Below are 142351 nucleotides of genomic sequence, written 5' to 3' on the forward strand. Positions count from 1 at the left end.
GCCAAGGCAGGAAATCAACCTAGACATATTTTATTTAAGCCTTTGAGTTTCTGTTTGGGTTGAATTCCAATGGCTTTGAACTTTTTCAAAAACATCTAAAGAAATTTCTTCCAGGATGAGGATGCTTGGTGGGAACAGAGGAATTCAGTGAGATCCATTAATTATTTCCGCTCCTGAAGTCTTTGTTAAAGTGTCTAGATGCTTCTGGTAAAAGAGACTCTGCTGCTGCTTAGAATGTACCTGAGAAGCTTATTAAAACTAAAGGTTCCCAACCATACCTTAACCCTGCTGAATGAGAAGCCCAGTGCAGGGGGAGGTCGTGTTCTCAACAAGCCCTTGAGTGACTCTGCAGCAGGTGAGGACATTCTATTTCATAATCTTTCCCCATGGGTCTAGTGGCCCATTTTGTGGATGGGAAGTCTAAAACCAGAAAAGGGAAGTATCTCACCCTGAATTTTTGTATTATGTTAAAACATGCATAACATAAAACTGACCATTTAACCATGTGGTGAGTGTGCAGCTCAGTGGCATGAAATGCACTCACTTTGCTGTGCAACCATTTCCACCATCCATCTCCAGAACTTTTTCCTCCTCCCCAGCTGAAATTCAATACCCATTCAACAACAACCCCTGTTCCCCACTTCTCAGCCCTCAGTAACCACCCTACTTTCTGTCTCTGTGATTTTGACTATTCAACGGACCACATGTAAGTGTAACCATACAATATAGAACTTTTTGTGTCTGGCTTCTTTCATTTAGCATAATATCATCAAGATTCATCCATGTTGTAGCATATATGCAAATTATATTCATTTTTAAGGCTGAATAGTATTCCATTTCATGCATGTATATATCACATTTTGTTTATCCAATCACCCATCAGTGGACACTGAATTTGGATTTTTAACCATCTTGGACCAAGGACATGACATTTCACTTAGAAATCTCCATTCTTCCATCTCCTTCATGGGGTTGCCAGATTTACCAAATAAAAATTTAGAATGCTTAGTTGAATTCCAGGTAAAAATGGATGTGTACAGTTTGAGTATAAGTATACCCTACACAATATTTGAGACACACTTATAATAAAAATTATTCACTTTTACCTGAAATTAAAATGTAACTGTGTCTTGTATTTTATCTGGCAATCCTATGAGCCACATTCAGTAAAACTGTAAGTAAGGAGATTCCTGTCTACTTGGAACCTTGAGTTGCCAGAATTCTCATTTTTGAGACCTATCTTAATCAAGATAAATGTAAACAAGCAAAAGTGTTGTGTAAGCAAGCAACATGGTGCATGTCTTCTCTGCTTCCAACGGTGCACATTGCACCCTCTCCTCAAACCTGCAACCACCACCTCCATCTTCCCGATAAGGAAACTGAGGATTGCCCATGGGGAGTCCCTAAACTCACACAGATGGTAAAAGTCAGAGGTTTAGCTCAAATCCAATACTCTCATTCTTCAGCCCAGTCTTTTAATTTTATTTTTCACTTTGAGTATAGAAATATGATAGGCTATGGGGGACAAGCACCTTCATTCAATGCTGGAGGGGATGCAAGTCATACAGCCCCTAGAGAGAGAAACTGAGCAACACCCAACGAGAAAACCTCAGTGTAGAACGTTTGCCCACCAACCCAGCAATCCCCGTCTGGGAATTTACCCCAAACGTACACTGCCAACAGTGTGAAAATACATATGCACATGATTATTCATTGCTTTACTTATAATTAAAAATATTGGAAGCTTCTTAAATGTCCAAATATAGGTTATCAGTTGAATAAACTATAAGACATAGACACAAGGGAGTGTTATGTATCTAAAAAAAAAAAACGAATGAAGAGCTCTAAGAATTAATATGGAGTGATTTCTGGAGATAAGGTTAAATGGTGAAGGCAACATGCAAAAAAATCTATCTTCTGTGTGAAAAAGAAGAGGAAGTAAGAAACATATGTCTGCTTATCTTTACAAAAAGAAACACAGGCAAGATTGAGCAGAGAGCACTGAAGTTGGTGGGGGGAGGACTGGGTGGAGGAAACATGGGAGAGGGTGACATTTCTCAGTGTACATCTTCTGCATAAACTTGACTTTCTGAACCAAGTTCATTTTCTACATATTTTTAAAATAATCTTAAATTGACTAGGATGGCATGGATGAAAGAAAGCCTAAAACAGAAAACAACCTAAAATAAATAAGCTTAAATGTTTTTTAAATGAACACAAAAACCATACTGATGGGGTGCGGGAGATGGATAATGAATTTGAGTAACTGTGATGCAGTATGTCACTGTGTGAAGTAGAAAACAAATGTATGGTTACCAAAGGGGAAAGAGGAGAGGGGCGGATGAATTAGGAGTTTGGGATTAAAAGATACACACTACTCTATATAAAACAGATAAACAACACAGCCCCACTGTATAGATAGGGAATTATATTCAATATATTATAATAACCTATAATGGAAAAGAATCTGAAAAAGAATATATATATATATGAATTCATATATATATATATGAATCACTTTGCTATACACCTAAAACTAGTACTTGTAAATCAACTATACTTCGGTAAAAAGTAAATAAAAATTAAAATATTAAAGTACCTTTTTTAGAAGTATGTCACTGTGTACTTTTAGTCTTGAACGGGGTTGAGAACTAGGGAGTGACCAAATTCCTCTTAGTAGTTTTATTTTGCTCAGTGATACAGGTGAAGCAATTTTAAAACTACTTTAGATGTATAATAGGATTGAGCAAATGACTAATGTACCATTGATGTTGTTGGGACCCAAGGTTCTCACTCAGGAAGAAGGGAAATGTAAACATGGAATGGGGAAAAGCAAGAACCACCACCTGGACTGGAGTTAGAGGTTTCAGTCAGTGCACCCTCATGATTCCCAAAATGTATATGTATGTGTGTGTACATGTGACTTCACACATGTGTGTATACATGTGTGTCAGTGGCATGCTAGAGACAGCCAAACTGACTCATGAGATCTCATTGCTAAATTTCAGACATCCTGTGAGCCCATTGTTAACACAACTGTTATTAAAGTTAAATTATATAAACTTTAAATGAAAGAAATTATATTTAAAATGAAGTTAATTAATATGCCACATTCATAGCACCTTCAGTATTTTACTATTACTTATGCTCTTGGTGTTAACTTCCATTTATTGTACCTGTTCCCAACTCCACATTCAGTGACCATGTGATATTGGTAGCTTAAAATTGGCTGTAGTGGGAATATTTACACCATTGAAATCAGTAATTAACACAAAGCAAAGTCCTGTTTGTTTTTGCATCTGGCTGTTAAACATGTTCCAGGATGCACTGTGTGTGTGTATGTGTGTGTATATGTAAGTATGCGCACATTTTCTAGTTCTATTCTTATTACTGCAACTTTAAAAATTCATATCGAAGAACTGGAGAAATACAGTCTTTGTTCACTTGGCCTTCATGGTCTGCCTCAGTCCTTTGGAACACCCATTCCAGAAGAGCAGAACCTTGTTTATTTTGTGAATCACTTTATCTTAAGCCTAGATAGTGCCTGCCACAAGGTGGGTGGTTGGTGAACTATTTGCCAAATGGATGAAAAGACAAATAAGTGATTAATCATTCTCATTTAAAAATTCAAAGGGGTCCCTGATTTATCATAGTTATATCAGGCTGATCCTACCAAGAATCCCAGGCTTCTAGCCAAATTTGAGTTGAACAGACTGCTCTCTCCAGAAGTGTAAACAGAATGTCACATGAATTCATGGGTTTCTACACACAGGCTGGTGTCTCCCAACTGCCCTTTCCACCAGTGCCACGAAGACTAAGGTATAAGGGTCTGTTGTGATCACTGCCAAATCCCCAGTTCCTAGAACAGTGTCTGCCATACAGTAGTCCCTTGATTAATGAAAATGAGATTTCTTCTGGCAGTTCTTCTCAAAAATGAACTTGAGCCTTTCCCCCTTTTGGACCAGCACTCTGTTCACTCCATCAGCACTTACGTACACAGCCATCGTCCCTTAACTATCATCCCTGTGACTTCAGATAAATCAAGGGAAGTTATTCATGTGAAATAAAAAAGTTAAAAACCCAAGAATTCAAATCCAGTGAATAATACTCTTTAAATCAAAGAGACTATTCATTAAAAACTAAAATTGGCCGAAAGACAAGTCACCTTGGAGAGCCAGCCAGGTCAGGTAACACAGAAGGCCCACCCTGTGATTTTATGGTCCACAGTCTGCTTACAGACTCAGAGTTCAGCCTCCTCTGGACATGGGCTCCACGGCAAACCCTGTACGAATGTGAATCGCTACCATTTATGTGGGCTCCCTCCCTGTTTGAGGATAGCTCTGACCTCTGATATTTTCCCTGCTGCTTCCTTTGCAAATCCTTCAAAATCCCATGTCCTGCCCCAGGATCCTGAGGACCCCATCCACTGCTCAGATGCTGAACTGCTTCCCAGTTGAGAGGGGCCCCCACACCCCATGCTCCCTCACTCTCTTGTTGCACTGGAAGAGGACTTCAGGGCATAGAAAAGAGAAGAACATGGAGAAGGTCCCATGCTAACTAGCTTCACAGCCCAGTATCAGGACCACGGGCACAGGAGAAACAGTCCTGGAATTGTCCCTTTGGTGTTCCTTAACACAACCAACCCAGCCTGTGTCTTCTCTTTCCCACAAAATTGTCCTCTAGGAAGGAGAGAGCTTATTTAATAAGCACCATCGAGCACTTATCCTGTTCTAAGGGTATTATAGGTATTGACTCATTTTATCCTCGAAAACAATCCTATGAATTAGCTACTAATTATGCTCACCAAATATTTCCAGCTCTCCACCTCCCAGGCATCTCCTGAGCCCTGTAGTTGGGTAAGTTCATGTAACTGGTTCCTACCAGTAAGATGTGAGCCAAGTAATGTGTGTACATTTGACAGCCAGACCCTCCAAACCACCCTTTTCCCTCTGCCATGGGTACCAGCAACTCTCAGATGCCAATTTCTCCATTAAGAAGCAGTTTCTCACACATTGTACCCTTGCCACAAACCTATAATACAATCTCAATTTCCATAATGAAGAAACCGACGTTAGCAGAAACCAAGTGTGTTTCTCAAGGTCACATGGATGATAATAGTTAGAGATTGGGCTCTGATTCAGGTTTTTTTTTTAAACTTTACTTTGTAGAAACAGGTGAGTAATTGTAACAGTGAGCTTCTGACAAGGCAGAGCAGAGCCCCAAGCCAATCCTCCATGAAAATGGAGAGTCAGAGAGATATAAATCTTTGCTGTTGTAAACCACTGAGGTCTAGGGGTTATTTGTTACAGTGACTTGCCTGGGCCTCTCCTGACCCATTCTAGGAGGCAGATCCTAGAATTGTCCTCTTTTTGAGGATGAGGAAATTGAAGTCTAGTAATATTAAGAAACTTGCCCAAGGTCACACAGCTAGTAAGCAGTGGAGTTACTATTTGAACCCAGATGGTTTGGGAAAGAATTCCTCTCACTGCTATTTCAGCTGGTTTATCACCCAGCAGGTGATGCTGCCCACAGCCCAGCATCCACAGAGAGACTGCAGCATCTGCCTGTGATGATCATGGAGGAAGTGTGTTTTAGGGCTGCCATAAAAAGTTACCAAAACCTGGATGGCTTAAAACAACTGATATTTGTTCTCTCATAGTTCCAGAGACCAGAAGTCTGAGATCAAGGTATCAGCAGGGCCATGCTGCCTATGAAGGTTCTAGGGGAGAATCCATTCCTTGCCTCTTTCAGCATCGTGGTTCATGGCCACATCACTTCTTTCTCTGCCCCCATTACCCCATCGCTTCCTCCTTTTCTCTGTGTGTCTCTCCTCTGTGTATCTTTTAAAAGGACACTTGTCATTGAATTTAGGACTTACCTGGATATTCCATTATGATCTCCTCATCTCAGGATCCTTGATTTAAGGGTGGTTGCAAAGACCCTATTTTCCAAAAAAATCACATTCTGAGGTTTGGGGTGGACATGGATTTTGGGGACACTATTCAAGCCAATAGAGAAGGGGAATGCCAGACACCTACTGAAGTCACTGCCTCCACCATCTTTCCCAGAAATGAGTGGACATTGACAAAAATAAAAATTTAAACTCCAAAAGAGATTAGAAAACTGTGTCAAAGTCACACAAAGTTGGAGATGGGGGTTGGGGAGCCCTGAACAGAGGGGGAGGAGAAGGAATTAGGAGTTGAGCCCTTGGCCAGGTTAAGCCACTCCACTTTTTGAAATCACAGAATTGATGAGCTCTCACTGTTTAAGTCTCAGTCCCCTTAGACTCCTTCTTGTGTTAGGCAAAATTCTGCAGCAATGGGTATCCACTTTATGCCATAGGCTTGTCTCCCTTTCCCACTTGGAGGAGAGAGCTGGGATCCAGCTGGTGGTCTTCCAGTTTCCCTAGGGGAGAGCAAATGGGAGCTCTTGCCTTATGACTGGGAAGGATGTAACTACTGGGTCCTAGACACAGAGATAGGGAAGAAGTCTCCTCAAGAACTTGGCCTGCAGATGTAATGCTTGGTTGGACTTGCCTGTTCTCCAGAGTAACCTTCACTCTCCACTGTCCTGTACACAGCCAGATCACTCAGTTATCTTCTGGCCCCACAAAGCAGTAAAGTCTGAGCCTCCCTGGGATATATAAAATGGATGTACCTCACCATCAAGAGAATTAATTTCTTTCTGAAGATTCTTGTCTGGTCTACATTAAAAATTTGTAATTCTGCTCCTCATGCAACTGACCTCATTTCTTGAGCACTAATAACCTTAGCCATATTATGCATTTGTTGGTCCCTATGCTCTCTGCCAAAATCCACCCCCTCCTTCCTGCCCTGAGTCATATTACAATGGTTCCAATATTGAAGGGTCCCATGCCCCAAGAGTTACTCTCTAATCATTAGGCTTCTTTGCTCACCACAGTAAGGAAGACCAAAGAAGAGTTTCTGTTATCCCTTGATGCCAGAGATTTTTTTGCCACCTGCTGGATTGCACTGATAGCGAGATGGCTATTGCAGAGATGAAGGGACTGTCCTAAAACCAGACAGACCCAGGCTCTGCATTTGACTTGTTGAGAAGACTTGCACAGGGAAACCCCAAGTCTTAGCACTCCATGCCTTCACATCTAAATAGAGATAGCCACACCCTACTTATAAATGTTAGATGATAAGATGGAAATGAAATCACTTCTTATGATGCAGAAATACAAACACACAAGATTGCTGCTATTTTTCAACCTGTGCACTTCCAGTACCTCCTACATGAAGTGATTCTTCTATCCACATCCAGGACTGCCAGCAAATCCTTGGTTTCTTCAGTTTGCAAAAGCTGCTGACAAAGACCATTAGAAGGCACATGTGGGTAATCAGAGACAGGACTTCAAGGGGGAACACCAGTACCATCATCAGTAAGGTTCTGGTGCGACTTCAGAAGAAATGCTTCCGTCCTGCCTATCCACCCCCAGCAATTGCTCTCCAGTTCCCCTCAAAGAATGATTATAACTTGATCCTCAATTTGGCTGCTCATGTCAATGATAATCATCTCCATCGTCTGTAAATGATGAAACCTGCTGAATCTCCATCACCACCCACCCTCAGAATAGGAAAAAGAATTAAGCACATCGCCAACAGATGTGACCAAATAAGGGAGAGGAAATAAAGGAATCCACAGTGAACTCTTCCTACTGTGCATTCCTCCATCTACTTTACTGCGACATGGAGAGATACAAATTAAAGAGAATAAACATTTATTAATGCCTTCCATATGCCACCATTTCTCTTAACCCCTGTGTATCAGCTGGGCTTGTCTAGAGAAACAGAACCCAAAGAGACAGAGAGAGAAAGAGAGAGAGATCTATAAAAGTATATACATATATAATCCCTATGCATGCGTGTGTATGTGTGTGTATATATTATTTTTTTAAAGGAATTTCCTCGTGTGATTGGAGTCTGCCAAATCCAAAATCTGTAGGGCAAACCATTAAGCTGGAAATTTTATCAGGATGTCTATGTTACAGTCTTGAGGTAGAATTCCTTCTTCTCTAGGAAACCTTAGTTTTTTGCTCTTAAGGGCTTCTTGGATTGGATGGGGGCCATCCATATTATTGAGTCTAGTCTCCCTTACTTAAAAGTCAATTGGTTATCAATGCTACTCCTACCTACAAAATACCTTTCCAGCAACATCTAGACTGGTGTTTGGCCAAACAACTGGTTGAGAGATAAGTGGCCATCACTCCCTGTGAGGAAGGCTGTGGTAGACCGTTAGTGTGGGGAAACTGAAGCTCCAGGACGTTAGATAATTACCCGAGGTGAACCAACACTAGTGCAAAGGGGAGATAGAATGTGACCCTAGATGAGGGCCGCTCTCTCCACTCCAGCATATTATGCTCTGGGGAGACAACTGAACTTGTAAAATAGGCAAACTACAAAAGTGGCCCTAGGAAAAAGACTGCCAGGAAAAAAAGTATGGCTAACCCCAACAACTCACTTCTTTCCTAAAGGATATAATATTGGTGGAAAAAAGAGTTTGACCAACTTCACTGTACTGCCTGTGTTCTTTAGAGTCTTGCTACCCAAACTTTAATCTCCAGACCAGTAGCGTCTGCATCACCTGGGAGCTCGTCAGAAACGCAGAATCTCAGGCCTCGTTCAGACCCGCTGAATCAGAAGGATCATTTTAGCAAGAGCCTCAGGTGTATTCATTTTCTCTTTCTACAGAGCAAATTACTATAAATTGAGAGACTGAAAACAAGACTCATGTATTTGCTCCCACTGCTGTAGGTCGGAAGTTGGGGTGGGGTGTGGTACAGGGCCAGGTGATATACTCAGAGTTTATAAGCCCCAAACCAAGGTATTGGCCTGGCCTCTCTTACCTGAGGGGTATCTGCTTCAAAGCCATTCAGATTATTGGCAGGAATCATTTTCTTGTGATTGTAGGACTGAGATCTTCACTTCCTGGCTGGCTGTGAGCTGAGGTCCACTCTCTGCATCTGCATTTCTTTTCACATGGCCTCCCCCACATTCAAAGCAGCAACAGCACACTGGATCCTTCTCACCCTTGGAATCTCTCTGACATCCAGTGTTGCCACCAACCAGCCAGAAGCAGCTCTCTGCTTTTTAAGGCTCATGTGATCAGATGAGGCACACCCAGATAATCTCCCTGTCTTAAGATCAACTGTGCTGTATCATCAAACAGAATCACCAGAGTGGTATCTCCCCATATTTACAGGTTCTGTGGATTAGCCTGTATGATATGTGTTTTTTTCTAGCACCTCAAGTAATTCTCCAATTCTCAGTGAAAACTGACCTGATATTCCACAAACTTAATTCAATTTTGACACTATGTATCTGGAGACAGTCCAGGTTGTCTCATCTGTGCTTCTGATTGACCAGCTACAGGCAGGAGGTTCCCACAACCTCTTTCTCCTCAGGATCAATTAATTTTCTAGGGCAGCTCACAGGACTCAGAAAAATATTTTACTTACTACATTACTGTTTATTGTGAAAGGATATAACTCAGGAACAGCCAGATGGAAGAAATGCATAGGACAAGTTATGTGGGAAGGGATACAGAGCTTCTATGCCTGCCCTCTCCATGCGTTCTACCCTCATGCTCACCAACCCAGAAGTTCTCCAAAGCCCTTCCTTTTGGTTTTTACGGAGGCTTCATTACATAACATTGATTGATTAAGTCATTGGCCATTGGAGATTGGAGGTAGGGGTGGCCGGGGCAGAGATGGGGAGACAGAGTTCCAATCCTCCAATCACATGGTTAGGACCCTTGGCCACCAGCCCCCATCCTTAGGTGCTTTCCAAAAATTACCTCACTAACATAATCTCAGGTGAGGTTGAAAGACATTTGTTATGAGTATTAAGATACTTTCATCACTCTCGTCATTTAGTAAATTCCAAGGGTTTTAAGAGCTCTGTGCTAGGAACAGGGACAACAATACAAACTTGTGTTTCTGATTATAAGTCACAATTATTACAAGTGAGACATCTTTAGGAGGCCGGGGGGCGGGGGGGGGGTCATCCTTGAACTCTGCCTACCACACCGATGATTTTCATGCACAACATTAACAACTGAGAAGTGTTATTGAGACTTTTTAGAATTGTGATTCACACTGTCAGTTCTTATAATCTGTGGCATGAGACCCTCATGATTTGGTTAACAAATGTAGCTCATTTTAGATCATACTTGCATTATCTCATTTAACTCTTTAAACAGCTTACGTATGGTCATGGGAACTTCCCTTCAGAAGATGAAAAAGACTCAGAGAGCCTCAGTGTTCTGAAAAGGTACAGGACAAGTGCACAGAACAGCTGGTATTTGAACCTGAACTCCTGCTTAAAGTCAAGTGTGATTCCTCCCTCTCTCCTTCCTCCTGATAATACTTCTATACACTTAGAGAGACTAGCTTTTGTAGATCATTGGGAAAGCAACTCTGCTATTAAACTCATTTTTCTGATGGGTGAAAGACTCATAGAATAATTAATTAAATAGTTTAGTATTTAGTGAGCGATTTACTATGGTGCCTGCCTATCACCCCTGACAGCAGAGAGGGCACTCCAGGAGTTAATGGCTCAAGGTAATAGTGAGGGGTTCTAACCTGGTCTAGGAAGCTCAGGAAATCCTTCCAGAATGACTTGCTTCTCAGTCGTTAATGTTGTCAATTCAAAGAGAAGGCACCCAAATAGCATTTTTGAGGAGATATTTTTGGATCAAGGGCCTTTCCTGTGAAATCCTTCAAATCACACCCCAGGAGTGATGTGGCCATAAATAGAAGCTGCCTTGGAGAAAAGTTGGGGACCTAGAACTCGGATTCTCAACCAGGCATCAGCAGCTGTCATTGGGAATATCATGGACTACCTCGGAGCCTCAGATTTCGTAAAACCTTGGTTGTTTTTTTAAAAGCCTTGGTTGGTAAATTAACTTTATGATCCTTCTGTTCAAGGATGCTGCCCTAGGGACAGTGGTGAGCTAGGTGAAAGGGGAAGTTCATGAAAGGAGGGGACCGAATACCTGGAAACTGTTTCCTGAAAACTACCGCAGCCCTGGCGGCCCCAGGCCCTGCTCTGAGCCCACAGGACTGGGTGGACAACTGCCTAGGCAAAGCGAGGAAAGCTGGCAGCATAAAAGGGAGGCAGGAAAAGGTGGCCTGGAGGAACTCTGTTGACAACTTTTACATGGTCCTACCTTGAGCCTGGAGGGCAACTGGGTTTAGCAACGGTGTGGATCTCTTCCAGCTATGGGACTCAAGTCCTGCTGAAAACAAAACCTGATCCTTCAGTGCCCACCGTCAGCCACTTTCTCCTTTGACATTTTAACAGCCCAAATGGAAAACTCTTGGGGACCCAGTTACAAAGTATGGTGAGTCATGTCATCAAGTTAAATGATGCCACCTGCGTACTTTGTTTCATCTGGAAGTCTTCTAAAGTCTGTTTTTTTTAAAAAGGAGTCTGAACAGCTGGCCACCAGATGCCAGTCTCCAACCCTTGAGTTGTGTTGGCAGCTGATAATTTAATGACAAATCCTCGCTTAAGCTGGTGCATAGTTAGTTCCAAGCTGGACTTTTATTATTGTGTGGCATTTAAATCCAAGACTAGGGAAGGCATAATGGAAAGAGGACAAAGGTGGGCCAGGAAAACAGTCCCAAAGGTAGGGTAGCTAGGGCCAATAAAAGTTTTAGAAGTTTTAGTTTAGGACCTTGTACCTAGATAAGTAAATGAGAATAAATATATAGATATATATATAATATATATAATATAAAATATATATAAAAATAAGGCTTGCTTACAGGTAATAATTCAAAACAAGTACCAAGTCACAGTACGTTTCAAGACTTTCTAACACTTATCAAACATATATCTTTGATACAATGAACTGAAGACAACACAAGGCACATTTGAATATCAATAGATAATCATAAGGTTTCCTTACTACTGCAGCATTCCATTTTCTAAAGAGGATATACAAGTGGGAAAGAAGAGTCAGAATTCTCAAAAATAACTGCAGAAAATATTATTTTCAATATTTTTTTCTTTTTAAATCTCCTTAATTTAGGTATAATTCACATATAAGAAAATGCAACCAACCATCTTACACATATGATTCAATGAGTTGTGACAAGAGTCTACTATTATAGTCACCACCACAGTCAAGATATAGACCATTCCCATCATTCCCCAAATTTCCCTGCAGTCCTTCTCCGCAGTCCCTTTGCTTTCGGTCTTCAGACCCACCCTGGGTCCAGGCAGCCACTGATCTGTCATGATAGATGGACTTTCCAGCTCTAAAAGTGCTTCTAGATGGAATCATATAGATAGTACATTCTCTTTTGTATTGGTTGCTTGGGTTCAGTATAATGTTTCTGAGATTCACCCATGTTGTTTTTTATATATATATACATACACCATCCCTTCATTCTTTTCTTTTTGCTCAGTACGGAGTAATACTCTGCTGTGTGGATTTACTACAGTTGGTTTATTTGTTCACCTGTTGATTGACATTTGAATTCTTTCCAGGTTTATTGCTGAGTAGTATTCAATGATATAAACATAATCTGAATTGTTCATCCACTCACTCACAGATGGAGATTTTGTTTCCAGTTTTTGTTTGTCACAAACTAGGCTGCCATGAATATTCTTGTATTAACTTCCACAGATAGATTTTTCATTTCTCCTGGGCAAATAACCTAGGAATGGAATTGCTGGGTTTTATGCTAGAGGTACAGTTCACTTGATATGAAGGTGCCAACTGGTTCTGTTTGTACTGTTTTACTGCCCTACCAGCACTGTATGAGAGCTCAGTTTTCTACTTGTCCATTCTTGGCACCATCAGTCTTTAACATGTTAGCCACGAAGGGGGTGTATAGTGTTACCTCACTGTTTTTAATTTTTATTTCCCTGGTGACATGAGTTTTAAGACACTTTTTAAAGTAGGAAGAGAGGAAACTTGGATTCAGGCACAGAGATAGAAGGTAATGGGTAGAGTTACCATACTTTCCTGAGTGCCTAGGACAGTCATGGCTTACACCCAGTGTCCTGGTATCATTACCAATAGCAAAGCACCCCTTTCCTAGCTCAATCTGCCATAACAAAATTCCATGGACTGGGTGGATTAAAAAACAGGAATTTATTTCTCACAGTTCTGGAGACTAGGAAATCCAAGATTAATGTGCTGACCAGTTTGGTTCCCCAGTGAAGCCTCTTTTCCTGGCTTGCAGATGGCAGCCTTCTCTCTGTGTTCTTATACGATGGAGAGAGAGAGGAAGCAAGCTCTCTGACGTCTCTTCTTATGAGGACACCCATCCCATCATAAGCTGCCTACCCTCCTGACATCATCTAAACCTGAGTATCTCCTAAAGGTCTCACCTCCAAATACCATCACATTGGGATTAGAGTGTCAGCATATGAATTTGAGAGAGGGGTCCCTCCATAGCAGTTTTGTGATTGGATTAAGTTTTGCTGTTCAATGTGTGATGTAGTCTCCTCTGTCTCTTCACAAAACCTTTAGTAAATGTACATTTTTCACCAATACATTTAAGGTTGTTGTTGTGTTTGTAATTCAAGTGCCAAGAGCAGAAGTTACCCAATGAGACTTCATCACATTCATGCTAGAATAATTATAAACTTTAATAACATTAAAAGGCATATGACACTAGACACATTATATTATTGAACTGTTAGCTTTCCTCTAGGCTAGTATTTTGGTTGGAGAACAAAGCTATAAAGCACACAGCAAGTTTAAAAAACCATGATTATCAATGAAAATATATTATTTCAAGTTCTGGTCATTTCTGAAATAAATCTGCAGACTTACTCTAACATTTAATTTTGACCTTTTGTGAACTGAAAGAATCACACTCCACAATCAGGTACAAGTTTGCCCATGAAAGCAAAATAAAAGTTGAGCCAGGGATTTTGTCCATGCCTGAAACCAAATCCAAGCAAAAATGTTTTCTTGACCTCCTTCCCGTTTTCCTCTTTCATTCTGGCCATGAACTATCATCAGAATGTAACCATTTCCAAAATGTAGGATAGATAAACAAGATTATACTGTATAGCACAGGGAGATATATACAAGATCTGGTGGTAGCTCACAGTGAAAAAAATGTGACAATGAATATATGTAGGTTCATGTATAACTGAAAAATTGTGCTCTACACTGGAATTTGACACAACATTGTAAAATGATTATAACTCAATAAAAAAAGTTAAAAAAAAGAATGTAACCATTTCAATTTCACAGTCTCTCCCTTCCCTGTTAGGATTCACAATATGATAACATCCAGCCCCAAGCATTGCACCTGGTAGCACTTCACAACTGTCTGAAAATGGACAAAAGCATACACTCACACCTTAAATCAGCTTCGTACCTCTGTCCACATTTTCACAATGTAACTTTTCCAATGGTTTTACCCTTATGTGGTTTCATTTGGCAGGACTTTTTTTAAGTATGCACATAAATACAAGGTATTACGTGAGGCACCATGGGGATAATAGAAAGTTACAAGGAAGGTAAAGACATAATCCCAGCCTTTGAGAAACTTATACTTCATTATGGGAAAAAAAAAAAAAGCCACTCACATAAAGAACCACGACATTAAGCAGAAAGTGATAAGTATCCTGTGAGTGAGATGAATGACTACAGCTTGAAAGCATTGGGTGTTCTTGCAGGCAGCGCTTTGCCAGGACAAGAGAACTATGCATGTCAGAATTAGTAGCCAAGTGGGGAATAAAGTAATAGCTTTGCAAGTGCCCATTCATACCACACCCTGGCCAAGGAGAAGAAAAGTTGATCTTTTCTCATGCTTAGTCTTGAACACAAGGTTTATACTTCGAATTCCAAGTGAGCTTTGCTACTTTCCATCTCCCACCCACAAATCCACACACTTGATACTGTATCCACTTACTTAATCAACTGTATGGGCCAAAAGTCTAACACAGAGTGAAAGAATGGCGGACCCACCTCTGGGCAGATGACTTTTCCTGTTACTACATGGAAACAGAAAATTGAAAACCACACACTCACTGGAGGGCAGAGGAAGTGAAAGGGTAAAACAAAACAATTGCCCAGCCCTGAAGACAGAGGTTGTTCCCTGATCTACCACAGAATCAGATGAGAGCTCAAGCTGTAGAGGCTAGTGAACTATTTTCAGTAAATTTCGGTCTTGGACCAACCATACCAAATCTTGACCCAACTGTTTCTCCACTAGACCAGGAAAGGAAGATTATGGAAAGAGAAAACAGTAGTATTATCTCTTTCTTTCCCATGGGTTGAAGATGAGATGTGAGCAGAGGGGCAGAAATATTTCCTTTCTCCTCATAAGTGTCATTACCTTAAAAGAGCCTCTTCCCAATCCTACCTTGTACAATATTTGTCCCATAATATGTGCCTCAAAAATAAACATTCTTTGAATCAAGTATTTCTTTGGAAAGAAATGGAATATTTTACCCCTTAGTGGAAGATTAATTGCACCCATGATACAAACTTTTGCACATTCTTGTACCCATATCTAATTCGGTAGACTCTAACACTGACCCTGGGCTGGCATATGCCACTTGCTTTGGCCGATGAGTCAATAGCAAACTTGATACAATCAAAAAACTTGAATGAGTTGCGTATTTCAACTTCTTCTCTTAGACTAAAATTACCTGAGGATATGTCCAGACTATTCTAGAGAATGAAAGACATGGAATGGAGTTACCTGCCACAGTCAGGGACATCCTAGATCAGCCAACAGCCAGAAAACCACAAGACATAGGAGGGAGTGCCTGCCAAGCCCAGGAGAACTTCCTGGCCAAGCACAGCCAAGATCAATGGAACTACCTATTAACTCACAGATCATGAGGAATAATAAATGATTGCTATTTTAAAAGTCACTAAAAAGTTGCTTTAAAAGCTGTGTTTTTTCTTACACATGCACCCCAACATTCACAGCAGTACTATTTACAATAGCCAAGACATGGAAGCAAGCTAAATGTCCATCAACAGATGACTGGATAAAGAAGTTGTGAAATATTTATATAATGGAATACTACTCAGCCATAAAAAGTAATGGAATCATTCCATTTGCATTATTTCAAATAATGGACCTAGAGATCATCATACTAAGTGAAGTCAGCCAAAAAGAGAAAAATATCATATGATGTCATTTATATGTGAAATCTAAAAAAAAAAAGGACACAAATGAACTTATTTACAAAACAGAGAAAGATTCACAGACATAGAAAATAAACTTATGGTTATGGGGGTGGGGAAGCATAAATTGGGAATTCCGGATTTGCAGATACTATTATACATAAAATTGATAAACAACAAGGTCTTACTATACAACACAGGGAACTATATTCAATACCTTGTAATAGCCTATAATGAAAAAGAATATGAAAAGGAATATATATATGTATAAATGAATCAGTATGCTGTACACTGGAAATTAACACAACATTGTAAATCGACTCTATATCAATTAAAAAGAAATGAGAGTGAATTAAAACACCCTCAAGTCTTCTTCCAAATCTGTGATCCTGTGATCTACAAATAAGTTGTCTCCTTTCCAAATTTTGACTATTTTCAGTAAGCTGATCTGCCACCTTATGTGACCAAGAAAGCGAGAAGGGGCCTTCAGTTTTTCTCACCGTGACTAAAATCCATGAAAGGTGAGCCAGAGACAGCAAACTCAGAGAAATGGCTTCTGCCCCATCTGTGTCTCTGAGACCCAACAGTGATGAGCCCATAGTACACATCCGTGTACCATCTGACCATCTGGAGAAGGTCAGAACCTCCTGTGTGGCTGCACCTTGAAGTTGGGACTGAATTACAGTTGGCCCTTCATATCAACGGGTTCCACATCTGCAGATTCAACCAACCATGGATAGAAATTTTTTTTTTAATTCCAGTAAGTTCCAAAAGCAAAACTTGAATTTGCTGCACACCAGTAACTGCATAGCATTTGCACTGAATTTACAACTATTTACATAGCATTTATATTGTACTGGGTATTATAAGTACTCCAGAGATGATTTAACGTATACAGGGAGGATGTGTGTAGGTTATATGCAAATATTTTGCCATCTGATGTAAGGGACTTGAGCATCCTCAGATTTTGATATCTGCTGGGGCCCTGGGACCAATCCCCATGGGTACTGAGGGGTGCCTGTATTTCCTACCACTCTCCATAAGTAACATTTTACTTGATCTTCAATCTCCAAACTTCAATAACGTCTTCCAAGAGGAAGATGAAGTTTCCCAGCAAGACTCATTTCTCCTTCAGCCTGTTGCTTGATGTCTTCACATGTTTGATAAAATTCAGCAAAGACTTTATTATAAAATCCAGATGAAGCCACCTGGGTTTCAGAATATAATTTGAAACTTGGCTGCTTTATGTATGCAAAGGAGAAGAAATACATTCAACTATAAGAGCATAAAGCTTAATATATGAAAAATGTTCAAACTTTATAAGCACATTCAGATAGGGAAGTGGGTGTTTTCCAAGAATAACAACCTGCTGCCTCTAAGAATTTAGAGTGTCTTTCTGAGGGAATCTGTGCTTATCTCAAAAGCAACGGATGCTAAGGAAAATACATTATGTAAGTATATGCTCTTTATTTGGCATGAAGAATGTGTTTTCACCAGCATTTAAGAGTTCAGGTCTGGGGTCGGGGATATGGCTCAGTGCATGTGCGAGGTCCTAGATTCAGTCCCCAATACCACCATTAAAATAAAAAAAAGAAGAAGAAGAAGAAGAAAAATTCAGGTCTAGAACCAGACAACCTAGGTTCAAATCCCAGCTCTGCTACTTACTGGCTGTGTGACCTATACTTAGTCACCTAACCTCTCTGTGCTTTAGTTTCCCCAACCATAAAATGAGTAAATTGCTAGTGTCTACCTTATAGGATCATTAAAAGGATAAAATGAGTTAATACATTCACAGAACACATAAAACAGTTCCTAGGACATAGTTAGTGCTCAACAAATGTTTGTAATTATTGTTGCTGTTGCTTTAAAATAGTAGAAGGAAAAAAGTCTCTTTTAAAAGAGTTTGTGGAATAAAGGAAGCAACATGTCTATGGGGAATTCTTCAAAATACCTGAGGTAGAAACAAAATATATCAACTAGGGCCTTCTGTACCTCTACTTACAGATGCTCAAAGTCAGTATAAAAAACACATGGCCTGAGTAGAGGGCAATTTTGAGAAAAATGAGCTCTTGACCAGCATTTAGGAGATATTTACCCATCTCTCCTGAGGAGCAGCCTGGAACAGTCGATGTCAGGATAACAGCCTTGCTCTGTACACACAGTAAAACAAATGTTTGAGTATAGTGGAGTTTATACCAGTTAAATGCTAAGGAGAGTACTTAACTTGTAACTTGGAATTTATAACTTTCTTTATCCTCTGCTTTGAAGGTTGCTTGTAAAATCCAACAGTAAGCCATTGGACGATTTTCCTAATAAACGCATATATTTTTAAAGACGGGGAATAAATTTTGTTTTCAACATCTATTCCTGTCACTAATCTTTCCGTGGTTTCCAATTTATTTCGCCCACTAGCACACAATTAGCAACTTATAAACCGTAAATTTATAGAAATGCTCACAAATGGCATTTAGCCAGATTCGTTTTGCAAGAGCAAGGAAGTGGGAAATTATGGATAATATAAAAGAACTCTCGTTTGTCGAGCACTCATTACTGTGTCAGGCCCTGTTCTGCATTCTTCACATCTATTACTCACCTCAGTCTTCCCAGAATCTTTCAAAATCGTGATCTGTATTAGAGTAACTGACACTAGCTAACACTGAGAAATAAACCCCCAAACTCAGTGTGGGAGCGCAGTATAGATTTGTATGCTATTCAGTAACATCTGATGCAGGGTCAGGCAGCTCTCCTGGGTAGCAATCTTCTAAGAGATGTCTTGGGATGTAGGGTTCCTTTTATGATGGGGCTCCAACACCTCTGAGTCCTTTGCTTCTTGCTACGTAGACAGGAGAGAGAGAAAGAATGTGGAGCAGGTACATCCGTTTCTAGCTACCTCCACCCGTAATTAATCCACGCTACTTCTGCTCACATCTCATTGGCCTGAAATCAGCCACGGGGTCAGATGAACTACAAGAGAGTCTGGAAGATGGTAAGGAAAAATGCAGACCGTGGTAGACACAAAGTATCCGCCATAGTTTCCCCTCCGGGCACCAAATATCTATTTCCTTCCCTGTTTCCAAACACAGAACACACCTCCCCAAAGGAAACAACCTTAACTTCCATCTGGTCACTGCAAGCAGCTCAAAATCCAGGACGTGCGGGTTCTGTGAAGTTCTTGTCATAAGTGTACATGTGGCATCTTTTGAACCAGTGTCCTAGGAATTAAAAGGATTGTGATGGACAAGTTCACTCCCTCTCTCTCTCTCTCGCACACACACACGCACACACAAAATACAAATGGTATAACAGCAATAGGGTAACAACAATAAAAATTCCCACCCAAAAAAAGGAAAAACTGGGAGACACAAGCAGCCATTGATACTGCGTGTGACCGGGCAGACACGGTAAAGGCTCTCTGCCTTGTGGGTGGAGAAGGTTCTGGACACAGCCCTGGGTCTGCTCTCTCGGGGAAACCCCTTGTCCGATTTTCTCCATGGCCAGCAGCTCTTCCTTCTGAGAGGGTCCCCGTGTCCATCTCTCTGGTGTATTTCAGGGAGCTGGCTCTCCAGGCAGACAAAAGTCCACCTCCTGCTAGTGGAAGAAGTGATTTTCAGTCTTTCAAGACATTTTTCATATGGGCTTATGGTTGTTTTAGCAATACAAGTCCCTAGAAAAATTAGTGGGTTCCTGCCATTCATCAGATTTATTACTACTTCTCTATTCCCTTTCACTTCTGTCTGTAATTGAGCAATTTTCCCTAGGCTCATCTCATTCATGAAACCCCTTGCCAAATGCAGGCAGTAGTGGCCCACACACACGACTAGTGATTCGCCTGCCACCCTCCTCATCTCCCCCCAAGAGCTACAAGGTTACTTGGCACATAGGCACCCCAAGTCGTGGCAGGTGTCAGTTTCACCAAATGTTTTCTCACCGTAAAACACGGCATTGCACCTTTCTGGCCTTTAGCATCAGTTTCCTTGCCACCCACCCCCTGACTATGACGCGGATGCCACCATTAGGATTTTGTAAGAGCAGCATCCCAAGTCCATTACCAGTTTTGGCACTGGTCATGGGACATAACGCTGGGTGCTGTGATAAACCATAGTGACTCAGAAACAGGTCTTCCTAAGTACCTTACACATCGTGAGGGGCTTATTAATATGACTGGAAAAGGCAGTACTAAGTGCACTTATGCAATTGGTTGTTTTAACATATTTGTATTTAATCTTTCACAATTAAGGAATCAACACGTAAAGAAATGAATATATCCAAGGTCACACATCTGGGACCCAAGTCTACGACACTTACCTGTGCTTGTACCTCCAGACGTCCCCTCAGCAGGAGCCAGAGCAAAAGTGCGCTCCACCGTTTTCTTGTGCTTTTACAGCAAAAGAAATCTGAAACCTGACCGTTTCCCTGTAGTTTCAGATCCTTTCTCTCTTCGCACTTTCAGAAGTATTATTCTCTGTCCAGAGCGTAACAGTTACTTAAGATGACTCAAAAACACAGTGGAAAATAATCCACAGGTTTTGAAATAATGAATGAGGTTTTTGTCTTGAAATCTGTTTGCTTAAGTTTACACAGTGAGCTTACTTAATGGATGGGGCTTGTGTCAACATTTCTATTCTCCACTGAATGGTTTATTTATTTAATGAATGTTTTCTGTATTCATTTAGGGGATTTTTTTTCCATTATAACCATTCTTTAAATCTGGCAGAGGTACGCACTGTTCTATATTTACTCTCTGTACAAGTTCCCTAATGGGAACATACATGCAAACCAAAATTGTCAAAACTGTTGGTTGATCTCAACCTATGCACTACTTTATTCATTCAGTAAATATTTATTAAGCACTTATTATCTATCAGGCACTGAGCAAGACCTGCTTTAAGATAGACCACAAATATTTTTGAAATCACCATTTTCAGTTGACCACACTTTAAGATGGCTGAAATTTTGATTCACAAATGCTTGTGTGTGTGTGTGTGTGTGTGTGTGTGTGTGTGAGAGAGAGAGAGAGAGAGAGAGATTAATGCCATTTGCGGAAGGGTAGTGGAAATAGTAAAAATTGCTAACATTGGTTACAGACTTAATGTCAGAGATTTTATTCAGGTACACGGGTGGACTACAAAAAAAAATATCCTTCCCAGAGGTTATAATTTGCATACAGGATGAAGGTTAAAATAAAACCAATGCAAATAACATCAATTTAGATATTTCCCCTCTTATGAATACATAACTTACACTAATTTAAATTTTCAAACAGATACATTAGGAAGGAATTGTTTGGAAATAATTGTGTCAGGAAAAGTGATGTTTAAACACAATTTCATTAGCATCATTGTTCCAGAAGCAGGGACTTAAACTTTCCTATGTGATTTTGCTTCCAAGTGAAGTGATACCACTTAGTCTCAAGGCAACACTTTAAAAGGAAAAAACAATTTGAAGTCACACGTTGAGAAGAGCCGTGGATAAAAGAGAGAAATAGAACTGTTTAGGGATTTGAAACCTTTGCTTCTCATTTGCTCAGTCTGGGGTTTGCAGAAGAACGTCACCCACTCCCACTCACTGCTAACGAGAGTATATATTAAGCTCTTTGAAATGTGAGTATTATGGGAATGATCGCAGTTGCTTTAAATTATAGAAGTTGGCAAGTGCCTGGGAGGAGCGGGAGGTTGTTTAAACTGAGAAAGACAGTTGCAAAACCTCGTACAACAGCATGAGCTCCAGGCTTCAAACGCGTTCTCGTGCGCAGACGAGAACTTTATTTTTCATCAAGTCATTTTTTGGGTTGTTTTGAAGCAGCTTTGAATAATAAACACATATTTCTGCTTTAAACTTTTTTAATGGTTTCTAAATCCATGGAACAGCCAAAGCAAGAAAGCCTCATGTTTTGGGGGAAAGTCTGATGACAGCAATGCCTAGAAAAGGTAAGCTTCTATTTTCATTGATTTTTTTTTTCCTATTTTTCCCTCCTATATGGTCTTTGTCAACAATACTTACTGGCAGGATTTAAGACAGCTACTTGCAGAGAAAAAGGGAACTTGCAGAAAGTATGTCAACAAATGAGAAGTCAGAGGTCAGAAAACCTCCGTGGTAACTCTTCCTCCTACTTTTCTACTCTGCCTGTGGCAGGAACCTCTGTGAACGATCTTTGTGTGAAAGATGCCATTTCGCTCAGAAAATGTGTGCGGGTCTTCAAAATCTCCAATCTGACGCGCCTAGCATTCGCCAGCGCAGTGATGGGCTCATTTACTGCCAGGGTCCGAGTATCTATGTTTTCTTATCCCGTTATATGCAGCTCAACTTCTGGAGCCATGATCTTTCTATTAACTCAGAAATCTTCCCCATGGAAGATTTTAACGTCATTCCAGAAATTCTCTGAAGTATGCTTACTCTGACTTATAAACTTGTTTTGCGGCATATTTTTAAAAGTTGAATAAATCGTTTGACTTTTCCTTTGTAATGACACGAGAGAACGTTATAGATGTTCTGTCCTGGGGGAAGAAAAAGTTCAGCTCCAAGTCTGTGAAGTCAGATTGACTGGCAAGGCTATCATCTGAACGGGGTGATGGGGTCCCCTCGATTGTGCCTCGGAAACAGGTAGGGAGCCTAGAAGCTAAGATGTTTTTGGTTTTTCCTATGCATTGGTCATATGAGAAGCATCTTGTGGTTTTCGGTGGAGAGGCACTTAAATGCGAGATGTGTTGTTCCTGTTTCCCTAAGAAAGTCTCTGCTATCAGTGTTCCCGTCTCTCCGAGGCAGAATTCCAGGTGCAAAAACACTAGATATCCACAGAAATCTGCAAATTCTTCCTGCAGGCTGCAATTTTTAACAGAGCCCACATCATTCCTCACGCACACATTTGTACTCACGAGCAGAGGTTAAAAAAGCCTATGAGTTTGCTGGAGCCTGAGCGGTTTGGGACACCTTGGCGACCGCAGTCTGTGAAACCCACTGCTGCAGCAACTCTAGCAACAAGCCCTTTAGGCCTGGCTGAGAATGTGGGGTGCTGTGCCGGGGGACGTCGTTCTTGGGGCGCAAAGGGCTCTATCTGCTTTGCGGTACCAGCTGTCGATGTTTCTGGAATATTTTTCCTTGTGTGTCAAATTATAGTTATGGCAAGTGGATTACAGCGGCTCCCCTGCCTTTTGTGGTCTGAGTGGGAGGGAAAAGATTAAGATCAGAGGGAAGGACATGACTGTAGAAAACGGGGAAGGTGCGGAGCGAAGCCGTTAGTGCCTTTCTCCATCCGCAGTTGTCGGCAGAGGGGGTGAGGGACGTGCCTGCCGGTTCCCTGTCCCTGTCCTTGCCAGGTCTTGTCTCCTCTCGCTGTCTCCCTCCTCGTCTATCCACGCCAGCCATGCAACCTCGAGAGAGGGAACAGTGGGTTGGACAGACTTACCCTCTCCTCCTCCTCGTCCTCTCGGCTATTCCCAGGCCGGTTGGGGTAGCCCCCACCCTATCTGGAGGGGGTCTCCAGGACCCCACCCCATGACCTCATCGCAGGCAGCGGGAGGGCTGGGATGGCCGGGGGTTGCATGGCGCCTGAGTGCACCCTGGGGATGGGTGCGGCCGCGAAATGCGCAGTGTGGCATGACGTGACTGCCGGGGACGGAGCGCGCGCTTCCCGTCACCGGCTCCCACCGAGGCTGGCGGCGTTTCTGGAAGCCAGACCCGCCAGGCCCCACCTCTGGGCCCGAGGAGGCTCCAGAGAGGACAAAAACATAAAGTCAATTAGAGTTGCTAATGAAGCCCCAAGCCAGCTGACTCATCTGAGGCGCAGCCGCCGGGGTGGGGGGGCTTTGTAATGAAACCTGGACAGCGCGCTGGAAAGGACAGGTCAGGGTTGTCCCAGAAAGGACGCTGATGAGAGGCCCAATGTGACCTAATCGTGCCTCCTCACCTCAGAGAGGCTGGGAGCGAGGCAACATCTGCGAGGGACAGATGGAGGGAGGCGAGCATTAACTAATGAGCTGCCAGGGGGCGGGGAAACCCTGCTGCCTGACCCTGCAAAGAGCTTGAACCGGACTTAGTCCAGGTTGCCAGCTACAGTCTCACACCCCGAGTCTGTGACCCAGGGCTCGAGGAGCCCCAGGCCGGGGAATCAACTCCAGGGGGCCTGGGAAACAGACGCCGTTGTAATTCAGTAAACCTTAACTGCCTGTCCGCTCGGAGTCAGAAACTTTACCAAGGCTCTTTGAACATGGCCCTTGACAGAGAGATGGAAACAGTCTAAGTGCAGAAAGTGTACGGAGAGCACAAAAAGGGGCTTTGCAAAACAGGCCACTGAAATCAAGGCAAGCTTCTAGCTGCACTGGAACTAGACCTTGGAGGAGGAGTAAGAGGTCATGGCAGAGCCTAGAGGGCCAACAGCACCCAGGCAGAGGCCAGCGAGGAAAGGCACAGAGGTGTAAAGGTCACGGCTGCTTCCAGGGGGTGAGGAGGCTCCGTTTCCCCAAGTACATTTCAAGGAATCACAGTTTCATGGGATGTTAACAAGAGGATAACCAGAAGTATTTCCTGGTCAGACAAATCTGGGGAAGTGAAGAGCTGTGCACCACAGAGGACCAGAACTCCAGCTTTAGGGTCACAAACATCTGACTTCAAATCCCAACTCCACCCCTTAACTGCTGTGCGAACTTGGACCCCTTCGACCAAAATTTTCTTCTTCTGTTAAGGGAGGCTAATTGTATGCATTCAAATAGGGGCATTTTGAGGATTAAGTCAGAGAATTCATGAAAAGGGCCTTGCAAAGTGTCTGGCATAAAAGAACTTGGTGAACATTAGCTATTCTCAGTAGCTGTTAGATGCTGGTGTCCTTACTGCAGGACTTCTCATATGCTTCAGTTTCTTAATGTGTCCTTTGTCTCTCCATGAATGGGGCATTAGAATCTAATGTTGTCTAACTCACTAGAATATGAAACTACTTTTTTTTTCCCCACAAAGAGTATCACACAAACCATAGAGCTCAGAGTGGCTGCTGGAAAACGGTTGAGTTGGCCCAGTGAGTTAAGGCCACATGGCTTTCAAGCCCATGAAGTTTCCCAAGATTTGGTTGAAATTTACCAGTTTCCACCAGCCCAGCCACGTCGTAAATTGTCTTGCATATTTCTGAGAACAGAAGGCCAACAATTGGGATTCTCATGTCAAAGGAATTTGACTTTGAAAAAACAAACAAACAAAAAAAAAACTATTGTTAATTTTCAGAAGGAAGAGAAACGTAACAGCAAAGCCAATGCCTGTCAGTCTTGACTTTCACACCCGGAAGGTCAGCTTCTGCCTATCGTTTGAGGGCCTGTGTGCAGGGGGCAATGAGACAGCACAAGCTCTGATAAAACACGATCTCACCTTCAAAGAGTTATCAACTGGGTGGAGAAAATAAAATGTGTGTTCTCATATTTAAATGCAAAATTAGCTTTATAAGAAAGAACGTAAGAGGGGCTCAGAGTGAATGAGAAAAGACCTCAGGTCCCTGGAACGATCAGAACAGTAGGTAACATTCTTTGACATTTACCACGTACCAGAAACTGTGCTAAATACTTGGCGCTAACCCATGTGTACCGTGTAAGGCTACAAGGTGGGTGTTGCCCACATCATAGATGAACAAACTGAGCCTGAAGTCTTCCAGGAAGTAAGGGGCAAAGTATGGTCTCAAACTCAGGTCCATCTGATGCTCTGTCTCCCTCACCCAGGGAAGACTCCTCAGAGGAGATAACATGACAGTTGGCCCTGACGGAAGGCTAAGGATTGATGATGGTGGAAAGGGGGGCACATTCCAGATGATGAGAAGAATATTAAAAGCCTGAAAGAGAACAGTGTGAGAAACAGCAGGAAAGCCACCCTGGCAGAGCAAAGCATGTGTCTAGAAAGAAGAGAGAAATGAGCTCAAAAGACTTGGTTGGAGGGGAAAAAAAAGAAAAAAGAACTTGGTTGTTGGAATCAGATCACAGAAATCCTTGAATGCCAAAACACAAAGTTTGGATTTTTTTAGTGGAGGAATCATTAAAATTTTGTAAACAAAAAAGTAACAAGAAAATAACTCCCTGGCAGTTCATTAGAACAAGAGTTGAAGATGATTGATTAATCAGTCTGTGCAGGAGGGGCAGAGACTAAACTCCAGTTAGGAAGTGATGTTTTGTCCAGGTGGGAGGGAGCGGTAGTTGCTCGCAGGGCACCTAAGGGATGGAGACACTCTTTGGGTCCAGTCTCCTAAACCTGCTACATCACAGCCTTGACCATCACAGCGGTCTTTCAAAGCAACAGCCTTGAACCCTCACTAAATCCAGATTTAAGTCTGTAAAATGGAAGAGGGTGGGAGTGGAAGAGACAAGAGGGGCTGGTTGACCTCTGAGGACCTTCTCAGCTTTCAAACCCCATGAAGATAAAACTCCAAGCACTTTTATGGAAATATTAAATATATGGTCCTCTGTTTGATCTCGTGTCCAGACTTCTCTTTCATATCAAGCAAGCGTATTTCCAAAGAACTTCAGTGTCTGCATAGGTTTTATGAGTTTACAGCTATGGCAATTGTATAATAGTGGTATTGGCAAGCAGTGATTGGGAGAGGGTGTATATTAATGTATCTTTTCAGGGAAAATTTTTATCCATCTTCCTGACTGTCTGCCTTTTGTAAAATTCATCTGTCTACCTCTCATGACTGAGAACTCTTCCTGCAGGGCACAACCACATCAGGGTCTTGCAGTGCTTTGAGTGCTAGTTTTTCATGTAGGGAGTCTTTTGACTTTTCTGCCAGCTCCCACAGAGGGTAAGCTTCAGAGAGTAGGAGTGAATTCATCTTTAAATTTTCCAGTGCCTTACAACCATAGTAGTTCTGACTCAAGCTACAAACCCAGGCTTGCAAGAAATGTCACATGTTTCCATTTTATTTAATGCAACTTAAATCTGATTCCAAGGGTTCATGGCAACAAGAACTTTAGTTTCAGAAATTATCAGGCTCCTACCCCTACATCACCAATACCAGGGGGGTCTTCCTTCCCATCAGCTCTGCCCGACTCTTGTAAATTGCCTGTCCCTTTGATGTCTGTGGATTCTGCTTTCCAGCCCTGCTTGGAAACTGGCAATCACTGCCCAAACCAGGAGCCTAGTGTCTGAGCAACTCTAGACAGCCCTCCTCTGTGAGGTCTGGCCATAGAGAAAGCATTTCCACTTCTCACAGATGCTCTGATCCCCGACTCCCAGTGTCTCCGGGACAGGGGAAATCTCCCATCCAAGGTCCCTCATTCTTCCTTTCCCCAGCATATATGCTTGGGCTTGGACTTTCAGCAAAGAAAGGAAAATGTGTTGTTTTCAAGAAATTTCTTCTTCCTGCTCTGCCTGCACAATCATGAAACAAGGGAGCATCAAGACTCAGGAGACATTCTTGGGATAAGTTGGGAGTGGAGAACACGCACAAATGACTATTTACCTGAATGATTCTGTCACATACCCTGTAGGTATTCAAAAACGGTCAGTGAAATGTATGCTGCAATAATTGATGTACTAGTCTCTCCAGAGTTGCTCAGTTTTCCACCAGAGCTGGATAGAGGCTTTTTATTAAGTACCTTTGAGGTGCCAGTACTTTGCATGTGCTGTCTCCAAGGCTCCATTTTTCAGATGACAGAGGTGAGCTTCTTACCCAGCATCTTACAAGCACTACGGGATGCGGCAGGTATTTAAACTCCAGGTTTGCCTGTCTCTGAAACCCACCCCTTTTCCACACTGCAGCGTGAACTCCTGGAAAGAATTGTTATTTTCTAAATAGAATTATTATTTTCTAAATAGCCATCCAGAGCCTTGCACTTGACTAATTCTTCAGTAGTCATTTCCAATTAAATTTGTTTTAAGTCAAGATGTTTTTTTCCACCATGAACAGAGTATGCTTGATATAGTGGTACTTTCATGGCATGGTTTGTTCCCCCATCTCATCACTCATCTGTAAGGCAGCAGGGAGGGAGGGTTAAGCCTATTTGAAAGATGAGAGCAAGGTAAATTACTTGTCCCAGGCCACAGAGCTAGAAGACAGCTCCAACTCCAACACCAATTTATCTGCCTCTGCAGAGTCAAGAGGAGGGGGTTAGTCCTAATTAATCAAAAGCTAATTATAGGGGAAGGGTATAACTTAAGTTGTAGAGCACGTGCTTAGCATGCACAGGGTTCTGGGTTCAATCCCCAGTTACTCCTCTAAAAGGAAATAAATAATAAATAAATAAGTAAACCTAATTACTTCTGGCACCAAAAAAAAGAAAAGAAGAAAGGAAATATTTTTTAAAAAGTTAATTATAGAGCAATAGTAAATATTTGCACTGTTAGTGCCTTCTCATCTACCAATAACAGGAAGCCATAGTTGATGCAGTTGCCTTAAAATGCATCCTACCAGAGGTGCTCTAAGGGTGTCTGAGAGCTGTCAGAGAATTTTAGTTGGTCTTGTCAATTGCAAAATCCTCAAAACAGCTTACTCTCTTAAATTGGTAAGCGTTTTTTGTTTTGTTTTATTTTTTTTAGTTTCTTTCTTGCACCATTAATTTGTTTAGAAAATACTGCTTATGAAGTAAATGTGACCCCAGTTCACTCTAAAATCTGATTTGACATCAGCAGAATCTTAGTTTAGGGATTATTTGGATTTTCAACCCATTACATCACAGGTGTTCATAGCAGTTCCTCAGATCATTAGCATCTCCTCTTTTCCTTCACAATAAAGACCCTATTCCTTGGCATAGTCATAGGGGAGCTTTCAGAATCTGTCTCTTGCCCCCCTTCCCTGTCCCTTCACCTCTACTGCTCTGCCCCATACATCCATATACCCATGTGCACCAAACACCACAGACGGAGTGGTTTAAACAACAGAAATTTATTTTCTCAGTGTCCCGGAAGCCAGAAGTCCGAGACTAAGGTGCCAGCAGGTTTGGCTCCTCCTGAGGCCTCTCTCCTTGGCTTGCAGACGGCCACCTTCTCTCTGTGTTCTCATTTGGCCTTTCCTCTGTGCAGACACCCCTGCTGCCTCTCTGTGTTCCTAGATTTCCTCTTCTTCTAAGAATTTTTATAATCCAGGCAGATTGAATTAAGGCCCACCCTCAGGGCCTCTTTTTAACTTTAGTACCTCTTTAAAGCCCTCATCTCCAAAAATGTCACACTCTGAAGTACGCCAGCATGTGAATTTTAGGGGCGCACACTTCAATCCAGAACAACTCAAAAGCTACGCATGGTAAACTCTCCACAGTTTCTCTGGCACCCCTTTTCTCCACGTGATACAGGTCTTTCCCCTTGCCGTTGTATGAATTATGTTGAACCCCCGAAAATGGCTGCCCTTCAACCATTCCATTACCTACAGAAAATAGTGACTTTATATAATTCCAATATAATCTGGAGACTTAAAAATTCTCATTTCTTGAAAACAATTTATGTGTTAGGTCCTTAAAATATCATAGAATTGTTGATCATCCTCCTATTTGCCCTTGAGTCTGAGATGAAATGGTTTACAAATAGACTTTGAGAATTTATCCATACTACAGACCCCACCTTCAGCTCCAACACCAGCAATAACAAAAAACTCACACTTAAGAAGGCAGCCCTGTCCATTAAAGTACCACTGTCACCAGGAAGTTCTTTCTTATGCCAGAGTCTGGCCCTTTCTAATGTTTCTCCACTCATCCTTGTTCTGCTTTTAGAAGCAGCAAGAAGTCCACCTCTGTCCTCTGGCTTCTTGAATGCTTGAAGATCACCACCATGTGCCTCCGCCGCACCCCTCTCCAGGGCCTCCCAGCACTTGCAGGGAGGAATTTCCCCTGGACACTGTGTGGGACACTGACTATCACCAAGGGTATTCAAGCCCCTCTTGAAATGGACATCCAGACCCAGACACCGGATTCCAGATCAGTTTCACGTCTTGTGTTAGCTCCACTTGAGCTTCCTGAGATGGGCAGCAGCCACGCGGAGCCCTGAATTGAGCAAGAATCTGAACCCAATCTAGGGTTAGCAGGAAGGAAAGTAGACGTCAATCAGTGCTATCTTAGGGAGGATCCCATACTCCCTAGAGCTGCTCTAACTAACGCTCTGGATACCATGTGACAGCCCAGAGCACAGGGAGCTGTTACGGTCCCTGATTTAAATGATCTATTTTCCTTAATGCTAAATTTGCATCAGATTTGCCAGTCAACCCATGTCATAAAAAGACCAACTATGACACTCAGATTATTTTTTTAAACTTAGTTGCAGCAAACCCTGCTTTCATCTGTGCTGTCAGGGTGCTTTTCTTTTCTTTTCCTTTCTTTTCCTTTCTTTTCTTTTCCTTTTAACATTTTTTATTGATTTATAATCGTTTTACAATGTTGTGTCAAATTCCAGTGTAGAGCACAATTTTTCAGTTATACATGAACATATATATATTCATTATATATTCATTGTCACATTTTTTTCTCTGTGAGCTACCATAAGATCTTGTATATATTTCCCTGTGCTGTACAGTATAATCTTGTTTATCTATTCTACAATTTTGAAATCCCAGTTTCTTCCTAGTTAACTAAAAAGAATGAAGAATCGGGAATCGTAACCTCCTTGTATGCCAATTCCAACCCTAACCCTTCCTGGTTGTGTGATTGTGGGCAAGTTATTTGAACTCTCTGAGCTCTCTGCTTTTTTTCATCAGTGAAATTGAGAACACTAATCCCCTACTTCAGGGGACCCATTGGTAGTGTTCAGTGAGATACTATGTGAGAAAAAGTTTGCAAACCAGTAGGGGAAATACAAATGCTAGTTAATGTTAGAAGCCTGATGTTTTTGGCTGGCCAGCTAGTTTTTTACCTCGGCTTTGTTATTTTAGGGGATTTCTTCTCACTGGACAAATTGACATCTAATAGGGGACTAAAAACAAAAGTACAAGCGAGAGGAATGAATGTAGGCTAGTGAATACTCAGTGAATGGACTTGCATGTGAATGTAAACTCATCAAGGGAAGGAATTTCAGCTGAGATCAAATTGTTTCCATGACGCTGTCAAAGCAGAGCAACAATTGAAATCCAGAGTGCCTCTCCCTGGTGGCTTGGATTACTCAGAGCCTGGGATGTGTGGTTTGGCATGAGTGAGCTTGCCATTTGCTTACACAAATGGACATCTCTGTCCTAAAGCTTCTGCCTGCATTCCATGCTGTTATCAGCGACTCATTAGAGTAGCTGTACAGCATACACCACGTCAGGGGCTCCGTCCCTAAATCAACAGGACCAGGCTGGAAACATGCGTGATTAAGTGTGTGGCGGAAACTGCACGCTCCGCCTACAGTGGGCAGTCACCACCCGCCCCAGGGCAGGGTGTCTAGGGGCAGCTTGGCCCGACAGTGCCAGATCTTCAGATCATTCAAGAAAATCTATGTATCTGAATTTTTACATGACACGTTCCTGTTTTAAAAACACTTGCTGACTATACTTCAATTAAAAAAAAAAAAACACTTGCTGTGTTTTCGACCTACAGAAATGACAATTTCTTATGGTTCAACTCACTATAAGCTAGAGACTTCAAAAGAGTTCTAATTTTCTTGCTATGTGAGAAATCTCAAGGGCCCTCGCCCTTCAGAAAAATCTCTTAAACAAACACGCACACACACTATTAATAACAATAGCTAACAGGGAGCACTTGCTACACCAGGACGCATGCAGGTGAACCCTCATTTAATGCTCCTGACAAGCCTGTAATGTTGGTACTGTGCTTGTCACTAGTCCTACAAATGAAGCCCACAGCCTCACTGTCAGCAGTGACTCATGTGATGCGAGCCGGTGTCCTTTTCTCTCTTGGACTGCAGGAAGAAATTTAAAATCGATGTTACTGCCCCCACGGCCAGAGATGGGCAGGCTGGGGTGAACTGTGGTTCTCCGGCCTCGCCGGCTAACTTCCCATTGCCACACACCTTGTATAGTCCACTGGGGCTGTCATGACAGGATAATGCCACAGACCAGGGGCTTCAACCACAGGGGTTTATTTTCTCGTGGTTCTGGAGGCTGGAAGTCCAAAGTCAAGGTGCTGGCCGTGTTGACTTCCAGTCAAAACCCTCTTTCTGGCTTGGAGGTGGTCCCTGACTTGCTGTGTCTTCACATGGCACAGAAATAGAGAAAGAGAGAAAGGGAGAGAGATCGGGAGAGATCTGGTGTGGTGTGTCTTCCTCTTCTAAGGACACAAGCCCTGTTGGATATGGCCCCACCCTCATGACCTCATGTAACCTTTTATTTTATTTTATCTTATTTTATTTTCTTTTATTTTATTTTTATTTTATTTTATTTTATTTTATTTTTTTACTGAAGTACAGTCAATTACACTATGTCAATCTCTGGCGCACAGCACAATGTCCCAGTCATGCATGTACATACATATATTCGTTTTCATTTTTTTCCATTAAAGGTTATTACAAGATATTGAACATAGTTCTCTGTGCTATACAAAAGAAACTTTTTTAAAATCTATTTTTATATACAGTGGCTAACATTTGTAAATCTCAAACTCCCAAATGTATCCCCTCCTACCCCTTTCCCTAGTAACCATAAGATTGTTTACTAAGCCTGCGAGTCCATTTCTGTTTTGTAGATGGGTTCATAGTGTCCTTTTTTTCCTCAGGTAACCTTTTTGTTACCTCCTTAAAGACCTACCTCCCAATACAATCACACTGGGGATTAGGGCCTCAGCATATAAATATGGGAGGTGGGGACACCATTAAGTCCTTCATACCCCACCCACTTCCGTGGAAATCAGACCCTCCTGCCTTTTTCTCCTTTTCCACCCTCTCCCTTACCCTTCTTCCCACCCAGCCCACTTCACCCGGCCGTTTCCCTCTCTCCACACCGTTCTTTATGTCCTCCAGTTCTTTACGCAGCCTCTCGTCTTCACTTTCTGTAACCCCCTCTCTTCGTAGCATGTCCCCTTATTTCTCTGTTTCTCTCTTCCTCTCCTTTCTCTGCCTTCCTCTTTCATTGTAACCATCGCCTTCTCCAAAGTCCCCTCCTCTCTCTTTACTTTCTTCCTGTCCTCGTCTCCACAACGACCCCTCAGATCTAAATTCTGTTTCTGGTTTGTTGGCATTTACTCTTTCTCCCGTGTGGTTCCCCGGGTACTCCCCGGGAACGGGAGTGCCGCGCACAGGGCCTGGGACACAGGAGAATCCCCCATAAGTGGGAGCACGCTCCTTCCACCCCGGATTGGAAGCAAGTTAAAAGAAATGTGCAAAGTGAAGCAATTTAAGTAGAACAAACAAAAAAATCAAAGCCATGAGACGAAAGAGAAACAAAATATGTGAACCACAGGACCCAATCTGGTTACTGTGATTGAGCATGAAATTTCACTTCCTGGCAGCCAAGCGCAGAGCCCTTTCAGACTTAAACTGACCCGTGTCCTCTGTGGTGTGCTGGCTCGGGGTGAAGGGCTGCAGGAGAGCAAATGAATTCCTTTCCTCTTGCCCTGACCTGGGTCCTGCCCTGGAACAACTGTTTTCACCACCACTCAGCTGCATTTTCAATATTCGATGGACCTCTCCCTGGCTCCCCAGGGCTGTATTGTGTGAAAAGCTCATGCTTTTAGAATGTCGTCTTGGGAGTAAAGAATGCAAGTCTATCATCAAGGCAATTTGTAGTTGAGGTCTTTCCTAGGATGTCGCAAAAGGAAATCCACAATCTGCGGTTAATCAGTAAGTTTACTGAATGCAGGTTCAAGCAACAGCTGTGTGGTTCGTAGGAGAAAAATATCAGATAAAGGAAAGAAGGAAGGTAGGAAGAGAGCAGGGAGGGAGGAACGGTTTCTCTGAATCCTTTTCTATTTTTCCCTAAAGGTACTCAACTTCCTTATCTTCCTTTACCTTGTACTCTTTCCTCTTTTCTGTCACTGTCACCTTCCCTCTGAAGCCTACAGAGAAACCAGCCACTCCCTCCCAGTGAAAACCCAGGTGGCCCCTCATTTCTAACGCTTTCGCCTGAACATAGAAATGTAAGCATCAGCGCAGATTTTCCTTTTTGTTATTGACTCAGCTGTTATCCCAGACGCGCGTGACAATGGGGCAGTGCCTAAGATCATCACTGTGATGCTCGACTCTGGACACCAATGTCAAGGGAGACATTGTCAAGCTGAAGGAGACGTGGCTTGGGGGAATCAGAAGATGAGAAACCTTAAAACCAAAACACACAAACAGAGATGGCAGGGTCCTACCCTGGAGAGGGGAAACTGTTGAGACCTGTGAGACTGACTTCAGGGGTTTGAATGTATCTCTCAAGTAGAACTTTGGAAGCAGTTCTCCAAGACTTGGCATCAATTATTTAGAATTCTAGTCCAGAGAGGATCTGACCTGAGTTACAGTCACAATTGTGCCATTTTTCTAGGCTTATGATGTCCTTGGGCAACTAACTCTCCCCATCATCTCCATTTCTTCGACATGAAAATAAGGATAATAGTATCCACGTCCTTGAGGTTGTTGTGAGGCTGTAACATGGTACTCAGTCCATCAGAGCTGAGATTAATATCCTTGGTACTTCTGTTGAAAGTCAATAGAAGAGAAAGGACTGGATATATGAGGTTCTTGTTTGGATCATAAAACATATCTTCTTTCCTTCCTGCCTGCCTTCCTGCCTTCCTGTCTTCCTGCCTTCCTTTTTTTCTTCTCCTCTCTCTGTCCTCAAAGCCATCTAGCCATACCTTGAATCTGCTTTCTGATTAACGAAGATTGACAGATTTCCTTTAGCAACGCCATAGCAACAGCTCCAACTATACATTGCCCTAATCACAACACTTGCATCCTTTATTACACAGAACCACACTCTAAGAACAGGATTTGAGTAAGACCCTGAAAGAGATTCCAAAAAAGTGAAACAGAGCTTTGCAGTATTATATAAACAAAGGAGAGAGAGAGAGTCTTAGCTGTGGTTCTTAACTTTAGCTGCACCATAATCATCAACAAGGGAGCTTTGAAAATTCCCAAAGCCCAGGCTGCACCCCAGACCATTACATCAGAATCCCTGGTGCTGGGATCCAGGCACAAATAATTGCTTGAAGCCCTAGAGGTGATTCTCATACGTCACCAAGATTGAGAACTGCTGCTTTGGAGAAAATTGTTAGCCAGTGTGGGGAAAGCTGCAGAGCTGACGAGGCTGGATGAGTATGCATGGCGTGAGCACGTGGATAATTCTCTAGACTCTAGACAGACCTTTCGGGAGAGCTGTGGACATAGAAATCAGACTTGAAAAGAAGTGAGTGGCTAGGAAGAGTCTACAGCAGGTGTAGCTCAATCCTTCAACCAGTGTGGTGGAATCCAGAAGGGAAGAGTGAAAAAGACAACTTGAGGTGTTAGCAAAAGCAAAACAGTTTATTTTTAGATGGGAGACCTAAACATATTTCAGCCAAAGGCAAGTCTACCATATCTTGTATACTTCCATTTAAATTTTGGGAAATAGTGAAAAACTGTTGGAGCTGATACAGTAGATTTCATCTTGATGATTTCAGGTCCATCACAGGCTCTTAACCAGCTACACCCTCTGCTTTCTGCCTTACTACTCCCTTCATTTGAACTGCCACTTGTTAAATTTTCTGCTCTATGTCAGATTTGTCACTCAGTGACCTCTCATAATCCTCACAAAATCCTGTAAAGTGTCAACCTCCCTTTTATAGACAAGGAAACTTTTCAGATAAGGAACTGAGATTCTGAGAGATTCCATGGTTTATCCAGAGTCAGTAAGTGACGAAACCAAGATTGAGACCTGGGTCTCTAAGACCCCAAAGCCAACAGTCTTTTTACACTGCCCCCATGCCTCCAGATGAAGCACAAATTCAGTCCTTGGAGGATTGCATGCTTCCTTCGAAACCTGCAAAATGACAAAAACTATGCCCTGAAAGGTGGTGTTCCAGCACCAGGCCTTTGGAGTGAAACGAATGAAAACATGAAAATGTATCAGAGGCTACAGAAGGGCTTGATCAAGGTACGAAGCCGTTTAGAGAGAGGTGGGCATGTGGTCTCTGTCGTCACTGATACAGATGCCCAAGGAGGTGATGGAGAAACAGCCAGAATGGGGGTTGCCCACAACTGACCCTAATCAGAGAACATAGTGTCCTGAGCTCCGTGCTCAAGTGCGGTGGGGTGTGGACAGGAATGGCCACTCTCAACACTGTTCCTCTCGGCCACTTGCCTGCACTTTCCTCCTTCCCTGGACACGTCGTCCTTGCTGACTTCTGCCTGCCAAATCACCCAAGGCGTGCCAGTTCACTTGGCCATCTTCTCTTGCTGAAACAAAATCTCTACATCCCTTGATTACCCCTAAAACAAATAATGAGTACTCATTTGTAAGCAATATTTTCCTCCTCACACATCCAGGTATACGGGGTCCAGATAGCTGCTTTGAGTTCTAGGATATTAGCTTCGAGGAGAATAAAATGTAATAAAAAATATAACATTTATTCCAAATAGCTGCGAAATCCGTGTCAAAGATGATTTCCGTTTGGGCTGCCATCCACAGACATCATTATCAGTTATCTCTTGCTCTCAGATGGGGGAATGAGCAAGATTATGGCTTTCCCATCCACTCAGAAGGCCTGGAAATTGCTCATGCAATGTCCACACAGAAGAGCCAGTGACATTCTGTGTTGCCTTTTAAAAAAAAAAAAAACTTTACTATTGTATTTTAAAAGAAACTGGCCAGCAAGTTCATTCCAGGACAAGTTTTAGATTCTTTGAGAATCAAATTGGGTAAAACCAGAACAGAGACTGTTTAGTTTGGACAGAAAAATTGCCAACATGCCCATAAAAGGAAGGATCAGCTGAATATTTTCTTTGGGTTATTATTTTCAGAGTTTCTTCAAAAGTTAGTCTAACAAAAACTCGAGAGATGCCCTGCAATGCACCCATGAAATAGAGACACCTCAAACAGAGCTGGGATCTCAGACCAAATCAGTCCAGGGAATTTGTGGTAATTGGGACAAGAGTCCCGTCTATGATGTCCTGGATTGATTACAAAATTCATCAGAAGGGGAGGTGGGGTGTTTGCTGAGTTTCCACTGAGTGTCTGACATGTGTCCTACATCCTAACAGGTAATAGATGAATATTATTTCATTCCATCCTCCCAGTCACCCCTTTGGAACCATAGTAGTCTCATTTACCAAGAAAGAAAAAAAGAATAGAAAATATGACAAGTGTATGAGTGAGCTATGAGTGGAAGAATGAGATTGAAACTACTGTTTACCCAGAATGGGTTTGAATCAATGAATGAATGAATCGGAGAAGGTAACAACAACTATATACATATATATTATACATATATTCTCCAGTGGGTCTATAGGCTGTGTGTCCATTTCAACCCTTGGAAATTGGAATCTGTAGTTTCATGTCTAAAGCTTCAGTCTAGGGACGTCCCAGTATGCGTCGACCTCCACGAATAAGTATGGCCGTCTCTTCCTCCTCCACAGCTGTTCTGTGGTCGGGTGTTTATGTGCATTTAATCCCCATCAAAACCCACTTTCCAACCAGGGAAAATGAGAGTCACAATTCTCAAACTTCAAAAGAAAGAAGGTTGGACAGGATCTTGAAAGGATATGGACCCATGTGGAGACTGGGAAGAGGGTGAGGGGAGGAAGGTTTGCAGATGGAGGCCTTGGTTTGATCATGTTCTGGAAGGAAAGGAGTGAGATAAAAATCAGATAAGGGTTGAATAAAGGTTCAAACCATGAAGGACTCAGAATACGAGAGGTAATTATGCCTTTGTTTTCGAGGAACTGGGAACCCATCAAAGTCTTCTGAGTGAGGGAGACATGTGGGAAGCAGAGGTTTAGAAGGATTAAGTTGGCCAGGGTTTGGGAGAACGGCTGGAAGTGGGGAGGCCAGCTGGGGGACTTTCTGCAGAAGAATTCGATGACACTCAAGGCCATGGCCGTTCGAAGGCTGTGCATGCCTTTTTGGCTCGGCTGTGTGCTGTTTGGATGAAGCAGACATCTTTAAGCAGTTTGCGCTCTACCGAACAGACTCCCGTGGGATGGTCTCATTCCCGTGGCCTCTGATGTGGAAATGTCACCCTGACAGTGAGTGAATTCCAGGAACCCTTCCAGCAGAGAACACTCACTAAAGAAGGGGGCCCCAGCTACAGGCATGTTGACCTTAGGAAACAGGGAGACGGTGATGAGAAGAAAGCTGCTTGGGCAAAGAGGAAAAAAAAATGTGCTTGCCTCTTAAAGAGCTGTTCTCAATGCCCTAGGACACGATTTAAATGATGGTCCCAAAGCAAAAGCATCAGAACGTGAAGGGCTCCCTTGAACTTCATACTTAAAGAGCAACTTCCATGGAGACATTGCCTCACCCCTCCCAGGCTCGCACGTTCTTTCTTTTATCAGAGCCATCTCCAGAGACCACTGCATTAGGAACATCCTCACGGGGCCTTGTTTTTGGGGGGGTAGGAGATCTGTGTATATTACAAGTTGTGAAAATTGAAGGGGACTGTGTGGGAAAAGAGGCTGCAGAACTAGGATTTCATCTCAGCTCGCTCAGCCATCTGATCTCAGGCAAGTTCATTCAGCTGAGAAAAGTCATAGAAGCACGAGGATCAGATGAAGTCATACAGATGACAGCATCCTCCTCAAAGTAAGGAGCTGGCCCTGAGGTCCGCAGAATCAGAAATCAAGGCCTCCAGGGCCAGGCAGGAGACGCAAACGAACGCAGTGGGCCGAGCGGGGGAAGACCTGATATCCGGAGCCGCCATGCCCCACCCAGAGAGAGCACCAACCTCTCAGCCCCACTCAATTTATCTCCCAATTTTTAAATAATAGCAGCTCCCTGGGATCATCTACATACCCCAACCAAAGCAGTGGATCCAGCTGGGCTGCCAGCTTGCAGACATGGACTGGCTGCTTGCAGATTCTTCGGCTCAAAGCCCAGCTCTGCCACTTGCTAGTTGTGTGTGTTTGGACAAGGTTCACATTTTCCCTGAAGCTTACTTTTCCCATCAAAGAAATGTGGATAATAAGGGGGCTGCAGAGAGCAGTGCTGGAGATTGACTGAGACCAAGGGTACAGGGCTCAGCAAGCAGAAGGAGGTCGGAGCTGGGGAGGGAAGCCCCCTGCTGCGCCAGACATTAACCCTTCAGTCACTGGTCTGCAAGGGGGTCTAGTGGGTGGGCGACTGGCACAGCAGCTTTCACCAAAGCTCTTCCTCCACTTTTCAGTCTCCTTAATGTTCAGTAAATGACAACAGTTTTTTTTTTTAATTTTGTCTTTTATTGAAGCATAGGTGGTTTACAATGTTAGTTTCAGGTGAACAGCAAAGCGATTCAGTTATACATATACGCACACATCTGTTTTTTTCTTTTCAGATTCTTTTCCATTATATGTTATTACAAGAAGTTGAATAGTTCCCTGTGCTGTTAAGGCTCCATTAAGGTTCACTGCTGCTTTCCATCCAGAAAGGTTCTATATCACCCAACACTGCGCTCTGTATTAAGGGGTAAAAAACCTGAGGAAAACACAGACCCTGACTGTTACAGGCATGTAATAGTGTCATTACTGACCTGGGATATTTAAATGACTCATGAAAAGGGCAATGCCACTAGACTTGGGCTGTCCCTGACCCCTGACATGCTTGGGCTTGGCCTCCTCCACCAAGGTCTGGCAGGAGTAATAGGATGGTCTGGCCACTGAAAGGCTTTGGGGTCTCCACATGGAGAGAGCCAGCCATCCTCTGAATAATCAGGGCTTTGGGATGGCAGTGGGAGACCAGTCATGTGAGAGTTGGGTTCTACAAGCAAAGGGAATCACCCATCTTTTAATACCACATATAATCAATTCTTGCTGCTCACAATAGTGCTGTTCTATTTCAAGTCATTTCAAAGACCAAATTAGCAAATTCATTGCTCCTAGGGGGAACACAAAGTTAGGTGCCTGCAAGCCTCTGGTCACAGCGTTTTCAAGAACTGACCTACACAGACCCTTGTTTCACACGTGTTTCTGTTTAAAGACGCTTTATTCAGTACATATTGTTGATTCATTAGCGTTGAATACATGTCATCAGAACTGTAATTCATGCCTAAAGGATGCTTATCTAATGCACATATTTTCTCCATAAGGCACATCGTGGCTTTCTTAGGAACATGCACTCAGGAACACCAGCTTTTCTCTGCTTGGGGGCCACTGTAAACAGCAAAATCACCAACAAAAACCAAAAAGTGCAAAAAATGTGGCACAACACAGATTACAAAACAGATACCCGTTGACAGCGTGGGAGCTGAAAGAAGAAAGCAGAGCACAGCCTTGGTCGCCCTCAGCTGGGAACATGCGTGTCACGTGACTCGAATATTTTGCAGTTCTGTGCATATCCGCCAACAACCAGGAAAGCCTTGAGTGCTGATTTCCGGGTTGCAAATGCATTTCAGTAAGTAGGAGAATTTGCCAATACAGAATCCACAGATTAACTATATCTAAAAGTTACTCACACACTTAACATTTGCATTTAAACTCAGCCTCAGCTTGATTTATTCTAAGACTGATAAGCATTAACTAGCCCAGAGGACATTATGGATGTCAAAAAAATTAAAACATTCCATTATAGAATTGTTTTTTTTTCCCTTGAAAGGACATAGACACTAAATGGAATTATCCCTGAGACATCCTACCAAGATACTGCATCAGCCACTCACATATTCTAGCATCAAATGGACAGAAAATCTTCCTATTAAGGCAGACTCTCTTTGTGGAATTTCTACTAACTGATCTTAGTTCTGTCCTTGGAAACTACACAGTACAGGGTCAAACCTCCTTCCTCATGGTGGTATCTCAAATATTTGAAGACATTACCAGTTCCCTCTTTCAAGACAGCAGTTCCGCACATTTGACATCCCCATTTCTCACATTGACCCCAATTTTACCATCCTTATTGCTTTCCTGGAACAACATTCTAAATCTGTCAGAAATTAACTGCCATGTCCTGCTTAGGCTCTGGAATGAAATGAGTAGCCTCAAAGTCTGCAGGGTAATTTGCACAGCTTTACTGAGGAGTGCCTTGGCAATATATGTGAAACTCTTTAAAATAAGCATAACCTTCCATGTCTTAAAGCTTATACTAAAGAAAAATTATGGAAATGTGCTAAAACTTAGTATGGAGATGTTCATTACAGGTGTCTTTATTATTCCAACACGTGGAGACACCCAAGAATAGAACAATATTAAAGAAATTATGGTCTGTCCATACAGCCATTTAATACTATGTAGTCATTCAAATGACCATGTAAACAAATCTACATTGACTTACATAGGTATTTATATAATCATAATAGAAAAGATTATAAATGAGTGGTTAGAATCTGATTACATCTTGTTAAAGCCCCCATCTGTGAGGAGGGAAAACATTCCCAAGAGGTTAACAAAAGCTCTCAAATTTGATTTAATTGAGAGCATTTCCCTTTTTCTTTGTCTATTTTTTTCTACCATAAGCTATTATGTTCATAATAAGGAAAACCAATTCTGTTCAGTGTTTTAAAAGATTCCAATTAAAACCACCCTTTGGTAGCTCCCTGTTGCTTTCAGGAAGGAGTCCAAATACCTGGCCAGAGACACAAGCCTGCTTACGATCTTACCTCCGAAGCTCCATCACCTAAACATCCTCGCCAGTACTTTCCACTTTGCCCATAATGAACCATCTAAAGTATCCCCAATTTTTATGCCTGCTTTCCATCTTCTACTTTCTGCCTGAAATATCCTCTAGGTTTAGAAACTGATTCAGTGAGATTATCCAAAATTACGTAACTGGCAAAACCAGTCCAGGCGGCCTGGATCTGAAGCCGGGGCTGCCTCTCCAGGATCAGAATGAAAAACTCGGACAGTCAATGTGGTATTTTTCTAATTACCTTGGTGCCAAATTTAATCTCAGCCAAGGCAAGTTAATCACTTACGCCATTTACAACATTATCTGGAGGAGAAAGAAAACCCTAAAATATAGCCCTTTTCATTGTCAAGATGATTTCAAAAATGTGGTTTTTCCCTTTAAAGAGCAGTGGTCCAGGGTATTTGGAGCAATATTTTAGCCAGACATTAAAGCCTACTTCGCATATACATGCCCTGTGTGTCAAATTTCACTAACCTGGTCCACTCTGACTTCTTTCTTTGTCTCTTTTATTATAAGAAGTTAATATTGAATTTCAAAACCCAAATGGCATAAATAAATTCCAGATGTCTCCCCAAATCCTGAAATCTCACATTAGACTAAGGGGAAACATTGCTCTATATGAGTAGAGGGTTACATTTTAATTCACTGAAAAGCCAAAAGGATCTCTGGGCAATTCTTCCACCTTTATTTCACCAAGAAAAACGCATGAATACTTTTGAGTTTCTTATGAGCTGAGTCCTCAAGATTCACAGCCCAGCTGTCTGACATATGTTCCACATTATTTCTCCCCGTTAAGAGATAAAATAACATCTCCATGAAATGTGGGGTCCCAGAGCCAGGCTGCCTCAATTTCAGTCCAACCAGGTGACTTTGGGCAAGTCCCTTAACCTCTCTAGTCCTCAGTTTTTCCATCCGTCAAGTGGGGATAATCATAGGACTCCACAGTGTTGTTGTGGAGATAAGCGAGTTAATAATTAAAAGTGTTTAGTACAGAGTCTGCCACACAGCAAAATGTTTACACTCATTATTACCTAAGAGGTAAGCATGACAAGCTGATGTAGGAGGTCTTAATGGCTAGAAATTCTCTTTCCTTCCTTCCCTCCACATAAGCAGGGCTGAGACTCCTTAAGCTTGGATTAAGGAGACTCTCATCCTTCCGTGAGTGACTGAGGAGCTAACTTCAGATCCCAGACCTTTCCCCTAGTCTGATCCAGACCCAGACTTCCCTACCTGAGTCAGCACTCCTGATCCTCTTGCCTGAGCCATGCCATCCCACCAACTTTGCGGCCAGGGTAACTCCACGTACGTAAATATAAAAGCTCGGCCCTCAGAGAATTTGTGGACGCAGCTTCGCGCCTCCGGTTAATTACAGGAGATCATATACGTAAAACACCGAAGTGCCGTAATCAGTGCTCAAAAACCAGTTTTCTTCCTTTTTCCCCCACCCGCCCTAATGACCGAGGCCTGTGTTTGCAAGAAATATTTCATTATAGCCACAAAGAGACCTTTGTTGCTCACCTTCAACAGAGAATTTACAGTCCATATATCCTTCAACATCTCAGTTTCGCACCTTGAGACCCTGCATTCCCTGCCAGAGGCAACCAGACCAAACTTGGCGCTGTTTCGCACTTGACAGAGCTTTTCACCTCTCAAAAGCAATGAAAGCTTGGGTAATATTTTAGTGCTTACAGACAGGGGTCTTACTTTTATATCAACTCTTTAAGAAGGTGTTATTGTGGTTGCTGTTTTTGTTGTTATCATCGTAATTTTGCAGTGTGGAAGACTAAAGCTTAAACAGATGAAAAGGTTTGCCTCAAATCATACAGATGGCAAGTGACTCCATGGAGATTTGAACATGGATTCTCTATTTTGAAATTCTTTTCTTCTTTTTCTACCAAACCTCACTGTGAAAGTTAGAACATTAACGAGTGCAAGCCTTCAAAGAAGCCTCGTTAATTCTTTGCTTCCATCACTTCCGTTGGAGGTCCTTTTATTCACTTTAAGCTCTGATTTTCTGTTTTGCCCTGGTTGGCAAGACTGAGCTCAGCACAGCCATTCAGCCAGGTGGAAGCCATTTCTACAGGCCATCATGATTGTGTACTGGATTTTTTTTTTTTTAAAAGAAGACATGTTTAATTGGTGTTTTCTTTTGAGCAGAATTTTGTTATACTGCAGCCAAATAATGCCTCATCTAGAAAGAAAAATGAACTATTCCAGACAGTTTGTTCAAAACGAAGCCAAATCTTTTGCAACAGTGAAGTATTGTACACAAATCTGAAAGTATTCCATATTGAGAACAGGGTAAGTATGTCAATAAGGAACGTTCCACTGCATGTAAACAGAGGTTTCTGTTTCTCACCTAAATAGCAGTGAGTTTGGAGATATGCAGTCAAGGGTCGATACAATGGCTTCACAAGGTCATCGGAGACCCAGGTTCCTTCTGCCTTTCTGCTCGTCTATCTTGGTATGTGGCTTTCTTGATCATGATCACAAGTTGTCTGGTCTACGTCAGTGTCACGACCGCCTTCTGCATGAAGGCAAAATACAAAAAAACAAAATCTGAGCAGGTGACACCAGCTGTCCTTCCCCTTGAGGAAGTTTCCCAGCAACCTCTTCCATCAACCTCTGCTGGCATATCATTATCCCTACTGGGGTTGTGGGAGGAGGGGGGTCACACAACCTTCCCTGGCCACAGGGAGTCTGGAGAAATGGGTATTTACATGGTCGCATTACCCCCCACCCCAAACAGACAAGATCTCCGTTAATCAGAAAGAAAAGAAAAATCAACGTTGGGAAGCAATTGGCAGAGTCTGCTAAAAGGACTGCTTTTGGCCTTGGAAGCCTGCAATGTGTTAGACACAAAGTAAGACAATGCTAAGAAAGAAAGAACACTATGCTTACATTAGACCTAAAGAAAATGGTGTCTGGGGAGATGTAACATGTGAAATGACATGTACTTTTCTTAGAAGATCATCATGTGAATTCTTCTCACATAACAATGCCTGGCACAGAAGAGACACTCAAAAATGGTTTCAAATATTTCCCTTCTCTTCACCCTCTCGTGCAAATGAAATTAGAGACACAACCCCAGCTTCCACTTGGACTGCTTTTATATTTGCATTGTCTAATTAATCTTGTTATGACCTGACAGTGGCTACCGTTCTGGCCAGTGTATCCGTATCCCCAGCCCCTAGCAAACATAGCACTGCTGCCTTTATTAGATAATGTCAGATCTTTCCTCCTGGATGTAGTCTCTCTTTTTGATTTTCTCTCCAGAGCTGTGATGGTATCATTTTCACTTGTAATTTCATCAGCTGAGACATAAATAGCCTTTGGTTTAGTTTGGTTTGGTTTTTATCAGCCTCTTCTTTTGCTTGGCACTTAGTAGGTGTTCAATGATATCTGTTTCACCATTTACCAGCTGTGTGATCTTGGGCACATTCCAAGCCTGCCATGACAAGAGAAAATAAATGTTTGTTTTGGAGTTATGCTGCAGCATTACAGCTGCAATAGCCAGTGACTATGGCCTGCCACCGTGGCGGGGTGGGGATTCATAGAAAGGAGATGCTCAGCAGATAATGCCAAAGACATTTACTAAAGAATAGCATCCACGCTGTAACCAGACTCGTTTCTCTAGTCCTTGTTACAATTAACAGACAGTCCTGAATTGTAATAACCTCACGTAGAATAAATGCTAAAAAATGACAGAAGAACTTCTCCAAATCCTACTCTGAGGTTTTTAGAGTATGTAGAAAACCACCGTGGAAAAGAGATGCTTTCTAGGCAAGCATAATTCTGCTGCACCAGTGAGGAAGCACATGGGACGTGGATGATAAAAGAAGATACCCAGAATGCTTATCTCACTGACACAGCTGCTTTCGGTTTGAGGTATGGGAGGCAATTACACGGTCTCTGTACAGAGAGTAGATGGGTGAAGAATGTCTCCTTGTCAAAAATTACATCTGTTGATTGTCAGTGAAAACCAAAGCTGGAGTAAATTTGGAAATCTAATATATGGTCGCCTGGAGCTTTATCTGTTCCAAAATGTAAATTCACACTAGTGTAGAACGGTGTTTCCAGCTTGCTGGACACATTTACGTATCTGATCTCTTTTCACAAAACGTCCAGTGAAACAGGAATTTTAGACATAACAAGCAGGTGTTTGGCACAATATGTAACTTCATACATAGGATGAGTCACAACCTAGTGTCTTTTGAAGGCATTTGTAAGCTAAAAAACAGTAGCTTTCAAGAGATTTTTTTTTCAGGCAGCGTAAACAGTCAGAACTGTATTTGTGTACCTTAGAATCAAACAGACCTGGATTTGATTCCAGGTCTGCTGTCTAATAAATGTGCAACTCTGGGCACACTGCTTATCACCACTGAGTATTTTCCCTCATCTGTAAAATGAAAATAATGCTTAAGTTGAACCAAGTGAACTTGCCATATTCGAAGCCAAGAGAAGTCAAATGTTGGCGATTTCATATGGTTCCGCCTACACCTGTTTCGCAGGACCGAGTCTCGGAGACTAAGTCCACGTATGTCTACCAGTCACAACTCTACTGTTGCACGTGAGACACACCCAACTCAGACTAGCTTTAGAAAAAGGGAATATCTATCAAATCACCACAATGTACACTTCAAATATCTTTCAATTTTATTTGTCAGTTGTACCTCAATAAAGCTGAAATTTAAAAAAAATGGGGAGAATGCACTAGCTCACTCAATTGGGCAATTTAGGAATGGTGTTAGCTTCATGTTAGCAAGGTCCAGGGGCTCAAATGCTGCCCTGTATCCTCTCCTTCTCTGCTGCCCCGCTTCCTTCTGCATCTGTTGACTTTGTCGTACGTGCTGGATGGGATGACCAGCGATAATCTAGTCTTCACTAGAAGCAAAAGGGACTGCTCTCTCCCACGGGCCGTCTCTCTTGCGTTACACGCTCAGCCCTCAGCCAGTCACTGTTTCCATTGTGTCATGTGGTCTTTTACTAGGCTTTGTCCAGCCCGGTTGACTTTCTCACCTCCAGGGAGATGCCAGGAGGGAAGGTAACTGTACATGAGAGCCCGGTTAGAACCACAGAAGATAGGGGAGCAGTGCTCAGAGAATACTGGGGTGCTAGGAAGGCAGAAAAAAATGTCCACTGCAGTACGTACAACACTTAGCACAGATCCTGACACACAGAATATGTGCTAAAACGAGCTGAAGACGTTTCTGCACTATACTCAAATGGCGTAGGATAAAGTGACCAACTTTTCTCAATTTGCCCAGGACTTTCTTGGTGTTAGCACTGTAAGTCTCATGCCCTGGAAAACTCCTCAGTCCCAGGCAGACCATCTTGGTTTATCTGGACCATCTATATTTTAAAACTGCAGGTCCCATATCTGGGGAATCCCTGCAGTCCCAGGCAAACCAGGATAACTGGTCACCCAGCTGAAAGCTGGCACTTGCAAGTGTAAGTTGTAGCTGTAGTTGAGGTCTTGTTAGGTTAGCTTATTAGTTGCTGCATCAGTAGATGAATGATGTGCTGTGGTACACCAGAAATCATGGAAATGGGAGATAGATAGTCTCCTGGAAAATGCACAGGCTGTGTCCTTCATTTACTTACAAGACGTGCCCCTTTGCTTTGCCTTCCCCTTCTGCTCTGTTTTTCTTTCAGTGCTTTTCTTTCTCCCTTTTCCTCTGTCCTTTCTTTTTTTCCTTGCTTCCTATCTTCCTTCTGATCGCCCTTCCTTCTCTCTCTTATTTTCTTCTTTTCCTTTTACTTTCTTACTTGGCAACATATGTACATTTCAAATAACATGTGATTTAGATTTTTTGTGATCTTCAAAGGAGCTGTTATGTGTTGTTTGACTGAAACAAGCCAGCTTCAGTAAATACATTTATTCTGAATAATCTACCAAGTAAGTAGAAACTTCACTGTTGATTAAGACAAAAAATGTATGCACAATTACTGTGGGCATGGTCACGAGGCTGAGCGTGAAAAGTGAAAAAACTGGGGGGGAAAAAACAAGCAAAAAAGATAGTGATAGTTGTGAAATGAGGAGATTGGAGGTTGGAAGGGCTAGAGATTGAATTCTTTCAAGGGACATTTTGGTTTCACTGTTTGCACAGGGGCTGCCTCTACTACTGATGGAAATTGCTGGGATTTGGGAACTCTTTCTTCTTTTAAATCAATATTATCATTAATTAAGCAATGTAAACCAGGATATCCTTCTTGGTTACAAACTATGCTTTGAAGCCAGGCCTGCATCTGAATGTCTTCAATCAAAATCTTAAAATAAAATGAGAAAGAAAGCGATTCCTAGTCTTTGAAGAAGAGCTATTACGGAGAACAGAGCCTTCTGAACTAAACTCTGGATAGGGATGAGGACTTTGTTGCCTTTATCACAGTGCTGAAGTTCTGAAGAATCGATCTTTGGAGGCAAATCCAAACGCTCCCTCCCTCATGACAAGGGTTCCATCCACAAGTCTGGGTCATAGAGTTGGAACTTCCATTACATTTGAGTTTTCCAAATATCAGCGTTCACATCACTTTCACAATTTTTGTCATTACATAGTATCACTTGTGCCATTCATTTACCTAATAGTTTCCTACAAGTGTACTTATTAAGTGAGGCTAAGATGATACAGCCAATGAGGTTCATTAGGGCTCATGCAGAGCACTGTCCAGAAAGCCCAGGCTGACTCTCGGACCCTGATGTGTTTTAAACCTTTCTGGGAAGGAAAGTATTGTCACCCACAAGCAAAGTGGTACACTGTGGTGCTATTGAAAAGGCTTGGAGCCTCACCACCTAGTTCTTGTCTTGGTTCTACTTTTTGGTAGCCTCGAGATTTTGGAAAAGTGGTTTCAATTTTCTATCTGCGTGATTGTGAGGATTAATTAAGATGATGCCTAGAAATAATTGATGAACAGTGCTGGCACTTAGCAGATGTTAGTCAGGATTTCTTCTTAGTCCATTAGTAGAGAGAACAAAGGTTTGCATAGTCCCGTAGGGAAGACTGCTTATTTATTCTGGGAAAGCCAACTAAATGGGAAATGTAATGCAAAGAGCATGTTCTGAAATGTGTGGTTTCAAGTCATTACAATGCCTTAGGGGAAATTTTTTTTTTCAATTAAGTAGAAGCCAGGGGCATCTCTGCACACTAGGGCACTTTAGGAGGAAATGTGTTTAGCCCCGTAGGAACAATGGGTGTGTCATCGTGTTTTCTGAACTGGCTTCCTCAGACCTGATTTGTATCACCTGTAGTTACTGAGTCAGAGGTAAGAACCAGAAGGGGAAAAAAATATGTCTTACCAAAATTTTGTGAGTACTTTGCACAAGTTGAGCTGATTATGGGCCCAATGAGAAAAAACAGCCAAGACTTAGGGGGAGGCTGGTCCCCCCTTTCTCTGCTGAGAAGGCAGCATCATTTTGCTATCACAAGAATTTCCAATAATTTTTTAAACATTCTATTCACTATCTGATTATTTGAGAATGTAGTAAAGCTATTTTTACTGTTTTTATTTTTTTATCTGGCAACCATATTGAAGGTACATTATTTCTAATAGCCTTTTTAAAGTGCTTGCACTGTTTAGGTATACAATTTTATTATCTGTTGTACATGTTTGCTTCCTCCAATCCAATTTCTATATCCCTTATTTTTTGTTTCCTGTCTCATCACATGTAAATTATTTTACCATAATTTATGTACGATTAAAATAGTATTGCATTTTTGATCCACTATGATACGGATGACTTTGAGAATGTAGCAATGAAAAGCCCAAGAAATAGCTAAAAATCTGTTGCAATAAATTATAGGTAGCGAGACAGTGCCCTGGCAAAGACAATGGGTAAAAAAGCAGTTGGAAGAAATTACCAATGAGCAATATTTTAATTGAATAAGTGAATGATTGGAATGGAATGTAAGAAACAAAACTTGACCACAAGTCTTTAAATATGAGATGACACCAGGAAATGATCAGTCATACCAATCAAGATTCAGTTAGAAAAAAATCACTCTAGGTAGGGATTTTAAGATGAGAAATCAAAGCCTTAAGCAAACATTGAAAGAACTATACAGAATCTACACGTAGGATTCAATTGCATCGAACTACACAACACACAAATGAATCCATGCAAAAACTGCTAAAATCTGAGTAAGTTCTGTATTTAGTTAATACTATTTCTCTGATGCCAATTTCTAGTTTTGATATCCTATTACAGTGAGGGAGGCTAGTTTTTATTTGGTTTTATGCAATTTTTGCAGCTTCCTGTGAATTATAATTGTATATAATGATACATTAATTATCAATAACTAATAGTATTGATGATCATATATGTTAGTATATTACATATACTAATTAACTCACGTAAAATCATTTCCAAATAAAACAGTTTTTTAAAAAGGGGGCTATGGAACCAACAATTGGAGAAAAACCATGCTCTTTTGAGGGAAACCCAGAAGTGCAGGATTGCTAGGAAGCCACACTAATGTGTGATTCCAGGAGCTCATAATCAGTTGACTGTCCTCACTCTGCCTGCAACTGCCGCCAAAGAATATCCTCTCAGTCCTTTCTGCCCTCCACATCCCTGTGAGCGCCCTGGTTGGCTGGCTGGGATCCAGGACTCTGACTGCAAGGGATTCTGAGAAACATCGTTCCAGGCTTCCACTCCCTGGGCTGTGAGAGAGAGAGTACAAAGGTCCAGGGTTGGACGATACTGAGCTGAAAACATCTCCCAGCTCACTGATATTGAACAGATATTGTGAATTTATAATTTAGCCCTTGAAAAGGAGATTAGAAAAAGGAAATTAGACAAAACTGGCAATTTATAAATAAAAGAAATTCATAAATAACTCAATTTCCAAGCATAATTCCTTGGTATCTCTTCAAAACTATTTTCATCCAAAAGAATTTATAACAACTAAATTTTAATAGGATTTTTCAAATTGATAAACAATTCCACATGAACTGTCTCACTGGCCCACCAAACAATGCTGAGAAACAGATAATAATGAAAACATAGAATACTCACTTAGCACTTTTATTTATATCATCACATTTCCTTGCAACTCACCAACAAAAGACTGCTCCTTGTAGTTCTCCAAAGCAGAAACAGTGTCTTCAGATCTTCACACATGTGGTTTCTTTTTCTTTTTTTTTAATTGAAGTATAGTCAGTTTACAATGTCATGTCAATTTCTGGTGTACAGTATAATAATTCAGTCATACACATGCATACATATATTCATCTTCATATTTTTTCATTATAGGCTATTACAAGGTATTGAACATAGTTCCCTGTGCTGTACAGTAGGACCTTATTGTTTATCCATTTTATATATAGTAATGTGTATCGAACTTCCAATTTATCCCTTCCTACTCCCTTCCCCCATTGGTAACCATAAGTTTGTTTTCTCTGTCTGTAAATCTGTTTCTGTTTTGTAAATAAGTTCATTTGTTTTTTGGTTTTTGTTTTTGTTTTTTTTTAGACTCTACATATAAGTGATATCCTATGGTATTTTTCTTTCTTCTTTTGGCTTACTTCGCTTAGAAAGACAATCTCGTCTTATCCATGTTGCTGCAAATGGCATTATTTTATTAATTTTTATGGCTGGATAGTATTCCATTGTATAAATATACCACAACTTTATCCACTGACCATTTACTTTTGATGTCACTAGTCATTTGTTTAACTTCATGATTTATTGATTTATTTATTAAGGTATAGTCAGTTACAGTGTGTCAATTTCTGAGCATAATGTCCCAGTTATACATACACATACATATATTCATTTTCATATTCTTTTTTATTATAGGTTACTGTAAGATATTGAACATAGCTCCCTGTGCTATACAGAAGAAATTTGGTTTTTTAATCTATTTTTATATAGTAGTTAATATTTGCAATTCTCAAACTCCCAGTTTATCCCTTCTTGCCCTCTTTCCCCCCAGTAACCATGGGTTTGTTTACCATGTCTGTGAATCTCTTTCTGTTTTATAGATAAGTTCATTAGTGTCTTTTTTTTGTTGTCCTTTTTTTTTCTTTAGATTCCACATATGAATGATATCATATGGTATTTTTCTTTCTCTTTCTGGACTACTTCACTTAGAATGATTATCTCCAGGTCCATCCATGTTGCTGCAAATGGCATTATTTTATTCTTTTTTATGGCTGAGTAGTATTCCATTGTATAAATATAACACAACTTCTTTATCCAGTCATCTGTCAGTGGACATTTAGTTGAGAATGTCTTTCCCTGGTACAAATTCCTCCTGGCAGGCCCTACACCTCTTCACACCCTGTTCCACCAAGGTCTTGCTCCCTCTCTTTCCTGAAAGAGACTGAGTCTGATAGGATATGAACAGGCATCCCCATCATGCAGAGGGCCAGGCTGTGCTACCCTTACAGGAGTCCAGGGGTTGACCATCAGGCCAGAACATGTGACCCAAGATCTGTTCCTCTGCAATGACCTCTCCTTACTCCAAGAACCTCATCCTTGATCAGCCAGATCTCACACCCCCATGCAAAATAACAAGAAGAATAGAGTTGGTGGTACACAGAGGACTTAATAAAGGTCCCCATTAGACCGTGCTCTCAGGCATATATTTGCCAACCACACGACTGAAAATGAGTCTTGTAGCTTTTTCTAGCACTTATTTCCCTTGGTCCACCTTTCCCTCTCCTCCCCTCCTCTGCAGGTTCTCGAGTTAGCAGTCTGTTGACTGCAGATGCTTTAGTGTGCAAAACAGCTCATGCTATTTCCCCCAGCAAGAAAAACCAGACACCGCTCAACCTGAATTTTACACTTTTCAAGCAAATATCGTCTAGACTCTGCACTGTTTCCGAAGTCTGGTTCAGGGAGAGAGCCCACAGATAGAGGAGGAGATTTATTTTTGGTTGTGAGGGTGACCAACCCTTCTTCCAGGCTTGATGGAACAGTTGGGAGGTGTGTGTAGGCCCCGGCATCTATGCACCACGTGGCCTGGCGGCTCCCTCTCCCCCCTGCCACCGCTCGAAGCCTGGGAGGATGCTTTTGAAACGAATCAGGAAATTACTTATCAATCTGAAGCCCCAAAGAGCTCTGAGTGCTCCTCACTGCCAAGGGAAGGGGATTTCAAGTGAAATCTCCACATCTGTGTGCAGTAGAGTTCAAAGACGCCAGCTGTTGGAAGGTCTTGCGAGCGATGTAAGTAAAAAGCCCTCCCTCCCGACTGAAACGAGCCTCTCCAGGCTTTGTTTCTCCCAGAGACGAGTCTTTTGGCTCACGCTGGTGTTACTCTTTCTCTGTTCCTCTGCGAGGTTTGAGGATGTTTACTGACCGGGGCTTAGTCAATGAAACATCTCCTCTGGGGGAAGCTTCCCCTCAACAGAAGAGAGAAAGTGAAAGTTGTCAGAATCGGCTTTGCTGGGGTAGTTTTGAAAACAGCCCTCGACTTGGCAGTTGCGCTCCCTAATGACTAGAGACCTTGGTGTACCCTCGCGGGAGCAAACAGAGGGGACTTCGTAGCCTCCCCACGAGAAACAGAATTGCCATCCGGTCTGCGGTTACATAATTCAAGTTTAAGGTGTGCCTTCACTTTGTAGGATTTTAATAGAGGAAAAAAATACATTAAAGCTAATATTCTGTGGCGATTTCCTTGTCGCAGCATAAATCTTGTGCTTAATTCATGCTTGGTTAAGGGTGCTGATTTATTTACTGTTTGTTTTATTAAACAAATGTGTCCGACATTCCACATGGCTCGGGGAGGCCAGGGAGCAGAGAACGCATTCTTTGCGATCTGTGAATGTAAATATCTAGACAGAGTTGGTAAAACTATGGGTGTGTATTAATAGTAATTATATGAATGGATTGCATAGTTTCATAAATAATGCATTGTACTAGAGTGTGTGTCTTTTACGAATATCTTAAATCAGACGGTGGTTAAGGGCAGGGAAGCAATTGCTGGAATACAGCTCACGTAAAAGAAATAGTTTTGTTTCTAGTTTGATTTCTACTTGATTCTGTATGAATCGGCCTTTGTTCCGTGAGTCCCTGAAGCTTCCCTGGGAACTCCAGTGTCCTTTTCCAGGGTCCCTCATCAAGAACTCTATGGCTGCAGGGAGCATGCGTGGGGCAGTGAATCATCAGACGGAGGGGGTGCGTGTTTGGAATGTGACAGGAAATTATTCAAATACTGGGAAACATTTGCTGAGCATTTGCCATGTGTTTGGCCCTCGACTTCTACTTCCTGTGTCATGTGGTCTTAGGAGCAGGTGCTCCCTGGTAAAAAGTAGTGACCTTGCAAGTAGAGAACCCAGGGACCTGTCCGTGCAACCCAGGGTTGGTTACTTAACTCCTCTGTGCTTCGGTTTTCTTTCTGTGAAATAAAGGTGATACAGGTGGGCTTCATGTGAAGCTTGAGAGTTAATGTAAGTAAAGTATTGTTTTTGTCTCTTATATATGAGAAATTGAAGCTAGCGATAACAAAGTAACTTGCCCGTGGCCACACGGGGAGGGTGGCTGGAGGGCTGGGTTTGGGAGTAAATGATCAGGCTTTATCATCATGGAGGAAGTCCATTTTCTAACCATCACCTCCTTCCCTCATGTGTGCATCCTCTATTCTGCTCTCACAATGGCCTTCTGCGTAAGTATTGTCAACCACTGACCATGAGGATTTAAGACAAAGAAATGGAGGCTCAAACACTCACCCAAAGTAACTCACCCAAAGTCCTATACTTAGAAATTAGCAGCGCTGGGGGCTAAGCCCAGGGGTTTGAAGTCCTGGGCTCTTGTCATGACCCCATGCTCTGCAACGGGCTGGGCCCACACTGCCCCCTGCAGGGAAGAGTGAGCTAGAGAAGGGCATGTTTATCACCAAGGAGGCCCTCACTCTGTGCCTGGCCCAGCACCCCAAATCCAGCAGGTCCCTGGGCCCCTGTGTTAATCATTCTCTAGAAGACTCAGATGCACATCAGAGTTTGACAGTCGCTCTCCTCGGGGCTTTTTGTAAGCTGGGAAAAATCAGACTGTATGGCCTTCCCATCTGACCTTCACCTGAAGAGGTGAAAAGTTCTGTTAAGGACGAGAGACTGAGCACTTTGCCCCATTTAAAGCTTTGGATTACTCTGAGGTCAGAACCATTCTTTCAGAGTTATTTACTGTCTTGTTTATATCCCAATGCTTTCCTCATCTTTTGGCACGTGTCACCTTCTGAGCCCTGCGAAAGTTTTCTCATCAACCCTTTTGATTGCATCAGGCTTCAATGATCAGCAGATGTGTAGATTCCTTTCCCTTTGAAGGGTTTTTATTATAAGTCAGTACAACTCAGTGGAATTCATCACCATATTAGAATATCTGTATTCTATAATATAAGAAAGTTACTCAATAAACTTCACGCAGAGAAACCAGCAACATGGAGTATTTCCTGTGCTGACTGTGATCAGATTGATTTCTCTGGAGACCAGGGCAACACAGAGAGGTGCCAACAGGGAGATGTCAGCCAACAGGGAGATGTCAGCCAGCAGGGAGATGTCAAAACACACACTAGCAACACTAGATGCCTCAAAAAGAGGTCACAGAAGGCGTGGCAGGGCAGGAACCATTGAACACTGGAAATAATTTTTTTGTGGTGGTAAATGTCAGGATTTGAAGTGAAATAACCCTGCCTTTGAATTCTGCCTTTACCACTTTCTAACTGCAAAACCCCAAGTATGCCACTTACCTCTCAAGTGTGTGTAGCAGACATAAACAACTCAGCATGGCACCCAAACAACAGGACTTCCTTTTCTCCCAGCTCTGGTCCATTCAATCCACAAATATTTATTGAGCACCTACTATGTGCCAAGGATTATTTTCGATATAGCAGTGAGGAGCCAAAGCCTCTGCCTTCACACTTTTAGAGGAGAAAACAAGAGAATCATAAATCAGAATGTCACTTGGGAGACTGATGCGTGCTCTGAAGAAAATAAAATATGATCACTAGACAGAGGGACTAGCAGGTGCGGGGATGGGGGTGCCTCTTTCGCTAAGGTGATCAGGGATTGCCTCATCGAGGAAGTGGTAGTCTGCAGTCTTGAATCGTAAGAAAAACACAAAAGCCATGGTTAAGCCTCTAACCACGTGACACTAGACAAGTCGCTGAAACTCATTAGACCCCGGTTTCATCACCTGCACCCTGCAGAGCTGGAGTATATTTACAGGACTTCTGTTGGCCTGTTTTGTCGCTTTCTTTCCCTGTCTTAGGATCCTATGCCATGAGTAATTGTACAAAAAGAAGGGGAAAAAAATCTCTGAACCAAACTCTACTATAGTTATTTCATTCTTTCATTCTACTTTCTAGGTTTTTGCAACTGGTTTTTCCTCAACAAAGATAAATTAGTAGTTCCTAAGTGAATGACGATTAATTAATGATTCTTTTTTAAAAGCTCAAATCATCACGATTCCTAGGGATTACATTGCTGGAAAAGACAAGAACCACTGTATGGCAGATGTTTAGGGACGAACTGTGTAGCTTTGCAATGACTTCATGTGTGGCTTTGAGTCTGAAATTGTACATATGTCACTGGAGCCAAGACACGAAGCTGCCAGAAGTTGGCTGATCCAACCCTCTGTTAGCCAGGAGTCATGTGCATGGCTTTAAAACACAATCCATGGTCTGAAACGTTTCCTTTCTTAAAATGGTGCAGCAGACCTCACTTGGGGCCGAGACAGCATCCATCCAAAGTAAGAGTCACAGTGCAGATAACTCGTACCAGAGAAGCCTTTGTCTCCCAATGGACCAAATATTTGTGGCCAGAGTATTTTTGGCTGTAACAACCCAGATAATTGTCTAATCACTACATTTTGCCATTACTCCCATGCTATAAACCCCAATTATGAATCTACAATTGAGAATGAGAATTCTGTGTCCCCAGCAACAAAAAATGTACAGGTTAAGGTTTTCGATTTTCAGATACTGATATTGTGTGCTTAATTTATAAAAACATGATCTCTCCAAATTGAAAACACATTTTTAAAATTGTTTTGAAAACAAGGTCCAATGCTAGACTCCAAGGATTGAAAAAATAAGAGCAAAGAGGATGAGATTTAGGACGTTGGAGTTAATTAACTGGTAATAGAGAGAGCTGTGGGCAATTCAGTGATGCTCCTAGACACCCTGACGCGATTTTAAGCAGTGAGCTGCTGTCCAGTAGGGAGAGTAAGGTTTGAGGGGTGGGGGAACTACTATTGTGCACTTACTTTTAAGGCAAATAATACTCCAGCATTGTATGTGCATCAGCTCCTTGCCACGATCCTAGTGCCGTGTGGCTACTACTCCACTTATTTTACAGATGAGAAACTGAGGCTCAGGGTAGGTGAACAAGGTGAACAAGGAAGTTCACCAGCGAAGAAGTGGCAGGACCACAATGTGAATCAGGACTGCCTTACTCCACGACCAACCAACATTCCATTCTACTACTCTGCCTTAGAAAGAGAAAGGACTTTTTTTTTTTGTTTTTCCACATGCCATACACATTCTAGTTAAGTAAAAAGAGAATTTACTATGTGTTTTTGACTGTTGAAACAGCCTCCTGAGGGGAGAGGCTGAGGAATTGTCTCCCCAAGTTTCCTTCTCCTTTTTCCAACCAAAGACCAAGTCTACAGCCATGCAAGGCAAGATGGCGGTGACAAGTAAAGTTCAGCCATTTTGCTCTCTCATTCCTCCTCTGTTCTGATTGCTTTGGCAGAAGAGATGTCCAGACTTTTTGGAAGAACCACAGTCACTCAGCTCACAGACTTTGCTGGCCATTGTCCCACAACTAGGGAGAGGACTCAACTCTGTTCCAGTTTGTGCCCAACCAAAGGAACACCATTCCAATCAATCTATTATCTAATTTGAGCCTGTATGTCCAATGTTTCAGAACTATAAATCAGGACCAAAATCCCATAAGAAATGGAACACTATTAGAAAGTAAGAATGGCTTTTAAAATTCTGGCTATTAAGTGTATCAATTAGAATTGCATTCATCAATGAGTATCTGAAAGCCTCATTCTTTTCACATATAAGGGGTTTATTTTTCTCATGTAACAGGGATCCCAGAGGTAGGTGAGCAAAAGATGGTGTAGCTGTTCAGAAGTCACCAGGAAACCAGCCTCCTGTATTCCTACTTCACCAGCATCAGAGTGTGGCTTTTGTCCTTATGATGACAAGACAGCTGCCACATCTCCAGGTATTGATAGCATATTCCAGACAGGAAGGAAAAGTCTTCTTGTCAAACTTTGCCTTTTTATTTGGGAAGGGAGGCCCTCTTCTAGGACTCTTTGTGTATCTTATTGGCCAAACTGTGTCCAATGGCAACCCCTAGCTGCAAGGGAGTCTGGAAGTTTGCGTTTCTGTTTCTAGGCTTCAGTATAGAAAAAGGCAAGGGAAATGTGGATTGGGATGAGTTATAAGCGAGCCAACCTACAGTACTTGTCAAAATGCTATAAATTCCTATTTCTGAAAGCAATAAATTTGGAATTTGGTACATAAGTAGGATGACATTACATAAACATTTCTCAGCTGCATCTATTTGCATACTTACTTGTGAGCATGAAAATATTTCTAAAACAAGTCATAAGAAGTAGGTGATGGAAAGACGTAGAGCTGGATGTCAGCTCAGTGTCTGAATTCCAGCTCTCTACCCAGTTAGGTGTGCAGTGTCTCTGGACCTCAATTTCTTTTTATTCAAAATAAGAGTAATAATAGCTACCCATCGAATTGCTTTAGAATTAAATTAAATACTATAAAATGAGTATGACAGGTAGAGATTTAAGAAATAGTAGCTCCCTTCTCTTTTGTTTTGTGCCTTTTTTTCAGCAAGTGCAAACACCTTCATAAAACGCAACACAGCCAAGAGCTGACAGCTGAGGAATCAGCTCTTTGATTGCAAGAAATTAGAACAAAGCTGCTGAACGGTGTGTAGCCTTTCTCCATCAGCAACAGCCAAGATTCTTTCATTTTGGTCTTCATCACATTATCTTAGCAAACCAGACAAAAATGTCTAAGCGATTTTGTTTTTCAAACTGCATCAGTGTTTCAAAGTGCCATCTGCTTGTGACATGTTACAAAACAGAGTCAACAGAGCCATTTGGTGACATTTTAAAAAGTGACTTCAGTGTTTGTTACCAAGGGATATAATTCCTAGAATTTGTGCAATTTGTTCTGTGTTATTGAGATGTGAACTAAAGCCTTCACAGAGATGTTCAGCTGTTTCAATACACGATCTTCATCTTAACTCAGGAAGCCAGGTTTTAAACTGAGTTTCTTTCCATTTTAATTATCTCCCCATGTCGCTCCAAACTTTCCAGTCAAAGATGGATGTTTCAAGCTTATCACTTTAGAGTCAGGATGGCAAAATTAGAAAGAAGAAGTGAAATGAACCAAAAAGAATTCACAGATTTGCAGAGTTGAAATCTAACCATCAGCCAAAATCTCATTTCTATCCTCTGGTAAAATGGGAAGAAATGGTAGAATGCAGTTCAGGGCCATGGGTTCCTGTTCACGTACTAATTCTGTGACCTTTAGTAAGCTATTTAACCTTATTCTCTGGATCCTTACCTGGAAAAAGGAATGAACATACCTGCCCATCCCATCTCACCTGGTTGAGAAAATGTGCTAGACCTGCCAGTCCATATAATGCCTGAGCTACTCAAGCCTCTTTTGTGATTTCCCATCTACTGTGGTAGAGTTTGTACCATATTGTAGCATGTGATGGACCCCATGGCCTCCTCAGGCTTCCGTCTGAATCCTCATCTTATTTTTACAGCCAAATTTTCTTAACCAGAGGCCATCGCTCCTGCCTCCCCCTCTCTTCCATACCCTTAATCTGAGCTTAGCCCACATCAAGCGTCAACCACCCAATGTCAGGCCCTCTCCTCTCACTGAGCAACTTTCCTCAAGTGTTTCCACGCTGTGCTCATGAATTTCCATAGCACAGTCATTATGCAAATCATGGTCCAAATCACAGTCCACTATGCAAATCACGCACCTTACTGGTGTCCATTTTGAGAATGAGAACTTTCATATGAAGAATGCAGTCTTCCGTCTTCTCTGAAACTGAGCATCTCCATGCAGCCAGAGTGCTACTAAGTTCTGGGCAGAGATGGAGAGAGAGCCCCCTCCCCATGTTGAGTCACCTGGCCCCAGAGGAGTTGTGCTTGTACCCAAAGACTCAAGTCTTTACTGGAAATGTCTGCCTGAAAAGTTCTCCTGGGAACATTCCTTTAACAACTCTCTCCCTAAAGCCTCAAAACTAGAACAGAAATGATTTATACCCTCCACTGTCCTTATGTAGCCCCCTCCCGTAAGCCTCTCACCCTTCATGGTCAGTCTCTCATTTCTAGTTGGTCTTAGCTAGAACACTCTAGAAATGAATGAAATCTGAGAAATGTGTCACAAGTTTGGAACCCTTCAATCGGTGTAGTTAGGAAATAGTCACTCCCACTTCCTTCCAAGCACAGGATGGCAGGGGCACACAGGAATGATTTCAGGGAGCAGCTTCTGAAGATAATATGCTTTCTTCACCCCTTTTTGATCCAACAAGATGCTAATAACCTACAAGTTTTATTTGCTGTGGAAGAACAGAGATGTGTGGCGGTTAGAGGTGGGTCAAGGGAGTCAGGTCAAAGTTATTTCAAGATGGAAGAGACTTGAACATTTGTCCAGGCTGAGGGCAACCAGTCGGTGGTCGAAGTTGAAAATACCAGAGAATGAAAGAAGGTCATCTGGGAAGGGCAAGAGGTGGGGAGAAACCACCGCCCAGGGCGAAGGCTTGGTCTTGAACAAGCATGGGTCCTGACTCACACCTGTGTCCACCGAGACAGCAAGCAAGCATGCATGAGAATGTGAACACATCAGGGATGGTGGGGAAACTGTGGGACTCATGACAATGCTCTGTTTTTCTCTAGGAGGTTGGAACTCGGATGATTGCTTAAGATAAGCACAGTGAGCTGGCTGAGTGTTTGCTTCGAGCACCCAGACAAGTTCTTGTCATAGAGTAAGCAAGAAAGAAAGAAAGAAAGAGGGGAAGGAAGGAAGGAAGAAAAGGAAGGAAGGAAGGAAGGAAGGAAGGAAGGAAGGAAGGAAGGAAGGAAGGAAGGAAGAAGGAAGGAAGAAAGAAAGAAAGAAAGAAAGAAAGAAAGAAAGAAAGAAAGAAAGAAGAAAGAAAGAAAGAAAACAAAAAATTATACTCCCTTCTTTCCTCTTGACAGACTGAAATTTATAGCAAATGGTTACCTCCAAAGGCCTCGTATAAAAATAGCCACCATGACATCACTTACATATTTTGCATTTTAAGTGAAACACATGAGCCTTCCTGAAACTTTTATTTTAAACCTCGAACTATAATAACCTCCCTAAACGCATCTCGGTTTGGAAGATAACTTGGCCCAAGAGCAGGCTGTCAAAACGGCCCTCTAACCACACATACTCACTCTCTCTGACCTACAGGAATGTTCTGGGACCTCTCCGGCAAAGAGGTGAGTGCAGGAGGGAAATGCAACTCTGGGAGATTTTGATTTCCATGTTGTAAAAATTGTTGCCGGCCTGACAAATGAGACGGGGATAATCTAAAACATGGACCGTTTGCATGTTTGGCCTTTGAAGATGTTAATGAGTATCAGCTTTCCTGGACCAAACCAGGTTCTTAGCTTCCAAATGTTTCAGATTTAGACTGTCTTCGTTTGAACATTTAAAAGCGTAAGGGTCATTTTGGGGAGGTTTCGTGCTGAGACTTGAGGGCAGCTGGCAGGCAGACCAGAGCAGGCGGTGCCTGCTTTCTTCCCCACCCAGCCACCGCTGGCCCAGAGCAGGATGGGAGGAACACAGATGCCACAGGCAGGTCTAGACTTGGCCAGTGTTTCAGGGCTCCCAAGAGGAGGATTCTCTGGTGAGAACTAGGGTTAGGAGTTTGGGATTTCTTGAACCCTGATTTTCTCTCTCTTTCTCATCTTTCTGTCTTTCCCTCGCTCTCATCTCTTGTAAACAAGTAAGTCTGGTCTCTTTGGCTTGTCTTTTAGGACCTCTGGTCATTCACAAGACCAGTACGGCCCTAGAGAGGCAGGAGGAAGTCTCCACAAAATGCCTGGCACTATCCTGGGCACTTGGGACAGAGCTGTACTCAAAACAAACTCCCTCACGCCAGACCCTTTAGGCCAGTGGAGGGATAGACAGACAAGCAAAGAACACGCCGAGATGTGTGTATGTCAGAGGTGATGGGGACCATAAAGGAGGAAGAGGGGTAAGAGACGGCAGGTGTGCTGCGTCAGACAGGTGGGTCGGAGAAGGCGGGGGCCGTGGAGAGCCAACATTGGAGCAGAGACTTGACGGCGGAGAGGATGAGCCACACCAGCAGCTGGAGAAGAGCGCTCTGGGCTGCGGAGTAACAGGCAGGGGAGAAGGCAGGATTGAGGACTTTGACTTGGTGCAGGAACAGGAGGATACCAGGTGGCCGGAAAGAAGCACAGGAGGTAGACATGTGAGGTCAGGAGGGAGTGGGGACCGAGAGCATCTAAGGCCTCTTCCAAGGCTTTGAGCTTCATCCTGAGGGATGCTCGAAGTGATTTGAGCAAGAGAGTGACACGTTCTGCCTTAAATTCTGTAAGACCCCTCTGACGGCTGTTTGGAAAATGGGCTGTTTGATAGCAAGTCTAGATAGATTACATCACCCCAGCTCCGGCGCTCAGTAGGCGTGCTGGGACCATCGTGGTTTCAACAAGAGCAGACTCCCTTGAGAAAGCATTCACAGGCCGCAGTATATGGACATGCACTTAAAAGTCTGATGATATTCACCTTGCAGATGGCATGTTACATTACACGGCTCTGCTGAAGGACAGACAAACCACATCCTAGCCCAGTGATAAAATGCAGTGAACTTGACCTTCTGTTTGTGGCATGTTATTTCACCAGCCAGAAAGCTCAAATACCAGACTGTTATGTTCCAAACCAGACCTAGAAGCCAAAAGAAAAAACTGTCTGTCTTTGTTTTCCCTGGACCTGCCTCTCCTGGCAATCGGAGAGCTATCCCCAGAGAGCATGAAGGATGTCTCCATCCCAGTCCAGCCCACCAGGGGTCTGGGGTCCTTCTCAGGCATTTGTGACCAAAGCACCAGCTGTAACAAGATGTTCCTTTGCTTGGCTTGTCTCTTGTGCATGAGACTCTTTGAAGGGCCATGTGGAGGGAGGCTGACCACAGAAACCAGCTAATTGAAGACTTAGATATAAGAAGTCATGAGTCCCAATTAAATATTGTTTATCAGCATTGTTAGCTTTCTTTAATTATTTCATCAACAAATACGTGTCCCTAACACTCACCAAACACTGTTCTAGACGGTTAGTACTTGGCAACCAAAAGCACAAATGAAAATACCTGGCCTCGTGCATCTTACGTTTTATGGGAGAAGAGAGATGGTATAGAATAAGTAAAGTACACAGTGCCAATTTTTTTTTTAAAAAGCACAACATAAGAGTTGCAAGTTATGTTTTATTCAGGGAAATTACTGAGGACTAGAACCCAGGAGACAGATTCTCAGATTGCTCTGAGGAACTGTTCCAAAGAGGTAAGGGAGGAGCCACAATATATAGGAGTTTTGCTTAAAAAACAAACAACAACAAAACATGTAATCAAACGTCAAAAGATTTAGTGCTAATCACAAAAAACAGACATCTCAAGTTAATGATTTCAGTACTTTTCTACGTGTGGGAAGTTGCAAGTGTCTTGGCTCAGAGAAATTGCTCCTTTGATGTGCATCTAACCATCCAGGGCCAGTGCTCTGTTTTTCTCCATCCTCAACTCCCCTCCGGGTGCACATCTTGGGTGGCTGCAGCAGCTGATGGCTTAATGGCCACAATATCCTGTGTTTCCCGGAACCGGCAGGCAACCTTCTTTGTTTACTAAAGTGGCAGGCAACATATTTTTTTTTTATCCACAATATTATGTTAGATAATGATACATGTAATGGAGAAAACAAAGTTAAAAGGGGATTTGGAATGGTTGCATTTGCAATTTGAAGAAGAGTGGTCAGGAGAGGCCTCACTGGCAAAGTGAAATTTGAGTGCAAACCTAAAACAAGTGATAGAACAAAATGATGAGATAGGTACAGATACAGGCACAGATGTAGGTGTAGGTGTAAGTGGGTATAGATGATAGAAAGAATGTAAGAAAATGAAACAGAAACCTCAATTAAAGAAAATTAGGACGCCAAAAGGGGGCGCTCTTATGCGCTGTGATGATCAGTCCAACAAGAGAAGAGGCCCCTCTTCTTTCCTGGCAAGGACTCGGCCAATAATAAGCCATGGACTCTTAGTTTACCAGACCCCTCCAAACTTTCTTTTCTCCTCTGTTAAAGAAAGATCTCCTTCCCCTGCCATATGAAGACTTGTCCATGGCTCCCTGTGGTTGTGCAGACCACAAACTGCAGTTCTCTGCTGATCCTGAATAAATCCTTTTTTAAAATATATTTGCTGGAGAAATAACTGGCTGACTGACTGTTTTAGGTCAACAAAAGATGACAGAGCTATTGGTAGAGACAGACAGAGGTGTAGGTGTTGATATAGGAAGACGGAGGTGCAGGTGGAGGGTGGATAACATAGACACAGGTGTAGATGATCACAATTCTGACGCCATTTACAGTGTGTGCAGATTTTCCCCCAAGGAAGTTCTCTGTGACACCAGTTGTGATTCTGCTCCACTGGGAGTCCTACAGTTCAACTCCACTCTGACGTTATCTACCCAGACCCACAAGTTACAGGCTGTCTCACAAGGCCACCCCCCAACTTTAGATGCCAACTGCAAGTCTGGATTGGCACCTGGGCTTCTCACAGACCAGCTGTAGATTAGAGGTTCCAATGAGCACCTCCTTGGGTTCCATTAAATTGCTAAAGAAGCTCTCAGAACTCAGAGAAACATTTTACTCACTTGATTACCAGTTTATTATAAAAGGAATATAACTCAGGAACCGCCAGATGGAAGAGCCACAGAGGGCAGGAGATATGGGGGGGGGACAAAGCTCCCGTACTCCCCAAGGGCACTGCTGTCCCTAAGTCTCCTTGTGCTCGCCAATCCAAAAGCTCTCGGAATCCCCTCCTGTAGGTTTTTGTGGAGGCTTCATTACATAGGTATGATTAAATTATTAGCCATCAGATTGAAGTCAATCGCTGGCCCTTCTCCCTTCTCCTGAGGTGGGGATAAGGGGTGGGGGGCAGAGGGTGGGGTGTGGGGCTGAAAGTTCCAACCTTCTAATCCAAGGGTTTGGCTCCACTGGCAACCAGACCCTACCCTTAGGAGCTTTCCAAAAATGAACCTAATTAACATAGCAGAAGACTACTTTAGCACTCTCCTCACTTAACAAATTGCAAGAGTGTTAGAAAGTCTGTGCCAGAGCCCAACAGACCAAATAGATACTTCTTATTATATATGTATATCACATATCACATATATATATATATATCACAATATCACAATAAGATACATAGGCATATGTACAGATACAGATCTAGACACACATCTGAGAAAAAAGCTTCCCAGGCAGGAAGAAGAGTGTGTGCAAATACCCTGTGGCAGGAATCTGCTTAAGGAGCAGCACAGAAACAGTATGCTTGGAGCCAAATGAATGAAGGAGAGAGGAGTATGAGGTAACATAGTGGGAAGGGAAGGCCCGTGGCTCATTCTAAGCCTTTAATTTTCACACTAAGAAGGGTCATGTGGACAGGGAGTCACAACTGTATTGCTCAGTTGAGTGGCTTCCACAAGGGCAGGAGCAAGGAGACCAGGTGGACGTGGTTACAATAATCCCGGCAGGAGATAACATGGAGAGGGACAACGGTGACGGCAGTGAGACGGTGAGAAATGGTGAGATATAAGGCTGAAGGAGAGCCCAAAGGATGCTAATGTGGGATTCCTGGGAGAGAAGAGCATCAAATAGCTTTGTGATGGGCCTCAGGCAAGTGATTTGGGCTGAGTCTCTGAAAGAATTTGCTACCCATTAGTGAGATGGGGAGAGTGGGGGCAGCAGGTGGGGAGGGAGACACACGGGGCTGTGGAGGAAGGACCCTGACAAGGATTTTGGTGGAGCAGTGGGACAGAAGCCTGATGGAGTAGGTCTGAGAGAGAATGGGAGGAAGGAAACTAGATAGTGAGTCAAGAACACTGATTCAAGGAGTTTACTATAAAGGGACACTGAGACATGAGTCAGTGACCGGAAATGGAAGTGTCTGGAAAAGGTAACATATTGTAATGTATCTAGTATCTGTCATATATATCACTACATATATGGAATTTGCTTTATATACTTCTAGACATTATTATATTATACTCTATGTATATGCATTGCTACATAGACAATTTCTATAGAATATATGTAATGTATATGTTATATATGTGTGTGTGTGTATATATGTATATATTGTATATGTATATGTATATGTATATGTATATAATTATACTACCACAGGAGCTGTGAGGCCAGGATAGGTGATGAGTTTTCTAAGTAGATATTGCAGTAGCTGAGGATTATGATAGTGATGTTGGAGAGAGTGACAGGGGCCATGATCTGACATCTCCAAAAACGAGGGACTTGCTATAGATTAGTAGATGACTAGTGGGTGGCATGGACTAATGACAGGAGATTCAGTGCTGGAGGGATAGAAGAAGGTGGAATAATGAATGGTCTGGAAACAGTAGGGAGGAGCAAGGAGGTGACCAACTTCCCCTCCAGGCCCAGCAGAATGAGGAGTGAGGGTAGGAAACAGCCACCACTTGAGTGGGCGGCAGGGACAGAGGTGTCCTCAAGGGAGACCCACGCTTCAGGCAGAACAAGAAAGTGAAAGACATTCAGAACGGAGGATGAGGATACAGCGGACTTGGCTGATGAGTGGAAGCTGAGTTCCAAGGGACACCAGGGAAGGACTTCTGGAGTCAGGAAGGAGTGAGGGACGGGCTAGGAAAGGAACCATAGGATTGAGAGTCCATGGAATGAGTGATGCCATGGGAGCCTGAAGGACATGCACTGGCATAAAGGGTGTGGTGAGGCTCCCCTAATGGTCTCCAGGCAGAGTGGTGGTGAGTGAGACTGTAAGGGGGAAGGAGGAGCGAGGTGGGGTCTCCAGGAAACATGTCAGGTCCATGGAGGCTTGGAGCTGGGATAGTGAGAAGCCTTATCTGGAGCACCCAGAAAGCTCTCGGGTGCCTTCCTTGCTCTCCCAATAGATTTTCATTAACTCTGGAGAAGACCAAGTACATTGGTAATCCTGGGTGATAAAATGTGAGAAGGCTGGGGAGCCAGGAAGTGAGGCTAACGGTGGTCAACAGCGGCAAGTCATGGAGAGCTTAGCATCGTGTTAGACTTCAGCCCTTATCCCACAGACTTCGTCTTTGGGCTATGACAGGGGCTCTTATGAAGATCCCGGTCTTACTCCTACCCCCCCATCACCCTACATATCCATTGTACCCAGAGCTTTGGGGAGCTGGGGACTTACCAGTTGTGTATGTCAGTGTTCAACCAGAGAAACAGAGCCAGTAGGAGGTAATATATTTTAGGAGATGGACTGTGAGGAATTGAATTATGCAGATGTAAAGATGGTCTAGAGAGTTTGAAATCTGTGGGGGGGACCTCCAGGAAGGGCAGACTAGAACCATCAGGGATGGGCTAGTGCTGAAATCCATATGTATGTGGAATTTTTTCTTTATCGTGGAAGCCTCAACTCTGTGCTTACGATCTTTTAACTGAATCATGCCCACCCAGATTATCTAGGAAAATCTCCCTTACTTAAAGCCAACCGATTATGGATTTTAATCACATCCACAAAATACTTTCTCCACAAAACCTAGGTGAATGTTTGGAGGAAAACTGGGGACTGAAGTCTAGCCAAGCTGGTCATCAAACTAAGTATGACACCAGTGTCGCCCCTAAAATCTGTAGATCCACGGTGAGAGTTCCTTCTGTGAGTAAGGATTCGTCCGTGGAGGATGAGAGGGAGAGGGTTAAGATGGTCCACCTTGCACTTCAGAAAAATCAGATCATTGGGCTTAAGTGGCAAAAATTCTTAGGAAGGAATTTGAGCAAACAGTACTAAAAATAAAATATGACTTTCTCCAGTGCAAATCCATGTGAATTACAGTTGATCTCAGTGGGAAATAAAGCAAGTTGGAAGGAACCCCAAAGAAAAGTTATTCCAAATTTCCCTGGATATTCCAAGAAAGGACATATTTGTCCAGTGCACAAGGATTTTTAACTAATAGTTCAAAATTCCCAGCAGCTATGGCACCACTGAATTCACGATTAATGAATTGACAAATATTCATGGGCACTTAATAAGTGCTCAGCATTCTAATGAAAATAGGGAAGTAGCGACAGTTCCTGCCCCCTCCCCAAGAGGCAGCTTCCCCAGGGAGGCCATCGGCACTCTTCCAATTGAAAGTGAGAGGACACCACCTCAAGATGCTTTAGCTGAAAAACAGATTCGGGGAAGAGTTCATCAAAGTCTGGGCTATATCTCTGGCTTCAGGTTCTGCTGGATCCAGGTACTCTAAGAACATAGTTAGAACTCTGTCTTTGCACATCTCTTACTTCTGCTTTTCTCTGAGGTAACTTCACGTTTGGTCAGGTCACTCCCAGCAATGGCAGAAAGGGTCAACAAAACCCCCAGGCTTACATGCTAGAGCAGTAATCCCAGCAGAAAAGTCCCAGGGCTGAGTTTCACTGGACTCACGTAAGTCACGAGCCCTCTCTTGAATGAATCGTTGTAACCAGAGCAGTGTAATAACCTGAAGAGGCTGGAGCGTAAGTGAGAGAGAGAAAGGTCCCCAACAGAAAATCAAGAGGCTATTCCAGAAGCAGGAACAGACATTGGGTAGACAATAAAAGGCAGGCCCTGCTACAAGAACTTTACAACTGAAGGTCCAGAAACCAGTGCCAGTCAGAATAGAGCTGGGAATCCCACTGGGTGTCCTGCCCCAACTTCCAGGCTATTTCCTCATCCCTAAAGGGGTGAGGGGGACTAATAACAACACTCACTATGTCTCACTGCTACAAGTATTATCAAAAAATCAAATGCAGTATATATAAATATGCCTTATAAATAATAAATCATATGCAAATAAGACATGATAAGCACTTTATCCATGAGGTGAGGGTTGAGTTTGTGCTGCAAAGGGGAAGCAGGAAGGTAGAAAGCCAGCAGGAAGAAGTATCACTCTCTGGGCAAAGTCACCCACAGGTGAAGAGAGGCTTGTTCTGTCCTAATGTAATGCAATGATCCTTTGTATTCAGAATTTCCATCTGTGAGAATGAATTGAAATAATAATAGGGAAGATTACAAGTTTGTTCCTTACTAGCTGTATGACTTTGGGCAAATTTTGTCATCTCTCACTCTGTTTCCTCATCTGCAAAGTGGGATAATGATAGTACTTGCCTCACAGGATAATTGCGAGGATTGAATGTGTTAACACAGGTAAAGCACCAGATATGTACTAAGTGTTCTACAAATACTAACTATTGTCATTGGTCCTCAAAATCATCTGGATTAGTAGGAATTCTTATTCCTCTTTTTTTTTTTTTTTGGATGAAAAAACTGATGCATAAAAGAATTCAGTGAGTAAAGTAAGATTTGAACCCAGATCTGACAAAATTCATCAGGACCTGACAGATACAGGCAGGTGGGGAGGGAGGAGGGGAGCCAGGGAAGAAAGAAGGGAGGGGGATTTACCTGGATTTATTTTAAGCAGGAGTAAACCAGGTATTCTAGAATATTCCTTTAGCCTTTGAGGGAGTGATAGTAATTTGAATGGCTTGGTTGGAGAAAGTTTGAGCCAGCATCAGAAAAGAAAACTAAAAATTTTAGGAACATGCCATAGATAACACGTTGAATTTAAGTGCTCTTCTATGGAATCCTGAAACCCTCCACTCCAGACATGGAGAAACCAGACTCCATTATTTGCCAGGAGATGGAGGTTGCACGTTCATGCCATCATGGTCCACACCTGTGTGTATCTAGAGGCAATTACCTTATATCATCTAATTTGCTCCTCACCAAGATGGCCCCAGAGTGGATACAACCTTCCTCTCAGCCCCACGGTATGGATAAGAACAGAGGGACAGAGCCCATGTGTGAACCAAACCTCACCCAAATCCAGAGTTCTCCAGCTCCATCACAGGCATCCGTCCAGGAGAGCAGCCCAGCCCAAGGGTGCTAGCCCTGCATTCCACACTCCATGAACCCCGAGGTACACCCCTGTCTATCCCACACTCTGCACAGCCTCTCCAGGATGCTGAGTGGCATCTCCCTTCTCAGAGTATGGGCTGGGGCCGTGAGGCTCCGGGAGAGTAGAGGATGAAATGGGAGAGGTGTTTGAGCCAGGAATTCCTTGTGAGTCTGCTTTGCCTGTCTACAAATCTATTTCCTTTCTCCATCTCCTAGCAAGAAACTGCAGTAGTTATTTTTTTTTTTAAAGCCTCATAGAGAGTTTTCAAGAGGGATTTCAGTGAAAGTGTAGGGGTGAGAGGAACCAGGAAAACAGGTGAATTCCAAAGACTGGGAGTTTGCTATCCTTCAACAAGGAAGCAATCATGACAATTGCAGTAAAAGCCCAGAAATAGACTATGAGCTTGGCTGGGGACACGGTCTCCCTCACTGAACACTGACTGGTCCCCCAGGACCATTCTGCAGAGCTCTCCCACAGTGCCTGAGAGAGGTGGGGAGGGAACGGACCTTCTGGGGAAGCTAAAGCACATTCTAGGTCAGTGGTTCCCAAGCCGGGCCTTTCTCAGAATCACCTGGGAGCTTGTTAAGAGGTAGACTCCCAAAGATTCTGACTCTGAACATGTAGGGCAGGGCCAGGACATCTGCTGTCTTAAGAGGGTCCCTGGAAATTCCGAGGACGAGATGGGTCCTAGAACCATCACTCCAGGTAGCTTCCTTGCTGTGTGACCTGGGGCAAGGGAGGCCACCTCTCTGAGCCTGTAGCATAGAGAGAGCTTGCGAGAAATCCTTGACTAGACAAAGCTAGGCAGCCTGATGCATGTCGGTAGGGGAAAGCCCAGGTGAGTCAGAGCCCGCCCAGACCTCAGAACCCCAGCCCTGGGCAGAGAGCCCACCCAGACCTCAGAACCCCAACCCTGGGCAGAGCTGCGCACTCACCGAGCGCTGCTGAGTGAAACAGCATGTTGGAGAAAACAGATGTGTATGGACCCACTTTTTAAACTAAATTATCTCAGTATGTGTACATGTTTGTGCAGAGTGAAAAATGTGTGGAAGAATGTGCATGCAGGTCTGTTAATGGGAATCTTTGAGGACTAGAATTCAAAGGAAGAGATTTGTGCAAAGGGACTCACATTTTTTTCTTTATATACTTCTGTATGGTTTTGATTTTTTACAACAAATATGTTTATAGCTTTCCACAAAAACGAATATATATATATATATATATATATATATATATATATTATATATATATATATATATAACTGAATCTCTCTGCTGTACATATGAAACTAATACAGCATTGTAAATCAGCTATACTTCAATTTAAAAAAACAGAATAGGTGTTTGATCCCAACTGAATTGGAATCTGCTGTTCACACTTGGAGACTATGGGTGAGATGGAGAGGAGTCTCACAGGTCGAAAGCCCTAAGCCCTGACTCTAGCACTTTCTTACCTCGAGCACCGGAAGTGGCCTGGGTGAGAAGCCTGCAGCCAAGGGGATGCTAAGCATTGATAACAATGTGAACACTCCATCTGTTTCCCAAAAGTAGACTGTCTCATAATGGATCCTTGGGATTTTAATTTATGGAGGTGCTTGACCAATGACATGGAAAGGCCAGGACACCCAGGGCCACCTGGTAAAGCACCTGGCTGGACAGGAGGCAGAGGGAGAGAGAGAAAACTCCAGACCAGAACATTTATTGTGTCTTCCGTGGGAAGGGTGAGGCAGGACTCGGTAAATAGGATTGGCTAGTTTCAAATATTCCGGCCAGGGGTGGAGGTATAGCTCAAGTGGTAGACTGCATGCTTAGCATGCACAAGGTCCTGGGTTCAATCCCCAGTACCTCCTCTAAAAATAAATAAATAACCCTAATTACCTCCCATTACCTTCACCCTCCCCCCAAAAAATTAGTTAATTTTTAAAAAATAAAAAAAAGAACATTAAAAAAAAATTCCAGACAACTTTGGGGCACAGGGACTGTCCCTAGCTGTCTGGCACCTGTCTCTGGGGTGATTTAGGGCAGGGGGAGTATTGGCTTGGTGTGTGAGAGCTGGATAAAGGAGCTGTTTGGGGGTCTGGACTCTGGATTGGACTTTGGATATGAAAGGCACACTCCCAGACGAGCCCTTTGCTATGTCTCCAAGTTGGTGAGGCCTGGGAGGGGCAGTCTCTCCCAGGGTAGTGAGGCCATAGATGCTGGGGCATCAGGAATATAGAAAATAAGAAAATATGGTGACAACAGTCAGCTCTGTGATGAATGAATGTCAAATAGACAGATTCAGAATCTAAGAAAACATAGTTAGAACAATGACCCAATTAAGAGGCCAGTATCCTGGGTCATCACTCAGATGTCCTCTGCAGAGGGCGAGATGGGTAAAGTAGAAGGAGGCAGGGCCAAGACCAGGGGACCAAGAGAAGGGCCAATAATCTAGATGACACTGGACAGAACAGCAGAAGTCATCAGGCCTACTGTGTGCTGAGCCAAAACCAAGCACCCTAAATATATTATCTCTAACAAACCTTTGAAACAGTATTACTATCACCATTTGACAGATGAGAAAACCGAGGCTCAGAGGGGATAAGTGCTTTACGCAAATTCACCCAGCCTGTAAATGGTGGAGACAGGATTTCATCTCTGTCAGGATGATTCCAAATTTAAAGCCTGATTCCTCATAAATGTGGGCTTGAACCTGGGCAGATGCTGCTCTCCAAGGAGACTGATTCTGCTGAGCTAAGGGGAAGGCAGAGGGTTTTATACAATGATGGTTCCCTGTCAGGATGTTGCCACATGACAGTTCCAAGCACAGCAGCTGAACAAGAAACTTAGTGCAGCTGAGACTCTCATAAAGCTCTAATCAAGGCAGGTGGCACTCCAGTGGCTGGGCAGCAGGACTAGAGGAAGGCTGCAGCCAGAGAGCACCCAGCTGTGAGCACTCAGCACTTATACTGCACCCTGGGCCCCTCAGTCCAGATCCCCACCAAAGAGGGACAGAGCCAGCCTCAGTCAGGTTCGGAGACAAGGCTGGACCCAGAGGGGCCAGCAGTGGACAGGAGGGAGCAGTGCTTCTAAACGGGAGGGCCAGGGGCAGACAGGGACTTACAGAGTTCCTATCCAGAGGTCAAGTGAATTAACACAACCGTGCACTAACTCTTCTGTGAGCTTCCAGTGTTAACTTTGGTTTGAGGGGAATTTGAGGAGCCCCAAAGTCTGCTAATCACACGACAGGGCTGACTTCAGGCATCTCTTTCTCCTAAAGGCCTTTTGCAACCATCCAACCTTGGGTGAAAGTCTGATCTATGAGATCACCAGAGCTCACAGTCGTGGTTAGGCACACACGCTCCACGTCACACTGGGCGTGAAGACCATAAGTCATGGCTCTTCCTTCAAGGGACTCACAGTCATCAGAATGAGACCATCTCAGCACCCTCTAGGCTGTGAACACTCCCAGAGTCTCTAAGGCTTCACTTAGAAACATGCTTTCTGAGAAATGAAAACAAGCAACACTGTTTGGAATCAGCTTCACTCTAGATCCTAAATTAGGACACATAACAGCCCACCTGAAAAAGCCCCACTCACAGCCAAGGAGTTGCATTAACAAACCCCATGAAAATCCCCCACCCAATGCCGGCAACTATGTAGTTCTACCTCCAAAACTCCCCAAATCATCCAAACTGCATTTGAAGTTACCAGGGCATACAGTGAGATAAAGTCCCACCCCCGCCCCCCCTCCCAGCCCTACGCAGAGCCCATCCTCAACCAGACCACCACTCGAGCATTGCAACAAATCTGGTCTTGCTGTTCTCCTCCATCTTGGCTACAACCCTTAATCACTCATGCACTCATTCAGCCAACAGTTTCCTGAGGACCAGTCATGGGTCAGAGGCTGTATTTGTTTCCAGCAACACAAACAGGCATGAGATATGGTCCTAAGTGAAAATGAGCTTTTAGGCCCTCAAAACAATAGTGACTTTATTTTTCCACACCCTGCTGGGAATTTTGAAACACATGGGGTTGGTTACCAAGAGTTCTAATGAACCCCAGCTAGGATCCATTTACCAAACACGAAGCACAAGCCCAATCATATTAGACTCATGCTTAACCATCATTGGTCTCTCATCAGTGTGCAAGCGCCTTTATTTGACATCTTGACAGATTCCTGCCTACTATTCATGCCTTCTCCTCCAACGTTAACCTGCAAAGGCTCTGTGCTTTCAAAATTTCTGTTCCATGACCATCTTTGCCCACGCTCAGGTCTCCTCTGAATGGGCACCTCCTACTCAAACTTCAGAGCTCAGTTCAGACACCCATTCGTGACCATCCATCCTGAGGCAGCAGTCCACTTCAGCATCCCTGGGTGTCTCTGTAAGCACTCTAGATAGTGGTTGAGCACATGCATTCTTTGTCACACTGCCTGCACTGCCCATTCTGCTACTCTGTGACCCTGGCAGAGTTCCTTCATATCCCTAAGCCTCAGTTTCCTTTTACCTAGAATGAGTTGTACGGATTAAATGAGATGGTAAGCACTGGTAAAGACGTAGCCCAGTGCTTGAGCACGTAGTAAGCACTAAAGTGTTAGCTGCTGGAATCTCAGAATATTTATAACATTGACTTTAATCGTTACCTCAATTTAACTATCACTTCCTCATGCATGGCTTGCATGACTCTAAATAACTATATGGGTGTTAAGGACATGAATGAATGAATTGATAGGCCACTTGCAAAATTTGCAAAGTGCTTTTCAAGTAATTTGTCCTGAGTGCCCACTTGGGGCCGGACACTGCTCCAGGGGCTTTCCCAGATATCAGCTCATCTGCTCTTCCCAATATTCCTAGGGGATTAAAAAATCTGCTGCTATGATTACATTTCTCAGATGAGAAAAATAAGCCCAGAAAGTTTATGCAATTTTTCCAGGGCTTTGCCATTAAAGAATGGTAAGACAGGGTTTAAGCCCAGATTGCCTGGTTCCAGGGAAGAGCTGTTACTGTGATCCAACATGCACCCTGGATTTTAGGGAAACAAGACTGAAGCTAAGATCATTGTCTCTGGGCCAATAATAATTCCAAGATGTAATGCTTCATTCTTAGAGAATGTCTAGGATCATACATACATTTTTTAATTATAGAGAGAAGAAATAACTGAAAAAAGAAGAAAGCATTTACGGACTGTAAATTGCAGGAAAACCTAAAGGCAGCAGCTCCCATGACTCTGATAGGATTAGATGATCTGTGTAATCCATCAGAAATCAGCCGAGTCTGTTCAGGTAGTAAATAATGCTGTCAACAGCACTAAATTTGGTGCACAAGAAGATATATGAAAGGAAGTGGAAAGAAACAGAAAAGGGTTAGGTTCTAGTGTTTTGTTTCCCAGTGAACACAAGAAATCTGAAACCCTCTGCAACAAAGAAGATTACTTTGGGGATTCTACAAAATTTCCCCTTCAAAACTCAGGGAAACCATGTCCACGATGGGTGATGGATGGTCTGCTCTGATTCACACCCTCCTGCCAGCCCTTCCAACCTCCTCCATGTCCAGACTTCCTAACATCTGATACAGAAATTGCTGGCTTTTCTTGCCCTATATTAGTCAGAGGCTGCATTACACAGGAGTAACAAACACATCCCAAATCTCAGCGTTTTAAGACTGCAAAGATGTATGTATTTTTATTGCTGTTATCGTTATTGCTACATTTTGTTGTTGCTACAATATTGTTAATAGCTGCGTGCTCAACGTGGGGCAACAGAGGAGGCGTTCAGGGACCGGGCCAGCTCCGCCGTCTGCCTGTACCACCATCATGGCTCGAGGCTTCATAGTTCACTGTGGAAAGGGAGGAAAGCATGGAGGTGGTTCTTGTCCCTTACACTCACATTATGCCGCCCAAGCAATTCACCTGGTCACAACTAGCTTTGAAGGTGGAGGAAAGGGGACATTACGGAGAGGACAGAACTGGAAATGCTGGTGGGCACCAGTGCTGTGTACCTCACATAGGAGAAGTCAGAATGCCCCTATAAAAGTCTGTTTCCACATTGCAGATAGTCAGTGAGGAGGGAGTGGTAAATAAATGAACTGGAACCAGGAAGACACGCCATATTGGTTTTTTAGGAAGTCTCTTGTTAGGAGAGCCTGGCTGGTGTGAAAACGGATGAGTAGTGCTGGAAAGAGAGAACCTTGGAGTCATAGCTTTATCATGAGCTACACTGATCCTCTGGAGACCAAAGGCTGCATAGGAGGGCAGAAACCACAATCAAATTTGGAGCCCAGTTACCTGTGGCCCCCATCCCCTCTCTGCACTACTGTTGGTCAAACAGCTGGATGTACCTACTTATGTCTGAGTAACACCCAGAAAGAAACCAGGTGGCCAGGGCCCCTGCATGGGGGATGTGAGAGGGAGAAGACAGGGAGGAAAAACAAATACAGAAGGCAGATTAAACTATATATGACATGAATGATCTATCCCAGAGAACAAGGAGATTATTTCTCTTCAGTTTTAAACAAACTGACAATGTGGGTTTAAAGAAAAAGCAGGTTCAAAGAAGAAACAGAAGTGATCAAAAGAGAAATAAAAAGAAAACCAGTTGAAAAGCAAGCTGGAAGATAAAAATAAAGCAATTATAGAGATGAAAGTCAATTTAGAAGCAACAGAAAAGAGATAAGAGCTGTTGAAAGCACAAGCCAAGCGTAAGATAGCACACGCAATGAAACAGAAAGGGAGAATGAAATAAAAATGATTACAGAGCAGACAACACAAACTGAGAGAAAAGGGAGGCTGACAAACACACACTGATATTCTGAACAAGACAAAGGGGAACAGGGGAAAAAGCTGGAAGAAAATTTTAAAAAGGCTCTTGAAGTAAAGAAAGCTAGATATCTCTAGATTTAAAGGACACACCCACCGTATTCTAGCAGGGGAAGCAGAATTGGCAACATGAGGATGTGTACTGTGAAGATACTGAAATTCAGGGGGAAATGTTCCATCTGCGTCGTGCGGAGAACGCAGACCACAAGATTCCTCTCCGTCCCGCTATGACCCTCGGCACGAGAAAACAACAGGACATCTACCACGTTCTTAGGGGAAAAGGGCGACCCAAGAGTTTTCTGCTCAGGCAAATTATGCTGCAACTGTAAAAGAAACAGGCACACGTTCTTAAACATGCAGGAATTCAAGGACCACAGTAACAAAGCGCTTCTTGAAAAATATTTGATGATGAAATCCAGCATCCAGGACAAGGCATGAATCAAAATTAAACACCCAGGCATGGAGAAAAAGGACAACAGTACACACTAGATTCGTTTAATCATAGCACTGAAGCTGGGAATGTGTTGGCAGCACAGAATATAAACATGGTAATTCCAGGCAGTCCAAAAATAATAATGTAACTAATAAGAATCAGGAGAATCAGGGTGGAAGGAAGCAGGAAGGGCATAAAATCAGCCTCTTTCAAGGCACAAAGTAAATGCGTATTGTATTAAGTGGAAACATACAGAGTTTTTTAAAAACAAAATAATGCCAAACTCTTAATATTTTTTCATAATTGTCTTCTATCCTTAGAAACATCTTTTAGGGGCTAATATCAGTTGTTATGAATAAATATTTTTCTGAGGTTTTACAATTCCTTCTGTTTGATTCTAGTTTGTTTTTCTTCCGGGAAACTCAAGCAGACTTAGGTTTCGCTTGGAGAGCGCAGACCCTCGCGCACAACACTCAGGCTTCCCAAATTGGGCTCAGTAATCATTTCAATTTAATGTACATTGAGTTATTTGGAATTTTAATGATTTGCATATTATTCCGTGGAGTTACTAATGGAGTCAGCGCCCACTTTTCCTTGGTGATAAACGTGTCAGTTAGGGACACTTTGGCTGCAATCAACAGAATATCCAAGTAACAGCAGCTTAAACTAGGAAGGGTTTTTATTTCTTCACATAACAAAAAATCAGAGGGTCGCTGGCATCGGTTCAACAGCTCATTAAAGCCACTGAGATCCAGGCTGCTTCTCTCTTCCCACTATTTCATTCTTAACATGTTATCTTTCATACTCATGCTTGTCATCAAGATGGCTCTGAGCTTGAGACAGAGCTTCTGTGCTCATCACAGGCGGAAGAGAAGGCAGGGAGGTACCCATTGTGTCTGGTCTTTGCAATGGGAAAGCAAACCTTTCCAGAATTCTCCATTTGATGTATTTTCGTACCCGATTGACTAGAATCATGTCACCAGCCTCCCAAGGCCACCTGCAAATGAGGCTACGCAGTGGGCATACATTGCCATCTTATGAAATCGGAATTCTGGTAGCAATAGTAGAGGAGAAATGGATATCGATTTATTCCCAGTATCTGCCACAAAAAGAAACCCAGAAAGCTCAGGAAACTAAAATTTAGCAACCCTGTTCCTTCCTCCTAGTCCATCTCTGTTGAGGAGTTATCACTTCCCCTACTGAGTGTTTTGTCATATGGATAATTTTGGTTTAGGATAAAATCTGAACAGAGTGATCTTTCTAAGATGAAAACCAGATCACGTTCCTCTCCCACTTCCTTCAAGATCTTCCTGATGAACTTGAAATACAATTTAAGCTCCTCCCCATGGCCTCCAAGACCCAGCAGGATGTAGCCCAGCACAATCTAGCTCATCTTCAGTAAATACCCTTGCCCTGGCTCTCTCCCAGCCATCTCATGCCCTCCCTGCTCTCCTGGGAACAGGCTGGATTATTCCTACTTCAGTGTCCTGACAAGGGCTACCCCTCTGCAGGGACCTCTCATCCCCCCAGATTCATGGGTCACAACTTTGCCTCATTTACATCTCTACTCTAATGTTGCCTCCTCTAGAGACCTCCTCTGATCTCCTCCCCAAGACTCACCGTCCTCTTAAGTCCTTTCTAGACATCCCAGCACTTCCTGCTCCTTGAGATTATCACTGCATTTGTTTCCTCGGTTGACATCTGCCTGCCACTCTACAGCACCACTCCCTGAGGGCAGGACTATTTTCTGTCTTATTTGCCCTGTTTCCCCAGTGCCTGGATTCGTGCTTTGCACATCTTAGGTTCTCAACTGATCTCTGTTGAGTGAGCAAGGGGATGGACCAGAGTTAAAAACCCAGAGATCAATATCCAAGCAGAACCAGCAGGGACATGAGTTCAGGGTAGCAGACTGAGGGTAGGAACCCATGGAGAGCCCCTAATGGTGCGGTGTATCAGAGAGGAGAGTAAGAAGACAAATAACACGTGCTCACTGCCCTCAGAGGAGCTCACTGCCCTCAAAGGAGCGCACTGCTCACCACGCATAGAACAGTTCACACAGGGGACTCTGTAAAGGGAAAGAAGAGGAAAGGAGGGTGTGGGCGAGTATGACAGCCACTAGCTTCACATTTCCAAACTGGAGAACGGTGCACAGAGATTCCACTAGAGGGATGCATATTGCAATATTATTGGCAAAAGCAAAAGTTAAAAACAATCAAACCATCCGCAATAGGGAATTAGTTGAGACAACTTCAGCATATACACATAATAAAACATTTAAATTGCATTGCAGAATTAGATTTTATTATACAGAAATATGAGTAAATATAGAGTAAATGACAAGGGATTCCCCCCAAAAGTAATGCAGAGAATCGTGTAATTTAATAAAGAGAGAGAGAAAGAGAGAGACTGTGAATCTTTCCAGATGTAGATCCCAAAATGATAAGGTTATTTCTGGGTGGTCTGATCACAGCTGATTTTGATTTTCTTTTCTGTTGTTGTTTACCCATCTAACCTCATTTTCCCATGATTAATATGTATTAATTGTGTGATCTTCTACTTTGGAGTAACTGAGTCAGAATGCACATTTCAAATCCCCTCTCAACAGTATGAAAAAGCACTAGACATCAGAGGCTCTTTCCTCGGAGCAGGAGAGCAGCCTGCTATTAAATATTATTTTAGGCACATGCAAATATTTAGAAGTCTCAGCTGGGCATGTGGGCAAGCATGTCAGGAGGGCAGCACCAACAGCACAGCCAGGAGGTGACCTAGGTGGCCCTAAACTTGAGGGTCAGTAGCACTGTGTGGACTTGGGAAGCAGCCACCAGGGCCAAAATGCCACGTTAAGTTGCAGCTTGTGCCAGACTCACTCTATCTTCAGCATGTGCAAATTAGGTGTCACTCTCCCATTTTACAGATGAGAATCCTGAAGTTCAGGGAGACTCTCAATTGTCCAATATACTCTGAGAGTAAAAATGAGACCAGCTCTGCCTAACTCCAAAGTTTCCCTGCATCCATTAATCTTCATACATGTCAGCCTCAAGCCCAAGCAAGCAGAAGACACCGAGTGAGCAGTTAACCCAGTGGCTGTCACACATTTCTTGTTGTTCTGGAACTACTGGTCTGAATAAAATCTTAATCAGAGGCAAAATCAAATAGAACACTGACTACAATGCAGTATCCAATCTGGGTCCTGGAAAAGACAAAGAGCATCAGTGGGAAAGCTGTTGAAATCTGACAGTCTGGAGTTTAATAGTAAAAAGAGACAGGAAGGTAGGTAGGTAGGTATATAGATAGATGAGGGTGAGGAGGGGGCTAGTCTGCTAAAGTAGAAACCTGTCTACTCCATCACCACCACCTCCTTCTATCTGAGCTCCAAAGAGAGTTCCAGACCCCCCGAGGGACCACTTTGGATATCCTTGAGCTGGCCCAATCAGCTCACTTATAGATGAGGAAATCAAAGCCCAAAAATGGAAGTAACTTGCCCAAGACCATTCAGCTAGACGTTGGCAGAGTGGACTGGAAGCCCAGTGTTATGGACTGAATGTTTATGTTCCTTCAAAATCCCTATGCTGAAGCCTTAGCCCTCAGTGTGATGGTATTTGGAGATTGGAGTCTTTGGGAGGTAATTAAGTAGCTGAATTTATGAGGGTGGGACCCCTTTAGTGGGGTTAGTGTGTCTATAAGAAGAGGGAGAGAGACCGGAGCTCTCTCTCTTCACCATGTGAGGATACAATCAGAAGGCGGCTGTCTGTAAGCCAGGAAGATGGCTCCACCAGAAACCACATTGGCTGGCACCTTGATCTTGGACTTCCCCACCTCAAGAACTGTGAGAAATAAATGTCTGGTGTTTAAGCCACCCAGTCCGTGGTATTTTGGTGTAGCAGTTTGAGCTGACTGAGACACCCAGACTCCCCTAGGCCAGTGCTTCTTCCAGTACACCAGCTGGGGTCCAAGGACACGTGGAATTCTGAGGTCAATTTTCAGTTCCATCTCTGCTCAGAAACAGTTCTAACTAAAATGTACCACTCTCTAAAATTGTTGGATTTTGCAAAGGTGAATTCATTTTATCAAACATCTGTGTTCCTGAAAGGCTAGACACAAGTGAAATATTGTTGATGTAAATAACATGAATTTGCTCTTTTTTTTTTTTTCACTTCTTACGCACCAGTGTATGACTGAAGCGAAGGTCCTCGGCCCTAAGCCCTGCGCCCAAATTATCTAGGAAGCTTAATAAAAATCCAGGCTGCTGGGCAAACCTAGATTTTTTTAAAATCATTAAAACTTGAGTATGGGTCCCTGATACCTATATGTAGAGCTCCCATTTTTCTCAGCAAAGACGAACTAGAGAATGAAGGATGAGGGACGAATGTGGAAGGAAGACTTATTTCCACTCAATATGCCTTTTTATTATGTGAATTTTTCAAATACCACTGTGTGCTGCCTATTTAAAACTAAATAAACTTTAAAATTCCCCATGCACAGCCATAGTAGGGAATTACAGACCTGGTGAGACACTGTTGGATCTCTTAAAAATAGAGGATTGTACAGAGTCAGCTTTAAGGGCAGCCTAGCTGGGTGGAGCTCCTGGTTGAGATAGTGGACTGTGGCTGCGTCCGACAGCCCAAGGTCTGAACCAGCCTCTGCCCTAAATTGTGTTCACTCTTCTGAGCATCTTGTCCGTTAAATCCATATAATGGGACCCACCTACCAGACCTGAGAGGATGGATGAAGACAATAAATACAAAACACTCAGCACAGAACTTGGCACATAGCCAGCCCCCAATAAATAATAGACATACTTCCTCTTTCTTTGCTCCGGAGCCCCTGCGCTGGAATGGAGATTACTGATATGATTAGAACTGAATTATTTTGGAAAGCAAAACTCTTCTTTGTTTCATGAAACCAAATCAGTAGACTTTAAGCAAAGAAAGTGTATGTGCCAGAAAGTTCTCCACATGCCCTGCTAAGTGCTAATGGCCAAGATTTCTCGCCCCAGTTTTCTAGCCATCATCACTGACCTAGGAAATTAGAGCCCCTTGGGTGTTTTCATTTAGATAAATGTGTGTATTCATAGTTTTCTTGGCCATCTTCCACACTATTTTGAAGATTTGGCTTACTGCTTTGTTTTTCTAAACTAATTTTTCCTTAGATATGTAAATAACTACATTACAAACTATTTGGAAAACAGAGAGAAGTGAAAAAACAGCCCAAAATTTCACAACCTTAACACAATGGATGGCAGTATTTTGGTGTACTTCCTGCTAGGCTGTTAATATGTGAGTTATAATCATAAAAAGTATTCTATTCACACAGAGTAAATTTCATCTTCTGATTTTTCTCTTACCTGTCTATTGCAAATATTTTCCTCGTTATGGCAAAGTCATTATAACCACACCTTCAACTAGCTGCATAATATTCCACAGAATGACTCTTGCACAATATATTTAACAGTTCTCCTATTGTCTAGTATTTCAGTTTATTTCTATTTTTTGGTTGTTTTTAATGCTACAATGAACATCTTCATATGCAGATTTTTTTATTGAATTAGGAACTATTTTCCTAGGCTAAATTCACATAAATAGAGTCATCTGTTTTTCAAATATAAAATTACATTAGAAAAGAGTATTACCCTAACTAGATAAACCGAAAAATTGCAACCACTTCACGTGAACGTGCTTTCTCCCTGGTTTTCAGAATTATGAGGGAGGTAATTTTTTGCAAAGTAGAGACAAGGCAGCCCGTGATCTACCAGAGACAAACGAAATTGCAAAAAGTTCAAAGGGCACCATTTTATTTGCCTGTTAGAGCTTCACCATCAATTTTGAATTACGACCTAGAGACAAAACAGAGTTTTCAGAAGCATCAGTGTTTGTCATCCAATAGCATCCCCTTAATACATGTGAACAGGAAGGGAAAGACACTGCCATTGGCCCCATGGAGAGAGACTCTTTAAGGAAATGAACATGTATATGAACGAAAATCATCTTTCACGCCATTTAAACTATCTGGTGAGTTTCTATCAGCGTCTTGACAGCAACAATTCACTCATCTTCCACTCTTCCAGGGAGACAGTAATTCATTTCAGCAGGAACTCGTTTGTAGTCGTCACAGTTTGTGTTTATTGAGCACATATGTGCCAATGTCTTAATAAATTTTCTAAACATATACTAACTTTCGCCCAGTTTTATAGACGGCACACTGAAGCACAGAGAGACTGCTACCACAGCTAGCAGGTGGTAGAGCTGGGCTTCAAACCACGGCTTGGAGCTTCAGAAATCATTATGTTAAGAAGCCCAGCCCCCCAGAGACCCCAACTTTCACTGTTGCCTGGGGCTCGAGCAGCATCTCCAGGCAGGTTTCCCCTGTGTTCATGTTCTATTACTGTTATAACAAATTACTACAAACTCAGTGACTTAAAACAACACGGTTAGTATCTACAGCTCTGGAGGTCGGAAGCCTAAAATGGGTTCACAAGGCTGTGTTCCTTTTGGAGGCTCTAGAGGAGATGCTGTTTCCTTGTCTTTTCTATTTTCTCAAGGCTGCCTACAAAAATTTCTCATCTCATGACGCCCTCCTCCAACCTCAGACCCGTGATATGGCACCTTTTCTCTCTGATTCTGTTTCCCTCTGCCTCTGTCCTCACACCAACTTCTCTCTATAACTCTGGCCCGCCTGCTTCCCTCGTATAAGGACCCTTGTGATTGCATCAGTGGCCAAAGCAGTTAATCCAGGGTATTCCTCCCTCTCTCAAGACTCTGAACTTCATCGCCTCTGCAAAGCCTCTTTGCTATATTCACATGTGCTGAGACTTAGGAAGTGGACACCAGTGAGTGGCCATTATTCCACTTACCACAAGTAAGGACAGCTACGTGACAACTGGAAAAGTCACAAGTGTACTTGCAGAGTTATTTTTCAAGAGATGACACAGGGAAAAAGCCCTTAGAGGTAGGATTCCAGCATCTCAACAGAACCAGTAAGAAGAGATGGAGATAGCATAAGAAGACCTCATATCTCAGTTTTTGAGCCCCGAATATGATCCACCTACTTCACTTACCTTAACAGCATTTCATTGTCACAACCACTGATGGGGAGTATCTTTGTCCCCAAAACAGAGACGAGAAAATTGAGGCTCAGATTAGTTTTGAAACTCTCCTGAGATCACACAGCTAGGAACACTGATGGGCACCAGGCCTGTGATAAGGACTCAGGTGACTCTGGAGTTGTCCAGAGCCCAAAGCCCAGGAGTTGTCCACCCTGCCCAGACTACTGACACCAAAGTTGATCGAAATGAACAGCACCAGCAATGGGGATCCAGCACTGCACACAACCCCTCCACGCCACCCCCTTCACGGTGTTTTGGCCCCCATTTCCTTATTTATTTGTCTGTCTATGTGTCTATTATCTGTCTCTCCACAAAGGTAAGGATCTTGTCTGTTTCTGATTGCTGTCCCCCCAGCTCTGAGACAGGCCAGGAACATAGCAGACCCTAAACAAAATATTTCTGCAATAAATGAATAACAGTCCTTTGACCCAGAGATAACCAATGTGAGCAAACTCAACCACTTACAACAAGGGTGGGATACTAAAAATTAACAAACACCCCCAAAAAGACTTCTCAACAGCCAAAATAAACAACTCTAAGTCCAAGTTTATGCTCTATCTCTTTGGAAAACTCCCGGAGACCTAATCCAGAGCCTGTGTTCTCTTTCTGAACAGTGATTTTGAACCCAGTTTGTTGAGCTCTTTATCACTCTGCTTCTTGCTAAAAAAGACATGCTTCAACTATAGTCAAAACTTCAACGGAAGTTTATCCACCTAAAACACAGGATCCAAGGAAGCGAGGTAATAGACATCAACGTTATAATATTCAAGGGATGCATCAGTAAAGCTATGGCCTCTGTAGATGGAGATAAGGATTCAGAGAGATTGGTTCATTACATTACTGAAATTAATGAGTTGCAAAGCCCCACCCCCAGCATTTGTGTGTGCCCCACTTGGTCCCCTGCAGAATGCAGCACTTCGGTCTGCAGGCCCTACCCTCTTAAACACACATAACTAGACAGAACAACCCAGGCTCGAAAAGATGAGATTCTTTCATGCACATGGGACGTAGTCTGATGGTCAAGTCATGTACACTTAATTATTTTTAAATTTTGACTCTGTGCATAAGCTTAATGTTCACTGCTTTTTTTAACATTTTTTATTGATTTATAATCATTTTACAATGTTGTGTCAAATTCCAGTGTAGAGCACAATTTTTCAATTATACATGAACATATATATATTCATTGTCACATTTTTTCCTCTGTGAGCTACAATAAGATCGTGTATATATTTCCCTGTGCTATACAGTATAATCTTATTTATCTATTCTACAATTTTGAACTCCCAGTCTATCTCTTTCCACCCCCCCACCCCTTTGGCAACCACAAGTTTGTATTCTATATCTATGAGTCTATTTCTGTTTTGTATTTATGCTTTTGTTTGTTTGTTTAGATTCCACATATGAGCGATCTCCTATGGTATTTTTCTTTCTCTTTCTGGCTTACTTCACTTAGAATGACATTCTCCAGGATCATCCATGTTGCTGCAAATGGCGTTATGTTGTCGGTTTTTATGGCTGGGTAGTATTCCATTGTATAAATATACCACTTCTTTATCCAGTCATCTGTTGATGGACATTTAGGCTGTTTCCATGTCTTGGCTATTGTAAATAGTGCTGCTGTGAACATTGGGATGCAGGTGTCATCCTGAAGTAGGATTCCTTCTGGATATATGCCCAGGAGTGGGATTCCTGGGTCATTTGGTAAGTCTACTCCTAGTCTTTTGAGGAATCTCCATCCTGCTTTCCACAGTGGCTGCACCAAACTGCATTCCCACCAGCAGTGAAGGAGGATTCCCTTTTCTCCACAGCCTCTCCAGCATTTGTCATTTGTGGATTTTTGAATGATGGCCATTCTGACTGGTGTGAGGTGATACCTCATTGTAGTTTTGATTTGCGTTTCTCTGATAATTAGTGATATTGAACATTTTTTCACGTGCCTTTTGATCATTGATGACTGTAGCTCTATAGTATTGTCTGAAGTCTGGGAGAGTTATTCCTCCAGCCTCTTTCTTTCTCTTCAGTAATGCTTTGGCAATTCCAGGTCTTTGATGGTTCCATATAAATTTTATTATGATTTGTTCTAGTCCTGTGAAATATGTCCTGGGTAATTTGACAGGGATTGCATTAAATCTGTAGATTGCTTTGGGCAGTGTGACCATTTTAACAATATTGATTCTTCCAATCCAAGAGCATGGGATATCTTTACATTTTTTTAAAGTCTTCTTTAATTTCCTTCATCAATGGTTTATAGTTTTCTGTGTATAATTCTTTCACCTCCTTGGTTAGATTTATTCCTAGGTATTTTATTACTTTGGGTGCGTTCACTGGTTTTTTGATTCACACTTTGACCTCAAATATACCTCCCTCTTAGCAACTATCCACTTCTTATCTGTCTCTTTCTCCTAGGGTGCTCTTCATGGCAGATAAGTGGTCTAATCATCTTTGATTTTCTAACCTTAGTGATTGGCCCTTGTCTGTTGGATAAGTGAATGAGTCTTTGATTATAAAAATAATGTCTGATCATTATAAATTTCAGAAAATAGGGAAAGGTAGAGGGCAACAAACATAGTTCCATGATTATTCAAAAAAAAAAAAACAAAAAAGAAACATTGACTTATAATTCTTTTTGATTTTTTTTTTTTAATGTAGAGAGTTTTTTCTTTCTTTTCATTTTCTCTTCACAAAATCCTATGCACGTATTTCTATGTTGGGGCCTTTTTTACTAACAATTATAATTTAAGCATTGCCCCACGCCATCTCATAGCTCTGAAGTTTGATAAATAATGTTCTAACATGGCTCCTGAGGGCATGAATTAATTTTATGCCATTAGGCACATTGTTGCCTTCAACTCTGGTGTGTCCAAAGAGGATTCCACCTGCAACCCAACTATCATAAATCAAGCTTCAGTTCCTCAACTCTGCTAGAAAATCCCTTTGCTTTTCCTCCTTTACCTTTTATTTATTTTTTTTAACTGATGTGTAGTTGATTTACAATGTTGTGTTAGTTTCAGGTGTACAGCAAAGTGACTCAGTTATACATATATACATGTATACATATGTATATTCTTTTTCAGATTCTTCTCCATTATAAATTATTACAAGATATTGAATATAGTCCCCTATGCTATACAGTGGAACCTTGTTGTTTATCTATTTTTTTATACGGTAATTTGCATCTGTTAATCCTAAACTCCTAATTTATCCTTCCCCTCCCTTTCCCTTTGGTAACCATAGTTTGTTTTGTATATCTATGAGTCTGTTTCTGTCTTATAAATAAGTTCATTTGTACCATTTTTTTGATTCCACATATAAGTGATATTATATATTTGGCTTTCTCTGACTTATTTCACTTAGTATAATAATCTCTAGGTCCATCCAGGTTGCTGAAAATGGCAATATTTCACACTTTTCATGGCTGAGTAATATTCCATTGTATATATCCATGTGTGTTTGTGTGTGTGTGTATGTGAGTATCTCACATCTTCTTTATTCATTCATCTGTTGATGGGCATTTAGGTTGCTTCCATGTCTTGGGCATTGTAAATAGTGCTGCTGTGAACATTGGGGTGCATGTGTCTTTTCAAATTAGAGTTTTCATCTTTTCCAGATATATGCCCAGGAGTGGATCATATGGTAACCCTATTTTAAGTTTTTAAGGAACCTCCATACTGTGCTCCATAGTGGCTGCACTAATTTACATTCCCACCAACAGTGTCCTCCTTTACCTTTTAGAATCTATGACCTAAATGAAGATGCATCCATTTCTTCTCAGTGTATGAAGCAGCAACAGCCATCTAAATCCATCCCTAAAACCCTCCAGCAGGAGTTTTTTGGTAAAACACCATGTCTGGTTCTAGTGCTATTTGATTTTTTTTCCTGTTTAAACAAATGTTTTCACGAACTCACAAAATGTGTTAGTCATAACCACCACAAAGTTCCAACTGATGATTAAAAAACAAACCTAGGTTTGGGAGAAAATTCAAGATGCCTTCCATACTCCAAACCCATTCCTAGTAAACAGAGAACAGGGGCCAATGCCTTGAAACCAAACACATTTTTATGAAACCAAACACCATAGAACATGACTGAGCATACCCTTACATCACTCAGGCCACTAAGATTAATAAACACGTTGAAAGCATTTGCTTCACACTTGCTCATCTGAACAAATACATCTTTTCACAAAACAAATCCATCTTTTCACAAAACAAATCCAAAATCATGGACATTCCCAGATGTCTAAAATCCAAGACTCTTTACTGTCAAATTCATCAATGAGAAAGCATAGAAGAAGAGAATTTGGGGCTTTAATCAAATGTTTAAATCTGGCACTAGAAAGAGAAGGTGATAAAATTATATATTAAAGGACCAAAAAAAAGGAGAAGAAGAGGAAGAGAAAATACACTGAGTTAAATATCCACGAATAATCATTTATATTATCAATGTTTTATTTCTTTGAGAAAAATAGTATTCTTTTCATCTCCATGGGATATTGTCCACTGGTTGGGTGGAGTGAGTTTATTTTGTTTTTATGTAGTGTTTATTGACTTTTTAAAACCAAAAGGAATATGCTTATTGCCCCTCAAGGAAAACTTAGAACACAATAGAAATGAAAGCCAAAAATATAAATCCCATCACCCTCCTCATGGCAATATACTCACATTAATATTTTGGCTTGAAGCGTCTCATTTTTTGATACATATACTACTTTTTAAGGCAAAATGAATGTTCCAACACTTGAGACAACATTTGGTAGCCTACTTTTTTCCTTCAAGTAATATATTAAACCTTTGCCTTAGTCATCAAATGTTCTTACAGGACATAGATTTTAACGGCTGCAAAAGAGTCTTTTTGATGATGTGCCATTGACTTAACCAATCCGTAACTGCAGCACAAATAATTTACATTTTTCAATTTATATATTTAATTTAATAATTTTATAATTAATAAATTAATGACCAAAAAAAAAGATATATCATGCTGTGATCATCACCACTGTACATATAGCTTTGCCTGTATCTTTTTTTATTTTCTTCAAATTAAATCCTAAGAGTAAAAGTGATGAGACAAAGAGTTGCACAATTTCCAGACTCTTCATGTATACTTGTTGATATAAAAGTGGCACTTGTACCAATAAATGATTGTACCACCTAATATTTGCACAGCCTCTGAGCATGCCTGCCCCCTAGTGGGTTTGGATTCTTTGCATCTTTACCAAACTACTAAACCTTTGAAAAATTATCTTATGTTGCTACCATTCACTTACGAACATGAACAAGTGCTGACCCGGCACCGTCTGTGTGCCAGGGTCTGTTCTCGGGCAGGAGGCACTGCAGGGAACACAGGCAGAAGGGGCACCGGGCAGCCGGGGTTGGAATCCCAGCCCTGTCTTGTTCCCCTGTGACCGCCTCACCCGAGCCTCTGTTTTCTCAGCTACAAAACAGCAGCAATGCAACCCATCTAAAAGGTGGTTCTGAAAGTTTGCCAGGTGACATGTGCACAGTGGTGGGGCCCCGGCGAGGTCCAGGGACCTCTCAGGAAGGGTTGGTGGCTGAGCTGCCCTTCTCTACAGGCCTGAGCTGCACCAGCTCTTTCCACTGGGGAGACTCCGCCCTCCACTCTGATGTGTCCGGTCAATTCCTCTTCCATCTGAGGGAAGGGAGACTGATTCTGGGAAGCTGATCTCTATGCTCTGTTACATCTCACCTTGACACTGCATTCATTTCATAGTGAGAACTGTGGCCACAAACATCACATCTGAACCTCATGACTTTGAAGTCCCTCCTTTAACATGAAAGTCAGAGGCTTTGGTGGAAAGGGAATTAGGCTGAAATTTGGCCAACTCTGCCTCTTGCTTAGCTATTGCACACTTTGCACTCTGGTTTTTTTTTTAATTTAATTTAATTTTATTTTTTATTGAAGTGTAGTTGACTTACAGTCTTTGTTTCAGGTATACAGCAAAGTGATTCATATATATATATACATATTTTTTTATTTTCAGATTCTTTTCCATTATATGTCACCACAAGAAATTGTGCTATACAGTAGGTCCTTGTTGTTCATCTATTTTATATATAGTAACATACGTCTGTTAGTCCTCAAATATATAATTTATCCCTCCCTGTCCTTCCCCCTTTGGTAACCATAGTTTGTTTTCTATGTCTATGAGTCTGTTTGGGGTTTGTAAATAGAATTAGCATCATCCATTTGCAGCAACATGGATGGACCTAGAGATTATCATATTAAGTGATGTAAGTCAGACAGAGAAAGACAAATATCATATGATATCACTTACATGTGGAATCCATTGCACTACGTTTTGTCTTAGATCCATTTCTGGATACGAAAGAATTTCCAGCAACAACTCATGCATGTAACAGTAGTTTGTTTTTTTTTTTTTTCTGCTACAGATCTTTTACAAAGAAATAAAAAATTACAAGTTTCGCTGAAGCCCCATTTTTGATCCTTTTCTTGCTCCTCCATTAACTACTAGCCTGAAGCTAGTACATTTCATTCCCGTGCGTTATTTTTTATTGAGGTGAAATGTCCGGAACATGAAATTCACCATCTTAAATAGTTCAGTGGCACCTCGTCTACTCACAATGTTGTGTAGTCACCACCTCTGTCAAGTGCCACAACATTTTCGTCACCCCAAAAGCAAACCCTGTGCCCATCAAGCAGTCACTCCCCGTTCCTCACTCCCAACTCCAACACCTGGCAGCTATCAATCTGCTTTCTGTCTCTGTGGGTTTACCTATTCTGGCTATTTCATACAGACGGACTTGCACATTACGTGGTCGTTTGTGTCCAGCTTTTTTCAATCAGAACAATGTTTTCAAGGCTCAGCCGGGTTGTACCATGTATCAGTAATCCATTCTTTTGGGTGGATATTCCATTGCATGTTGATACTGTCTAATTCAGTTTGGGTGAGTTCCACGCACAACCGCTTGCTGCCTCCTGAACTGAACCAGGACATCTAATGAGGTGACAATCCAAGCAAGGACCCTGCTCCCCTGATGGGCAGGCCTGGGGGAGATGCAGGCAGGAAGCACAGCTGGGTGACCCACACCTGGTCTTTGTCACCAGCAGACCTGGATTCCAGCCACAGCTCTAGCATTTCATAGTTACATGGGTGTGAAAAAGGCAATTGGCCCTTTATGCCTTTGTTTCCTCATTTATAAAATGGGGATGAAATAGTGACCACCTCATACGGGATTGCTGAGCATTGGACACAAGATGATGTACATAAAACTTTGCTCAGTGAACGGCACACAGTAAATGACCCAACAACAAATTTGCAAAACATGTATCAAGCCCCTACCACGTGGCAGGCACTGTTCTGGAGGTGGGGATACAGTGACCAGCACAGGGATCAATCACAGACAGCTCTCAGTCCAGGGAGGACGTGGAGGAGATACAGCAGAGATCATCGCCTCTGTGACAAGGGGATGAGAGGAGGGTGAGGTCCCCTGGCAGCAGAGAAGATGCTGGAGCTAGCTGGTGTTGACTAGTGCAGAAGGGGCTTCCCACAGGACCCTGTGTCTGATCCCTCAGCAGTCAAACAAAAATATATTTAAAATCTCTCCCTGTCTCTCTTTCTCTCCTGCCACTGCAGTGAGGATCTCTTGCCCACTTGGCTTTATCAACCTCCCGATGGGTCAGCAATCACTGCTGCCCGGCCCTCTCCAACCCATCCCCCACACAGCAGCCAGGGCATCATTTTAAGCATAACAGAGATCATGGTTTCCCCTGCTGGATGGCTCCCATTGCTCTGAAGAGAAAAGCCAAACTTTTCAAGCTCTGAAGTGACGTGATCTTGCCAAGTTCTCTGACCTCCTCTCTTATAAGCCACCTTGTCCTCTAGGCTCCAACCCACTGTCCTTTCATTTTCCAAGGTTCCCAATGCCCTCTCCTGCCACAGGACCTTTACACATGCTGTTCTCCATTTTTGGAAGGCTCTTCTCCTGCCTTTTCCTAGCTGAGTCAACCTCAGGAATCCCCTTAAAAGTCCCTTCCTTGGAAGGGCATTCCTTGACCCCTCCATCTGAAGTAGGTTTCCCCTTTTAAATCTCTATCACCAACCCGTCTTTATTTTTTCTTTGTTGCAATTGCTGTCTTTAGTGTATGAGGTTACTGAAAAGGGGCAGTAAAATACAGTGGTTAAGAGTCTAAGATTGTGTGGCCTCAGACAGCAGAATTCTCTCTTGTGCTTCAGTTTCTCCATGTATAAAATAATGGTAATAGTCACTAGCTTCTAAGGCTGTAAGAAGAGGAAGCAACTGGATGTGTGATACTCTGAGCCCAGTGTCTCGGAGAGGGTCCTGCTTGCTCTCCAGCTTCCTGACTCTGCAGCCCAGACCTGAGAGTCTGCTCAGCAGTGGTGGCCGATGCCTGGGCACGTAGCCGAATAGTAATGAAGATGTTTTCAACAAGTGTGGGATTGAAGCAGACAGAGAAACAGAGAGAACAGTCTTGCGGGTTGAAAGAGAGGAACAACATGCAAAGTCATAGAGCAACAAGAGAGTGAAGTGACGGACCAGGGAAGGTCAGACTGAAAGCCACGACCAAGACAAAAGTCACCAGTAGGTCCGAGTCAGGGTGGTACTTTGAGGGGAAGGCCAGGAGGACCGGACACATTAGGGGCAGAAGAGCTAGAAATGGGTTCTACCTCCCTGGTCACATGACTCTTCCCGGCTCGTGTGACTCTGTGAGCAAGGATCCCTAGAAGGCTTTCTAAGAGTGTCCCACACTTCAAAGACCCCATAGAAGAAGGGCCTTGGGGACTGAGGGCCTCTGGTGCCCTGGAGCTCCATCCATAACATGGGACAACAGTTCTGTCCCAACACAGAGCTGCCCCTGGTGTCCTACCAGAGCTGTCTACCCAGGGGCACAATGAAACGGCGTCAATCTGAGCAGTAGGTCTCATCACCTGTATCCCATCTGCCAAGGTAGGCTGAGCACACGCTACGTGCCCAGCGTGGTACTAGTTCTGTGAAATTACAAGTGAGCAGGGCTTAGCCCCTGGCTGAGGTTGTGTGGAGAATTTAGGCCAAGAGAGGGTACCATCATCAACATCGCTGTCCTCTCCATCAAACACATCTCTGTGATCGAGCATCAGTGGAGATCAGCTTCACTGACCCGTATACTGACTTCCAAATTGGAGATTCTTGGTTCTGTCTGTGTTCCGGGGACTAGCAGTGCCTGACTGTTAAGGGGCTTACATTCCCCTGCATTTGTTTTCATAACGGGATGGGGCAGTATAAATTCACACAGCCTTTTGGAAAGCAGTTTGGCAGCATGTACCAAGAGAGATATAAAACATCCAAATCTTTTGACCCAGTAATTCCATTTCTGGGAATCTATCCTAAGGAAATAATCCTAAATAAAGATGAATGCTGATATACAAAAATGTTCAATATAATCTCATTTATAATAGGAAAAAATGGAAACAGCTTAATTGGGGAGAAGGAGATTCAATAAATTATGGTGCAGCTTCTTGGTGGATATTGTTTGGCCATTAATGGTTCCAAAGAACAGAGGAGAAATGCTTGTGATATAATAACACGTTAAAGAAAAAGCAAGCAGATGATGCAACAATCCCACTTCCGGGTATTTATCCAAAGGAAATGAAAACAGAATCTCAAAGAGATCTCTGCACCCCCGTGTTCATTGCAGCATTGTCCACAATAGCCAAGGTATGGACACAACCTAAGTGCCCATCAACGTCCGGACAGGTCAAGATATATATAGATATACACATATACTGTGTATATAATAAAATATTATTCAGCCATGAAAAAGAAAACCCTGCCATTTGAGACAACATGCATGGAACTTGAAGGCATGATGCTAAGTGAGATAAGTCAGACAAAGAAAAACAAATGCTGTGTGATAGCACTTATATGTGGGAACTAAAAAAGCTGAATCATAAAAACAGAGTAAAACCGTGATTACCAGGGGCTGGGGGTTGAAGGGACAGGAGAGATGTTGCTTAAAGGTACAAGCCTGCAACCAGTGGACAAATAAGTCCTGAAACCCTAATGCACAGTATGGTGAATAGAGACGACAATATTGTAACATAATCAGCAAACTTGCTAAGAGAACAGATGTTAATTACTCCTGCCACAAAAAAAAGAAATGACTTATGTAACATAACAGAGTGGCAAGCATATTACAATATATAAATATATCAAATCAACATGTTACACACCTTAAATTTACCCATGTTATGTGTCAAATATATTTCAATTTGAGAAAAGAAAGAAAGAAAAAGCAAACAGCAACAGTATATGGGCAATATTACAAATCTCTGAATAAAAAATCTATATACACACACATAAAAACCAAACAAAAAAAAATAGAAAGAAAAAATAAACCAAGCAGTAATAGTAGTTACCTAAGAGAAAGAAATGCAACTTTTTTCTTTTGTTTTTCTACCTTTTCCTTCTCGACAAATTTTCTTTCATAAAATAAAACATAAATAATTCCATATGACAATTACAGTCAGCATATAGAGCATCAAAATAAAATTTTAGGTTAAAAAATAGTACATGTATTTTGATGAAAAAAGTTGTAAACTATGAATAGGAAAAAAATACCAGATACAAACTACTATACATAAAACAGATAAACACCAAGGTCCTACTGTACAGCACAAGGAACTACATTCAATATCTTGTAATAACCTATAATGAAAAAGAATCTGAAAAGGAATATATACACATAACTGAATCAGTGTGCTGTAAGCCAGAAATTAACACAACATCGTAAATCAACTATACTTCAATAAAAAAATTAAATATAAAAAGGAAGGAAATCACACACACACACACACACACACACACACACACACAGCCAAACAAAAAGCAAACAAAACAAACCTGTTACTGGTTCTGACAGAATGGTTGTCGGTGCTTGGGTGGCTTTCTGATCTCTCCTCCCCAAGGATGCTCTCTGCCACGGCCCTTCAGGCTTGCCCTCCTCCAGTCCTCCTGACATGGAAACCCAAGAGAGCTTTTTAAAGTGTACATGTGGTTTGTCATTCCCAGTCTTACCCTTCACCTGCTTCTTGCTGCCCTTCAGATTAAGTCCAAGATCACAGCCGACTTTCAACTTCCCTCTAATCAGCCTCTGCCCGCAGCCCTCGCCCTCATCTCTCAGCCTCCCTCCTCACATTCTTCCGCCCCGGCCTCCTCATCGGCCTTCTGTCCCTTTCCCCCAGGTATCCTGTTCTCCCTCAACGCCGGGCTTGTACTCAGACCATTAGCTCTGCCTGGAAAACCTACTGTACCCCACCCTCACGCCTGTCTTCCAGGATACCTCTCAGTCCCCCTTCACGTCTCAAGAAATTGCTTACAAGTCATTTCAGGGAGAGTTTCTCTATCTAGAGCCCAAAAGGAGTGTCACCAAGACATGCATTTTCTAGCTCAGCAAGAAGGTAAATTCTAAACATTATTTGAAAAAAAAAGAAAAAACAAAAAAAGGAACGTCCCTGACTTAGAGTTGCTTCTCCAACCACCAAGAGAAACCAGTATTTCTCGAGTAGCACAAATGTTGGCCCATGAGAAGCATTACTTCATGAATCTTTCTTAGTCTGAGCATCGTTAAACTTTCAATTCACAGAAGAGAAAACTGAGGGTCAGAGAGGTTGTGCAAATTGCCCAAGGTCACATGGCAGGGCAATGAAGACCCTGACCTTCAAAGCCAGAGACCGTCTTCTGCCCACTGCCACCAGGCAATGTCAGTGGGAAGGAGAAGATGTGGAGACCCCTGCTAATTTGGACTTTGGTAACATTTCACTGCTTTTGTCTTTTTTTTTTTTTTTTTTTTGCCAAAACCACTGTGCTCAGCTTTATTCCCAAGCACACAATGCATCACTGTTGGATTTCTAGTTCTCCCTCTACAGGGTTGGAGTCGGTGAGAACACCATTCTGGCTGGAAGCGGATGTGTGCAGGGGGCACCACCTGCTGCTAAACCTTTGCCTTTGTTGGGTCTGTTGTAGCCCTTGACTCGGACCCTGGCTCACGTCCACCATTCCTGCTCCCAGAATGCCTCTCATGTTTGCAGCAAGAAGCAGAGAACAAGATGTTAAATATAGTTCCCTGTGCTATACAGAAGAAATTTGTTTTTAATCTATTTTTATATATACTGGCTATCATTTGCAAATCTCAAACTCCTAAATGTATCCTTTCCCATCCTCTTTCTCCAGTAACCATAAGATTGTTTACTATGTCTGTGCGTCTTAAATATTCATTTAGCAAATGCTCATTGTCTGGGCTCACTTTAACAGTAGACTAGTGGTTGGACTTGAAGGCAAAAAGCTATGAGGGAGGGGAGGGCAGTTAAGAGGCTGTTACAAGAGGTCATGTGAGACATCGAGTCCCAAGTGCAGGTGGTGCTGTAGGAAACACACCCATCATGGTTGCTGTTGATACACACCCGTTGTGGTTGCGTCCAGAACCCCGTCAGCACTGAAGCTACTTTTCTTGCTCTTATCTTGGCATCTGGTTAGAATTAGTCAGTAAATCAACCAGCATATATTGAGCATTTCTGGGTTTTAGGCCTTGGCTCTATATGGGCGGCACAAAGATGAGTAAGACAGGGTTCGTGCCCCAGAGGCGCACATTGTGAGGTGCACGTCCTTGCCCCTGAGTTCATATCGAGTGTAACTTGGGTCAGAAGCCTGGCTTAAAGGCAGGAGTTGACTTTCCCACATTTGTTGGGGATCTTAATAAACAGTACCTCTGTTCCCTACCAGAGGTGTATGCAAACTGAGAAATAGAACAAAGCACTGTTGGCATCCACATTGTGGCAATAAATGGACACCAACTGACTGGGAACAAGAAAAGGCTACTGATTCAGAGCTTGCTATGCAAGGGGGTCAGCCACCAACACCTGCCTCTCGGCAGAGATTCAGAGACAGGTGGAGGAGTGGGAAAGCTTCGTAGTGGGAAACGCAGGAGGCTTCAGGTTCGCCCTGATTGGAAGGAATTGTCGTAAGGAAGCTGTAGGTGGGCTGACTAGAGGGGGGCACCGTAGGTGACTGGTTGGGAGGCATATTTGGTTCTCTCTGCTTGACCTTAAGTGGAGACAAAAACTAGGGAAGCTGTCCATGATTCATCAAGTCCTGGCTCTTTGGGGTTATTGTTTGGCTTCCTGAATTGTTACTAGAGACAACAGCCTGACTCCCCGCACATCCAGCTTATAACGGGCTGGCTTCCTTGGCTGTCATGGTAGGTACGAGAGCTGATTTCCTGGGCAGGCTGCTTCAGGTGATGGGTCAAAGCCTATCGTAAATATGGCCTGGCCGTTGTCTTTATACTCAATCTCACAATAGGCAAAGAAATAAAACTCGACCCTTACCTCACTCCATATAAAAAAAAATTAAAAGAGGTCATACGCCTAAAAGTAAAATCTAAAACTATAAAATGTCTAGGGGAAAATACCTGTGACCTTGAGTTTGGCAAAGTTGTCTTAAATAGGATGTAAAACCACTAACTATAAAAGAAAGAGTTAATAAATTGTACTTCATCAAAATTAAATGCTCCTCTTCAAAAGATGTAGTTAATAAAATAAAAAGTCAAGTCACAAACTGGAGAAACTATTTGTAAAACACACATCTCATTTATATCTAGATGATATAAATTCTTACGACCAATAATAAGCAGATAAACAGCCAGAAATGAACGAGTATTTGAACTGATTCTTCAACAAGGAAGATATACAGGTGGCAAGTAAGTACATGAAGAGATGCTCGACATCATTAGGGAGATGCAAGTTAAAACCACAGTTCAACACTACCACACCCCGAGGAGAACGGCTGACGTGTGAAAGCAAACCCAGTCATACCAAGCCCTGGCAAGGATGGGGAGCAACTAGAACTTCCATCCATTGCTGCTAAAAATGCAAAACGGAAGTTAACATATTCACCAATAATCTGTCTCCTAGGTGTTCTCCCAAGAGAAACGGAAACATATGTCCACATAAAGACCTGTGCATGAATGTTGATGACAGCTTGAATTCAGAATTGCCAAACACTGGGAATAAGCCTGATGTCCGTCCGCTGGTACCTGGACAAGCAAACCGTGGTACACCTACACACAGTGGAAGGCTGCTCAACAGGGAGAGAAACATGAGTGACTCTCAAAACTTATGCTCAGTGAAAGAAGACTAGCTCAAAGCCCACATGTTGTATGAGTCCATTTATATGATATTCTGGAAAAGGCAAAATTATAGTGACAGAAATAAGCTCAGTGGCTGATAGTGGCTGCAATGGGGAGAATTTTTACGATGAAGGGGCATGTGGAAACATTTTGGAAGGAATGGAGATGCTCTGTCTCAATTCTGTGATGGGTACACAACTGTGTATGTTGGTCAAACTCAGTAGACAGTACACATAAAAGGACTGAATTTTACTCTTTGTAAAATACACCTTTTTCGAAAAAGAATATTGCTTTGGTGTTATGGTAGAGGAGTTTCTTAATCCAGATATCCTGAAATTGGGCAGATTTTCATCCCTGGTTAGCTGAGCAGAACACGCCTATTTGCTCTTCACAAATGTTCCAAATTCATCCATCCCACCTTCCCTGGGGTAGAATAAATAAAGAGGTGGGATGCTTCGGGAAAATCTCTCCTCCTGAAGACCAGAGGAGCAGAGAAAAGGCACTCTCATCATTCCCTGTCCCTTCAGTGCTCAACTTTGAGGTAACACATTTCAATTGACACGCCCCATTCTCATCGCTAATGAGTGTTTGAATGTCATGAAGATGGACTCGTAAGCCAAAATTTGAAATAGTCTTTGGATTTTATGCACATGGATAAGCTGATCACTTGTGAAGGTGAGGATCTTGGAGTCCAGCTCTGCCCATCTGTCCCTAACCTCAGCCACCTCACTTGTCATGCGGAAATCATAGCAGCTACCTCATGTGCTCTTGGCAAAGAATAAACAAGAAATGCATAGAAAGCACTTAGGACAGTGCCTTGCCATCCATCATACACATTTAATAATTGGTAACTAATTTTTATTTTCTATTATCCAAAGATATACTGTCTCAGAAACAATCAAGTGTCCATCAGTGGGTGAATGGATAAAGAAAATATGGTGCATATATACATATATACAGTGAAGTATTACTTGGCCATAAAAAAGCCAAAGGAAATCCTACCATTTACAGTAACACGGATGGACCTTGAGCGTGTTATGCTAAATGAAAATCAGACAAAGAAAGACAAATACTACATGATCTCACTTTTATATGGAATGAAAAACAAACTCATAGATACAGAGATCAGATTGATGGTTGCCAGAGGCAGGGATGGGAGGTGGGTGAAATGGGTAAAAGTGGTCAGAAAGCACAAACTTCCAGCTGTGTGATTAATAAGTCCCAGGATGTAAGGTACAGCATGGCGACTCTAGTTAATAACACCGTATTGTATATTTGAAACGTTGCTAAGAGGATAAATCTTAAAAGTTGTTATTACAAGGAAAAAACCCAATCTGCAACTGTGTAAGGTACTAAGTGTTAACTAGACTCATCGTGGTGACCATTTTTCAATATACGCATATATGGAACCACTGTTTTGTACACCTGGAACTAACAGAATGTTCTATGTGAATTATACATCAAGTAAGAAAAGGAACAGACACACCAAAAATTAAAAACCAAAAAAGCAAAATCTCTCATAGGCTAACCACTTCTCAGGAAAACGTGCAAATTGAAGTCAGCGCTACAGGAAGCAGAGAGGAGGTGGAGCAAAGAGGCGGACGTCTGGGCCTGGGGTCTGCGTTGCAGGTTAGGTTTTCCTGCTGCCTCTCTGTTCCTCTGCACCGCAGTGGGGAAGGAGGCTGAGGCGCCCAGCCTCGCTGAGATCCGCCCCAGGGCAGACCGCCTCCACTTGGTACCTGCTAACCCTTAAGGTCCCAAGACAACTCAGATCACCCTACAAACTTTCTCACCCCAAGATTCCAGGATTACCTGACATTTTAAAGAGGATGCCAGTTCTGTCATGTTTCCTAAATGATCTTAGGACAGCATGACAGGTTCTGTTAGCAAAACCCCAAAACCAAAGCCCAGTCAGCAGCATCACTCATCCTCCATGTGTGGCGGGACTGAGGGCCCATTCTCTCCCGGAACACATGGGCCCACAGACAGGCCTTTAACGAGCCTCAGGGTTTCTTGGAATTTCTGTAACAAGCCATTGGAGAGCATCCCAAGAACTCCGAAAAACTCACTGAAAAAGCTTGACAACCGCATAAAATTACGTTTCGGAACTCTGAGCGCACAGTATAGCAGTTGGTGAGCAAAGTGCTTTTAAGACATTTTTGACTTCTCTAAAGGACGCCCATTTGGGGTTTTAAAAGTCCCAAGGGCCACTGAAGCTGCGTGGTGTCAGTCACTGTGCTGTTTAGTATCCAGGGTGATAAAAAGTCCTAGGTTTTCCTGAAATAGTTATGTAATAGATGATATGATGTGTGGAATTAGCTTTAAAACCTACCGACTGCAGGGGCCGGGGAAAGTGAGGATATGCGAGCAGGGGTGTTGTTGAAACGGTGTTCCGCTCAGGTAACTGTGGAGCAGCTCATTGTCCATTTGACCTCTCCTGTTGTGTATGTTTAAAGTCTAAAGTTTTCCTGTAATTTTTAAGAACTTTCTTAAAATATAAGAATGGATGTTCAGGGCAGAAAGGCGAGAATCAAGGACAATGATACGGGATAATACAATCATATTAATTCTTAGTTATCCACAATAATGGAGATTTATGTTCATAAAAAAAAAATACTGCAGTGTCTTCCCCACATGAAGTCAAGAATCAGGTCATGGTGACAGGCGATGCTACACAGAGGAGATAATCTTGGAAATGATCTGGGGAACCCGAGTCCTACTTCTGGTCTTACATATAAACAAGACATTTGGAAGTGTCACTTTTCACTGAACCCGTTTTCTCAGCTATAAAATGGGAAAGTCAGGCAGGTGCCCTCAGAGACCCCTTCCTTCCCTAAAGACACGAAATTCCCTCTAGAACATGAGCTCCACGTGCCTTAGACCCCTGCCTTCCTCTTTCAACTCCCTCTCTCCTGGTCCTGGGGCAGCACCCAGCGCACGGTAGGGGTCAGTGACACTTCATTCAGTGCGTGCGTGAACCACCTTTTCTGAAATATGCAAAAGACTTTTCTCACAAGAACTTACATCTTTCTCAACAATGAAAGCAGATTCAGTTCATAAACCAAACGGATTCTGTATAGCTTGTTGACGTCACCTTGAAAAGCCAGGAAAGTGGCAACAAGCATCACCTCTACTTGTATCAACTTAATTATTGCAATCAACTGGGCTCAAGGGAGAGTTGACAGCCTGACTCGTAAAACTCTGCCCACATCCCTTCATGATGAAGCCCAGAAACTTCCATGGCCAGCAGCACCCTGTCTGTTCCAGGCACATCCTCCTTCTAGGCTTATGCTCTCCTTTGTGCCTGAATTTCAATGACCTTCTTTCAAAATCATCCTCTTCTACCTTGGGGCCTTTGCACATTTCACTCCCTCAGCCTCAAAGTGTTTTCCAATTTTTCTTCTTGGTTAATTCTTCTCCCCTTTTATATTTCAGGTCAGATGCCATTTCTTCAGACAGCCCTAGGTCTCAATGAGGTGGCTCTGCTAAACTCTCCCATAATACCCTTTACTTTCCCTTCAGAACACTCTCCAGCATTTACCAAATTTATCAAATGATCTTCTCTGTCCTTAGTATGATACAGATTAGAAACCATTTCATTCTCCTCCCACCACTTCTTCCAGTCACATTCTGTTGGATCTTTCCCCTGCCCTTTTGTGACAACTCAGGCAAATTCCTCAGCTTCTTGTCACTTTCGTTTACATGAACAATCTCATTAATCAACTGTGACTCATTTTCAGATATTAAAAAGACAAATCTAAATCAACACTTCAATATCATACCCAATCCAAAGCTTGTCCTTCCCAAGTCTTCGGCTCAGAGTAGGTTATTATGCTCTCTCATCTTCCCCCGTGTCCTAGCTCTTCTGCCACTTTGGGCATGTCTCAAGTCAGATCAGAAGATAGGAAAATTAGAAAAAGGTGAGTCAAGTACTTTTCCTTAATCGGTGCTACTTGTGCGGTTCTTTCCTGGCTGCCAATACTTGCTGTACATCCTAGGTATTCAAACGCTGGCTCTTTCTGGTAGAACGCATTCCTGGGGCCATTAGAGGCTTTCTGAGGGACTTCTACACTATACAGGTTCTTGATATGGGTGATAAACTCCTTGAGTGATACCATGCATGGCCCCTACACCAGCCTCAGCTTCTGTACTCAGTGACATATTCAGTGGCTTCTGACTGGCTTTCTCACCCTAGGAGACTCTCCTGGCTGAAGAGGTCCCACTTAAATGGCCGAGTCCCAGCTGCCACCCTCAGTACCATCTGCCTCTTGGGAAATTCATACATCCTTGCCTCTCCAACTGCCACTTCTACACTGCTCTCTCTTCTCCTGACAGCCTCCTGCCTTCAGAATTCCCTAGTTTCTATGATCACATAAGACATCAAACTTTAGGGATGAGTCAAGCGCCCCCGCATTTCTCTGATCCCAAGAGAGCTGCAAGGCTCTCAGTTTCATGACTCAGTTAACATCCAACTGGAGAGCAAGATGGTTTCTTTCTTGCAGGAACCTCTTGCTACTATCAGTGATCTCTCAGGGTCCTCGCCACCAGGCTGGGGGCGGGTTGTAGGAGAGAGGGGCGAGGTCCTCAGCACTCCTTCATCAGCTAATTGCTCTCTACCTTGATGGCTTTCTCCAATCATTAATCCTTTTTGAACTTCTTATTTTCTCTTATATGGATAAAAGTGGACAATGGCCAGTATCAGAACCAGCTGGTTTTTAGCAAGTCTTAAATGGATGTGTGGGCACTGATTGCCCATTAGTCTGTGCTCTGAGTCCTCAATTGAAACTGCAAGCTGATGGAAAGTCCCAATTAACATTCTGTTAAACATAGTTTTGTGATCATTTGATGAGTGTGTCTTCCCCACTAGACTTTCTCTCTCTAAGGACTCCGTATTTGCTCTCCATTGAATCACGCATTCAGTATCTGGCACATAGCAGGAGCTCAACACGTATGTGATGAGATGATGACTAAAAGAACAGGAGGAAAGAGTGAGAAGACCAGATCAGATTTCTATCACTGAAACTCCCTGGTTTGGAAGGACTAACCGAGGAGGCATCATCTGAGCAAAAGCAGACGTGGCAAAGATCCCCAGTGCCTGGCTGCCTATCAGAACTACCCATAGAGCTTTTGAAAAATATAAACATGTAGAGCTAACCCGCTGGCATGCTGATTCAATAGACCTAGTTAAGAATGCATGAGCTAAGGTGCATAAGAGAGATCCCATAACGTGCTGGGAGGGGTCGTGGGATGGCAAGGCTGTACCTGCTGAGTGTCAGGGAGACTTCCTGGAGAAAGCGACGCATTAGGAGGACAAAAGTGAGCAGATGAAGAAAGGGGCACGGGAAAGACACGGCTGGCTTGGACCTGCAGGCCAGAGGAGATGATAAAAGCAGAGCACTGAGGCTAGGGAGAAATTAGATTCCTGCCCTGCCCCAGTGGTCTGGGGAAGAGGAGGCGGAGTCAGGGGAGCAGTCCACCTGCCTGCCAGCCTTTTAGATGCAGAAACCCGGTCTCGTAAAGTTAGCAACATCCTAGGGGTTAAGTGGGCCAGCTGCAGATCAGACTGCCCAGATTCCTCACCTACAGAAGGAGGCCATAAAACTACTCACCTCAAGAGGTGAGCATTAAAGGAGAAAGTGATGTAATATCTCAGCTCGTAAGTGCACACGATGTATCAGCTAGAACCTTCTTTTTTTTTAAAATAATTTTAGTGTCTGGAATAGGCTTATATATGTTCCCAGTGATGTGCTGAGTCAGCTTAGACTGGCTAACAAGGGCCAAATCCACACAGCTTTGCATTCAGTGAGGATCAGGTTGTGAGTTTGAAATTGGCCGTGGTGGGAGTCTCCACACCAAGGAAACTGATGAAGCTACAAATCCCAACCTTTCTCTCAAGAGCTGGTTTACCAGCAGGCTGTTAGATATTCTGTGAGTGTTGATTGGATTGGTCTAGAGTGAACTAAGTTCAGTTGAAAAGTGAGGTAAGGCGGCAGGAAAACAAAAGTACAGGCTGGAAGGAAAAAATAAATCTGCCTAGGAAAGAATAAGGCCTTGACCTTGGCTGAGTGGCAGGTGAAAATTGAATCCAGATTTTTACTCTAAGCCAGCACTCCTCCCTTCAGTGTATGTTTCTACCCATCGTGTTTTGCCACTGCCTCTAGAATAAGTGTGAAAATGACTGAGTGATAGGCACTCACAAGCTGTGGCTGCATCTGAGGTCTGAAAGATCAGGGAGACAATTTCAAAGGTTTGTTCTATCTGTGAAGAAGAGTTAGTCCAGGAAGATACAGAGTATAAGTTACCTGAGATGAGAAATAATAAAGAAAAACATCAAATATTGCAGAATGAAAAAAAATACTGAGACACTTTAATAATATCTGAAACCTTACCATCAAACACTAAAGGTAATTGAAGGAAGTTGTGAATGACTCAGAAAAGGCAAATGTGAACACCCGTAAATTGTATCAGCACTTGGCCACATTAAGACAGGAAAATATGAGCACATCTATCTCTTTTGGGTGGCAAGAAACACATCCATTTCTAAGCTCTTTGACAGAGATTGTGTCAACCCAAAGACCAGTGGATGAGAAAAGCCTCTTAAGAATTCATCGCTTGTATACAAATAAATGAACATCTCCAAAGGTGGCAGCCCTGAAATTAAGATTATAAGGACAGCTATTCTAGTTCAGCCTTTTAGAAGATCTCAGTGGGGAGTGTGGGGAGGTTCCTTTAAGTCAGATAGGCAGGGCTTCCTTACACGTGACAGTGGGTTGTTCTGTGATCTTATGCTAGGAGTGAACTAATGAAAGCATTTATCCTCTAGGATCTTTTTGCCAGTTCAAGTTCAAATGCAGTCATGCCGTTTTTTTTCCTTCCAATTCGTTCTCAGGATCCCACTTACTTTTATTAGCAGGTAGACTAGTCAAGGTCTAAATCCTCCCCTCCACGAATGATCTAAGAATTCTAGGGGCTTTCTTGGTTGGTTCCAATGGGATCATTCCTAATTCTAACCCAGGCAGAAAGTGAAAAACAAAACCTTTGATTGTCCACTCGCCCAGCTGATTTAGCCGCCACCAAACTGCTCCACTGTTGAACACTAACTGTGCAGAGTCTAAGACATGCTTGTCCGTTGGTAGGAGATGCTCTTGCTGACCCCGGTCTCACCCTCTTACTAAGCTTCAGTGTGACGACCCTTTCAATTCACCGTCATCTGTTCATCCACTGTTTCCCAAAGGATAGCTGCTATGGCAGAATGACAGAAAGAAGGCAAACTTCCAGCCTCATTCACATACACTGCCACTCCAAAATCCTTTAGGCCTGTTGGCCCAGAGCCCCACGTACCACCTGGCCAATTCCATTCTGTGGTCCACAGTGTCCTTTCTTCACAGCAGGCTTTGGACCAGGCCAACAACCCTGCTGTCAATGACTAATTTCCCTAAATTAACATTTTGGAGAGAAGGAGTTTGGTCCTTGGTGTTTTCCTTTCCAAAGGGCCCTGGATACTTTAAGCAAGTAACCTCAACCCCTCTCCAGCCAAGTGTCCCTGAGAGGAAAACCTTCCTCGAGCCACTGGCAAGTGCCTCCTTTTATGCACTAGAGAGAAGAGACACTTGAGTGGCTGCTCTCAATAACAACAAACATCTCCTTCAAGCTGACCTGGAGCTCTACCTCTGCGTATGGGGTTCTGGCATTATTTTTTAAGCTCTAACTCACCAGGCACAAGATGAGAGAATATTAAGAACTGTGAGAAAACTCAGAAATGATCAAGGACAACCATTGTATTTTGAGGATGAGAAAACAAACCCAGGGACTCTCTCTGATTAAGGTCCTACTCTAATTTCACCGAAAACTGTGCCTCACTTCTCTGCTCAAGGCATGGTCTTCACTGCCCAGCGATGGCCTTCAGATTTTGAACAGCCAACAAATTCAAAAGACTGTTTCCTCCGGCTGGGAGGGTGGATAGCTAAGGCAAAATAAAGCTTATTGGAATGGGGAACCTGCCGATCTTCTTGATCACATTTGTGATTAATGCCCACTTCCCCAACTGGAAGCATTTCTTCCAATTTGCATTCTCAATAGCTTGAGAAGAACATTGGGGACAGCAAGGTAAAAAGAAATTTGGGGTCACTTTATTTCCATAAATGACAGCATGAATCACACATTGCTGTTGCTAAGGAGATACATGAGGTTCCTATCAAAAGGACAAAGAGAAATTGATTGCACTGAAGATGAGTCGTCAGGGGGTTTGGAGAACCATTCTGCCTTTTGAGTTTGTTGTGATCAGCTCTCTATAGGAACAAAGACATTAGTCTTCCCTACAAATCCCCAATCATTTATCCATTCAGCAGAGAACAAAGAAAACATCAGCACGGGACTCATCACCCTCTTTCACTTTGCAGCACATAGGGTGAGGGGCCGTTCTCCTGCCGTATTTACCCGGAGTGGGGCCACTCTCCCTGGTATCCCACAAGACACAATCCTCCGTCCAGAATCTGAAGATTCTGTATCGAAAATTCTCAAGTAGGAAAAGACTCTTTTCTCTCAGTTAATAACTAATTTCCAACCAGTGACTAATTTTTTTTCCTGTGACATCCACTCAGAGGAAAACAAATGAAGAGAGGATAACTTAAGTAAACAAATCTGAAAACGAGGCCACAACACACAGAGATGGAGGCGCCTCTACACTTAACGATCAAGGAAAGCAGGCACTTTAAGGTTTATCTCAAACAAAACCGTGATTTTAACTGGCCCGGATCGAGCCTCACCCAATGAATGACTTCCAGGGCCTCTGGCTCTTTGGGACGAAAGGAGAGAATTATTTTTAGCACAACTATTTGGAAACCTCTGAGAACTTGGATCTGTTTTTCTGTCTGGTACCAAAGCAAGTTTTTTCTCTGAGCTCTCATGAAAGATCCTCAGTCTCTTGTGGATTTAGAATTCTGGAGCAACCTACCATCCCAGAGCAAGGTATGGTGTTTACTCTTTTTTTTTTTTAGAATTTTAGCAAATGTAGCTGCAACGTCCTGTGTCATTACGGTAGCTTTTGAGTTTATTAAACAGATGCCTCTGTAAGAAGAATCCATGAAACTGAAGACCTGGGTTCAAATCTCTGGTCTGACACTAGTTTTGTGACCATAGACAAGTCACCTGACTTCTCTGGATATTGGTTCCCTGTCCAACCTACTGCAAAAGGGTCTTTGGGAAGATGATATGGGCTTAACATTGCTCTGTGGACAACAAAATGTTTGACACATGTCAGGATTGATTACTGTTGGTGACATCCTATCCCTTTACCAAAAGCAGCCAAATCTTTATAAATCATGAACTGTTGACAAAAATAAATATTGATGGGTAATTATTTTCCTTCGTTCAACCTTTGATGAGCCTCTACTGTAGACCAGTCTTTGTCCTAAGTGTTGGTGACAGAGTTAACATCTGGGTGGAGAAAAAGCAATAGTTAGCCGTAACACAGTGTGCTCTGGTTCTGCAGGGTGTGGTAGTGACAGGAGAGGGGAAGGGAGTTCATGGCCAACAGGAGAAGCAGTTCTGAAGGGGAAAACTGGAGCCCCAAAGGCAGAGCTGAGGAAGCACCAACCAGAAAGCACTGGGATGTGAACACCTGAGGTCCCATCCTGTCTTGCCAGCAGTGCCACTCCTAGTGCAGCCAGAGAAGGACAAAGCCTGCTGTTGTGAAATCTCTTCCCTGAAGGACAAGGCTGTGTCCCATTTTGGCTGCCATGGTTACCTATCCTCTTTCTAATCATTTCCAGGCCAAACACATTTTCAACTTGAATTAGTAATTGAGGCCAGCCCTTTGTCATGAACATTCCAATTTCCCTCATGTGATGTAGGGGAAAACCCAAGGGTTTAGAGACCAAAGAGCTTGGTTCAAATCCTGCCTGTGCCATCTTTAGAGCTGGGTAGACTTGAGCCCTCAGACTCTCTGTTTTCTTATTTGTAAAGTGAAGGAACCAGCCCCTACTTCTTAAAAGTGGTGTGGGGAGTCTTAAAAGTGGTGTGGGGAGTGAGAAATGGCATCTTTAGAGCACCTACCTCAGTAATAAGAATACTAATGTGTTCCATACATCCCAATTCATCTTTTTTTAGTTTTTTTTATTGTGGTAAAATATGCATAACAAAATTTGCCACTTTTAAGTCTATAGTCTCATGGCATGAGGTATATTCACAATGCTATACCACCATCACACCGTCACACCCCCATCCATCTCCAGAACTTTTCATCTTCTCCAGCTGAACCTCTGTCCTCATTAAACACTAACTCCTCACCCCCCAACTGACCCCCAGCCCTTGGCAACCATGCTTCTATTTTTTGTCTCTACAGTTTTGACTATTCTGTATATATCAGATAGGTAGAATCATACAACTTTTGTCCTTTTGTGACTGGCTTATTTCACTTGGCATTAAAGTCTTCAGGATGCATCCCTCTTGTAATATGTGTCAAAAATTTCTTCCTTTTGAAGGGTGTGTAATATTCCATTTATATATGTACCACATTTTGTTCATCCATTCATCTGTTGATGGACACTTTGGTTTCTTCCACCTTTTGGCTATTGTGAATAATGCTACTGTGAATATGGGGGTACACATATCCATTTGAGACCCTTCCTTCACTACTTTTGGGTATACTCGAATTGGAATTGCTGAATATATGGTAATTCTCTATTAATTTTTTGAGGACTCACCATATTGTTTTGTACAGCAGCTGGACTATTTTACATTTACTTCAGCTACATTTAAATTTTTTTCAGCTTTATTGTGATATAATTGATATATAATATTGTGAGTGTTTAAGGTGTAAACCATGAAAATTTGGTACACATATGTATCGCAAAATTACCACAATAAGATTAGTTAACACATCCATCACTTCACATAATTATCTTTTTTTGTATGATTAGTGAGAGCATTTAAGATCTCTCTCAGCAACTTTAAAGTATATGATACAGTATTATTAATTACAGACACCATGCTGTACATTAGATCCCCGAGACATACTCATCTCGTAATGGAAGATCCTTTATTTGTACCCATTGATCAAAAGCTTGTTCCCCCACACTTCAGCCCCTGGTAACCACCATTCTACTTTGTTTCTATGAGTTAGGCTTTTTAGATTTCACATGTAAGCAAGATCCTTTGTCTTCCTCTGTCTGATTTATTTCACTTAGCATAATGCCTTCAAGCTTCATCCATGTTTTCACAATTGACAGAATTTCCTTCTTTTTAGTGGCTGAATAGCATTTCAGTGTGTATTATATGTATAAATATATATTTACCACATTTTCCTTACCCATTCGTCTGTCAATGGAAACTTAAGCTGCTCCCATGTCTTGGCTATTGTGAATAATTCTGCAATGAACATGGGAATTCAGATAGCTCTTCAAGGCAATGATTTTCATTTCCTTCAGATATATACTATGCAAAAGTGAGGCTGCTAGATCATATAGTAGTTCTGTTTTTAATTTCTTGAGGAATCTCAAGATTCCCTAGTGGCTGTACGGATTTATTTTCTCACCAACAGTGCGTAGTGTTCCTTTTCTCCACGTTCTTACCAAGACTTGTTACCTCTTCTCTTCTTGATGACAGCCATGCTAACAGGTGGGGCCTCACTGTGGTTTGGATTTGCATTTCCCTGATGATTAGTGATGTTGAGCATCTCTCCATGTACCTACTGTCCACCTGTATGTCTCCTTTGGAAAAATGTCATTTCAGATATTTTGCCCATTTTAATTGGCTTATTTGGTTTTTACTATTGAGTTGTATGAGTTTTGTTCAATGTATTTTGGATATTAACCCCTTATCAGATACATGATTTGCAAATATTTTCCCCCAATCCATAGGTTGTCTTTTCATTCTGTTGACCATTTCTTTTGCTTTTAGTTTGATGTAGCCTGACTTGTCTATTTTTGCTTTTGTTGTTTATGCCTTTGGTGTCACGTCCAAAAAAACGGTTGCCAAGGCCAGGGTCATAGGGCTTTTTCCCTGTGTTCTTCCAGAGGTTTTATGTCTTGGGCCTTAGATTTAAGTCTTTAATACATTTTGAGCTCATTTCTGAGTGGTGTGAGATAGGGTTCCAGTTTCATTACATTGCATATGAATATCCAGTTTTGCCAACACCATTTTTTGAAGAGACTGTTTTTTGCCTGCTGAGTACTCTTAGCTCCCTTGTCAGGGAGTTGACCATGTATGCATGAGTTTATTTTATTTTAAAATAAAGAAAAAACATGCTATTTACAAAAAGATCTCAAACTTGAATCTATGCACTGATCTATTTAGTATTTCTCCAAATATTTTCCACAGCTAGTGCAGCAAAAACAAAGGTTTCTATGGCTTAAAAATCTTACAAAACACTGACACTACATTTCTGCCCTACAGATTCAAAACACACATTAACATGAAGGCTTTGAAATCTACAGTACCACAAAGTAATTTTTTAAGTATGTTTTTAAGAAATTAAAGACCTGCTACTTTGTAATTCCTACAGAAAAATAGGAGAGTCATTTACAATTAACATCCAGGACAGATCTGTTCAAATTAACAATATTTCCAGAGCTTTGATTGTCTAACTCCAAAGGAGCATATTCGTGGAAGAAATACATTTGAGCACACATTCTACATAAATTTGCATAATTCAATGCAATCCTTCAAAGTTCTTTGTATGAGGAGTGACTGCTAATGTGCATGAGGTTTCTTTCTGTAGTTTTGAAAATGTTCTAAAATTAGATTAGAACATTAAATCGGTCAGTTTTATGATGTGCTAAGTTAAATCCCAAATAAGTTGTTTTAAAATGTTGTAATGTGTATAGAGCCATGACTCAGTTCATTCCAAGCCAAAATAACCAAACTCATTGTAAACCAGTCAGACAGCGGGTGAAGGATGGATTATTCAGTACAAGGTGTTGAAAATGTAAGGTGGATCCTTATCTCACACTTTTTATCAGAAAAATTCCAAGGCCTCAAGTTTGAAATGTTTTTAAAAAATGAAACAAAGAACTGAAAGTAGGAGAATTCTTTTTATCATCTCAAAGTGGGGAACGCCTAAACACAGTTGAACCTCAAAAAAAAAAAGTTTTCATGATAAAAATATTTTTAAAAACACATGTACAAAGTGAAAAAACAAACTGGGAAAAGTTATTTGCTGCTTCTGTCATGAACCATAGTGCAAGGAGTATATATATGGAGATATATACAAATATTCATTGCACTGTGGTTTATAATAGCGCAAGAATAAAAATATCCCAAATGTCCATCAGTAGGGGACTAGTTATGATGGATGTTCTACAGCTACTAAAAAAAAAAAAAAAAATGAGGCAGCTCTGTCTGTATACTGATATGGAAAGATCTCTAAGCTAAGTGAAAAAGCAAAGTGCAAGAAGTTCATACAGTGTGCCAGAAGGACACACAAGAAATTAGCAACAGTGATTGTCTCTAGAGAGGAAACCTGGATGTCTGGGAGGTGGGAAAGAAGAAGAGATTTCCTTTCCACTGCATATCCTTTTTCAAAAAATTTTATGACTCCTAGTCTGTCCCTTCCCACATGGGAGTTCAGAATTTGTAGATACTGACAGGTATATGCAGAATAGATAAACAAGATGATACTGTATAGCACAGGGAAATATATTCAAGATCTTGTGGTAGCTCACAGTGGAAAAAAAAGGTGACAATGAATATATGTATGTTCATGTATAACTGAAAAATTGTGCTCTACACTGGAAATTTGACACAACATTGTAATATGACTATAATTCAATTAAAAAGTAATAATAATAATAATAATAGAAAAAAATTATGACTGTGCATGTTTTATCTGTACAAAAAAAATAAACACTTTGACTACTCTAGACCATATGAAAGTAAAACAACTCAAGCCCTTTATGTGTATTTCTCAAACACCACAAAAGGGACCTGTAGACCCCAGGAATATTTCTCTAAATCCTTTCTTTTCTCTTTCTTTTGTAATATTCCCATATTCCATAATTTCTCTCTAGTTCTTTTTCCACAAAAATCACACCTTCCCCCCAAAAAAACTTCTCCCCAAGCCTGAATTTTTTTTGTGTCAAGCACTGTTCTAGGCTGTTGGAGATACCAAAGGCTTCTGCCCTCCTGGAGTTACATCCTATCAGGTACATGAATATAATATTTAAATAGCACAATAAAAATAAGAATAATCTAGTAAGTTCGAGGCTGATGAGTAGACTGGAGAAGAGAAAAAAATAGAGCAGAATGAGGGAGGGTCAGGAATAGCAGCAGGTCATTCGCAATGTTGGGTAAGGAGGTGAGGGTTGGTTTTAATGAAGGGGCAGCATCTGAGCAAAGACATAAGCAGATGAGGGAGTGAGACATGTATGCATCTTGGAGAAGAGAGTTCTAGGCAGAGGGAAGAGCCAGTGTGAAGGTCCAAAGGCAGAGCATACCTGGCATCTTTGGGGAACATCCAGGATTCCAGTGACTGGAGCTGAGGACGTGGGAAGGAGATTAGAGGAAGATGAAGTCTGGGAGATGAGGAAGGTGTGCGACCAATCAAGTAGGGCCTTGAGGACCATGGACCATGAGGCTTCTGACTTTGAAATGAAATGAAAAACCTTTACAAAGTGATGCCACTGTAGTTTTCCATTGTAATCCACACCTGTTGTCATCTTGATGAACTGAGTCGCAAGCCTTGGCTGGCCACTCACCACCATACCATCATCACCTTGCTCCTCAGTTCTGATGAGGATTTTAATGGATAACCATTCTGAGTGTCTTTCAAAATCTTCTAACTGGGGGAGAGGGGAGAGTATAGCTCAGTGGTAGAGTGCATGCCTATCATGCACAAGGTCTTGGGTTCAATCCCCAGTACCTCCATTAAAAATAAATAAATAAACCTAATTATCTCCCCCTCAACAAAATTTTTAAAAATAAATAAATAAAATTAAAATAAAAATTAAAAAATCTTCAACTGGGGATGCTTTCAGTATTTATACTATGTACAGATCATTCTCCAGTGCATTTGTCAACGAAAGGCAACCCATTTGTTCAATGAGTGCATCTGTTTTGGTTGTTTTGATTTATTCCTTCTTTGAGCACCTTTTGGCCTGGCTGTTGGAAACATTAATATTCTTTTTTCTGAGCACATCTTTAAAATGTCTGCATCCTCTATCATCATAATCTTGACTCTTATTACATGCTCCATCATAGACTGACCCGCACCTGTTGGCATGTGTGTTTCCAACATCTCCACCAATGTCTGAGATGTCACTGCCCAAAGCACTTTCTCTCCAGATCTCTTTAGTCCCACTTAGAACCAGCTCCTGGCCCCAGTTACAGCGTCTCATCCCATGCCTGGCTAAAAGCCTCCTTATACATATCTGTTCTCTTCTTTCAAATCCCTTCTCAAAGCCTCCTCTAATCAGTTGTTGTTCTTTTTTTCCCCAAGGGAGAACTAGCAATTTAATCATCATGTCTTGTTTTAACTGGCAGAGGATTGGATAAAAGATTCTTTCCATTTTCTTTCATCTGAGGCACCTTCAGAAGGGCTAGTATGTTTATCGGATCTGCTGGTAAAGAAAGTGCCTTAATCCCAGTTGAGTAATGGGATAAGTAATTTTGAGTTTGTGCTCTATAAGTAGACAACAAAAATGTTCTCTTTGATTTTTTTTTTTTTTTTTTTTTTTTTTTTTTTGGTTTTATTGGAAGGGACAGGACGCTGGTAACATGGAGATTTGGTCAAGGATACAGAACCTATATTTGGATAAGTTGCTTCAGTTTTTCACTAATAAGATTTCTAGGAATCAGATGTATTTCAAATGACATGTGCACACTGTGTTTTTCTCAGTTTGTCATTCCAATGCTCTGGCAAATTTCTAGATCTAATTCCAAGATGTTGCAATTTCCCCCTGGGCGCCATAAAAGTGGTACAGTGTGCTGGCTAATTTTCTGGTGTGGCTGTCAGAACACACAGAAACTCCATCCAATTGCTTTTCCCACATGTTATAATTATTTCCTTTGGGCAAGTATGCACCAGGCATATACATCAAGCCTCGCACAGGTTTCTTATTAAAGCACAGGCCCAACCATGCAAAAACCACTCATTTACACCACCCCAGAACCACATATATACATTGTCACATCCTCGATGCTGGTAATCCTAAAGACCATTAGCCTAGAAAATTGTGTCCCCAGCCTATATGCCAAATGCCATGCTAATAAACGATCCATCACTCTCAGCTGCCCAGCTTTGTGGAGGGAAATACCAAATCTCATTGGATCACAGCTGAAGGGACCTGCTGCCTGCTTCACTCGGAGCACGTGGCTCTGTGCATGAATTAATTTCACTCAGCTCTTTAAGGGAACCCCAGTGCTAACAGATTAATGGGATATCGTGGCATTGTATCCTGCAGGTTTTGAATTAAAGTTTGAGACACCCCCCTGACTCCGGACATGCAGAGTACTCCAATTACCACTAATTGGCATGACACATGATTCTCATGTGAAAAACATGATTTTCCTGAAAATGTCACTTCCTTTCTCTTGCTTTAAAAAGCCCGTGGTCGTTTCCTTAGAATTTATGGGCTTTTTAAAGCAAGAGAAAGGAAACGACCACGGGTGCATGCAAAGGTTAGCTACGAGGATGCCTACCTAGCACGGTGTTTACACTGGCAAGAAACTGGAAGCACATGTCTGTGACAGGGAACAGAGTACATAAAAAACAGCAGGACAAATGCAACAGTTTTTTAATCTTCTGAATACTTTTTGACATGGGAAGACGCTCATGACATATTAAGTGAAAAAAGTTAAAGAGTTGCAGGAATGATATGATAGCAATTTTCTTCAGAGCACAGAAAAAGAGACCAGAAAGATGTAGACGTCAAAATGTAAAGAGTAATTACCTCTGGGTGTAGGAATAACATTAATGTTTATCCTATTCATTTGCATCTCTAATTTTCTTTCAAAAAATGGGCACTTTTTCAAAGAAAACACATCTGTTTTCAAAAGTCCATCTTTGATTCCTGCAGGAAAAAAAATGCAATAAAGTGATTTATTTTGAGATAAACAACAAGTTCATACTTTCTAGCATAGTGAACTATATTCAATATCTTGTAGTAACTTATAGTGAAAAAGAATATGAAAACGAATATACGTATGTTCATGTGTGACTGAAGCATTGTGCTATACACCAGAAACTGACACAACATTGTAAACTGATTACACTTCAAAAGAAGATATGTATACCAAAAAAAGTGATTTATTTTGGAATATTTTAAATCAGTACTTCATCTCCACCCACCCTTGTGTGGGGCACTGAGAACTCTCCATCAATAACATGCTGATCCGGTGGAATAATGAGGGTGAACAGGGGTTTTAGACACGCGTGGAGAGGTGAGGGCTGGGGGGTATTGCTGCAAATGCCCTTTCTCATGTTCAGCTCTGCCAGAACTCCCACCTAAGAGAGTGCATTTATGTCCGTGTTTTTCTCTTCCAGAGCCAAAGATGTTTGTCTTGCTCTATGTCACAAGTTTTGCCATTTGTGCAAGTGGACAGCCTCGCGGCCATCAGTTCAAAGGGGACAGCTACTCCCCCAAATACATCTGCAGCGTTCCTGGCTTACCCGGACCTCCAGGCCCCCCTGGCGCAAACGGCTCCCCGGGGCCCCATGGTCGGATCGGCCTCCCAGGACGAGACGGTAGAGACGGCAGGAAAGGAGAGAAAGGCGAAAAGGGGGCTGCAGGTAAGGGATGAAGTTCCATAAACACCCCTCTGTCATCCCCACCTTAAAATGACTCCCTTGCTTTGTTGCTTTTTCTAACAAGACTAGCTCCTTAAATCCCCGCTCTACGTCGCCTTCATTCCTCATAGCAACTCACTGAGTCCTCACTGTGCTTCAGACTCTGCTCCCAATTCTCTACCTGCACTCCCATTTCACTGTAATGACAGCTCCTTCAAGGGGCCATGATCATGCTGTACAGATGAGAACACAGAGCGATAGCATGACGACACGCATCACTGGGGACAGAAGTGAGCTGCTAGTGAAGCACAGAGCTGGATTCTCCTGGAACACCTGAAGCCCGTGACTGCTGGGCTGGTGCAGCTAGCAGGCAGTGGCTGGATGCGAGAGCATGGATGGATAGATAGACAGACGGATGGGGAGGAGACAGACAGATGAAGCGGGGGCAGAAATTAGGAGCCAGAGGCACAGAGGCCATCCTGCTCTGCACTAATACCCTGAACAAAGGCACAAAAAGGCTTCTAGATTTTGCTTTTCACAGACGACATGACAGTAGTATTAAAAAGCCTATCTTTCCCAGTTCAACACTTTCCCACCTGTCCTGTAACAGCTAAAAAAAAAATAGATGTCTTATAGCTTATAGCTCTGTCCAGCCACACAGTTGTCCTCTGCTCGTTCAGTAGTTCTCACTTTTCTCCCATGTCAGTCACCCACAGCCCCTAGCACAGTGCCTAGCATGTAGTGGATGATCAGTCAGTATTAGATGGTTTAGTTGGATGCATGCATGCACACGTAAATCTAGGATGGACTGATGCATGGATGGATGGATGGAAAAAAGAAATGGTACTGAAGAAAAACTCCTTGTAGACTCATTTCATGAAGAACTAAGAAGAAATCCTTTCTCTCCAAGCTTCAGTATCTAACCATAGACTAACATTCCATAATTCTCCTCTCTACCAAGCAGATGTCTGCCCTGAATAGGGAGGGGAGAATGATTTATCCCTTCATTCCATTCTTCATTAATTGTCCCTTATCACAAGGGCAAATCCTTTATGTAAACAGGAAGAATTTCAATAAATTGTTACAGCTAGCCCTTGATTAGCTAACTCTCAGCAGTTCAAAATATTAAATAGCTACAGAAATCCAGGTGTTGAGATTGTAAAGACTTTTTCATGGCTCACACTATGAACTTGTATCTTAGTATTTCTGGCTTGGTCTTAAAGAATTTTCAAGAGGATGAGACCTCTAGCAATCTAGTCCAACACCCTCATTTCAAGAACCAGGAAACTAAAGTCAGAAGGACAAAGCCCCTTCTTCAGACTCATCTAACTAATCCAGGGCTGGACAAGGGCTTTTTCAGGTCTACTGAGTCACTGTCTACTACTTTCCCCACTAGGTTTAGACTGGATTTACATCCAATTTCTTCACCGTACAAATGGGTCATTTGAAACTCAGACAAGAAGTGACTTGACCAAAGTTATAGAGGCAGAGGAATTTCAATACAAAATGAAATTTAATGGTAGGAATTGCTACTGATGTCAAAATGTGTTTTTATTGCTGTATCTAAGGTCACTGATTAAGACAGCAAAAGTTAAGCTCCTACTGAACATAAAATAACAATGTATAAGTTGTGTTAGTCCTTGATTCCAAAGTTAATTTAACAGTAAAATAGTATTCATATTCCATTTCTACCAAAAAGAAGCAAACATTGAAAGATCAGACTATCATGGCCTTATTTCAAGAAATAAATACCAGAGTGTGTTCTGACTGGGGCCAGTGGAATTTCAACCGAATAACAGAAGTCATGTAGAACCGGGGGATGGTCCTGGGGTCAGTAACAATGCTGACCCTAGTCACCAAAAAACAGTTGCTAATTCATTATTAGCATCTTCCGTGCATCACAAATTATTAAACAACCTCTTCTAAAATTATTAAAACAAAATACTTAATGTTTTAAGGGTAAAGATTTCATTGTCCTGAAACTTGTAGTATCCAGAATGCTTCATTGCTAAATTTGCCAAATAACTAAAAAATAGTCAGACTCATATTGATGTATGTGTAATATTCAAATAAGTTATATTAAAGCACTATCAAGATAAAAGGCTTAGCTTCATAAAGGTTCCTCAGAACAGATACATAGTTAAGACTAAAGCTATGCAATGTAACAACGATATAGTTTCCCTGACTACAAAATTGCATTACAAATTACCAATAATTTGGATACTTTTCAATAAAGTATCATTATACAAGCACTATTTATGGAATGCTTTTGACAAAAAAAATTGAATGACATTTTGATGCTTCTAAACACTGTTATTACATATACGACTTAAACATTAAATAGATTTTACTTATCATTTTCAAACCATGATCATAATTTCTCTCCATTTGGCCTTTGATTGATCTGTAGATATAAAGATCTGGACAAACAGAAAATATTCCTGTATGATGATTTTGAATTTGTTGAAATCCTTCCACAACTCTCGTATCTTTTCTATATACATGGAGACCCAGAGAAATTAAAAGATCTGTCTAAAATAATACAACCATTTAGCTGTGGTGCCAAAAAGAATGAAAGCTTTTTGATTTCAGCCCCAAAGGTAAGAGGCATTTTGGTGAAGGGGAAACTTGGATTCCAGTCCCAGCCTTGCTACTAAAGCAAGTTTCTTCACCTCTCTGGGACTCAGTTTTCTCCTCCAAAAAAGAACTACCTGCAGTGGTGGCAGTCATCCTTGCTTAGTTATCGTGGCATATTGAAGAGCCCTCGCTGTGTTGCAGGTGCACTTTACAATTTATACTCTGGCCACTGCCCCAGGAGATGTTCAGGCACCAGAGTCAGGCAGGCATGAGTTCAGATCACAGCTCCATCACTCACTAGCTCTGTTCCCTTGAGCGAACTATCTTCTCCATGGCTCAGTTTTCTCATCTACAGTGAAAGTAATATGAAATCCTAGTTCATAAAGTTGTGGTAAGACTTAAAGAAGATAATGCATGCACACAAAGCATTGCCCCTGGTGCGTGCTAAATATTCAATAAATATGAGCTCATCTAATTTTAACATTTTTATTATTAACACTGATAGAAGGAGAATGGGGCATGAAACTAAGTAGCCTCTAAGCATTCATCTTGTTCTCTCTGCCCCCATGATCCCACTCCAGGGGATAATATCATTGTGCCCACTGAATTCCTCCTGTGGTGATGAGTATCTGTAAGTGACTAGTTTAGCAGCAGGTGATCCATCATCAAAATGATGGTTAATTATTTTAAATTAATTGGGATTTAAATGACTTCCTACACATGCAAGAAGTTGTTCTTGATGTTCTCATGAGATTTTTCTATTTCCACTTTAATGCATCAGTGATTTTTTTAAAATATTAATTATTTAGTAGTATACTGTTGAAATTGACTGAAAAAACAAAATTTAGGGTCTGTGGGCATGTTGTTTGTGACTCTATATTTACAGAATCTACTAATTCCACTATAAACTCTGTTTGAAGGTCTGAGAGGTAAGACCGGACCACTGGGCCTTGCTGGAGAGAAAGGGGACCAGGGAGAGACTGGGAAGAAAGGACCCATGGGACCTGAGGGAGAGAAAGGAGAAGTAGGTCCTGTTGGGCCTCCTGGACCAAAAGGAGACAGAGGGGAGCAAGGGGACCCGGGGCTGCCTGGTGTTTGTAGATGTGGAAGCATCGTGCTCAAATCTGCCTTCTCTGTTGGCATCACCACAAGCTACCCAGAAGAAAGGCTACCTATCATATTTAACAAGGTCCTCTTCAATGAGGGAGAGCACTACAACCCTGCAACAGGGAAGTTCATCTGTGCGTTCCCTGGGATCTATTACTTTTCTTATGATATCACATTGGCAAATAAGCATCTGGCCATTGGGCTGGTACACAACTGGGCAGTACCGGATAAAGACTTTTGACGCCAACACAGGAAACCATGACGTGGCTTCGGGGTCCACAGTCATCTATCTGCAGCCAGAAGATGAAGTCTGGCTGGAGATCTTCTTCACTGACCAGAACGGCCTCTTCTCAGACCCAGGCTGGGCAGACAGCTTGTTCTCCGGATTTCTCCTCTATGTTGACACGGATTATCTAGATTCCATATCAGAAGATGATGAGCTCTGATCTGCTGGCCCAAATGCCCCATGATCCTTGTGGAAGAAACTTTGACTTAATCTGGGGCCCTGGAAGGTGGAACAAGAAGAAATGAGATCCAAAAAAGACCCCCACTCAGACTCCAGAGCATTTACAGACAGTTCTAGCAGAATCTATTAAAACAAGTTGACCCACCAAACCGATGAAACCACAACAGAATTAATTATATAAAACAATAACCCCAGATATGTTCTCTCAAAAGCAATGTTCACAAATATTTAAACAAATAAAGACAACGTTACAAATTCTATTAAATTCCGTGAGTGCTAAAACCAGCTGGCAATGATATTGTCTCATTAAATCTTTGTAAAATTGCATTTCTGCCTATTATTTAAGAGAATCATAACATCCCAAATTCCTTGACAATTCTCAGAAGGCTACAGTAAGAAAAAAAAATAAAATAAAGGTAAGAGTTGCCAAGTACTTTCAAGCAAGCCAAAGTGAAGTGATTTTTTTGTTGTATTATTAATTCCCTTATGCTTGTATATATTCACTCAACAACTCTTTAATGAGCTTGTATGAGCCAGACGCTATGATGCTGGGTCAGATTCAATAATGAGTTAAGATAAAATTCCTACCTTCATACGGGCTAGTGTGTGATCTGCATGCTGTCACAGCTCAGCATGATGAGCACCATGGCAAATAGATTGACTCATTGCTGGAGGCACAGGACCTTCTCTTCCTAGGAGTGGGGGCCAGAGCATGGAAGGACACCATGTGTGCTAAGGTGTGTATTGTTAAGTAAGTGGGAGGGGTGCAAATAAAACAAAGAATTCAGCAGCTGCATTCTCCCCACTTCATCCTCAAAACACCATTGGTATTTGAATCAAGAAGTGGTGGAAAATCTAGATACCCCAGGAGGAGTAATCAAAATGAAAAGAAACAAGTTACAGAGACCAGTCAGCAGATCATTCTCCTAGATTCTTTACTTGTGATGGTCTCCCAGGACAAGTATTTGTCCTCTCAGCTTTCTTGCAGATACTCAGGCACTCTCACAGGCACTACTTTACATTGTAGCAGGACATTGTTTTAATGGATTTCCCAGGTATTGAATTCAAATAAAACGAAGTATATATTCACTGGTTTATGAATGAGTTGATGGGAGGAGTAACAGGAGGAGGAGAGGGCATGATCAAACACCAGAGCAAATGGCTGTCCCTTCCAAGTTTCACACATCCCTTAGTCCCACTTTCTCACAGCGGTGACATCTTGTTCCACACTGAACTGCAATTCCTCAGTTAATCTCACCCATAATTCTCTCACCCCCACTCCCTTGGCTGGTAGTAATGGTATTTCCTTGCATCATGTGACCCTCCTTCTATGTATTCCTCCCTTTGCTCATTCAGTTAATAAATATGTCTTAATGTCTCCTACATATGAATCACCACATTGGGTTCTGTGAAGGTGAAACAACACCAACATGAATATGGTGCAGCCTCTGTCGTCAACATTTCTAAGGATACAAGAAAGGAAATGACATGCACTCACACACAAAATACCTAGAATTCTGGACATGAACGTTCTAAAACATGCTAAGTGCTAAATGGGAGACAGAGACAAAATACTTTGGAAGGAATGCTGAGGAGGAAAGATTAACTTCCAAATTACAATGTGAGAGAAAACAGCTAGAGAAATCTCTGCCCCCTGGGTCTGAAGTGACAGAGAGGACTCGGAGTGGCCAGCGTGGGGGAAGGGCACTTCAGAGAGAAGCTGTAATAGGGACAGAGCATGAAAGCGAGAACAGAAACCCAAAAGAGAAATCCGTGAGCCATACTTGCAAGAGTCCCCCCAAACGTCAACCTAGGGATTAGGGGCTTTACTTGTGGGATAGTGTGGAGCCCCTGTGCATTCCAGAGCTGGGTTGGCCATTACCAAGGGTAAAATTTACAATGACCAAGCCACTGTGCATAGGGGTGGTCCTTGCTTCTCCCATCTCTCAGGTCTGTCTTGCTTCCTTCGTCTTCCTCCGCCTTCCATGCTTTTTCCACTTGTTGCTCTGCCTCTGAGTCAGCATGTGGGTCTGGGAGGCCAGGGGCAATAAAAATTAGACCAAGAAGTGAGAGAAAAGGTGGTTTGACATAGTCACCTGCCTCTGTATAGCAATTGAACCTGGAATTCCAAGCTGTAAATTGAAAAAAAAAAAAAAAAACACCAACAGAAGAAGCTAATCTGGGGAACAACAAAATACGTGCCTTTTGAAGACCATGGGATTCACTGGAGAAACTGGAAATGGAGACATTATTGCCGACAGTCATGACTCAGAAGATTATTATGTGGTTTAAATTTTTCTTCTGATCATGATCCTTTAATGCATTCATTTTTGGGACATTGTTTACTTTCTTATCTCCTAAATGTTTCTTTCATTACAAAGCCTATTTTGAGTAGCTTTTTAAACTGAAGTTTCTTTAACTGGTTCTAGGCCAAGTGATGAATTTTATTTTGAAATATCTGGCAGGATGGTGACAGGGATCAGAGAGCTAAAGTGGGAATAGAAAGGCTATTTTGGTATTAAAAGGATAAACTCTTATACAAAAGCAGTTGTCTTTTATCCCCCCCCCCAAAAAAAAAAAAACAGATATAATTTATCTACCTCTACTGATATTTGTGTAAGGAAGAACAATTTTGGTTTAAAAAAACCCAAGTCTCATTCCTGTCATCTTTTGTAAGGGCTGACTTTTAATGAATATGTATTAAGAAATATTTATTGACACTGTACCATCTCGTTCCAGAAGGATTTAAAGCCACTTACAAAGATTGATAAACTACAGAATGAATACATTAGTCAGCAGCGGAAGAGAAGAAAAGGGCAAAATAAACAAACAGAAAAGGAAAGAGTAAGGCTAACACAAAACTGTATGTACGTGAACATGTGTGTACCTATGTTACACATCTGTAGGACACATGTGTTTCCTTGTACCCGTGTGTACATAAGGGCATCCTAAGGTCATCCATCATTTTGTTTGTGATGAAGCAAAAAAGAATCCATAAACTCTAAATCTACTTTTTCTCTGCCACTCAATGAAAAATGGCATGGACATAACTACATTTTAGATATTAGCTATTTGTTGTTTTATACCTTCCTCTTTCTCTCTTTCCTTCTGTACCTCCACTTAGAGTAAATGGCCTCACTACTCACCCTGACCCCAAAGCCAAAACCTAAGGAATAGTCTAGATGTCTTCCCTCCCTTCCCCAGGGAATTTTGTTCAGCAGAAATGTTTATGGTTCTAGCCCTCCATGTACATTTCTGAGTCGTTGCAGGTTTCCACTCCCAATGCTGAGGTTTTGTTCATATACTCATCATCTCTTCCCTGGACTAGTAGGAAACTTTTCCACTGAACCTTTGCCTCTGGCCACAACCTTCCAATCCATTCTTCACACTAGGTTAGATTTATCCTTCTCAATTACAAATATGGTCATGTCACTCCATAGCTTAAAAGCCAGCAGTGGGCCTCCAGTCTCTACAATATAAAATGTGTCTTGAACTTATTTGGGTTTTGCAACCTGAAATGCATGCCCCTTTTCTGCTATTCATACCCAGTTTCCTCCTGAAGGACCATCCTCCCTTATATGCTAGGTCTTTGAGCTTCTAAGTAGAACTGACTCTTGCAGTTTGTAGATCACTGGCCTGATTAGTCAGAACATAGTATTCCACTCACCAATATAAGTGGTTCAGGGAACTCAAACAGAGCCACAAGACTTTGCTGGGACATCTACAGAAGAGAATCTCATTCTTTCCCATTGGACTTAAACCTGTGAGCCTCTAAAAGCCATCTCACCATCACAAAGCATAATATCATAGAAGAATGGAGATATGCACAGATGAGGTTGAAAAATGGAGATAAAGGATAGAAATGTGACTTGGAGTCATCATTTGGGTCCTGATCCAGACATGTCTATAATAGCCAGCTCTCCCTGTGGACTTTTCAGTTATGACCACCATTAAATGCCATTTTCACTTAAGCCCTTTTGAGGTGGGTATTCAGCCACTTGAAAAAGATGTTATCCTACCTAATTTTTCATGCAAGCACCCTTTAGCTGGGCACATTAGACTCTTTGGGATCTAACCTCTGCTTACTTTCATAGTCACATCTCCAAAAGTCACCCATATGCAACCTATAATCCCAGCAAATACAGATAACTGTGGTCCCAGGATGCCTTGTTTCTGCATGCCTCAGGACCTCTGCACATGCTGTTTTGTTTGCTCGTAATGCCATTGCTGTCTTTGTCTGCCTGATTAGGTTACCATTCAAAGCTCAGCTCAAAAGCCCAGCTCCTTTTCTCTAATCTCCCTCTACCTCTTCCCCTGTGCCCAAGGGGAACCACAGGTGATCTCAGGTGTCTTCCTTACCACCTGGAAACTAGTACATAGTCACAGTAGCAAGAGTGAACACTTACTGAGCACTCTTTCAAGTGTTTTGCATGTCTGAACTCACTTGATCTTCACAACAATTATTCTTCCCATTTTACAGATGAGGAAACTGAGAGACAGTGAGGTTAAGAAATGTGTAAGTGGCACAAGAAATGGTAAGTGGCACAGCAGAGCCAGGCAGTCTGGCTCCAGAGTCTAGTCTCTTCATCATCATGCTGGGTCCTTATCCTATTTCACACTCATTTCACAAAAGTGTCATCATACAGCTCATCTGTTTCTCCATTGGTCCATCTGGTGGAGATTTGTCCTATTATCTTTACGTCCCAGGACTGTACCCAGTGTCTGCCCTAATATGTGCTCAATAAAAAATGTGATGACTTAATCAGTGACAAGTTCTTCTGAAATACAATCTTTGCACATGGAGAGAGAGACAGAGATCACCACAGAAGAGCTCTATGATCGTCCCGTGAATTTATCAAGACTCTTAAGATTACAACTGACAGAATCCAACTCAAACTGGCTCAAGAAGAGGGAAGGCACTGAGGTAACACAGAGTTCTAGAGCCGTATCTGGGTACTTGTTCATTGTCCCCAGGACTTCATCTCTCCCCGTCTCACGGGTCGGCACTCCCCAGTGCAGACTTCACTCTCAGGCAGGCTCTTACCCTTGTGGTAGACAGCCAGCAACAGCTCCAGGTTTGCATTTTGCACCTCTGCAGGCAAAAATGTATGTATTTCTCTTTCTCAGTAGTCCTAGCAAAAGACCCAGGATGACAGCCTTTTAGTTCCAACTGGTCCTGCTTGAGTCATAATTATGTCGCTTAGTCGATGACTGGCCAGGGGGATGCGGTGTTCCCATTGGCCATGCCTGTATCACGTGGCCATCTCTAGAGCTAAGAACAGAATCGGTCCCACCTAAGTCATACGGAAAATAAAGATACCAAGCCCAGGAAACGAGAAGTTGCTGACGGTCAGTCAAAAGCAACAGGTGACCTCTGTAGGCTGTTTTTATATAAAATCAAAACCGCATTTATTTTGTCTGCATGATGCAAACTAAATGTGTTGCCAGAATGATTTTTCTCATAGAGAATTAATTTCTGATAATATTTTGTCAGACTTGACTAAATACTGTGTCCTCTACCCCCCTGGCATCTGTGATGAGCTCTTGCTACAGGCTGCCAGAAGGCAAGCTCCCAGTCAACACTTTAAATGAAAGAATGGATTATTCTCAGTTGAAATCTTCTTCCCCTCTCACTTTCTGATTTTTTACATCAGTACCCTAAAATGACAACAATCTATGTGGTTATCTTTGATAATTGTAAAAAGAAGGAGGAATTACCCTTGGAGATTAGTCTCTTTGTGGAATCAAAAAATGGTCAGTAAATCCAATTCATTCCTTGGCCAACAAAATGATAACTGAAGTGGCGGTTTGAAATGCCATCCAAGGTCAGCGACTATGTTGCTGTCCTCATGTTCTCCTGCTTGTTTACTGAGAGATCATCCATGGTGACTGATGATACCAGCAGCTGTAGGAACCAGCACCATGATGGGTCCTGTTAGCCCTGGACCTTACTTCATCCTCAAGAAAAGCAGTGCCTGTCTCCCACCTCGCTCCCACTAGAAGGAGGAGCACTGTATGGGCATGTCAGGAGCCCCAATGCTGGGATGTTGCTTAAGAATGACAAGGGAGGAGGTCAGAGTTGAAGCCACATACCAAGATCTCTACAAATTCTTCCCTCCTGGGGATGTGCCACTCAGGGTCCAAGCAGGGAGCAGCAAGACACCCTCAAAAGGATTTGACTATAGAGAATACAGTGGAACAACTGCATTCAGAAGTGCAGGCAAGGTTAAAAGAACCAAGGACAGGGGTTGAGGTATCCAAGCACTAGCGACAGCAGGAACCATCACCACTCCAAGGTCTGAAGTGGAAGGGTGGCAACACTAGTTGCTCATGCAGCAGAGAGCTTGAGACTCAGAAGAAGAACTTTCTCCAGGAACCATGCCTGGAGAAGAGCCTGGCCACCACTAGAACCAGGAAGAAATGCGGAGGAGGCTAAGGTGTTAAATCTCTGACCACACTCTCTTTCTACCCTCTAGTCTCCCATCTGTACCTCCCCCTGGCCAAACCCAACAGCTCTGGGAAGCAAGGGAGGCTTGGTAACATCATGCACAAAGACGGGCTTCTCAGACAACAAGCAGTTCAAAGTAGGACAGAAAATTGATGAGGAATCAAGAGCTGGGGTGGGACCAGGTGGAAATTAAACAGCACAGGGCTCCTCTCTTTAATTCCTTCCCTCTGTAGAGTCTCTCAAAAACTCATATCAAGAGGATGCAATAGAACTGGTGCCCCATCTTGAGAAGGACAGAAGGGACACCTTCCAGAGCTGCTTAGGGCTGCCTGTAATTGATGCACAAGGAGCCCTCAGGTCTCACAGTGGTCCAGCTCCACTCACAAGAAAATGACATTGGAGTTTGGGGCCAAAGCTTTGCAGTGATGAACAGGTTTTGATAAAGTGTCCACCCTTAAGTCCCTGTCTTAAACTTACAACAGCCACAAGTGGCTGTTGATACATTCAAGGATTCAAGATTCTAGCCAAATAGCTTTCCAGCTCACTATGAGTTAAACACTCCTCTTATCCCGTTAAAGATGGGAAACTCGAGGCTCAGAGCCATTGAGCAAAGTGACCACAGTCAAGCCTTACACATGTGCGGTTGGAACTCTTGCCTGCTCACCTCCGGTGCTCGAGCTTTTTTGTGAGCACACACACCTGCACTACCCGCCTTCCAGACCATTTTGCTGAGACGCTGTTTCGTAGACAGGTTGCTGCATGGTGAGGAGAAAGCCCCTACCTCACTCCTCTTCCTTTGGTGCTGGTAAATGTTGTTTCCCTCCTATTCAGCTGGGAGCTAAGCTATCACTGTCAGTATCAAGACCTGCTCAAGCACAGCCAAGATATCCAGGGTGGACAGACAAGGAGGCTCTGCAAATTTTAAGAAGCCAAAACTGCACCCACCTCCCTCACTCTGCACAAGAAACAAAGACTGGCCCTAAGACGGGTGCTAGGTCTAGGGGTCTGGTTTAATTCTGCCAAGGAGGACCCAGGAAATCTTTTAGCATCATCATTATACCATGTGTTTAGAAAAATCCAGCAGTTGAATTCCTTTCAGTTTTCTTTACAAAACATGCTGAATATGTTGGGGAACCAAAGAGTCTTTTGGGGAAGGAATTTTTTTTAAAAACTATAGAATTTGCCATGAGGATTGTTTAAATGCTGTGCTGTGGTTTCCAAGAGACACACTGACACTGATACTCCTTTTCTTTCTGTTCTGCATCAGGGCTTCTCAGCCTCAAGCAACTCTGAATTTGGGGCCAGACCATTCTTCGCTATTCAGTCCATCCAGTGCATCCTAGGAAGTGGAGCATGCTTGGCCTCCACCCAGGAGGTACCACTAACAACTCCGCTCCCATCGTAACAATCAATGATATCTCCAGACACCGCCAAGTGTCCCCTGGGGGCAAAATTGTCCCCAGATGAGAAGTCTGTATAATATGATCACAGTGGCAGAGTCCACTCAATCCTCACAATCTACCTGTTTGCCAAGGACCATTTTCCAAATAATCTTTTTTTTTTTTTTTTTTTTTTGCAGACAACCACATGGCTGGTCAGCATTTCAGGTAAGATATTTGGTCCCTTCTGAGAATCCCTAGTTGAACTGTTCCTTGTCCTGGAAAGGCCCAAAAGGCAGCTAGAAACTATGCCTTCATCCCAATTCCCTCTGACTATAGCCAAAATATTTCATTTTTGTTTTGTCTAGGATACAAAAATTGCAAAGTCTCCAACTTCTAAGAATGCGTTCCAAGAAAATAATTAATAATGTTCGTAAAGATTTAATTACAAGAAAGAGCCTTGCAGCAAAGTTTGGAATAAGAAAGCTGGGAAATAGCCTAAGTGTCTGAATACAGAATAGTGATGAAATACACTGTGATACATTCATCTAACAGAATATACATGGTGTCATCAAAGGTCATGAGGATGAAAGTGCACTGGTACCATAATCTGCTCATGAAATATTAATAAATCAAAGTAGATTACAAAAAAGCTACTCAGCAATTATCCTATTTTTAAAGTCTGTTTGCATGTGTGCATAGAGAAAGTCTAGATAAAAAGTTGTTACTAACAGAGGAGTTTTCATTTCTCCCCCTTGAATCTTTCAATGTTTATAATAAACATATTTTACAGACAACTTTTTTTACATAAGCTCTCAGATAGTCAAGGTAGTTGCATCTTATTATGACCCCAAAAGATGGCAGAGAAAAAAGTCTAAAAAGAGGAAAACACCTTAACATTGTAGGTGGACATGTGCACCAGCCTTGATGTCTTCTTGTGGCACACTTGAATGTCTATTCCAGAAGATTCTTTAAGGCAAGAATAAAACAAAATAACCCTAGTTTATATATATTTTAAATGATCCCACCCTAACTTGAACAGGGAAGGAAATGAGTCTTGAATTGACATCATTTTATGGAGTTTTTATTCGCCAGGAACTATAAACCCAATGGGTTAACCACAGTGTGAAGTCATTCAGAACCAATGCATTTCTTGGATGGACAAGGTGTTTATGAGCAGCCACATGAGGAAGACTGAAACCATGGCTTCGCTCCAGTGCCATCACAGAGGTGGCAGAATTTATTGAAATAAAATCTTGCTCAATCTGGTCAGAATTCCAAGAAGTGATCTGAAATCACTGGAAGTAGAAGAATTATAAACTCTTAAGACATTACATAGATGCTCTCAAATTACAGCACTTTTACAAGGCTGCTTGTGAGATGCTGTCTTGGCTGAAAGAAACAGTCAAAACAATAATCTCTATAATCTATCCCACCAACAGCGTAGGAGGGCTCCTTTTCCTCCACATCCTTTCCAGCATTTATTATTTGTGGACTTCTTAATGATGGCCATTCTGACTGGTGTGGGGTGGTACCTCACTGTAGTTTTGATTTGCATTTCTCTAACAATTAGCAATGTTGAGCATCTTTTCATCTGCTTGTTGAACATCTGGATGTCTTCTTTGGAGAGATGTCTGTTTAGGTCTCCTGTCTATTTTTTGATTGGGTTGCTTGTCTTTTCATATTAAGCTGTATGAGTTGTTTGTATATTTTGGAAATCAGTCCCTTGTCAGTGCATTATTTGCAAATATTTTCTCCCATTCTGTAGGTTGTCTTTTTGTTTTGTTGATGTATCCTTGGTGTTGCAGAAGCTTTTAAGTTTAATTAGGTCTCATTTTTTTTTTCACTTTTATTTGCATTACTCTAGGAGCTGGTTCAAAAAATATATATTGCTGTGATTTATGTCAAAGAGTGTTCTGCCTATGTTTTCCTCTAGGAGTTTTATAGTATTTGGTCTTACATTTATATCTTTAATCCATTTTGAGTTTATTTTTGTATGTGGTGTTAGAGAATGTTCTGATTTCAATCTTTTACATGTAGCTGTCCTGTTTCCCAGCATCACTTACTGAAGAGACTGTCTTTTCTCCATTGTATAATCTTGCCTCCTTTTTCATAGATTAATTGACCAGAAGAGTTTATTTCTGGACTCTCTGTCCTCTTCCATTGATCTGTGTGTCCCTTTTTGTGCCCCTACTATACTGCTTTGATTACTGATGCTTTGTAGTGTAGTCAGAAGTCAGGGAGCCTGACTCCCCCAGCTCCGTTCTCCTTTCTCAAGATGATTTTGGCTATCCGTGGCATTTGGTGTTTCTATACAAATTTTAACATTTTTTATTCCAGCTCTATGAAAAATGTCATGGGTAATTTGATAGGGATTGCATTGAGTCTGTATCTCACCTTGGGTAGTATGGCCATTTTAACAATATTAATTCTTCCAATACAAGAACACTGTATATCTTTCTGTCTGTTTATGTCATCTTCGATTTCTTTCATCAGTGTCTTATAGTTTTCAAAGTATAGGTCCTTTGCCTCCTTAGGTAGGTTGCCAGTGGAGGGGGCGGGGAGAGATGAACAAGCAGAGTACAGAGGGTTTTTAGGGCGTGGAAATATTCTATAGGATGTTATCATGATGGATATATGTCACTATACATTTGTCTAAACTCATAGAATGTGCAACACCAAGAGTGAACCGTAAGATAAAATACGAACTTGGGGTGATTATGATGTGTCAGTGTAGACTCATCCTTGGTTAAAAAACGTTTTGTTTTTTTTTTAAAAAACTATTCTGGTGAGTGATGTTAATGACAGGGAAGACTATGTACATGTGGGGTCTGAGGTAAAAAGGAAAATCTCTGTACCTCCCTCTCAATTTTGTTGTAAACCTTAAACTATTTTGAAAAAATAGTCTTAAAAATCTAATAATAATTATCACCATCATCATCTGTCCCTATCACAGCTTCAGATAACATTCCTCACACTGCAGTGCATCCCTATTATTATTGAAATTACTCTGGAACAACAACAGAGAGTTTCAAGAGTTTTCTATAGAAAACATCATGTCTTACTGTAGAGCTGGCCCTCCATATCTCTGGTTCTACATCCACGGCTACTGCGGACCAACAGGAAGGAACTTCAGCATCTGTGGATTTTGGTATCCCTGAGGGTCCTGTAACCAATCCCTCCCAGAAACCGAGGAACAAGTGTACTCAGAACTAAAATCACAGTGCAGCTGCCTGAGGTGTTCCAGTGGTCAGACATCTGGCAAAAAATAATCAGAAGGTTGGTAGGTAAGATGGTCAGAACCCAGAATACATATGCATGGATGTATCAAGCCACCCACACAAGAAGTCCTTACCCACTGGACTCCTCCTAGGCACAATATTCAAATTAAATTCAGGATATCCAATCAAATTTGAATTTCACATAGCACAACAAATAATTGTTCAGTGTAAGGATGTCCCAAATATTTAACTGGGTGCTTGCCTTGTATTCTTATGTGCAAAATGTGGCAGCTCTATCCTCTTAGAATTCTCCTGCAAAGGCATAATAGGAATCTAAGTGACCTTCAGACGGCCTGTGCACTAATTTCTCCTAAAAGAAGCAGGTTTTCTTGTGAGAAAGGATTCTTAGCTTCCCAAAGCAGCTTTAAAGAGCCAAGTTAAGCTGAGTCAGAAAGACATAAGAAGAGCTGGATGGAAAGTCGGAAGACAGGAGATCTAATCCCAGCAATTCCTGTAACCTTTTGTGACTTTTGGACAAGCCACTTAAATCCTGTAAGTCTGTTTCCATATCACATCCTCGGTGGAAAATAAGTGAGTGCCTTTCTTTCTCTAAACTCACGGCAGACATTGGTAATCCATCACAACGTTCCTTCCCACTGTGCCCAGGGGCAGCCTCAGAATTCTTCTCTGCAAATTCTCTGGGAGGCCACCATCCACGGACAAGACTACACCCTTGAGAAGAAATCTACTTGTCTTCCTTGAATTATGTGAGCCAGTGCTAATGAAAGTTTGGAATCTTTCATGCTCCAAATTCAACCCTAAAATGTGAGATCATACCCGGTTTCACATCCTCAATTGAAAGAAAAATACACTGCCTTCTGAAGGAGATTTGTTTTCTTTTAAATTCAGAGCAGGGGAAATGAGCACAGGGTCCTGCTTTGACCAGACCTTGTAGGAACTGGTTGGCTCCAGCTGTCCTCAAGGACCTCAGTGGGGAACATGGCAGATCTTGACTCCCACCCTCATGCTGACCTTGGTTCCACTCTTCTTTGTGTCTCCTTCATTCTGCATCCAGGGGCTTCTCATCCCACCCACTGGCTTCCTCACCCTCTGTGTATCTCTTCTGCCTAATGGATTCTGTTTTCTCATAATTTCAACGTCTCCTGGCCTCTCATAGTCCAGCACAAGGTCATGGTTTCTTTTTGCCTCAGCTGCGGTTGCTCGACCTCTGTCTGATCTCCCTTCATTTCCCAGATTAAATGCCCCAGAGTAAGGCTGTCACGTTTAGCTGGCCTGTTTGCCAAGGGGCCACTCTGAGGATAGGTCCTGTGCTGAGTCAGAACCCTCCATTTGTCCAGTCAGCTGGGATTGGAAATACTTCATCTGAAACATGGTTGTCTGGGCAAAGCCCATCAGCAGAAGACATTAGTGGGTTGGCATCTTTCTCTCTTTCTCTCTTTCTCTCTTTCTTTCTTCCTTCCTTCCTTCCTTTTCAAAAGGGTCTGACAAGCAGGTACCATGATGTTCATAACATCATAGAGTTTTTTCAAGGACCAAAGTTGACCGTGTATGTGAAAAGCGACCGTTTTAGCTGGTTTCTCCTGAAAGCAGCCCCTGAGGCAGGGATCTGAGTGTGAGGTGCTTATTTGGGAGGCGCTGGGGACTCCAGCACAGGCATGAGGACATGACAGAGGGGCAAGGGGGCGCCCATGAGGCTGGGTCGCTAAGCAACAGCTGCCTGAGGCTTATCCTAGGGGGAGTGAGGAGAAAACCCAGAATGAGCTCCCCCCAAAAATGAGGAAGTGAAAGTATTTAAGACCAACTCCCAAGAGTCATTGGTGGAGGGCTACCCCAGGATGTGATTTTCCCCAGGACTTCGGGCATGCGCTGGTGGTCCAGCACAGTGGCCTTCCAAGGTTCCCAAAAAAGGCCTCAGGAGCAGACAGAAAAATAAGACAACTGGATATCACCCAGAGCACCCTGAATTGGTTAAGGTCCACAGGGTACAGGAGAGGCACTGGCATCACCTGCCACAGCACTTGCCAGCTCTCAAATGTCAACTCCATGAGGGCGAGGAAACAGTGCCCAGCACACAATAGATGCTCAATACATTTTTAAGGGATGAATGAGTGAATGAATGAGTGATAGAAAGCCCTGTATAAATGAATGTAACTGTTATTATTGGGACTGTTGTTGTGGGTCCTTCATAATTGTCTGCCTCTGTATGCCAATGAAGAGGCAATGTGATGGGAGAAGGGTAAAAGGGAGCACTGAGCAGGGACAAAGGACCACCAGGTAGGGCCAGAAAAGGCCTGGGTCTTAACACCATCTCTTTTCACACCACTACCATGTCTTGCACAAAGCAGAAGGAACGTCATCTTCCTACACACGTTTCAAGTTATATTTTAACGACTTCTTTTCTACAGTTTGTCCTTTATATTTGTTTCAGTTGTAGACAACAATGATCAGTGGAAGAGAGCTACACTTGTCTTTTTCCCTCAGTTCTGTGTTTCCAAGGACAACCCTGAGCCCTACTTTTGGTTAAACCCCACCCCAACCACATCACAAACGAGACGGCAGAAATAAGTATTGTGAGGGCGACCATAGGAACCCACCATCATTGAAAGGATTTGAGAGGACTTCCGTGTAATCTCACTTCTGACAGTGCTAAGCCAATTACTCAGAAGTCGCAAATGGACCAAAATACTGGCTTTTCCACTGATCCCACAAAATCAGAGACTGCAACTTGGATATGAGACTGAAACAAACTTCCCAGTGGTTGTCTCCAGGTCCAGACTTTGTGGGACATTTGCTCTGCAAATCAGAAATTTCTCCAGTCCTCAGAAAGGGCCACGGTCGACCTCACTCCAGGTCAAGTTCATAGAACCCCAGATCGGCCACACCTGCAGGTGGCCCTTTACACGCAGCCCACTCCCGAGAGTGACACAAAGGCCAGTGTGTTCTAGACGCTTGCCATCTCACCAGACAGGGAAGTCACTCCGCCTACCTTTCTGCACTGGAAACATTGATAATTTCAAGCCAGTAAGAGCACTGAAGTTCTTTTTCAAGGTGGCAGGGACTCAGGGAAAGGGAGTGGAGTGCAAGAGAAGAGCTGATCTGAAAACCAATTTCCTCTTTAATTCTCAGGGAACTAATAAAGCAAGCCCACCGCTGGCTACGCTGAGGGAATTGCTCTACAGAAGAGTCATTTCCAATTTCTTTTTCATCCTGTTACACATCAGTGCATTCAAGTCCATACAAAAGCCGTAAATGCTTCAATAGCCAGGGCTGTGTCTTTTGTTCATTCCATTCCTCACACAAGGATTGAGAGTAAACTCTGCAGTCAGCATTTAGCCAAGGAGTTTAAGGATGTCAAGACCCGGGCTCTAATATGTCAAAAGTAAAACTGTTTCTTTAGGAATGTTTCTTCCTTCCCAAAACAAGGCAAGAAAATAGTCATTTTGCTTTTGCTTCAAGGTTGACTTCGATGGGAGGAAAACGGAATGAGGCGGTTTACATTTTAAGGGCCTGACCTCTAGCGGCCAGCGATGGTAACTCCTCCACGAGAGAACAAACCCGACAGGGAGTGAGCTTGGAGAGGCTTCGGAGAGCATCTTTCCCCGCCCACCTCACGTTGCAGGGGAGGAAACGAGAGATCCGCAGAAGATGAGAAACTTGGGCGTAGCTGCTAAGACGGGGCTGGAGCCAAGGTCTCTTTCTTTCACTTCATCTCCTCCATTGCCCAGCCACATTTAAAAGCTAATTTTCCTTATATAGTGCAGTTAATCAACAAACAGAACAACAATGACAGACTCCAATTTCAGGCATCCATTCTGTGATTTGCCACAAACCTGATTAGATAAGTGCGGATAGAGATTTCAGTTGCTTACTGGATGAAAACAGCTAGATGGTAAGGGTTATTTCTTAATTATCTCTGAATCGCTAGTACTTGTCACCATAGTTGCCACACGGTGTCAGGTGGACAGTAAATAGCTAGATGGACAGGTAAATTTTAATATGAAATTAGACATCAGGGGGAGGGAAATAGCTCAGTGGTAGAGCGCATGTTTAACATGCTGGAGGTCCTGGGTTCAATCCCCAGTACCTCCATTTTTTTTTAATTATATAAATTTTTAAAAATAAAGAAAGAAATTAGACATCAATTAAAACTGAAAGCTACCTGCCTAGTTTTCCAATTACCAAAATGGCAGATCTAAGATTTGAGATCAACAGTTCAGTCTTACACTAAAAGCTACCCTCTTAACCACTTGCCCTAGGGACCCCTGCTACCCAGGAAAGCCTCCCTAAATTTCACAGAAGCAGCCTTTCCGGATCTCTGAATTAACACAGCCGATTCAAGAGGAGATTGTGTTTTTCAGATGCTCAGTCAAAAGTTTTTGCTCTCAAATAGTGACCCAATAAAATTTTTCCTTCATGTGTTGGTTTGTTCCTTCAGTCATTCAACACGTATTTATTGAGTGTTTACTATGTGCCAGGAATTTCCCTGAGTGATAAGAACCCAGTGGGAAAGGCAAAATGACATGACAACCACTAGGCTAGTGCTAAGTACTGCGAGAATAAAGAAAGAAGTCTGGTTATCAACCATAGATCCGTGCCCATTGTTACTGGAGATGTGAATGAGGACACAGCCCTGAAGATTTTCGAGCATAGATCCAAATCTTGAAGAATGTATGTGTAAACTCCAGCATCCTTTGGTAAAATAACCCAGTGAAGGTAGAGAATCTTCATATGGAAAGAGGCAAAATTCATGTCTCCTTCCCCCAACTATTATTCCTAGAGTTCACTCAGCTTTTGAGGATCTAGAAATCTCCACTGATGCCATCAGACTAGCTCCTGAAATTAATCTCCTCCTTGTCCTTCCATCCCAAGCACAGATATTAACCCTCCTGCAATTCCCCTCAGCACACATAAGACCATGTTGGAACAACTACAAGATTTGACTCAAGTCTCAGAGAAATGAGAGAGGAATTATAACAATTATTAAAAGACGGTTACTGGAGGTGATGGTACTTGAGACCTACAGGCCACCGTCATGAGGCTGGCCAGGCAATGCAGGATTGCTTCCCTGTCTTGCCCTGGTTAGACATCATATGGCAGTGTCCCAATTTCCCTACTACCCCAGGAAACTCCTCGAGTGTGTCAGAGCCCCTCACAGTCCAAGCCCAAGAGAGCAGAAAGGTGCATGGTGGCAAGTGTCCCTTTCCTTCTGCTCCGAATTCCATCTCTCGTGGAGCGAGAACACAGGCAGCTACCAGCTGACAGATGGCTCTTACTCCAGAAATCCACTTGCTAGACAGATCTTCGGAATCTGTCGTGCATTTCCAAAAATATCAACAGCATGATTTAAATCAGAGGCAAGTCCAAGAAAGTTCTATTTTTACCCTGGTCCATCTAAGGATGTTAGAAATACCACTTCCCAATTTGGCAGAAACCAGGAATGGTGTATAGATGCCTCCAGGCACTCTCTATACCCATATATCATCTGCACCAATTTAAGGACCCAGATCCCCTACCAGGTCCCCGAGAATTCTGCATCAGGAGACAGAACACGGTTGCCTCTACAGGGATCTGCAGATAGCAGAGACATGAAAATTCTTGACCTGGAAACAGCAGAGTGATCCTTCCTAAACAGAGTCGAGCAAACTGTCTATGTTACTTTAGCATTTGTGCATTCGAAGGAAATGCAATACAATTTGTGACATCACAGGACATGGGAAAATAATAGGTGACTCAAAGTACAGAGGGAAGCAGGGTATAATGTTTTTTATCAGAAGATACTGTCAGCTGTTCATCAATCTAGTGAGCCCAGCAATTCTCCTTGGATAAGAACTTGTTTCAGCGAAGGGTCACTTGTGCACCTCTTTTGATTATGCAGATGTAAGACAGGGGGACGCCCACTGCCCTGGGAAGTGGGGATGTCACAGGATTTTCTGTAACGTGGCTGACGCTGCCCTTTCCAAATGTCCCTTGCAGTCTTTGATATCAGTGAATAAATTTGCAAAATGTCCTGGGGATGAAAGAGATTTAGACACTGATGTCTTTCCTGCTAAATTTCAACAGCATTAAAACCTCTCTGATAACCTTGATGGTCCTAATTTTGAGTTAATTAACCAGAAAAGATCCTTGGCATTATGGGGAGGGATGCAACCTGAGGAGAGGGGGGCTGTGGACTGTGTACTGGTGACAGTGGTTCTAATCAAGACTCAGATGACAGGGACCAGGGTCGGGGAGGACAGGAGGAAGGTGTGTAGTTGTTGGTTCAGGCAGAGCTGTGATTGAGGTCAAAAACCTCTCCAGATGCTGTGAACCCTGGTGGATCATGTTGGTGTGAACCATATTGGAGAAACCCAGGTCCCTCAGCCTTGGTGCTTATCAACGTTTTGAGCCAGATGATTCTCCCTCTGGGGAGGTGGGCAGTCCTGTGCATTGTAGGATGTTTAGCAGCATCCCTGACCTCTACCCATCAGATGCCAATCATACCTTCCCCCAAGTTGTGACAACCAAAAATGCCTCCGGACTCTGCCAAATGTCCCCTGCGACGGCAAAACTCAACCCTGGTTGAGAAGCACTGTTAAGAATAGAAGCGGGTAACCCTGGAAATTCAAATGTGAGGAGGCTGGTAAGGGTGTTTGGAGCATCAGACACATCGATGTAGCTGAGGGCAAAAATGCTCAGACCTCTTGGGAGCCATTTCCCACAGAAGCCTGCTGGCTGACTCTGTTCTCTCTTCATTGGCATCTGGATACAGGACTACTGTTTGAATCAAGTAAACTTCTCAACATTTATGAACAACTCCAAGTGAAAATGAGGCTTCAAGGATGTCCTGCTAATAAAAGCAAGCACATTTTCAAGCAACTAATTAGAAAATGAGAATGTCATGATGTTATTTGTCCCCTAGGCTGGTGATGCCGGTCATACCTGTGAGATGCACTTAAGGGAAGTAGCTAGAAAAAAAGAGAATGTGAAAAATGTAGGAAAATAACTTTTCCAATGAGAGAAATGTGAGAATTCACTACTCATACTGGAGCAGCAGTTTCCTCTATGTAAGAGAGTCTGCAGTTATTTCAAATCATGACATATGCCTCCAAATAAAATGATTCTTACAGCATTTTATTCTCAGTAGCCCAGACAGCTCTCTTAGGAAGTGAGAATGTTGTGAAATGAAGCAAGCAAGAGGAAAGTGTTGCAATTCAAAACTGGTTGAAAATCGTAGCCCTGGAGGAAGAAAATTAAATGCTTTATTGTCTATGAAATACAAATAGCCTCCACAACCAATATATCTGAGTCAATAAGTGTTTCTCTCCATTTACTATAGAAACAAGAGGTTCAAATTTACTGGAGTTCAAGTTATATTGCAGGGGGAGATGTATATCATTCAGTAAATTGGAAAATATAAATCAAATGTTGAAGAACGTGGTTTTATAAAATTTATGATTCAAAGGTGATTCTTCAGCTTCCAAGTTGGGCTTTATTTTAGTGATGTGTTTTCCCCTGTGATACATTTTTCTTTCATGGAAAATGAGTCACCTACAATCAAAAATATTATAAAATTCCAAGAGCCAATTGAGAATGACACATTCATCGAAAGCTGAAATTACGCTCCATATGTCCAGGTGTGAAAAGTATAGTTTAGCCATTTACTGACTTAAATAACGCCCCATTGCAGCTTTCTTCCAAAGACAATATATATAGCACAGGAGTTTCACCTCAGGTGCTATAATTTTCCCATGTTTATTCCAGTGTTCTAATCTTCCAAGGAGGCTTCAACTACATCATGCTTTAGTGGCATTACCCTTGAAAGCATTGAATGTATTTGTCATTTTTTTTTTTTTTTGGTTATACATGTAAAAATTATGTGCCTCAGAGTTCCATGTTAAAAAAAATAATGACTATATTTCATTCATCTATTCATTCATTCGTTCATCTATTTATTCATGTTTTTAAAGATGTGACTGCTACAGTTACTTACTGCTTTGTAACAAATGGTCCCAAAATGCAGCAGCTTAAAAGAATCATTTTGTTATGCACATCGGTTCTGTGAGTCAGGAATTTAAACAGAGCAGAGCTGCTCAAATAATCTCTACTCCACAGTATCTGGGGCCTCAGCTGAGAAAACTGGAACCCTGTGAAGTAGCTCAGTGTTTAGGGGCTAGAATCCTCCAAAGGCTTGTTCAGGTGCATGTTCTAGAGCCTTGACTTAAGGACAAAGATTGCCAAACAGAAAATGTGCACATGACTTTTCCAGGTGGCCTGACCCCCTCACAGCATGGTGACCTCAGAGTAGTCAAACTTCTTCTTTGAGACTCTAAGCACAAAAGTTCTAGCAAACAACATAGGGACCACATTATCTATTATGGCTCAGTCTTGGAACTCGGTGAGCAAGCCAGCATCACTTCCCCGATACTTTGTGGGTCAGTGCAGTTACAAGTCCACTCAGACACAAAGGGAGGGAAAACAGACTCCACTCCAAGGAATAACAATGAATTTGAAGGTTTGGTTTTAAAACCACCACAGGAGCATAACAAGATTGATCACAGGATGTTTGTTACTGGGAATAGTAAAAGGAATATAACTACCTACATGTTAGAGTTTTAAAATAATAAGGAAATAAAATAATAAGGAATATTTTGAAAACCTTTATGCCATCAATTTTTAAACAAAGAACGGACAATTTCCTAAAAATATGTAATATACTAAAACAAGAAGAAATGTAGAATTTGAATAGGCTTATAAGAATAAAGAAAATTGTAATAGTGGTCAAAAATCTAACTACAACCAACCCCTCTCCTCAACACATACACACACACACAACACCCCCGATTCTTCAAAGAAGATGTACAAATGGCCGAAAAGTACAGTGAATTACCGTACTCAGCATCACTACTCATAGGGAAAAGCAAATTAAAACCACAGTGAGGTACCCCTTCACAGCTCTTAGGCGATCATCAAAACATGGAAAATAACAAGGCTTGGTGAGGACACACAAAAATTAGAGCACTTGCCCGTGACTGATGGGAATGTAGAATTGCTCAGCTGCTGTAGAAAACAGTTTGGCAGCTCCTCAAAAAGTTACACATAGAATTACCATGTGATGCAACAATCCACTCCTAGGTATATATATTGAATTGGAAGTAAGGACTCAAACAGGTACTTGTATGTGACTGTTCATTGCAGCATTATTCCTATTAGCCAAAAGGTGGAAATAACCAAGTGTTCACCAGCAGATGAACGAACAAGCAAAATGTGGTCTATGCATACAATGGATTATTATTCAGCCTTAAAAAGGAATGATGTACTGACACACACTACAACGTAGACGAACCTTGAAAACACTCTAAGTGAAAAGCCAGACACAAAAGGACAAACATTGTATGATTCCACTTCTATGAAATATGTAGAAGAGGCAAATTCATAGAGACAGAAAATAACGTAGAGGCTGAGAAGAAGAAGAAATTGTCATTTCTTGTTTAAAGAGTAAAGAGCTTCTATTTGAGGTAATGAAGGAGTTTTGGGAACAGTGATGATGGTTGTATGACATTGTGAATGTAACTGATGCTGCTGAATGGTGCACTTAAAAATGGCTAAAATAGCAAAGTTAATGTCATATATATTTTTATGTCATATACGTATTTGTAATAAAAAAAAATCTCACTGGACCCAAACAGTTTTATAGACAAGTTAACAAAACAGAGTGTGTGTGTGTGTGTGTGTGTGCATTAAAGAGTCAGAGAGAAACAGAGATAGACAGAGAAAGACAGGGAGAGAAAGATTAGTCTGTTTTTTTGATATTAGAATATTCTTTATTTTTCATAATACCACAGGAAAGGAAAAACAATAGGCCACACTCAGTAACGACACTAAAGCAAAACAAATCTAAATATTAGTAACTAAATCCAACAACTAATTTTTAAAATATCTTGACCAAGTTTAGGGTATACCAGGAATGCAAGAAAGTTTGACATTAAAATGCTTGTCAATGTAATCCACGACATTAAGGGATGAAAGAAGTAAACTCATATCTGGTTATCTCAGAAAAATGAAGGAGAAAAAAAAAGCTTGTGATATGTGATTCAACACCCATTCATGATTAAAACTCCTCAGCCAGATAGGAACACTTAACACAGAAGAAAGGTATTTTTGGATTTTGATTGAAAAGAAATCTACTAGATTCATTTATTTTGTTTGCATAAGAATTTGTGCCAGAAATGCCAGTTTTGAAAGATGCTTTTTAAAAACTTTTAAGTGGAATGAGGAGATGTATAATTCTTACGAACTGCTTTAGTTTAGTTAGATATTAAAAGATAAGGGAGGTCATTGTTGTTTATCTATTTTATATATAGTAGTTCTATCTGCTAATCCCAAACTCCTAATTTAACCCTCCCCCACCTTTCCCCTTTGGTAACCATAAGTTTGTTTTCTGTGTCTGTGAGTCTGTTTCTGTTTTGTAAATAAGTTCATTTGTATCATTACACTTCAATTAAAAAAAAAAAACAGATTAGGGAGGTCGTAACCGGAAGGTTGATTAGCAGAAGTGTTGTGAACAAACCCTACCTCTTATCAGCCGACCACTTCAAGTAGGTGACCTCTTACGATAAACATACGCTGTGTTTCCCCAAAACTCGTATGCTGACAGCTAACCTTCAATGCCACTACATTTAGAGACAGAGATTTTAGGAGGAAATTAAGGTTAGATGAGGTCTTAAGGGTGGGGCCTAACCTGATAGGACCGATGGCTCTGTAAGAGGAGAAAGAGGGAGCTTTCCGCCTGCGCGACCCACGCGCACTAAGCAAGCCCACGTGAGGACTAGGCCCGCAGGCTCCGCCGAGGGAGGGAGAGAGCCCTCCAGGAACAGTCAGCCGGCAACTCGGCTTAGGCTACCAGCCTTCAGAACGGTGAGAAAATAAACCTCTACTGTTTAAGCCGCCCCGTCTACGGTGTTTGTTAAACAGCCTGAGCTAAGACAACACCCACAGTTATTTTTTTTTCTATTTGATAAACTTTACAGCA

General features: G+C 42.2%; 1 protein-coding gene and 2 long non-coding RNA genes across 4 annotated transcripts; all 3 read left to right on the forward strand.

Moving 5' to 3' along the window:
• The first annotated feature begins 21685 nt into the window (after positions 1 to 21685).
• Positions 21686 to 120601, forward strand: C1QTNF7 (C1q and TNF related 7). Its single transcript, XM_006194672.2, is given in 5 exon segments — positions 21686 to 21740; positions 22008 to 22067; positions 115882 to 116127; positions 119622 to 120022; positions 120024 to 120601. Coding segments are annotated over 4 exon segments (900 nt in total). The 5' UTR covers positions 21686 to 21740; positions 22008 to 22045; the 3' UTR covers positions 120255 to 120601.
• On the forward strand, positions 58547 to 98687 carry LOC116668005. Its single transcript, XR_004325028.1, has 2 exons — positions 58547 to 61187; positions 98188 to 98687. It is a non-coding gene; the product is annotated as an uncharacterized LOC116668005 (long non-coding RNA).
• A 3786-nt stretch (positions 120602 to 124387) lies between the features above and the next one.
• Positions 124388 to 135731, forward strand: LOC116668006. 2 transcript variants are annotated; one of them, XR_004325030.1, is made up of 4 exons: positions 124388 to 124809; positions 127990 to 128097; positions 128302 to 128329; positions 134800 to 135731. It is a non-coding gene; the product is annotated as an uncharacterized LOC116668006 (long non-coding RNA). The 2 variants fall into 2 exon arrangements; XR_004325029.1 differs by lacking the exon at positions 124388 to 124809 and having other exon boundaries at positions 127918 to 128097.
• Positions 135732 to 142351: the final 6620 nt, after the last annotated feature.

The sequence above is a fragment of the Camelus ferus genome, chromosome 2 (genome assembly GCF_009834535.1).
Source record: "Camelus ferus isolate YT-003-E chromosome 2, BCGSAC_Cfer_1.0, whole genome shotgun sequence".
Taxonomy (NCBI): Eukaryota; Metazoa; Chordata; class Mammalia; order Artiodactyla; family Camelidae; genus Camelus; species Camelus ferus.